This window comes from Impatiens glandulifera, chromosome 8, assembly GCF_907164915.1.
Source record: "Impatiens glandulifera chromosome 8, dImpGla2.1, whole genome shotgun sequence".
Classification (NCBI taxonomy): Eukaryota; Viridiplantae; Streptophyta; class Magnoliopsida; order Ericales; family Balsaminaceae; genus Impatiens; species Impatiens glandulifera.
Window position 1 is genome coordinate 19,241,538 of NC_061869.1, and position 140,599 is coordinate 19,382,136.

The 140,599-nt window shown below is 30.8% G+C and overlaps 8 protein-coding genes and 1 non-coding gene across 9 annotated transcripts; 6 read left to right on the forward strand and 3 right to left on the reverse strand.

Annotated features, from left to right (window-relative positions):
• Positions 1 to 9,344: 9,344 nt before the first annotated feature.
• On the reverse strand, positions 9,345 to 12,662 carry LOC124912238 (F-box protein SKIP14-like). The gene is made up of 2 exons (XM_047452805.1): positions 11,064 to 12,662; positions 9,345 to 10,281 (listed from the first exon to the last, which is right to left on the reverse strand). Exons 1-2 carry the CDS (start codon positions 11,847 to 11,849, stop codon positions 9,757 to 9,759), a joined length of 1,311 nt encoding a protein of 436 aa, XP_047308761.1. The 5' UTR covers positions 11,850 to 12,662; the 3' UTR covers positions 9,345 to 9,756.
• A 17,234-nt stretch (positions 12,663 to 29,896) lies between these two features.
• On the reverse strand, positions 29,897 to 46,186 carry LOC124911228 (separase). The gene is made up of 27 exons (XM_047451682.1): positions 45,180 to 46,186; positions 44,869 to 45,046; positions 44,673 to 44,780; positions 42,671 to 42,805; positions 42,078 to 42,577; positions 41,679 to 41,784; positions 41,449 to 41,574; positions 40,473 to 40,763; positions 40,271 to 40,372; positions 39,960 to 40,181; positions 39,721 to 39,831; positions 39,463 to 39,600; positions 39,012 to 39,380; positions 38,828 to 38,917; positions 37,866 to 38,129; positions 37,660 to 37,783; positions 36,830 to 37,576; positions 36,353 to 36,590; positions 34,698 to 34,800; positions 33,170 to 33,367; positions 32,625 to 32,680; positions 32,309 to 32,538; positions 31,774 to 32,005; positions 31,235 to 31,637; positions 30,910 to 31,146; positions 30,701 to 30,788; positions 29,897 to 30,615 (listed from the first exon to the last, which is right to left on the reverse strand). Exons 1-27 carry the CDS (start codon positions 45,860 to 45,862, stop codon positions 30,122 to 30,124), a joined length of 6,573 nt encoding a protein of 2,190 aa, XP_047307638.1. The 5' UTR covers positions 45,863 to 46,186; the 3' UTR covers positions 29,897 to 30,121.
• Positions 46,187 to 46,926: 740 nt separating this feature from the next.
• Positions 46,927 to 50,431, forward strand: LOC124913142 (repetitive organellar protein-like). Its single transcript, XM_047453754.1, has 13 exons — positions 46,927 to 46,950; positions 47,109 to 47,210; positions 47,862 to 48,326; positions 48,485 to 48,550; positions 48,606 to 48,752; positions 48,840 to 49,106; positions 49,172 to 49,414; positions 49,465 to 49,545; positions 49,628 to 49,705; positions 49,792 to 49,824; positions 49,953 to 50,027; positions 50,108 to 50,176; positions 50,222 to 50,431. The coding sequence occupies exons 1-13, from the start codon at positions 46,927 to 46,929 to the stop codon at positions 50,429 to 50,431; spliced, it is 1,860 nt and encodes a 619-aa protein (XP_047309710.1).
• Positions 50,432 to 65,725: 15,294 nt separating this feature from the next.
• Positions 65,726 to 68,173, forward strand: LOC124912140 (probable carboxylesterase 16). The gene is made up of 2 exons (XM_047452704.1): positions 65,726 to 66,632; positions 67,370 to 68,173. Exons 1-2 carry the CDS (start codon positions 65,926 to 65,928, stop codon positions 67,899 to 67,901), a joined length of 1,239 nt encoding a protein of 412 aa, XP_047308660.1. The 5' UTR covers positions 65,726 to 65,925; the 3' UTR covers positions 67,902 to 68,173.
• Positions 68,174 to 68,925: 752 nt separating this feature from the next.
• On the forward strand, positions 68,926 to 68,997 carry TRNAD-GUC. Its single transcript has one exon. It is a non-coding gene; the product is annotated as a tRNA-Asp (tRNA).
• Positions 68,998 to 79,841: 10,844 nt separating this feature from the next.
• LOC124913143 (protein WVD2-like 7) lies at positions 79,842 to 81,765 on the forward strand. Its single transcript, XM_047453755.1, has 4 exons — positions 79,842 to 79,868; positions 79,952 to 80,554; positions 81,225 to 81,628; positions 81,729 to 81,765. The coding sequence occupies exons 1-4, from the start codon at positions 79,842 to 79,844 to the stop codon at positions 81,763 to 81,765; spliced, it is 1,071 nt and encodes a 356-aa protein (XP_047309711.1).
• A 2,931-nt stretch (positions 81,766 to 84,696) lies between these two features.
• Positions 84,697 to 88,622, forward strand: LOC124911821. Its single transcript, XM_047452344.1, has 8 exons — positions 84,697 to 84,822; positions 85,016 to 85,068; positions 85,165 to 85,446; positions 86,241 to 86,301; positions 86,895 to 87,019; positions 87,179 to 87,241; positions 87,317 to 87,441; positions 88,136 to 88,622. Exons 1-8 carry the CDS (start codon positions 84,756 to 84,758, stop codon positions 88,269 to 88,271), a joined length of 912 nt encoding a protein of 303 aa, XP_047308300.1. The 5' UTR covers positions 84,697 to 84,755; the 3' UTR covers positions 88,272 to 88,622.
• A 15,508-nt stretch (positions 88,623 to 104,130) lies between these two features.
• Positions 104,131 to 108,310, forward strand: LOC124913144 (60S ribosomal protein L7-1-like). Its single transcript, XM_047453756.1, has 3 exons — positions 104,131 to 104,300; positions 107,918 to 108,020; positions 108,101 to 108,310. Exons 1-3 carry the CDS (start codon positions 104,131 to 104,133, stop codon positions 108,308 to 108,310), a joined length of 483 nt encoding a protein of 160 aa, XP_047309712.1.
• Positions 108,311 to 131,965: 23,655 nt separating this feature from the next.
• On the reverse strand, positions 131,966 to 134,705 carry LOC124913145 (pre-mRNA-splicing factor ATP-dependent RNA helicase DEAH1-like). Its single transcript, XM_047453757.1, has one exon. The coding sequence runs from the start codon at positions 134,684 to 134,686 to the stop codon at positions 131,966 to 131,968; it is 2,721 nt and encodes a 906-aa protein (XP_047309713.1). The 5' UTR covers positions 134,687 to 134,705.
• Between the last annotated feature and the right edge of the window lie 5,894 nt (positions 134,706 to 140,599).

A 140,599-nucleotide genomic window follows, 5' to 3' on the forward strand; every position in this document is an offset into this window, starting at 1 on the left:
TATATATATATATATATACACACGTATATATATACACGTATATATATATATATACGTGTATATATATATATATATATATATATATATATATATATATATATATATATATATATATATATATATATATATATATATATATATATATATATATATATATATATATATATATATATATATATATATATATATATATATATATATATATATATATATATATATATATATATATATATATATATATATATATATATATATATATATATATATATATATATATATATATATATATATATATATATATATATATATATATATATATATACGTATACGTATACGTATATACGTATATACGTATATACGTATATATACGTATATACGTATATATATACGTATATACGTATATATATACGTATATACGTATATATATACGTATGTATATATATACGTATATATATACATACGTATATATGTATATATATATATACGTATATATATATATACGTATATATATACATACGTATATATATACATACGTATATATATATATACATACGTATATATACGTATATATATATATACGTATATATACGTATATATACGTATATATATATATATACGTATGTATATATATATATACGTATATATATACGTATATATACGTATATATATACGTATATACACGTATATATATACGTGTATATATACGTATATATACGTATATATATACGTATATATACGTATATATACGTATATATATACGTATATATACACGTGTATATATACGTGTATATACACGTGTATATATACGTGTATATATACGTATATATACGTATATATACACGTATATATATATATACGTGTATATATATATACGTGTATATATATACGTATATATATACGTATATATATATACGTATATATACACGTATATATACGTATATATATACGTATATATATATACGTATATATACACGTATATATACGTATATATATACGTATATATATATACGTATATATATACGTATATATATATACGTATATATATACGTATATATACACGTATATATATATACGTATATATATACGTATATATATATATATGTATATATATACGTATATATACACGTATATATATATATACGTATATATACGTATATATATATGTATATATATACGTATATATATACGTATATATATACGTGTATATATACGTGTATATATACGTATATATATGTATATATACGTATATATATACGTATATATATATATATATATATATATATAACGAACACCATTTGGTGATCGACGGAGTTTTGCCCAGGGGCAAATTTCGAGATGTGCCTTAAGACCACCATCCGGTGATCGGCATAGCTTTGGGCCCATGGGGCAGGTTAACATATGTTCGGGCGATCGGGGATTTTCTCTGGTGAGGCTCTCTTTTGCTTCATTTCCTTTTTTAGGGTGATTTTGTTTTCATCTCTGCAGTTTTCTCCCCTTTTGGGTGACGCTTTCCATTTTTGATGTGTTTTAGTCCTTCTGATGCTTCCCCCTTTTAGGGTGTCATTGTCCTGGCTCTTTTGTCGCTTTCGACTTCTTTTATCCAGTTTTGCCGGTGGACGGAGACCTTTAGTCATCTCTTGAGGAAGGTCAAGGCGCTTCGCCCTATCTGGAAAGAATGCCGAGCATCTACTCATGACCGTTAGTTCCGAGCGGTTGACTTCAGAACAATTACGGGGAAGACTGATGGGGAGGGTGATGAGTCTTGGCAACCCATTAGAGAAAGATGTGGCTTTTCGAGAAAGGGAATTGCCTGTTCCTCCAGTATACAGTGACAACTTCCGGGCATGAGTGCCCCATCGTGAGACTGCCTGTTGAACGTCCGATGGCACCTCGTTCCGACCTGAGCTATGCAAGAACTCGATCCTCCTTTCTCCTTGCCGGATGTGCTTGAAGGTCCCCCATAATACGCTCACTTGGGGACTGATTACTCCAGCTGTTCCGAGAATCTCCGCTAGTTGAACCGCGTTCAGTAGACTCCCTGTGGAGCTCATCCCCTTCATCAGTTGTTTAATCGGAATACTATTACTTCCTAAACTTTATGGAATTAAATTGCGTCCAATAGGATTCGAACCTATACCTTCGGTTTAGAAGACTGATGACTCGTTTGTTCAGTACTGCTAACTATTATAGGAGGATGTCGTCCCCTCGGGACTACCACGGGGCTAAGTATAGTTTCATCTCTTAAAGTGGCGGTTGTGGTTGTATTAGCTTACTCACATTCTTATAGTACATTGGATGCCATGTAGCAATTAGAGAAAGCTTGAAAGTAAATTACATCGAGACGATAATTTTTTCATAAATAAGCTGGGATCATGCTTGTCTTTAATGGCCTGTTGAAGAGCTCCAGACAAGCTAACCTTTTCTTAACCAAGTTAGAAAGAATCACCCTAGCCTAGAAAGAAGACCTGACGCCGTAACCCCATCTCCTCGTTGACGCAGATCAATAAACATCAATCCATTTTCTTTGAAAATAAAAGAAAGGAAGGAAGACATTAAGGGAAATAGTTCAATATTAAATCAATAAAAAAAGTAAATATTTAAAAATTATTTTTTACTTGTTAATATTTACTATTGGAGGAAGAAAGAACGAAAGAAGACCGTTTACTACCCATTCCATTCTTGCCAGATATGGACTAATTCGCGGGGCTCTCCATTCGTAACAAGGGGAGCTTTTGAATCAACGCACCTACAACTCATACATCACTCAGATAAGGGAACAAGCTCTACTCAAAGAATTTCATAAATTCGATGTGCCGGCAAGCATCACCCCAAATCAGCTGGTGAATCTAATCGGAACATAGAGAGAGAATACCCGAATCAGCTTCAGTGACAAAGATGGAAGGCATCGCGAACTATAACAAACCTTTTTTAGGCTGGGTCGTTCCATCAAATCTTTGATCAGAGGCCAATCTCGTATTTGATGGTCGGCGTGGCGATAGGCTTCGCTTCGTAGACTGCCTTCCCAGCTGTTGCAAACACTGAGCAACGGGGCGCACAATGTCGTTGCGCGGGGATGCGATTCGCCAAGCTGGGGCAAAGAAAGCCGTCCGGCCCTACCGAACAAAGGCTTTTGAGACTTACACCTCCCTAGAGAAAGACCTAAGCAAAGGTAAATGCTCTTTGATAAGATGGATCTGTTTAATATTCATTTTTTATTTCATTAAGTAAGCGGCCCCATAATACATCATATAGTTCCTTATTCATTATTTTATTTTTCATAAATGCAAACTATAGTTATAAGGATAATTCTCCCAGGATTTCATATATTGAAGTAAATTCTTTTGGTATTCTCCGTCTTCGTATATATTAGTATAATAATATTCATAATTTTGAATTAGTTCAGCTATATTTTTTTTATAATTTGTCTTTTGCTTTTCCGAAATATTATTTGGTATTTGACCTAACAAGATCCCTGTTAGAATCTCTGATTTAATCGGACTAGTTAAGTCCATAGAAACTTTATTTTCTTTCAGCAGATTACTAGAAATAAATTGATTCATTATTAATAACCTCCCGACGAGGTTCGACGTCAAAGTTATATTATAGGAGTACTGCTCGACAAACAATCGAGATAGGTGTTCCCAAGACATGAGAGAGAAGTAAACCACCTCAAGGCGAGACCGGTGAGGCTCTTTTTTAAGAACAACACAACATGACTCAATTACATCGATCCTCTCCTTTTAGTCGAGCCAGATCACCGCAATACGCCCTAAGATGGGAAATCGGGCATCCCATTGATTTTACTTTTTAACTCAAGCAAGAGCTACGGAACTAAAGCACCAACGGCTCCTTTTCCGGCATTGGCTAATGGGTCTGAACTCCTAAATCCTTCTTTCCGTTTATTAATTGCGTTTGTATATTTTATTAGGGTAGTTATTCTCCCAGGCGTGCCTAAAGTCTTATGTTCGATGATCCCTTTCCAAGTCCTAGGTTGGGTTAAACCATCAGACTCGACTAAGAAAACCATGCATGCCAGAGACTCCTCCTAATTGGTCTACCCTATTATCTTATTGTTTAGTTAGAACCGGAATCCCTATACCTAAAGCTACTGATTCAGATTCAGTTATTCAACCTGAGCCTTCTGAAGAGTCCATGTCCCTTTAGTCGGTGGAAGAGCAAGGGGACAGTCACAGGCTAGATTAAGAATCACTAACCTCCGACTCCCTAAACTTGGTGGTGGTGGGTGTGCCTACTTCTTCCGACCTCTATCCAAACAAATCATCGAGGAAGTCAGGTAGGTTCCGGGTAGCACTTCAATGCGAAGCGCACCCTTCACCCACTGGCACGAGCCAAACTAGCTAAACGCGAGGAAAGATTCACCGCCCTCTTCCAGCTCGAGCTCACAGACCTCTCTGAGTCAATTCCAAATGTAAAATCTTTCCCCTTTCGAATGATTCAGTGCTCTCTGAAACCGGCGAGTTTAGCCTTGTCAGTGCTCTCAGAAACCAGAGAAATTAGGTCTGGATCCAAATCTAAATATAGAAACGAACGTGCAATCCCATCTCCAACTGAGACCACTCGACCGGTGGTGGGAGGGGAAGCTCTGTTCATGTGAAAGACATGGCGGCTTTAGTGCATTGCACTTTTGATTAGAGTCAAAGACTTTCTACCCAACGGGGATAGTTCAGATACTTGTGAACCCGCCAGATGACGTCAGAGTCTAGATAGACTGAACTCATTTGAAAGACGGAGCGCTGTTTTCATCCATATAGAAATATCGTATCAAAGCAACTTTTACGCCCAAAACTGAATTCCCATGTCTTTCTGGACCAAACCAACCGACGATTGGAGACAAGTCTTTCCTCCGCAGTCAAAGAATGAACCAAACCAAATGAAGGATCAACTTTTAAAAGCCATAAAAATGGATAATAGAAAAATTGAGGATATATATATATATATATATATATATATATATATATATATATATATATATATATATATACATGTATGTACATGTATGTACATGTATGTACATGTATGTACATGTATGTACATGTATGTACATGTATGTACATGTATGTACATGTATGTATATACATGTATGTACATGTATGTATATACATGTATGTACATGTATGTATATACATGTATGTACATGTATGTATATACATGTATGTACATGTATGTATATACATGTATACATGTATATATATGTATATATATATATATGATTCTTAATCGGATGATCAATGTGACGCATTTGAATATTTATGTGAGTGCAAATAGATACATGGGTCGGAAGATTATCACAATTCGCGGGTGGGTTATTAATTTTGAGAAATTCAAACATTTTAGGTATAAAATGAGAAAAAAATCAGGTTACCAATTTTCTCTCTATATCTTCTTATTCATTTTTCAATTTTATTAGGTTATTCATCTCCCTTCTATCACGATATATGATGGATCAATCAAAAACCGACCCAGTAATGAAGTTGTAGTAAAGAAGGTAATCAAACATGTCGATTATCTCAAAGTTCGCGATAAACTATTCACAACATAAATGAGATCCCATACTTGTTCTAAGAAGTTGGACGAGGAGGGTTGTTCCACTTTTTTTCACAACATATAGTGAGATTTCTTTAGTTCAATTTTTTAATAGAGAAATTGAAATATATATATATATATATATATATATATATATATATATATATATATATCTCACAATTTTGCACGAAATGGATAGATAATTACCCTGGGTGAGATCTATATTTCTGTTCATGATATTCTTAACTGTTGGTTTGTCATTTTCGTCTATGTCTAAATTGAAATTTTCGACAAAATCCTTCATTGAGGTCCGCGCTATTGTAACTAGAATGTTTGCATGGAAGATCTTAGTAATCTTCACAAATGGAAAATTTCATATTTCACGCGATTTTCATGTTGTTATGTTCAATAATGAGTTGGGTTAGATGGAAAGAGTTTTTCCCTATATCACAAGTTTTGTTTTTAGATTACTTTTAACTTCATTTTCATATTATTGGAGAGAACTTCATTTTCCCTTAATACACAAATTTCATTTTTCCATTATATTTTTGCTGCTTAATTTTTATTACTGTTCAGATTACTAACATATTTTATTACAATGACATTATTTTAATGTTCTCTAATAACTCGGTTATTATCCATCCCACTCCAATCAACTATCTAGATGGTCTAATATTAGTGTTGTTTTAAAAAATGATAAAAGGAATTAAGGTATGTATATTAAAATTTCGTCCATAACTTTTTTTTGTGCAGATTAATTGTATGAATTTTGAAAATAAAGAAAACAAAGTTAACAAAGTTAACTTACTCAGGCTGCATTAGCTTCATTTTTAAGCCTAGATATTTTAATTAATGTGCCCATTACATTAGTAAAATTGGATGTAGATAAGAAATATGCTAAGCAATCTACATTGTGAGTCTTCAAGGAAAAACATAAAGATTTAGTTCTATTATTGTATCTATGGATAGTTGAATTGTTTGAATTTATGCTTTTATTATTTTATTTTATATATTTTGAGACTGGTTGGGTATTTTTTACCTTTTTATTTCATTCTACTTCATATTATAGTTAAAGTCGGACTACGATATTGTGAGAAAGACTCTAAAGTTTTTGTTGGAGACTCTATTAAGGCTTTGTTAGAAAATACACCAAGTGTTGTACCAAAAACATTATTTAAAAACACATTAGTCTAAGTTGGGTAGGTAATATGAATAAGAGTGACAATTTTATGAAATAATCTTTATGAATCTATTTCAAGACAGTTACAAGAGTAAAAGTTTCTTTGTCTTGTTTTATAATGTCATTCAATCCCGTGATGTCCTTTATATTATTCAACTATTTGAAATAAAGAATAGAAATGTGTTATTACATGCTTTATTTCTTAAGGTGTGTATATTGAAGAAAGTTAAGTTCTTTGCACAATTTAAACATTCAACAAAATGAAAACTTATATGTCTAATGTACACAAAGACAACTTCTTTGGAATAAGATCTAACAAAAAAAAATAGAGCATTCATCTTAGAATGTAGACATAAATAATGGTATATAACTAGCATGTATCCCGTGCATTTGCACGAGTAATAATATAAAAAACTGTGAAAAAAATATTACGGTAAAAAATTTATGGGCGGGTCAACCCACAATCCGACCCAAGTATCCATTTACTCTCACATATATCCAAATTAACCACAGCTCTCGACCCGGCAATCCGGACACTTTAAAAATTAAGCATCATTATATATATATATATATATATATAGATTAGTTAGTTAAAAAGTTGAACTTATATTATTAAAATGTCACGCGTTTATCAAATTTTGGGTTGAAATTAAAATATAAAGTGTTATTAGTCTAGTTGGTCAAAAGGTTGTACTTGTTTTGTTAGGTTGCAAGTTCGAACCATACCTATAGCATTTTTAATTTTATTTTTAACCGTTTTAAGTTTATGGGCGGGTCAACCCACAATCCGACCCAAATATCCATTTACTCTCACATATATCCAAATTAACCACAGCTCTCGACCCGGCAATCCGGACACTTTAAAAATTAAACATCATTATATATATATATAGATAAGGCACGAATAACTGCGAGGTGATGCGTCAAACAAAATCTTATACACAGTAAACTTGGATTTATTTTATTTCATATTTGACAATAATATCTTTGTAATATAGAATCATGTTTATGTTTTCCTTTTGGGAAGGTTTGAGACTTTTTAAGAAATGAAAGTGACTTAAAAATCCAATGATTGTTGTTGGGATCACTATTTTGGAATGAAACTCAAGCAATTTCAGAATATGTTCTATTATATTTCCATTTTGTTAGGATATTTGTTCAAATTAATTTGATTGTTGGTTCATTTTCTTGTTTCAATAGTATGACTTATTTTTTTCAACTTAATTTTGATGTTTAAAGTTTAATGTCGAATTGAACTTTTCATATTTGATCCAAATCATTACTCGAATTAGACTGTGATTGTTGTGTTATTCAAGATATTAAAGAAATAGACCAGAGATGGTTTTTTTATATATAATGAATTATTGAGGCCTTTATTAATCATGTTTGATTTTTTCTTTAAAAAATGTACTTTTCTATTACTTTTTGTAATTAGATTGAAACATATGAGATTCATGTAGAATTTTGTATGCTCTTTATAGAGATATGTTTAGACTACAATGTTTGTTTGGTTCAACTTACAATAATAATAACATTTCATCCATCCTCTATAAAAGTTGTGATAATATCATGTTGGTTATTATATAGTTATTTCTAACAAATCATTGTTTACTTATGGATCATAGAGAAAGAGGAATAGTAGGAAAGATAGAATCCTATTATTCCATAAACTCTTTTTCTTGACTTTTGGCTTTTTATTTGTCTTTGTATTTATATCAAGTATTGAGTGGATTTTGGTGATTAGGTAATAAAAGTGGTATTGATTAAAAGATCTCCCTTGATGGTCATTGCAAGAAGTAAGTATTGTCAACAAATTTATACAAATTCCCTACAAGTACAAGTATATGCATTTTTGTGCAAATATATTAATTTGAGAAATGATTGGGAGAATGGATGATATGACGCAATTTGATTAGTCAAAAAATTAACAAAATTTTTCTCTCTTCTCTCCTTTTTCTAACCACATTATTCTCTCTACATTCCCCTCAAATTCCCTCCCCTATCACCTTTGAGGATGATAATTGTTCATTGCAATCAACAGACTTAACATAAACATGAATGAATAAGTGTATTTAAACTGGAAATCATATTATAATTTAGATATAATTTTTTCTATGGATTTTGAAATTCATCATTCTTAGCATTCCTAATTACTTCATATATCAAGTGGAGCATATAAACTCTCCATTAGTCATGATGATATTTAGAGACTTTTGGTATTCCTTAACTTGATCAAGTGAATCTTATAAACTCTCAATAAGTCATGCTGTCATTTAGAAAAAAAATGAGAACATGTAGTATGCAAACAAAACAATAATTATAAAAATTTTGTATTAATGCACATGAAAAACAGCAGATGTAATAGCTAAAATCTACACCCACCCATCAAAATCTAACATCAATTAGTAGAGATAGATAATAAATTACATCTTATCTTTGCTTGTTTTATAACTAGTTCTACATAAAAAGGAAACCCTACCTCATTAGAAGGTGAAGATTTATTTACCTGATTTAGTATGTTTCTCAAACTGTCTTTAGATATATTTGCAGGCTCATGATTTGCTAGTACAAATTGAATATGAAGAACATGGTGGGAAAAGGGAATATTTATAAAATATAGTTGAAAAGTTGGATAAATCATAAGTTTTTATTCTATAACACAACCATATGACAACAATACACAGTTTGAACATAAGTGATTATTAGTACTACTACAGTCTAACATAAGATGATCATTCTTAACAATCTAAAGTCATAAACAAGTACAACAAACTTTTATTTCATCCCAACCCATCATATATATATATATATATATATTTAGTAACACAAACTGACCTTCTTTATCATTTTTCCTTTTCACCATCATTGTTTTGTGCTTTCTTCCTCCAATTTCGGTCCATACCAACTTAAACAACACCACTTCTACAGTCAATACGAATAAGGTCCATCTAAAAGCTGTGTTTGGCCAATGCTAACTACCAACACAAACACATGTTTCTTTTTTCTCGAGAGAACAACAATTACACCAACCCTTAGCTTGATTCCTGGCTCAAAACGTTATCATCTAAGGGCAGAATGTTATCATCAAGCCTTTCTGTAGGAATGGGCAGCTGATGACTAGAACAATCTGAGCAAAGCCATTCCAGACAAAAGGTTTCCTCATACTCACTATCGTTGATACAACAACCGCATTCTACACATCGCGGAATACACAGTATACATCCTCTACAATTACCACTTTGCCCTTGGCAACCCTCAACTGGACAATCATAAACAATTCTCAATTTTTGGCACTTTGGGCATTCTTCTATATCAATTGCATAGTCATCGTCACACAGCACATAATGATGCCCCCCATCATAATATCGTGGCTCACGATCATTTTGTACTTTGTTGGTCCCTAATAAGAGCTTCAGCTCCTCAAAATGATTTTCTGTCATTCCATAAAGTCCCCCCATTCTGAGATGCTTCAAACATAAAGTACCTTCAGATTTTAGTGTCTTCAACGTACTCACAATGCCCTCTACGCTGAGTCTTGTACATCCTGGAACACTTAGCTGCAGCAACATTAAAAAAGCATTTAGTTATTACATCATATATGTTGACTATTCAAAGGAATAAGCATAACCCTTGTTTAATGAAGGGTTAATTGAATTTAATCCAAATAACTTGTTATCCCATCATCAATAGAATCATTCAAATGATTAACCAAAATACCATATTACCCTAACTTTTTATAATATTAAATTATTTGATCATTTTCACAAGTAACCTAGCTAACCCACTTTTTACATTAAATAAGGGTTTTGTTTAAAAGAAACAGGTTGATTTTTTTTTTTTTTTTTAAATCAAGGTCTTAAGTAGCCACTATGCATTCACACAAGTACCATTGACTAAAAAGGAAGTGATGAGTGGAGCTTCCAAGATCTCATTGTTCTTACCAGGACAAGAAAAAATCTTACAACATAAATCAACAATGACCACATTTTCGTGATAGAATTGGCTAAAGCATCATGCAGTATTAGTAGTCAAAAGATGGCATTATATTCTATAAACCAAAAGAACAATATGACACCATCGCATAAAAAAAGCAGGTAATCAAATAAAATAACGGCATCACTGAAAATGGACCAAAGAGAAAAGAACATAATCACTTGAGAACAGCAGACGTACAAAGCTTAAGAAAATGAACCAACAAAGATAGGAACATTACACAGTCAGAAAAGCACATGCATAGACAGACTGAAAGGATACTCAATAATTGGACAATGGTCAAAGTAATAATATATTGTATGTACCAATTCTTTCTTCAAGATTGCATATAAATAAATAAAATTACCTTTGTTAACTGGAGATTGGTCTCGAGTACCCGTTTAAGCCCATCATCAGTAATCCTAGGACACTCCACCAAGCTCAAAGAGTGGAGTGTCCCCTGGGCCCTACTTGTTAATTCAAACAGAGCATCATCAGTGATCTTCTCATTCAAAGGTTGATCAATAACGATATTCCTCCAAAGAAGTATATCAGTTTGAACAGAAGAACGCAAGGACTTGCAAACTCTTTCGACAGAAAGGAGATCTCGCACGCCCAGAGACCCAAGAGAATAAAGGAAAGCTTCATGTGCAACTCCACAACTTTCAACACTCTCTTCTTGAGTTTCTTCAACATGATTTATACTTGTACTACTACTACTACTCACAACCTCTGTCTCGTTTATCCATCCATCTGATGGAGATGCAGCAGGAACGATATGACTGAATTGTGTATTGCTGGGAAATGGTTGGAACCGCAAGACATTGGTCCAAATTAAATTTAACCCTGTGAACAAATTATACTCCTCTGCATTGTTCACCACAACATTTCGTCCAAATCCTCCATAGTCTACTTCCAAATCCTCCAACCAACCCGTAATTGCTGTAAATGTCGTAGTTATGTCCATGTCAAATGGATCCGAAGGTAATCGATCAATTACATCTTTAGATACAGATTCCGGGGAGCCACACCTGTCACTATTTTCTTGAATTCCCTCCATAAGGTAACCATTTGCCATTCTTGCTGGAGAAACATAATTGTCTTCGGACAAATGGGATGAAAAGATTGGACGGTGTGAAAAATTCAAGGCCATAGCACACAACAGTTGGTTTTTTTTTTTTTCTCTTTTGTCTTCAAAAATATATATATATACAAACAACAGAAATTAAGGATTAAGGGATTGAGAAAACGAGATAAAAGGTTGTTTATTTTTTCTGTTTTCTTCTTTTTTTTATGTCTTTTGGTAACCGAAAAGAAATGGTAAGAAAGAAAGGATTGAAGAAGATCTAATGAACGAACGAACCCCTAATTGTAATAAAGGAAGAATCGATTCTAACGAAAGAAGCCTCGATTTCAGATGCCAACTAAAAACGACGCACCGAAAATTTCACAGAGCTTCCAGTATGAAACCTAGAATCATATCCATGGAGTGAATCGATCAAGCAAAAGAAAAAACCTATGATATCATGAGATGGGTACGAACAAATCGATAAATTTGTAAGATGACCTAATAATAAAACTAGGGTTAATAAAGAATCGCTTAAGTGGATCGAGAGAAATAGGCGAAGAAAGTAATAAGAAATGTGCGGGAAAAAACCTGATTAAAGGATAAAAAAGGGAATCTAGTTGACCTGAGTGATGATCAGCAGCACGACCAACACCAACACCGCCAAAATGAAATCTGAACCCGAAAGAACGCAATCGACAGAATAATAGAAGCTAGAATGGGATCATGGATGAAATTGATGCAATTGAATCTGAAGAAATGAAGGTGGAGATGAAATTAAGAGACATTGAATCGAATTGGATGAGAGAATGGGGATAAATCTGCCGACCGTGTTCACGGGGAAGAAAGAGAGAGAGAGAGAGAGATAGGTATGGAGGAGAGAGAGAGGAGGAGGGTAAAACCAAAAGACAGCAACAAACGGAGACAAAACAGAAGTTTAGGAGAAAGAGAAAAAACAATTAAAAGGGTAAAGAGGGAGAGACAGGGCAACAGCCACGTGTCCTTGTGTTTCGCAGGATTTACCGGTTCACAACAAAGGTTGTGAGTCTCTTAAATGTTTTTATTCTTATTATTTGTAAGAGATGTTATTTGTTGGAGATTAATCATGTGAGGTAACCCAAAAAACTCAAATATAGTATTGAATCAAATTTTAAAATTCTACAAATTTCTTTCTAATTCAATGATCTCAATGATTCATCAACAACGCGTCACTTATCTAAACTATCTCAACAACTTTGAAATGTTACAACAAAACTTAGGGTGCAAAAAATGATTCAAGATTTGTCTTTGTCTATTTAAAGTACATGTTACATGAATTTGTTATCGCCAAAGTCTTCCTCGTGCATCTAGCATCATAGAGAATCTCATTATTGACGATACTCGAATGTCGATGATGGAAATCTTGGTTGGCATATTATCATCTGAAAGCTTTTCTAAGTTGGTATGAACCTCCATATTCTTATAGAGTAGATCTTAACACTAAGTTTTTTGATGTTGGAAATCAGCGTTTAAAAAAAATAGTTAGGATGATTCTTCGTGAATGTTGAGTGTTGTTAAAAATTATAATTTCTTTCTAACTTAATGATTTTCTAAAAAGATGATAAAAATTGATTTTCAATGCTTCATCAACACCACAACACCTATCTTGATATCCTAACAACTTTGAATATTTTTTTGACAAAACTTAGAGGGTAACAAAAAGGTTCAAGATACCAAAGATAGATTTACAATGACGTAGAATTTGTCTTCACCTTTCTAAAGTCATGTGACATCAACTTGATATCGCCAAAGTGTTCATCGTACATCTAACATCACACATGATCTCATCATTAACGAAAATCCATTTGAAGATGGAGAACTTGGTTGGCACATTATCATCCTATAGATTTTCCAAATTGGTATCATCCTCCATATTCTTATAGAGTAGATCTTAACACTAAGTTTTCTTAAGTTGGAACCCCGCATTCTAAAAGAAAGTAGTTATGAAAATTGTGAATGATGAGTGTTGTTAAAAAAACTACAATTTCTTTTTAAATCAATGATCCACTAAAAGATTATAAAAATTGGCTCTCAATGCTTCATCAATATCACATCACATTTTCGAACATCCCAACAATTTAAAGTGCGGCAAAAAGATTCCAAATACCAAAGATATCTTTGCAATGATGTAGAATATGGAAATTTGTCTTCACCTTTTTAAAGTACATGTGACGTCAACTTGATATCGCCAAAGCCTTCCTAGTACATCTAGCATCATAGAGGATCGTATCATTGACGACACTCCAATCGAAGATAGGTATCTTGGTTGGCACATTATCATCCCAATGCTTTTCCAAGTTGGTATCAATCTCCATATACTTAGAGTAAATTTTAACACTAAAATTATTTATATCTCTCTGTTTAATAAATCTCCCAACAAAAACGTATGGCATTTTGATACACAAGTTATATGAGCATAACATTTAACCAACTAGACTAGATCATTTTTATTAATTATAATACAAAACTATTATATTTATACAACCTAACATATCATAAAAAAACGACGTAAGAGACTCATTCTTAAGAGGATTAAGACGTTCATGATTTTTGTTCTAGTTAATAATGTTGAGTTATGAAGCCTACATTTATAATAAACTTTACAATTATTAATTAGAGTTTATTAGATTTGTATTTGGGTTTGGGTCTGAGTCTGACCATAAGTTATTTAAGTTTTATTACATGAATGTCTACCTTATAAATATGTTATTATTAAGGATTGACATAAACAAGACAAAATTCTATAGAGATAAAGTGTGAGGCAAAAATTTTGTATTTCTTCTTCTTTTTCATAGTGAAATCTGGTGGCGGCTGAAGTGAACGTAGCTCATTTGAGTGAATATAATTTGTGTCTTCTTGTGTTCCTCTTTTCTTGCGTTTTTACATATCATTTCAAGTAGGTCAAATTTTGGGGGATCTAAATCCTAACAACTGGTATTAGAGCTACTAGGCTAGATCGGTGCATTGAAAACGATGGCAAAAGAGAACAGTATAGAACACAGGATTAGAAGATTTGATGGAACATATTATTCCTTCTATAGGATGCATATTGAGAATTATCTCTATGGAAAGAAACTTCATGTTCCTTTGAGTGAGAAACTAGAGAAGATGGATGAAATTAAATGGAAACTCCTTTATTGACAAGTTTTGGAAGTTATATGATTGACGCTAGCCAAAACTGTTGCTCACAATGTAGCAAATGAGAAGACCGTTGTGGGTCTGATGAAAGCTCTTTCTGATATGTATGAGAAATCGTCTACTAATAATAAGGTACATTTAATGAAAAGCTCTTCAATTTAAGAATAATTTATGGTACTTTTGTCACTACTCATTTGAATGAATTCAATACAATTGTGAATCAACTGCTATCTATTGAGATTAAGTTTAGAGACGAAGTTAGTGTTCTAATTTTGTTAGCATCTCTACCAAATAGCTGAGAACCTATAAGAGTAACAATTAGTAATTCAGTTGGAAATGCTAAATTAAAATTTATTGAAATTAGAGATCATATTCTTGTTGAAGAAGTTCGTAAAATTGATTTTGGTGAAACCTTCAAAGATTCTGCTTTGAATGTTGAAGACAAGGGTAGGGATAATGATGGAAATTTCAATCGAGGTAAAAGTAGATATATGTTGAGGAATAGGAGGAGTCAGTCTAAGTCTGGGAGAAAATTCCATTGTTGGAGTTGTGGTAAGCAGTATCACTTGAAGAGGAACTACAAAGCACCGAAGAAAAACGGTGATGATAAAAATGATGTAGTCAACGCAGTTATAGGAATTGTCACTAATGCATTGCTTCTGTTTGTTGATGCCTAATAGATTCATGGGTCTTGGACTCGGGGGAGTCTTTCCACACCACTGCCCATAAATAATTAATTGATAATTATGTGGTTGGAAACTGTGGGAAGTTTATATCGCAGATGGTGAGCCACTAGATATTGTTGGCATGAGGAACATCAAATTGAATATGGCAAACAGTTATGTTTTTAAAGATTAATAAGGTGGAACACATTCTAAGTTTTATAGGCAATCTGATTTATGTTACACAACTTGATAAAGAAGGTCACAGTTTTAGTTGTGGAAATGATGCGTGCAAGGTGACTAAATGAGGAATAGTTGTTGCTCGAGGTCACAAAACTGGAACATTATACACGACTTTAACTTGTAGAGAAATAGTTGATGATATAGTTGATGACTCGAAAAATAGTAAAATATGGCATTGTAGGTTGGGCCATATTAGCGAAAAAATGATGAAAATTCTTTTGAAGATTTGACAGATTCCAGAACTAAAGTATGTTGAACATCGTTATGTGAAAACTACATTCTTGGAAAATAGAAACGGGTAAATTTCTTAAAAATTGGGAAGGAGCTCAAGAAAGAAATACTAGAGTTGGTACACATTGATGTGTGAGGAAATGCACATGTTTCTTCTATTGGTGGATCATGCTAATACGTGACTTTTATAGATGATTCGACAAGAAAAGTATGAGTTTACTTTATGAAGAACAAATCTGACGTATTTGTGGTTTTCAAAAAGTGAAAGGCTTTGGTTGAAAATGAAACAAATCAGAAGGTTAAATGCTTAAGATCCGATAACAGAGGCGAGTACATCAATTCAAATTTTAGAGAATGTTGTGTTGTAAATGGGATTAGTATGGTGAAGATTGTTCCCCGAATGCCTCAAGAGAATGTAATAGTTGAATGGATGAATCATATATTGAACGAGCGTGCTGGAAGCATGAGATTGAATGCAGGACTGCCTAAATCCTTTTGGGCACAAACTATCAACATTTTTGCCTATTTGATAAACATAGGACCCTATATTCCTCTTAAATTTAGAATTCTCGAAGAAGTTTGGAGCAATAAAAATGTAAACTTTTCTTATTTGAAAGTGTTTGGTTGTTTATCATATGTTCATATTAATGAATGTGATAAAAACAAGTTTGATTCAAAATCTAATAAATGTTTTTTATTTGTTATGGTGATATCGAGTTTTGTTATCGTTTTTTGGATAATTAAAATCGGAAGATTATTCGTAGAAGGAACGTTATCTTCAATGAAAAGTTCTCTACAAAGATTATGTTGAGAAGACATCAGATGGTGATTCCAAACTGAAAGAGACTGGTACACTCGATTTGAGAGATTTTTCAGTTGAGTATATACCAATTGTCGAAGAAGAAAATTTTGTTGTTGAAGATGAAATCATTGAAACATGACCCCAAAGGCAAATCAACAAACACTGGTTATATAGTTGAGAAGTTCGTTAAGAAATCGAAAATCAGTCGAGAGGTGGTCCCCATCTCTAAACTATATTTTGTTGATAGATAGAGGCAATCCTGAATGCTAGGAGGAAGCAATACAATCGACGAATCAGTTAAGTAGGAGTCTGTAATGAAAGATAATATGGATTCTTTGACATCAAAACAGACTTGGGATCTCACTAAGATACCAAAGGGAAAAAATAAATTCACAACAAATGGATCTTCAAGATTATATAATAACATGACAAAACTATGAGATACAAGGCAAGGTTGGTTGTGAAAAGATTTCAATAGAAGGAATGTATTGACTACAATGAGATCTTCTCTTTAGTGGTCAAATTGATGACAATCAGAACTATTTTGAGTTTGGTTGTGAAAAAAACCTTCATCTTCAATAAATGGATGTCAAAACTGTTTTCTTCAAGGTGATTTGGATGAAGAGATTTACATGCAACAACCACAAGGATTTGAAATCAAATGAAAAGAAGAACTTGTGTGTAAGCTTCAGAAGAGTCTGTATAGTTTGAAATAGGCTTCAAGACAATGGTAAAAGAAGTTTGACAGTTTCATGAAAAGTAACAATTTTTTGAGATGTGAAGTTGATTATTGTTGTTATATCAAGAAATTAGATAAATCGTGCATTATTCTACTCTTCTACGTTGATGACATGTTGATTGCTGGAGCAAGCTTGTATGAGATTAACAAACTAAAAATAGAGTTGTATGATAAGTTTATAATGAAGGATTTGGGTGTTGTAAAACAAAATTTTTGGATGAGAATCTTCAGTGATACATAAGTTCTCAAGCTTTCACAAGAAAAATATGTGAAGAAATTTCTTAGCATATTCAACTTGTATGATGCAACACCAGTTACTACCCCCTTAGATAGTCATTTCAAACTATCTAAAAATCAGACGCCTTCAATAGAGGAGGATAAAAATTACATGGTCATCATTCTGTATGCCTCTGCAATTGGTTGTATTATGTATGCGATGGTTTACACAAGACAAGACATAACAAATACAGTGGGAGTTGTTAGAAGATTAATGACCAACCTGGGTGAACAACATTGGAAAGCAGTAAAGTGGATACTACGATACTTAAGAAGAAGTATGGATCTCGCTTTGTGTTTTCAAAAGTCTAATATTAGTTTGGAATGATATGGTGATGCTGACAATGGTGGTGATGTTGATTGTAGAAAGAGCACAACATGGTATATTTATACTCTAGGAGGTACTGCAATTAGCTGGGTTTCAAAATTGTAGAAGATTTTTGTTCTTTCTAGTTGTGAGGCAAAGTATGTTGATGTGACAGAGGCTGCTAAGGAGATAATGTGGTTGCAACCCTTTTGCAAGAATTTGGTCAAGACTACGAAGGAAGTGTGTTTTGATGCGACAGTTAGAGTGTCATTCATTTGGAAAAGAGTCCAATTTAAAATGGTAGGACGAAGCATATACAAGTTTGTTATCATTTCATCTGATCAACTTTAAAATATTGAGTGTTAGCTCTTGAGAAGATTTATGGGAGTGAGAATCCAACTGATATGCTGACGAAAGTTGTGACAAACGAGAAACTGAAGTTGTGTGCAACTTCAGTTGGTCTTCTTCGTTAAGAGACGGGAATGAAAGTTGTTACCGATCGAGAGATGATGAAGTTAGTCTCCAAGTGGGAGATTATTGAGTTATGGAGCTTACATTTATAATAAACTTTACAATTGTTAATTAGAGTTTCTATTTGGGTTTGAGTTTTGGCCTAACCAGGAGTGTTATTAACTTAATGTTACCCTATAAATATGTTATTATTAAGAGTTTACACAAACAAGATAGAATTTTAGAAAGATAAAGTGTGAGGCAAAAACTCTGTATTTTTATTTTCTTCATAGTGAAATAGAGTGGCGATTGAAGTGGACGTAGCTCATTTGAGTGAACCACTATAATCTTTGTTTTTTTGCGTTTTTCTTTTTTTTTCGTTTGTACATATCGTTTTAGCAGGTCTAATTTGGGATCCAAATCTTAACCAATAAAACTATCATACAATTCGGGTGGTGACATCCTTCAAGATTGCTAAGGACCCAACAAAAATGGGTACTAAGCATTGTCTCTGAAACGGATAGAATCGTCCACATCCTAAGACCCACTAGATTCTAAAATCCTTACAAAGGATGGAGATGCCGCTCCACATACCACAACCATCTAGTGATTTGGGTTAACTAATACTTTTATATCTCATCATAATTGTCTGAATATTATCCAAGAAGAAGCTCAATGACAAAATAAAGGAGTCGATTACACAAATCTTCAGTCAAGAAGTAATAAAATACAATTCCAATGATTTTTTTAAAATAATTGTTACTTCCCAATTTGGAACAAAGAGAGAAGTTACTACACTAAGATATGTATGTTTTCCCAATGATCAGTTACTTCAAATATTTGTGTCATTCATTTATGTGATGATATATAGCTGTATCCTATATATTATTAGATAAATAATTTAAGATTTATGTTATAATTTAAGTTTCTTTTCAAGCCACATGTGGGATGAGCTTTTTACACACATCAATTAGTACTTAAAGGAAATTAGCACATAATTCATTGATAATTTTGTTTTGTTTTTAATTTTACTTTATTATGATGCTTTGTATAAGAAACAAATATGAGAATTTTAAAAAAAAAAAAAAATACACATCTTAGACCAAGTTACTTGTTACTTCTTAGCAATTCAGAGTCTATTTAAAACATAGTAATAATAATATCAATTTTATTTTATTAGGATGTTGTGTAGGAGAACAAAAACTAAAATTTGATTCACACTCAAAACATATTAAATTGAAGTTAAGATTTAACTTTAAAAGTCTTTAATTTTTATTTAAAATGTTTTAAATTTAAATGAAAAATTGTATTATTTCCTAAATTTAAAAAATAATAATTTTATATTTGTATAAATATAATACAAATAATTTAAACAATAATTTGAGCTTATTCGTTACATTTGTTTTTTTTAAATTAATTTTTTTTTATAGTCAAAATAATTTTATTTTTATTCACTTTTTACCTAAAAAAGGTTTATTTAATTCAACTATATATTTCCTATAAAATAAAATAATTAAAATTATTTTCACTTTCCAAATTACTTAATATTTTAAAACTTACAAATTAAATCACATTCATCCCTTCATATATATATATATATATATATATATATATATATATATATATATATATGACATATTTTCATGCATACTAATATGATATTAGATTTTTTTTATTTATTTTATTTAAATATTTGGTTGAGTCATAAACACAAAAACAATTATTGTTATGACCATTTTAAAAATAAAAAATTAAAATGATTTTGTTTATCTTTCATACTAAAGATGTGATTCAAATAAATAAATAGAAATTTGGTAAAAAAAAATAATATTGAATTGTTCTACTAAAAAGATTATCATTTTTTTGATTAAAAAAATTGTTATTTAAAATATCCTTTTTATAACAAATGTTTAAATTAACAGAGATTAAAAACAAAGTTTTTTAAACACTCATCTACATACTTTTCCAAATAATAAAAATCTCTTATTTGTGTTCTAATTCTATAATGATATTACTTTACTTGTTTCTTTTTTTTCCTATCATCATCACAAATTTTGATTTTGAATCTTTTGTTTCGATAATAATAATAAATACTTAAATATGATATTTTGAGATAACAATATGTCACAATTTATTTTATAAATCAACATAAACTATTTTCTTTGGAGATTATGACGGTAACGCTAAAAATCGACCATTCCCGAGAAGGGTTTTCGTTACTCGATAGTCGCGCCTCATAACTCACATTCTTCTCGCATCTCGAGTGCGACGAAAAATCAAAATTGTAGGCTTGACTAGAGTCTCTCTAAGGTGTAGTACGAATAACTTGTTAGGGACACGTTAAAACTATAATAGGCCTCTCATTGATGAAGTGCATCATCTCTCGATTTTTATACCAAGTTAACATTTTTTGCATTCCTTTTTATTAATAATGAATTGCTCCATTTACATGGTTGGGTTGTTCTAGTTACCCCTTTTGTTCGAATAGAATCAAAAATTCTTCAAAAGGATATAACGAGATCGTTTCAAATTTATTGAACGTACCAAACGAGAAGACATTTGAAGAGTGATGTATATTTTCGTCCTTTTGTTTGACTTCAGACAAGGTTTTTGGATTTAAAGTTGTGGGTTACGATCGAGAGATTATGTCATGAATTAAAAGTTGATGAATATGTGTGACCATTCTGAATTATGTATTCGTCCATAACATCTTCGCATACTTGAGTTGCTTCGAGATGTCATCATTTATTCATATGGTAGCTTAAAGACTCCATCAAACTATAATAGGCCTTCCATCAATGGAGTGCATCATCTCTCGATTTTTACATCGAGTTAGCATTTTTTGCATGCTTATATATCCATAATGCATTAATCCATTGTCACGTGGTTAACTTTTATAATTACTCATTTTGTTTGAATGAATTCAAAGATTCTTCAAAATGAGAAAATTGGCTTATGTCCATCATGTTGAGCATACCAATATATAAGACTTTGGGTAATTGATTTACATTCTCGTTGTAAGACCCGAAAAACCTTATCCTAGAAAAAAAAGCTCGAGGTTCGAGAAATGTCAACATCGGTTTGTGTGTTATGATTTTTTTTCAAAGAAAACATATTATTTTAAAATATTTATAAAAACGAGTCCTTACAGTTTGAAATTAATTATAATAATTAATATTTTTAACAAATTTCAAATAATCTTTCTGATTTTATATAATCAAATAGAAATTTGATTAAGATTTAAATTAATTAAAAATAATTAATTTAAAAGATTATTTATTTGATAAAGAGTCGTCAATTAATTTTTAGTTTAAAATCAATAAAATAGTATACGTATACAAACGTAGTTTTAACTAGAGTTTTGTTTTAGTTCGTAGTTTGTTGATACTCGGGAAAGGTTTTCGCACTATATCCTCTATACCGGTTAGAATACGGTCTCTACTTTATAAAATCTTGACTTTTGGAAAATTGGTTGTATAACGTTTTATTTTAACCAATTATTCTTGCAGTTCTAGACATGCACAAGTTTTCGTGTATTTAAACTTGTAACAATAATATTTAAATACGGGTACATATAGATGATGACTATGATTGAAGAGAAATGTACCCGAAGAATATCAGTTTTAAAGGCATTGGGGTTTATACATAAATATCAAACAAGCCCTTATCGAAATATTTTTTATGAAAATATTTTGAAATCATTTTTTAATTTTTTTTTCATATTTTTAGAAAATAGATCGGGTTTCCAAAATTATAAAAATAATTTTGAAAATTAAAAAGTGGAACCAGACAGACCATAGGAGCGGTGCTCTCGGTCCTAAGTGTGATTTTCATTGGTCGGGGCTAAAACCCCCAATCCTACGTCGAAACCCCCTCGGTCGAGGTTCGGGATTCTCAGTTGGGATGTTAAAGCCCCTCGATCAAGGTGCAAAAATTCTCGGTCAGATGCAGATGTCCCTCGGTCGGAGTGTTGAAGTCCTCAATCGAGTTTCAGGGATCTTTGATCGAGGTGCTAACACTCCTCGGTCGAGGTTTGGGATTTTCGGTCGGGTGCGAGAATTCTTGGTTAAGGTGTTAAATTCTTCAGTCTTAGGTTAGCCTTAGGCTAATTTTTGTCGGTCCTAAGTGCGAAGAATACTCGGTCCTTAATTAGCCTTAGGCTAAGTTTCCTCGGTCATAGGTGTTGACATCGGTGCTGGATTAGCCCTGGGCTAAGTTTCCTTAGTCTTGAGTGTTGATGTCCCTCGGTCATAGGTTAGTCTTGGGCTAATTTTTGTCGGTCTTAGCTAAACTCGGGCTAGGTTTCTCGGTCCTCAAGAATATCAAAACTACAGGTATTGAAGTTTTGTTTGAGGCACGGATCCTTTGATCCAAGGGCATGGGAAGCTTCCAATAGTTCTTGGGATCATTTTGAACATCATCATAATGTGTCATTTGATCGGGAAGAGGTTCATTTAAACTAAATAGTCGGTACAAAAAAACAGGATTTTAGTTTTTAGGCTTTGATGAAGTGTAAGGAGCTTGTCAATAGTTTCCTTATGCTTTATATGGTTGAATAGAACCAAAACATGAACACTAGTTATTCGTTTTAACAAATTCAAGAACTGAAATTTCTATATTTTTATAAAATATTTGATTTTTGCTCAAACACGATTTGGATGGATTGGAAGTGGTTCAAATAAGTTTTCAACATCATTAGAAACATGTTGGGGAGCTTTTTGGGTCGTTGTTCTTGAACAATAACTCAATAACATAAAACCCAATTTTGAAAATTTTCAAATTCAAATTTTGGAATTTTTGATTTAGGTTGATGGATTGTTTTTGCTTCAACAGAAAGCTTATAAATTATCTTAGGATTTTTTTCAATCAAGAAATCTAACAACAGGTAGTATATGAAGTTGTGAAATATAAAAATTTTAAATTCAAGCTAGTAGATTGAATCTGAGGGTGATTGGAAGCTTACATGGAGTTGGAGAACACTCCTTAACTTTTAGGGAAGCTTTCTGAATGCCTGAATCAAAGCCTTAAGGCCTTATCCAAAAATTCAAAAATTCCAAAAAGCTTGAAGCTTTAAAGATGGATTTTCTTAAGAGATTGATTGAGGGATTAAGAGTGGATCTTTTGCCTTCAGTTTGCTCAAGGGGCTATTTATAGCCTCCCAAAGTCGTTTTGTGAAGCAAATGGATCGGATTAAGTCAAAAACCATCAATCACGTTTTGTCTATTCTTCATCCTATTTGCCCGATCAAACCATGATGCGGTCTATGAGCGTAGGAGAAATAATCATTGTGGTAGGGTGATTATTTCAGCTTTCAAATCAGCCGTTTTGGTTAAGGATGAGATGTGTTCTTATCATGTTCGTCGTCGCGAGGAAGAGGACAAACCAAGCACGAAATGACGTTGTTTCGGCGCAAATTTGAATGTGGGATGCTCCGTTGGTGTTCTGTATGAGATCTATCCGCGATCGGGCGTTCTGTCGTGTTTTGGTTAACGGTGCTAAGGCGTCCGTTTGTTCATATGGTGTTGCGCGGAAGTGCTCTTCTTTCGTTGCAACGAGCTACGCGGATGAATCCTGGTAGTTGGATGATGATCCAACGCTCATCCAAAGACTATGACTTCTGCTGTAGCGATCTGTCCGAATTTCGGTCATACAGGATCATGCTTCAATTTCAGCCTAAGAGTTTGTTTGAAAATTGTTTTTTTTTTCTTTTATCCCTTTGGTTTTATTTTTTATCCATTAAATATACAAAATATTTTTAATAAATATGACATTTATTTTGCCAATTTTATTATTTTTTTGTATATTTTTTAGGTTTAATAAATAATTTATTTGGGATAAAATGGATATAACATTTATCCTAAATTATTTATTTTTAATACTTTTATTTTCTTAAAATTAATTTGAGATAAAATTAGTATAATCATTTATCCCAAATTATTTTATTTTTTTCTTTGGCCATTATTCTTAATTAATTTGGGTTTAATTGTCACAATAATTAAACCAATTAATCTTTGAATCATGTTTTGGCATTAGTTGTAATTATTTTGAATTTATTTATTCAAAAAAAACATTTTAAAATTTATAAATTGGGTATGTAAAATTTTAGTACTTACACTCGTCTTAATGTTTCTCATTATCATTGTGTAGATCGAGAAATGTCTTCATCCAGATGACATGATCGTCCTTGTCTCGAAGTAAGGGAAAGTCAAAATATCATGAACGCGTCTTATGGAGTCATGATCCTTCAATGCCTATATGCAATGCAAATATTGTGCATGTGAAACATAATCAACTATGCGACTTTGGTGATGATTTCAATCAATGAATCTCGTTTTTGGTTCTTCATGAAGAACTTGTAGATCTAGAAAGTTTGTTAAGAATAGAAGTAACATCATTCATATGACAACCCGTATCATCATTTATGCATGTACGTATCCTAAGGAGAAATAGGCGCACACTTTTTAACTCGTCATTTTCATTTAAAATGAAAGTATTTAAATGTGGGATTAGTAGTAAACAAAATAAACAATCACAAGTATTCAACCATCATCATCACCTTACAAATGCACACAATGTTTTGCAAAGTTTAATAAATAGTTTACGTTCAATGGAAAGAAACAAAAATCGAGTTTTCTTTTAGATCCTCATTTCCTCGTCATTTGGGCTTTCGTCTTTTTCGTTTACTTTGGCATGCCTCTTATAGAAACTAAACCATAAATTTCAGATCTCTCTTGTCGATCGTCACCGTCTTTATGACTAAGTCATTTTCTCAAAAGACAATATCTTGTGGTGAAGCCCATGACACTTGCGATGGGCAGTTTGAATGGCTAGCGTCGTGTCATCGATAATAGACCTACGTACAAAATAAACACCAAAGACAAGTAATATTTTTTGAAAGGCCATAATGTACTCGTGAGCGTTTATTTTAGATATAATGCATAGTATTTACATAAGTATAGTAGGCACAAAAGGATTTTGTGGCTTGACCGTTCAGGAACAACGAATGATTAGGTCTTGAGAATTGTAACCGAGATTTTGCATCTATGGAGAAATCATAAGAGAGAGTTCATTCACCCCGTTGGAGAGCATAAGAAATCGCCGATAAGAGGAAGTGTCGTCTCAATTATAAATTTCTCACCATACCCACAATGCATATCCTTCGAAAGGGACCTCGTCGTTGGGGAGAATGATCAATCTCGTGTACCTAACTTCATCATCTTGCATCATCGCTCAAATTTAGAACATATTGTCATTCTTCATTGATTAATCTTTGCATATAATATTATAGGACAGTGTTTGGTCGGTGGTACAAAGAGGTATAACACTATTGACCAATAGTATAAACTATACCAATAGTATTTTAATATGGTGTTTGTTATTTTTTTTTACTACTGGTATAAATTTATACCCTTATATAATTTATACTCATATTTAGTATAAATTAATAATTAGTCCATTTACGTACAACACTATCCTTATATCATTATTTTTAATTTCTTATACCCTTTATTAATATTATATATAACTTATTATTATATAATATATTAAATATATTTTATTTAGTTTTAATATTATTATTATTATATATAATCATTTTAAATATATTTATTTTTGTAAATAATTCAATATTTTAATTAAAAAATATTTATTTATTTTTATAACGATAATTTTATTAATAATTTTATATATTTACTTATATTATAAATAATATTTTTTATTTTATATATTATTTTTATTTTAAGTTTATTTTATTATAATTATTAATAATATTTAAATTAAATAAATATAATTTTCCGTTTATATTATAATTAATTTTTATATTTTAAATAAAAATATATTAGTTATTAAATAATAACAGTACAATAATTTATAATAATAATATTAATAAACAATATTATTTATAATATAAGTAAATATAATTAATAATAATAAACAATTTATACTATATACCAAACACAAAATTATAAACCATATACCACTTATATAATTTCTTATAATTCATACCAAAGATCATGAATAACTTATACAATTTATACTATATATATAATATACTATTTATACCTCGTTATAATTTATAGTACTCTATAAGACTTATACCCTATATAATTTGTACATGTACCAAATGCTACCTAGGTGTACAAATGACGTTACATAACGTACATCGTGTACTACCGTAAAATAATAGAGCGACGAGACCAAGAATAGAACCCATGCACGTAGAAAGAAAGGCGAAATCGGCTGATGTACTATTTTTCGTCTTTATTTATTATTTTTTGAATTTTTTATTTCTTAGATTTTTCGGTTGAATGTGTAAAACATTATTCTTAAGAATGGCCAAAAGTTTATTTCAAGTTAAGCATCCTCCAGCAGAGTCATCTATGTAACGTAAAAAATTGACCCTTCCCGAGAAGGATTTCGTTACTCAATAATCGCGCCTCATAACTCACATTTTAGAGATTTAGTGTTTGGTTACAAATGAGAAAAGACTCTCACGCTATGTCTAAATATTATTTAGAAAAAAAACATATTTTGTGTGTTCAATATATTAATTGTTGTTCTTTTGAATCTCGATAGACAAGGCTCAAAGAAAAAGAAATTTTTAGATTCTCCCTCTTCCAATCTCACAAATCTCCTTTCTTTCCGGAGACTTCTCTGTCTCTCGAGTCGAACCCCTTCTTCTCTTCGGAAAATTTGACGTAATGACCCTAATAATGACATTATTTTGGGAAATGACTCAAACCTGATAAAGTTTGCAAAAATGACCATTTCACATCTTCACGTGCCACGAATGGATATTTTTGTCTTTAAACATGCCGAAAAGTTTATTTTTATAAACTTTATCAGACATGAGTCATTTCCCAACAAAGTATAATTATTAGAGTCATTTTGTGAAATTTTCTGTCTCCTTGTCCTCCTTTTTTATTTAAAAATGTGGTCATATCCCTCCAGTATTGTGGAACAGGAGAATGGAACAGAGGAAAATGTGCCTTACACATTGCTGAAATCCTTAGTCTGTTTTGTCAAGTAAGGATCTGTTGTCTCAGAGATTAAAACGTTAAAACGATGTGATTTTGATAAATTAGACAAATAAAAAATTATATATATGATCTAAACTCTAAACTCTAAAAAAATATATATATATAACATTTTATTTTGGTATTTAATTTTTTTTCTCTCTCCATTCTCTTCCCTCTTCTTTGAGATAGCAAGTGAAATGAGACAGTCTATTAGGAACTGCATATCTTAATTCGTTTTTTACATCTGCAAAATAAAATAAAACAAAACATTAATATAATAAATAAATATAATTTTAAAATCATTTAAAAATATTTAAATTATAAATATAGTTGGTAAAATGTGTCTATTATGACACATATATTTTTAATTAAAAGAAAATTTATTTATATTATTACATTAACATTATTATTTCTTTGATAAGACACTAACACTTTATTTTATATTATATATATATATATATATATATATATATATATATATATATATATATATATATATATATAATTATATATACAAAATAAATTTATTATGTACCTATTTTAAATATCACTCTAATTATTAAAACACTTTTATGCATCATATCAAAAAAAATGAAATTAACTTTTTAATTTATTATTTTAAGAAATACGAATTTTATAATTATGACCCATACTTTAATTAATGATAATTTTACTAGGAAAGATTTTTTCTCTTGATATAACATAGTGGATTAATATGATATTTTGTGTTAATGTCATACCTTGATTTCAACCTAAACTATAAAATTTCTAAATTTTTCCCTTGGAAAATTATGTCAAAGGATTTCAATATTAAAGAAAATGTGTTTATTCTTGCTTGACGACTTTACATTAAATATTTAAAATTAGCAGAAAAAAGGTTATTTACATGTCCCTAAACATATTCATACACACCCACACAATTATTTACATACATCTAAGCATATTCTACACATCTTCCAAAACAAAATTTCTTGGATCAATGTTTACTTGCTCAATCTCTTAACTTTTGAACATCCTTCTATTTGTAATTCTCTGTATCCTTTCTGAACATCTTTCAATTTGTCTTGCAATTCTCTATTTCCTCGTTGTCTTTTCATTTCAGATATCATCTTACTCATTAAAACCCTTTTCTCCTATCATATCACAAGTTTTTAAATGACCCTTTATTTCTTGAAACAGAAATGCAATTAATTGTGAGAAAAATAGATTGTTAAGTCTTTATTATTGGGTTTTGATCATAGAAAAATGCAGTCCTTATTCTCCAACTTTTGGAATAACATGATTTGCTCAAAGGGAGAAAGCTTGATTAACCTTAATGTAGGCTTGATCCCACAAGACCAGGGGATATTATAGACTTTGTATGTCTTATGGAAAGGGAGGGGGTTATATCATGATATGTGGAGTGGGTAAGTTTAAATAAACACATTGGCTCCACTATAAAGGGAAAAAAAAGCAATAATTTAAAGAGGTGTTCTTCTTTCTTAATTAAGCATGTCCAATGTTTTTTTTAACATGGGAGGATGTCATGTTTCATTTTTCATCAATAAGAGTTAATTTTGCATTGATTTTGTATTTCGTTCGGTGCAGCGCCATATTTAGTCAAATCAAATTTGCCGATACAAATTTATTAATCTAAATAATAATACACCCTTTAGTGGGTCGTTTGTTACTCTCATAATGTAACGGTGATTCTTTCTTAAAAGATGTGTTCGTCCCTTCCTTAGTTACATAAAAAAAGACGAAGTAATCGAATCTAAATATGCTTTTCATATATTAATTTTCACTTTTGCTCATAATTTTTTAACGTTATTTGTCAACTCTTAACTAAGAACAATATTGACTTATTGTTCAAAATATTTGATAAAAAATTCTTAAAACATTATTTTATTAATTTGTTTTATTTCATCGCTCAAATGAATTCATTTTAAAGTTGCCTTCGATTTCTCTTTTGATCTTTTTTATTATATTCTAACTTCTCATTTGATGAGACAGATGGGACTTCTCATTTGTTATATACCAACTTTATAAGTTTTAATAATTCAACTTGCATTAAATTTCTAAGACTAGTCAAAACTTAACAATGGTCAAGCCAAAACAAGCAAAGATTGTGACATTATTGTTGAACAAATGTAAAACATCTTACCTACCTTCTCATATGATTATAATTTATAACAATACTATAAAAACAACCATTCCCAACTCATTTGTTTTTATTGCAAAATAACAATAATAATGAGTCAACCATGATATAGTTGCATTTGCAAACTTTTAATCATCTTCTCAACCCTAAACCTTATAGATTCGTATCTAACTCACTAGAAGTTAAAGTCTTATCAGCCATTGCAAAATAAATAGAGAAAAATATGTAACCAATAATGTATTTTATATGGTGTGTTTGGTAAAAAATTACATACAGAAAAGCCCTCAAACCCGACCAAACCCTAAAAGTATAATACTACAACAAATCTATTTTTTTCTTTACTATATGAGTAGGAACACCATAACAAACAGGTGCTGCCCCAATAAGAAAAGGAAGGGTACAAGCCTCTCTAGCCAGAGTCATAAACGAGCCTAACTTAGGTCTTTGGCAACTTAAACCAACATTAGAAGCTTCAGTCGTCTTTTTCCTTGTACTTTTTCTATTAGTACTTAATTTTGTTTCACCAATCTGCATGCCCTTAAGCTCCTCACTTAATCCATCACAATTTTCAGATCTTTCTCTCAACCAACAATCAATCATAACTTTACCAAATCGGTCAATATCCTTATCGGTTACTTCCCACAAATTAGAAACTATAACCGGAGATCCTGCTAATAGATAGGAAAGAGGGGCACCTTGAGGAGTATAGCAACCATCTAATGATAGAGATCCACTACTACAGCCCATCAAAAGTGTAGCTGCACAACTTCTGAGCTTTTGAATTTCATGACGAGAAATGTACTGTGAACCTGAAGAAAATTCAAATCAATCTAATAAGGTTAAAGAATGGAAACCTTTTACTACTTTAAAGTAAGAAAAAGTATATGGACTTACCACTTCCATGTCCAAAATATAAAAAGAGGTCACGGTCCCTTAAGGCATTAGACAACTCTTCTTCTGTAGCCCTAGTTCCCACCTTTCCCTATAGAAAAGAATATTAGTGAGACCAATTAATGCGAAAAATATTGTCAAAGGAACTTATTAGACATGTATTTTTTGTAATACTGTTTTTTCCTTACAAAAGGGAGGAAACTACAAAATACCTCAAAATTCATATCTCTGAACCACTTTTCAAACTGAAGTTGTGTGTGAGTAAGATCTCCATCAGGATTCAACAAATAAAATGCATCCATTGGATCTATTTGGGGAAAATCCACGCAAGCTGTTGACTTCTCATTACGTGTGTGACATCTTTCCAGTGTAGTATAGATGCTGCCAACTGAAGGCATGCGGTAGACTTCTTGAGTTCTCAATACTGGAAGGCTTTCCCATGGAAGCATCTAAATACAAACATTAGTAGTGGAAACGTTGAAGACTGTTTGATAAACCAATACTAAATAGACATGGTTTGAAAGCAGAGATATATACCTGAATTTCAAAATCCAGAACAAGTATCAATGGCTCTTTCGTAAGGGACTCTTGTGTTACAAGATCTTGTGAAGCTTCAAGAATTAATTTTGAAACCATGTTCGCAAGTTCTTCAGTCCCACCATATTTGTTGCATAAACTTTCGTTTTTCAGCTCATCAGGCCACAATCCACCAATGAAACAACCTTTATTCAAAATTAGCTGCAAAGTACCTTCTATTTCTCCACCATAATATTTTGTACCACTTAAGATGATTTTCAATAGACTCTCATGTACATCTAGTTTGTACTTGGTTTTCAAATCACGCATCAATTTCTTTTCTACTGGATTCAAAAGCTTGCAATTAGACCACTCACCTAAAAGCAAGCACTTCCAAGGACCCAGCCATAAATCTTCAATATCCCTGAAAAAATATGTATTATATCATATTCAACGGAAAGACTCGCAAAAGAGCACACCTTACATAATCTGATGACCTTTCATCTCTGTCAAAAGAAGATCAGCAGAAGTCAGCTGACGACAAAATTAAATAAACATACCTGAGAAGTTTACTTAGGCGCTGGTCAAGCATCTTTCTGCGATTCCACCAAAGCGATCTAGTAAATTTTGTATCTGTGGAAACATTTGAAGCTGTACAGTAATTCTCCTCCAATATTTGTCTAAAAGGTGGGGCAACATCATCAACTACAGTAGAACCCCAAGGACAATGCCATCGCTTAACAGGGCAATTGACTTCAGGAACACATTCCGCGGTAAAATTTGCATCATTATCTGAGGAGTGATCAATGAACAGTTTTAGCACTATTCCACAATATGTTTTTATCTTAGAGCTTGTTTTGATGTGGATTATTTTCAAATAATTACTATCCCATCAAACATCACTTTTTCAGTCTCACCATTCAAATCATCAACTAAAATACTAAATAAATTTATATTATTTTTTAAAATATTAAATACTGAAGATATTTTAGTGATTTTATCCCAATAATCAAAATAAATAATTTTACATAAACAAGTTTTTTTAAAAATAATCCAGAGATCAAAGTCATCAAACAAATTGTTATTGTAAGTTACCTTCCAAAATTTTGTTTGCAGGCAAAAGTAAAACCACGGGTTGACACTTGGAATTCAAGCGAGTGAGCATGGTCCAAGCAAGCACAGGTGAAGGAGAAGCCAACAATTCAGTCAATAAACTTCCATATGCATCCCCAAGCAAACTAATACATATTATTGGAGTGCAGGGAAGTCCTTGGAAAAAATTTGATACAGATCTTTCAAGATCTTGTAAGGTTTCAAGTTTATGCCTATGTGGAAAACAATCTAGTTAGAAATCTAAAAGATGAAGATTGTTAACAAAATTTGGTCCTTTCTTGGTGAATATAGACATTACCTAAGCATAGCATGCCTATCCACTTTGATGAAAGCTGAGATTTCTTGACAAGGATCCTGAGTCAGAAGATCATAACAGAAATATAACAAACATGGTGAAAGAAAAACAAACGTGTTTCAGCTGTAGCAAATAAAAAATGACCTTATCAAAATAAGATCATATTGTCCATATTGTCCCTAAGCTTGTAGTCAAGGATCATTTTACAAGAGAAAAAACCAGAATGATTAACATACAAAATATCCTGTGCAAATTCCCCTTGATGAAAATGAATGTGAGAAGGAAGAAGCATTTGATCTTCTCTTTCCCTAATAGCCTTCCCTAGAATAGTTTTTAGTCCTAATCCCCTTTCTACTTATTTCTAGACCAAGATTTGCGAGTGTATCTCAATGATATTATCTACTATGGCTAACTTTCCTCAACATATTCACACATATAGCAATTGGTATAATAGTAAAAGGGGAAGTTATAGAGCAGCAATATTATCTATTTCAGAAATAATTTTTCATCATATTAATAAAGGAACACAGATAAGTCTGAAGGAATACCTTAACATCCCAAGGGCTTTGACCTTTTTGATTCATCATACAAGAAAATTGTTGGTGGTTATGATGTGTACCAAGTGAAGCTTGATGGAAATAGGATGCCCACTGACTTACTGATAGCACCTTGCAATGAGCTAAGGGCAGAGAAAATGACTTAACTGAAGCACAAAGGACATGCATGACACAAAGCAACTGAGAGACCTGTTAATTTAGTAACAAATTGTCAAATTTTGGATTAAAAAGGGGTAATGTGTAAAAAAAGCATGGAAATTTTATGAAGATAATCATAGAGTTTTAAGAAAGTACATGATATTGAAACAGAGAAAAATAAAATACAAATTATAGGCAGATAAGGAAGCATTGCGTTATTAGAATGTTATCTTGCATCATGAACATATATACCATATATACCAACGCAAAATATAGAATCCAAAACCAGTATATCAATTCTTCTTAATACCAACAGAATCCAAAACCAGTATGTCATTTTGATATTCTTCCACTGAGATCTCACAATTGTGGTAGACATTGAAATAGAATTAGGCCTAAAAGACCTTTTAAATTAAACTACATGATTGGTAGAAGATAGAGATGAGAAGCTAAGAGCAATTGAGAATGAAGGTGAGAAGATAGAACTATATATGAGAAGAGATCATTATTCTAGTGATGAGAGACAGAATCCGGAGGAGAGAAATTATAATTCCACTAATCAATTTGCTAGCTCTCTTTGGCGCCATGGTGCCTTATCTTATTTATAGTAACAGCTTAATAACGATAACCGCTTCTCGTATCAATACTCCCTTCTTTAAATCTTCCTTGTCCTCAATGAAGGAATAATAAAGATGCACTTCTATTCCCAATTACAAGTTCCAACTAGTAATTTAACTAAATTATTTATTCCAATAGATCCCCTATGTATCCTGGTTGTAAAACATTTATTCCAATACCAGCTCCTTTTGCTTCGGGGTTTACCCACAACGAAAGAATTAAATTCCCGTCATACATCCTCCATGTTTCGATAGTCGTCGCACTACATAGCAGTTGGAGACACTTGGTTGACTTCCATTCTTGTATCACCCAATTCGATAGTCGTCGCAATACATAGCAACTGGACAGACTTTGTTGACTTCCTCCCTGCACGCCTAAACTTGCACCTGTAATGCCCCCATGATGGCAACCTCTTATTCTTTCTAGATTCATCCCAACCCCTCCTTTACTTTTTTATCTCCTTACGTAATGTCATTCCCCATAAGATTTTGACCGTCCTCCATTGAACTTCATCTATTCTTCTCGTGACTATTCAAGTGACTAGAAAATTTAAAAATTTGACTAGTTCCAGAACCCTTAAAGTCAAGAGTTATTAAAATACTATAAAATTGCATATTGACATCCATATCCTTGTATGGTACTTGTCTTTCAATTATCTAAAGGCATCTTATATATAGTGGTCAATCAAAAAGTAATAGGCCATGCAGTAAGAGTATAGTAGCAAACATAAAATAGAAAATATAATAACTGAAGTAGTGTTGACCTTGTGGAGAATTAAGGGGACCTCACAACAAAGAACAAAAGCTCGCATCAGCAAAGCCACAATTCTTGGGATTGGGATGTCTAAAAACTTGTAACGGTCGTTCCTGATACACATCATAGACAAAGGACTTGTCAAACAAAAGCACGTCATAGACAAAGGACTTGTCAAACAAAAAGCAGTTCGATACGTTTTGTTAGATAAATGATACACGAATCTAACAAGTCACAATTAGTTAACTAATGAAGAGAAACAAAAGAGGTAGAAGTATTTACTCACAGTAAATAATGCACACACTAAATTCATCAAGTATATTAAAAGGTAAGGTGACATATTACACATTAAAGAATCAAATAAAAACGAAGATGTCACAAACCCACATGGGTGAAGAGAAAAGAGAAGAAGAAAAGCAAGTACAAGAGAAAGTAAATTAATCAGAGTGGATATAATATTTATCTCAAAGAAATAACTAAAATGTTTTCAAATGACAAGATTGAACTTTAACTCAAATATCTTGTCTCCTCCGACACACACACACTCGTTTCTTTCTTCAAGAGTTGGCAAGGATATCGTGTTAGGAGAACATTTCCAAGCAAGAAGTTCAAACATATGAATACATGGCACTAATGTAGGATAAGGATGAGCAACTTAAACAAGGTCAGTGTCAAAAAGGTGAATTCAAAGTTTAGAGACAAAAACACGTCAGTGATGATAGTTCGAGGGAAAATTAGAGCTTTTATCCTGAATATTATTTTAAGTATATTAGGTCATTTTCCAAGTAAACAAAATGACTTGAAGAACATTTTCCATGTAGGGAAGTTCAAAGGTAAGAATACATGGCACATTGACGTAGGGTAAGGATGAGGAACTTAAACAAGTTCAGTGTCAAAATGGTGAATTTAGAGTTTAGAGACAAAAACACACAATGATGATAGTTCGAGGGAAATTTTGGGGGTTTATCCAAAATATTCTAAGTATATTATGTAGTTTTCCATGTAGAAGAAATTAGGTGAGACTTTGAAGAAAAAGAAGAAAAGAAAAAGAAAAAAGAAGGCTAAATGCCAATAAGATCAAAAAATTCTCAACCCGGACAAAATCCCCTTTTTCGAATAGAAGCAAACGCATGAAGCATAAAGCCTTTGATTCTTTCAATTCCAAAACTTTTATCTTGGAATGTTCTTCTATTCATTTCTTTCCAAATTGTCCACCACGTGATGAGGGGTATAGGCTTCTAATTATCAATGTTGTTATTTGCTTGCTTCCCAAATTAACATAGTTTATGTTAGGTCACCTATTTAATAAATAATTTTCAATTTACCAAACAAACCCTAAAAGAGGTTTTTTCCACTTATACTTGAAGCACAGTTCTTTTAAATGATAAACAAATCAAGATTTATGAGACAATTACGCATTTGCAAGTCAGAGTCTCAAAAGATGCTGCTGTTAGATTTCCTTGCAAACTTGTTGAGTAGCATACAAGAGAACAACATGCATAACCAAAGTGAAATAGAAGCTGACAAGTTCAAGCATGGAATAATGCAGGGGATAATGAAGCAATAATCAAGTCTACATGTAATGAAGAACACTAAAATACAGGCAACAAATAAATACATCTAGATATTATGATATCAACGTCTTGTTGTAGAATGAAAAAGTACCTGGCATGTTTCAAAGGATAATTCCTTAGGATAAACCAAGTAAGGTCATATAATATTGTTGCACGTTCAATGGCAAATGGATCTTCTGGGATATCCTTCTCAACAAGGTCCAGCAAGGTTCCAACCAAGACAACAGGAGAGTACACAGAAAAAGCATTCCTATTGACAAGGACAGATATGCTTTGCACAAGTATCTCATGAGTTTCATTAAATTCAGCACGAATTCCATAACATTTGCCTGCGCAGCATCCAGTATGAGTGTGGAATCAGGTCCAGTACATCAAATATAAGCATTTATACAAACAAATGTACACAATGTAATTATAAAGGGGAAGAAACCAGAATGTATGTTTGAACACTCCATAAACAAATATGCAGACATGCCTCTAGTTGCTAAAAAAAGCAATATTATAAAATGCTGCAAAAGATGGACCTGCTATATATAGAAAGATAAGTAGAAAGAATCTTTGAACATACCTATATTTCTTAGAATTCTAAATGAGACCTGTCTTCTGAGTAACTCCCACTTCACCCACAGTAGATTTTCCATGCAACCAGATCCAACAATGTCAACAAGGAGGCAATGCCAACAATTTTTTTTGTTGCAAATGCATATTGCTTCAGTTGCATCCTTTAAAGAAGAACTATTTTCTGATAGTTGTCCTCTTGATCCAGTAACTCTGGGCCTACCACATACTTGATCACTACAAGGACTTGTATCAGCATGTTTGTGTACATCCCTGGAAATCCTTTCACTTCTTCTAAGAGAGCTTGTGGAACGAATTACTCTTGTTTTTTTCTCTTCGATAAAGCCTTGCCTGAAATGTGAAGATGTTGATGCATTCTTTTCCTTCAAAGATTGTTTGTCAACCATTTTCGTTCTAGTAAGCAAATTGCTACTGCTATACTCAGTCTCATCAATGCTTGGAATACTTTCCTCCATATGACATTTTGAGTTTTTACAATCAAATGATTTTAATTTATCCAAAGCTAATTTGTACAAATTTTCAGCAGAAGATAAGCTCTCAGCACAAAGAGACCCTCCAATTGCATTACTGGAACGACACCTATACAGATCCGCAATATGTTGATTGACCATTACTTCCATAATTAATTTGCACTTAGGGCAAGAGACTACAAATGAACTATCTTCTAATACTTGCTTCGCACTTTCAAGTTCCTTATCTGCCATTTCCCATTGTCGTTGTTTGCCATATAATGTTCCTTAAGAAGTTAAGAAGTAAACTTAAGTCATATCAATATTATTGACTCATGAGTAAAAACAAACAAAAGCTTTAGTTTCTTACCACGAATACATGAAAATGCAACGGTAAAAAATGGCAAGCCTTGAGAACATGAGATGTCTTTCCCCAAAACTAGAAGACTTTCAGCTTCTGATCTATTGCCCATACTCTCGTGTATAACACTAACCTGTTTAAGTAAATTAGCATTTGAACTCACATCCATATCAGTTTTGCACAAGTAAAAAGTCACATCAAAATAGAAGACAGACCTGGAGAATACTTTCAAGATAACATTGAAGTACATTCCATGGTGTAAGAACAAGGCTCTCCATATTGTACGAAAGGTTGTCAGAAGACCAAATCACAGTAGGTGTTGCACTAAGAAATTGGAAATTATCAAGAACGCAACCACCCTTTTGAACAGTGTCCCCATTCTCATTGTGTATTGCAGTTTGCTGCTTTACAGAAAAAATAAATTTTTCTTGCAAAAGCTTATGACGCAAACGAAGTGCTTCCTTGGCAAATAAAAGACCCTGCTAAGATAAATAACATTTCAGAATACCCAAGTAATACCATGAAAATCAAGTATAAAGGGAAGGAGTGAGCCTCCAAGAAATTGATTTCCGTGCATTCTATAAACAGTAAAAGGTTGGAAGGTCTAACATAAATAAAGCATGTAGATGTAGGTCTAACATAAAATATACATATACTCAAACCTCTACAAAAAAAAATGCTGTAGAATACAGCACAATGCAGTACAAACTTTGCACTACAAGATAGTAATTTGCTAAAAAACAGTTAGGTTGAAAATTCAACCTTTCTTCCCTTATCGCATATACATGGGCCTTTATAGTATTTTAGCCGTGAGACTGTGAGAGTGAGAGAATAGCAGACAAAGGTCTGGATTTTCTTGTATTTCAACATATACACAAAGTGTCAATATATACAGATGCTAGTTTTACTATTGATTGTACTACTATTACACAAAGGAAAGGAAACAAATCACATCCTTAATTAATGCATAGAATCAATTAGTCATGAATACCTTCCAACATCAAGTAAATCAAGGACGATTGGAATAAAGGTTTCATTCCTTGTATATATCTTCATTTGACCTTTTCATATTTCTATAGTTTAAATTCTTCAAGGAATAAATGTAAACGGAACACCAGCAAGAGCCAATTTGCAGGGTAATTTAGAGAGATTGTTCCAGAAAAAGAAAAAATGTAACCTCACATAGTCGTCCAGTTGAAATCAGCCTTCCACTTAAGTCATGGTAAAGATGTGCAGCAAGAAATGCAGAACTGGAATAAAAAGGAACCTTGAATAAAAAATAAATCCAAAATGCATTAGCACAAGCATGAGCTCAATTTGAATAAATAAGGGCAAAGTAATGCATTTTAAAAGGAGATTACACTGGAAGCAAGCTCTAAAGCAACAGCCTTAACTTCATCGATCCCGAAGACTACCGAGGAAAGATCTTGTTCGCAAAAAGAAACTTGGGATATCTTACTAAATACAAAATAAAACATCTGTTGAAACCCCAATTCTAGTTGTCGTGATCCCTTCAAGCAATCAAGCCAAAAATGGATAGACTTAGAAAGTTCACCACAATGTTGTGACAGAACCATAATAAATGCCTCACTGATTGGTGAAGCACATGCAACATGACCCAACCTTCTAGATTCCCATAAGATGCCTAAATACTTATCGACTGATAGATTCTTCCATTTATTCAGCCTGATCAATAATTCATAGATCTCAGGATGAAGTTGAGTATAACCCTGGGGATTGGAATTAGAACAATATTTAGTTCACAAATCAGGATCTTCGGTATATTGCAACAAGAAACAAGAAAATCCTCACCTTGATTGTCAACATGTCAAGAATATGATAGCATAGAACCAACAAATTGTCTAATACGATACCACATTGCTTGTCCACATTGGTACCATCTAAGGTCAACCAGATACCAAGTGCAGCTTGAATATCTTCAAGACATGGCTGTAAAGTTAAAATATGAACATTAAGAAAAGGAGAAGCAATAGATGCAGTAATCAAAGACAATGATGCTAAAGCTCTTAGCATTCCACAATAAGACATGAAGACCATGCTCATGCTAACCTTTGAGTTTGGTTGGGCCTTCTGAATGTAGAGTGCACGTAAAGAATATGCAACTGCTATCTGTTGTTGAACGGCATGGTCTTGGAAATCTTTTTCACCATGAATATTGTTCTGCTCAACAATTAGCTTGAATCAGGGATATATCCATAAGAAAGTGTAAGAAATTTCTCATATCAATTAGTGGTGATTGTAATCAGGTGCATTTAACCAAAATATTATGTTATAACAGAAGAACACACCAAAAGATATAATGCGTCAGACAAGCATTTAATACTATCATTCAGGTCATCAGTCCCATGGGCACTTAATTCCTGTCCTTTTGCAATAAGAATCTTCGTCTTCTTTAAGCAAGTGTCATGTGTAACATACACCTTTTGTAAAAGGAGATCCATTATATCTATCCGCATTTTCTTGCATAATTTTGGATTCAGATTATTCATCTCTCTGTATGCTATAAGCTCCTGAGGAAAGTGAGAGTTAAGAGAAAACACATTCAAAACACAATATGGAAAATGATAAATTGGATAAGATTACAAAAACAGTGTTCTACCTGCTCCTGTATAATTCCAAGAGTCCTTATAGATACTGTGGCAGAAGGTGATACTAAAGAATATAATGACCTAGCACCATCAGCACTATGCCTACATTCTATCTGAAAACAGCATAAGATAAAATAAAATAATTATAAGTATACTTTTTTCCGAGAAAAAGAGTATAAATATATACATAGGTGACTAGGTTTCAAATAATACCTTAACCCACTTCTTTATCAAAGCTACAAGACTTGGTAATTCGTCTTTTATGTCTAGCACAGTAGACCAATTCTCCAGACTACATCTAATTACTTTAGCACTCTTAAGGTCGTCAGAATGATGAATTTGCAAAAGAAATGCACTTTCATCAGAGGCTTCAGCAACAAAATCTGAAATTGTGTCAGTTGACATATCACCATTGTGCTGATTTGATATGTCCATGCAACTCTTGCAGAGCTGTAAAGCACGAGCCCATAATGCTCTGCAGCATAACTTAATTGCTACTGAAGCCTGCAAGAAAACTTAGCCAACTCAAAAACAATAAAAGATCCTGAAGTCAAAGAACTACGAATATGACAATTTGGGATCTATGTTTGATAGCTTGACTTGTTATCAAGCCAGCTAATTGGAAAAGTACTAGTTATAAAAGCAGTCCGTTACATATCTTGCATCAAACAAATAACTCACTAATCCTGGTTACAAAGGTGATAGAGCAACATATACGAATTGGTCATTAAGATAAAATGTTGTGGACAGTCTTAACATGGAGTTAGGGACCAATGAGAATCAGGCATCATTGGCCATATATATGTAATTCTGAGATTCATTGTTTGCAATTTTCTTATCAACACTTTGACTAGATGCCATATCAGAAGCTGCAGAAACTAACAACAACAAAGCCTCTTTTTTAGCAAATTGGTTCAGCTAAATTCAATAACATCTTAGAGCTAATTAGTGTGAACAGACTAAGTGATAGGAGATGCAAGAGAACTCACATCTCCTACATGATGAACCAACACAGTAATTTCACTACAAGAAATCATTATCACAAAGCGGAAAACATAAGCCACCTAAAATGATCTTAAACATATAGTCATAGGTATTCTCCTCTATAGGAATGGCCAGGGTTTAACCCTTGGCCAAACAAACTACTAATAAGGAACAGGTAAAGATAATATAATCATTTGTATCATACTTCTTCAAGTTGTTTGTCCCTGTACAGGGTAACACCTATATTGTGGAGATACACAGAGAGATATTTCAGTCTAGTGGGTTGTATCCAGTCCGCTGAAGTAATAAGTTTGACAAAGCTCCGAATTTCCTGAAAAACAAATGAAGAATAGCATAGTATTCCAGCAAAAAAAAAGGTCTATATATTTTAAAATATGATTGTGACATGTACAATGACACAGATGAACATTTTACCTTTGTGTAAAGCTTAGTTTTGTATGACAGTGTAAGTGAAGCTACTATCACATTAAGGACAATTTTGCTGGTATCATCAAATGAGTTGCTCTCAAACTCAAGTTCACTGCAAAAAGTAAATGATTTCAATTGGCCAACATAAATCAGCTCATTATCTCAAGAATAATGCACTAGTAAAGAAAAATAATTCCCAAAAATCTATACTTTTTTACAGTTCTCTTCTTTATTGTGGTATAAAAGTTTTAAATGATTCATTCATTATCCAGCAATAGTTATTCATTCATTGTGAGTTCCACCTGAATGAATAGGCATGTTCTGTGCATATATTGGATTTCTGCAACTGTACCACTATAGTATAAAGCTGATGATGAAAACAGTGAAGCAATAATGAAGACTCACCTTAGAGTGGAATGGAAAACGTCACAGAAGTGACACAATATAGCTTGGATATCTCTTAGCTTGATCACAGAATTAGCTTCAATTTCTCCAACTAACTCTTTCCTTTCTGAATGTACACGCTCAGCAAGTGGCTGACACAAGAATCTGAGTGCATTACAGTAGGATTTCACATATAAATTCCTGTTTTCCAGCTCACAAAAAGAGGAATTGTAACAAGACTCCTTTTTCAAACGAAATGAGCTTGTTGAGCAACGGTGCTCACAGTTGATTGACAAAAAATGGTTGCCACTAATGCCAAAACAAAAGCAAGCTTTCAATTTATTAAGCACAGTAGTTAAATTTTGAATAGCGTTAACATCATCAAACAAGACTCCAAGCATAGATATGTCTTTCAAGGTGTTTTTTGTAGTGGCATCAACTTGTCTTGATTGTTCAAAGCAAGCATAAACCAACAGTCCAGTGGCATAAACGTTCATAATCAGTTCAACAACTGGCAACCTCTGCGACAAAAATATATAGGTCATATAATACAAAAGCCTCTACAAAAAAAGCTGAGTTTGTTGTTTTGCATCCATAGCCTGCATACAAGATACCTGAGAAAAGTCACCTGCTAAGTTGTTTAGATATTCTCCAAGAGCTCTGCACAAACTTACAGAAGCAGTCCGGCATTCATTCGCACAATAAGAAGCGAATTCGATAAATTCAAATGAATTGCATTCCATATCAACCTGCCAAATAAAGAACCATTGAAGAAAACATGATATTGCAAACCAGTTCAACATAAAGTAAACCAGATGTTCCAGAAACTTGAACTTCCAATTGCACAACCGACAAATGAAAAATGTGGAAGGTCACAAATGATTAAAAAGACTGAATTTTAATTCAGATGCTTCAGTGAATAGAGATTAAATAACTGCAATTTGGAAGGTTTACTTCCAACCTGGAAGAAGAAAAAACTTAGAAGGGAAAAAGTATCTAGAAAGACTGAAAAACCAACATAACTAGATATTGATCTCCTCAAGAATCGGGTATTCTAGTAACTAGTGCGCACAGAAAAACCTAGTAAATATCAATTATTTGTTTTAAGTTCAACAATGGAACCCCAGATCACTTTAATAGAATAACTATATTTTTCTTGGTCCCATACAAAAAGTTGCCGTGTCCGGTTCATTTAGGAGATGGATTAATAAGCATTCACCTTCTCGATGACAAAAACCTGACTTGAATGATTTTGTATTAAGCACAACTCCAAAGCTACATTGAAAATGTCCAAGAATGAAATTTTTTGTCATGCACATCAATGGGAGGAAATGATTGATTTCAGATCTATAAATAGAAAAATCCTGGGGTATCCTCGCCAACAGCTCTTGGGACAGCAGTAACCCCTTGCCTCCCATCCGCAACTTCAGCCTCTACAGCTGCAGTATGCACATCCATTGGAGATTGGAGTAGTACCCTTCTCTTTTTGCCATCACTGTAGGAGGTAGACCAAACAGGTGAGCGGGCAGATGATGAGCCTTTTTGGTGTTCGAAATATCAAATCTTTTTCCATACGCACATTTGAAGTGACAAGGGAAAAAACTGCTTTCTCTCTATTTAATTTAGTTGTTAATTTGATGTAAATAGAATAATACGACTTGATTGTATTCTAATACCGTAAATTTATAAGAAAGCCGTGTATATATAGGATCTCCTGTGTACAGAATATTCAATTCAATAAAATAGAATTTATCTCACACAGCTCCTGGCAGAATTACATCAGGACATAACAATTCAAAATAAAGTACATGAAATATATTGATTCTCATTTGAGATTATTGTCACATTTGAAACGCAGTCCTTAAATACTTAACCATTTGTAAACTTAATTGTTCATAGCACAATCGAGTTTGACCAAGATTTATGAAAGAGCTGCTATGATTTTCATAGCTTCAGCGCAAAATAACTTGAAAACCGCAAAATTTGAATAAGCTACTGATTATCTAGGCTGACTTTGGCATGTAAGACAAAAAAAAATACACAAATTATACAAATAAAAATGTTACAAGATTAAAAGTAACCTAAATATTTTGAAGTAACAAAATTATGCCACAAATATATATAAGGTAATGATGACACATTGACACGTTATTGTTTGAGCAATAGTCAAACAAGATAGTCCTTCTAGGATGCAGGTATACAGATTCCGTGTCTGGATTGGATACTAAACTAATAGAATTGTTATTTTCTTTCTAGCAGAGATTTTCAAAAGAGTAATCCACCAACTTAAAATTTTGGATATGACAGTTAATCATGAATACCATTACCATGCTCTGATGAAGAAAAACCATGATAGCTAGGTGAAATTTTTTAATTGTTCGCATAATGCGGTTATTGGACATATGAACCCAGCATTCTCCAGACCCTTGATTGAAATAGAAATTAGCTCTTTGGTGGTTGAGATTACCACCAAAATACCCACACCAAACAAATTAAACATACTGATGACTACACTAAATTGGGTGTCCTCTGAACGTTTGTCATAACTAACATCACTGAACCCTTCTAAGCAAGAAGGTATACCTACTGTATTAAATAGAAAAAACAAGAGATTACCTTATAAGCATGGAATATGGAGTCCATTATAGCCTGTAGAATGCTATATAGTTGTGAGGAGTTGATGACTCGTTGAGCAAACAAAGAGGAGCATATCTCACGAGCAATCTGTGGACAAAAGAACATTAAATAAGAAAGAGAGAAAATATAAAGAAAATAACAGAAACCTCAGGCAACTAAAGTCCAAATAATTCACCTTCGGCAACAGGAGTTTCGTGTGTGATGTTGAGCATACAGTAAATGTTGCTAACCACATGTCAATGACCAATTTCGTGTCAAAGCTGTGATAATTTTCTATCAAAAACAATGTGCACTGTTTCAGATCTTTTGCGATCAACCTTTGAAACTTGTCACAAGATTTTGCTTCCAAAGCCCTGGAAATATGAATACAAAGTAACCCACTAACATCAATGCGTTTTCACAACAAAAACAAAACCCAGATAAACTTACTAAACAAAACCCAGAACGGGCTCTCAATTTTAAGCATTTCTATGGTGAAGAACACACCTAAACCATGGTGTACACTCATCCACCAGTGCAATGACTCTTCTGTAGTCTTCTGTCTCTCTACTGTTTCTGGAAGAAACACACGTTATCAGCGTCTCAACTATCTGTACCACCGTGAAAGCAAAATGGCTATCCACATCTTCCTTCAACTCGGGCAGAAATCTTCCCTTCTTCTTAACTACTTTTACTTCCGAACCATTGACAATTCCTTGCAAACCCTCCAAAATAGAAAACCCCTCCTCTTCAGCATTTACATATCGCTCCCAATTCACTAAACAAAGCATCAAACGAACCCTCTGCAAGTGAACCGAGTAGGGTTTGGACGATAACTGGGAAGAAACGCATCCCAAGCAACTCAAGCACAACTCGTATGTTTTAAACAGTTCATTACTTGAATGATCATCTACAACCCTTGGCTTCTCTAATAGACGCTTAGGGATAATCGAAAGAGCAGTATTAAGAAAGGGGATAAATCTCTGTGCAAGGGAACGAAGATTTGATCGATTGGTCTCTTCAGCCGCCTTTGATGTCTTCTTCGGTTTGACAGGCGGCTTCGTTACTGCGGCGGAAGAGATGAAATCTGTAAACGGGTTCAAGTAACTTAAGGATAGCTTGTAGATGTCTTGGAGATTAGACGACTGGAGTTTGGTTACTAGGTAGGATGATTCAACATGGGCGTCCATTAATGTAGCTAATCTGATGCTTTCAATGTAGAGAAAAAACAGGAAGAAGAATGTTGCGGGCAGCTCAAAAGAAAGTTTTTGAATGATGGTTTCCAGGCGTAATATCAAATAGCGAGAGCTTATATCATAGTGTCAAAACACAGCAATACTGATAACCTAAAGTGAGACCTAAGTTTTGAAAATCGGTCGCGCCTTGGTCGCTAATCGCCACGTCTGGAAAATGAAATCCCCCAAATCCAGAGCCTCTCTGTTAGCTTTTTCTCCTCGATCCCTCTTTTCTTCTTCTTCTTCGCCAGTGGCCACCGACCTCTCTCCAAAAAAATGAAATCCCGCTCAAATGGCCCGTTTACAGCTGTTTGATTTCATCCATCTAAACAAGGCCTTGTTTGAAAGGGAAATTTGAAGAAATGACCCTCATAATGGGTCAAATTCGAAAAATGACTTACGCTTCATAAACCTTACAAAAATGACACTTTTACCCTGCGAAATGTCCGTCTTGCCCCCGAGGCGCCCATTTATCGCTCATTAACGCATTTTACAATATCCGCGTTTTATGTAATCTGCATGAGTTGATTATATGCGTATTACATAAAACGTGGATATTGGAAAATGCGTATATTTTTTTACGCGTTTTATAATATCTGAGTTTTATGTAATATGCGTATAATCAACTCACGCATATTACATGAAATGCGCATATTGTAAAACGTGTATTTCGTAGTATATAGAGCTTAATTTGCCCTCATTTTAAAATTAGTATTTTCATTCTCGACTCTCCAACTTCGTTCAACATCAGTTCAACATCATCATTGATCAACTCTCATTTTCGTTCCTATTTTCAGGTGAGTTTAAGGTTTAGGCTTTATGTGTAATGTTCTTATTATTCTGGCGTTTATGTGTATGATGGATAATCCTTAGCTTTTAGGTTTATATAACTTTTAGGGTTTATGTGTGTATATGATGTTGCTTATCTGATGTTCCATCAATATCCGCGTATTACATCAGCGTATTGTAATGTTCTTATTCTGCATTCATGTATAGTTTAGGATTTATAATATCCATGTATGGCTACTTCACGAGCATTGTACGTATGTGTATATTGAAATGTTCGCGTATTGCAACTTAATTTGAATTGTTTGTTATGTTTTATCCATTTCCCGCGTATTGTCTAATGTTACTCACTTAAGTTGTTATGCTTACTCAAATGTTGTTTGTTTTTTACTTACTTGTTGTTCCTTTTTTGTAGATGGAGTCAACCATAATTCCTGAATTTGTTGCTAGGGTCTCATGGAGAGTCAATTTGTCAAACGTTGCCACCAAGTTTGCTGCAATGAATCTAATGGAAATGGTAGAGCAAACCCAATTCCGAATTTTATTCAAATGAGCCACGTCACTACGGTTCTCAAGAATGATAATCCATTAAATGCTCTTCAGGAATAGCAGCTCAAATTCTAAGCATATAAAGTTCCTCGTGAATGGAGAGGAGTTGTGCTTCGGGATGAAAGAGTATGTCTTGGTCATAGGCCTCAAATTTGGGAGATTCCCTACGGTCCATTTTCAATCAAGTTGAAGAATGTCCCCCTTTGGTGGTAAAATATTTTTAAAATAATATGATTGTTAGAACATGAGACCTTCACTCAAGATTTGTTTCCTATTATGATAAGGAAGATGCATGGAAATTGGGGTTGGTATTCCTGGTTTGACATTATCTCTTCTCCTTTGACCCAATAAGGATAACAAATATCAAACTCATCCGCATGGTCGAGGACATCGACACTTTCCTCCAATTTCCATGGGAAAGTTGTCCTTCAGAGCAACCCTAAAGGGTTTGAACAGGGACCTGGAACACTTCTGGTCGATATATTTGGACAAGAAGAAAGCCATGGGGAAGAAGAAAGACAAGAAGGTCGATGTTTCTTATACCGTATTTGGGTTCGCACTAGCCTTCCAAGTGTGGACCTATGAGGTTATCAAAACGTTTGTTCCCAAACTTGCCCAGAGGATGTTGCAAGCGCATGAGCCTGTCTTCTCAAGGATCACTCTATACAAATTCAGTAGGAAGAGAACCGCCTCTAATCTTCACACTACCTTACAAGGCAAGATTGTCAGAAAGATGGAAGTGTCTGAAGAGGAGAAGATCTTATATGGTGGGGAGGAGTTTGAAGATATGAGATGTAATTTGTATGATTCATTATTTGAATTTGATTCCAGAAGGAGGAAACATGAAGAAATTGAAGATGTAGTTCCTCCCAAACCCGACATGAGGAAGAGAAGACAAATTACTCACCTCGGCACCTCTCATTATGTTCCTACCAAACCTTTCACGAGGAGAAGAACCTGCATCCCTACTCCCAGCCCTAGCAGCTCTTATTCTATCGAGAGCACCATCAGGACTCAAGAAGATGATGATGGTTCTCAAATGACTCCAACATCAACAAATCCTCAGGATGATGATGGCCCTCAAGTGACTCTAACATCAACAACTCTCATGATGGATGTAGATTTGATCAACTAACGAATGAGGTAAATGAACTAAAAACTGAAATAAATCTCATAAAATAGATGTTGAATCAACTACAAGAACAATTTGGCATATTATCAGGCACACTAGAGGACGAATAGAGCAGGAGGAGATTGAAGGAGAAGAAGGAGGAGAATGTTGAGGTGAAGGAGGAAGACAAGGATGAGGTATGTACAATTCACGTTCATGTTTTTTGTCTAATTTTTTTACAATTCAAATAAGATTGAGGATAAAGATGTAGATGTGTTTGTGGATAAGAAGAAAAAGAAGAAGAATAATGAAGGTGGAGGAGAAAAAGAAGAACGACAAGAAGAGGTGGTGGAGATCTTGGATGTGGTGGTGGAGAAGAAGAAGAACGACAAGAAGAAGGTGGTGGAGATCTTAGATGTGGTGGTGGAGAAGGATGAGGAAGACAAAGAGAATATCGAGGAAGACAAAGATGAGTATGTGGAGTAGGTGAATGAGGAAGACAAGGATGGGGATCTATTGGAAGACAAGGATGAGGATGTGGAGAGGGTGAATGAGGAAGACAAGAATGATGATCTGTTGGAAGACAATGATGAGGATGTGGAGAAGATGAATGAGGAAGAAAAGGATGAGGATTTGTTGGAGGATAAGGATGAGGATCTGATGAATGAGGAAAATTTGGAAAAAGTGAATGTATTGATTGAGGATCTAGTGAATGAGATGGTGGAGGAAGATGTGATGAATGAGAAGATTGAGGTATGTACAATTCACGCATTTTGACGAATTTTTTGTACAGTTCACATAAGATTGATGATGTGAAGAAATTGAATGAGAAGATTAAGGATGTGGTGAATGAGATGTTGGAGGAAGATGTGATGAATGGTGAGAAGATTGAGATATGTACAATTCACGCATTTTGTCTAATTTGCGCATTTTGTCTAGTTTTTTTGTACAATTCACATAAGATTGATGATGTGCAGAAGTTGAATGATGTGGTGGATAAGGTGAATGAGAAGGTAGAGGAAGATATGATGAATGAGAAAGATGTTGTGCGGAAGGATGAAGTATGTACAATTCACGCATTTTGTATAACTTTTTTTACAATTCACATAAGATTGATGATGTGCAAAAGTTTAATGAGAAGATTGAGGATGTGGTGGATAAGGTGGAGGAGGATATTGTGTTGAAGGATGAGGTATGTACAATTCACGCATTTTGTCTAATTCACGCATTTTATCTAACTTTTGTACAATTCACATAAGATTGATGATGTTCAGAAGTTTAATGAGAATATTGAGGATGAGATGGATAAGGTGAATGATAAGGTGGAGGAGGATGTTGTGTTGAAAGATGAGGTATGTACAATTCTTGCATTTTGTCTAATTCACACATTTTGTCTAATTTTTTGTATAATTCACATAAAATTGATGATGTGCAAAAGTTTAATGAGAAAAATGAGGATGTGGTGGATAAGGTGAATGATTAGGTGGAGGAGGATGTTATGTTGAAGAATGATGTAGGTACAATTCACGCATTTTGTCTAATTCACGCATTTTGTCTAATTTTTTTGTACAATTCACATAAGATTGGGATGATGTGCAGAAGTTTAATGAGAAGATTGAGGATGTGGTGAATGAGATGGTGGAAGAAGATGTGATGAATGGTGAGAAGATTGAGGTATGTACAATTCACGCATTTTTTCTAATTTTTTGTACAATTCACATAATATTGTTGATGTGCAAAATTTTAATGAGAAGATTGAGGATGTGGAGAAGGTGAATGAGAAGGATGCGGTCCTCAAGGATGAGGATCTAGAGAAGGATGTGGTACTGAAGAATGATGATGTGTTTGTGGACAAGAAAAAGGTGTAGAAGAAAAAGGTGGACAAGAAAAAGGTGCAGAAAAAGAATGTGCAGAAGAAGAAGGTGGAGAAGAAGGAAGACAAGGAGGAGAAGGATGTATTTGTGGAGAATGTGGAGAAGAAGGTAGACAAGGAGGAGGAGGATATATTTATGGAGAAGGTGGACAAGAAGAATGAATACAAGGTAGAGGAGAAGGAGGACAATAAGAAGGACAAGTAGAGGGTGGAGGAGGATGTGGTGAAAGTCAAGGATACTGCAGTCCAATATAAGAGAAAGAGGTTGAGTTCGAGACTACTTACTCCCTACACCGACCCTTCTGGAAAAAAAATGAGGGTCAAAGATCCAATCAAGGTCGATCATTTAGTGAAATTTGATCCAAAATTGCTAAAAGAGTTGATGAGTTTTTGAGGAAAAAAATGAATTTAAAGGGGTGGATGTCAATATTGGCTTTACAGGCTATAGATTCTTCAATACAATGTTGAGGACAACTAAGTGGCTCACTAATGAGGTATTCTTCATTATAAAGTATGATTCATGCATTTTGTATAATTCACATGTATTATGGCATCATGTTTATTGTATAATTCATGTGTATTGTGCAGGAGATCAATGTCACATGTTTTCTGCTAAGAAAAAGAGAAACCACTTACCCTAAGACTTACATTAAGGATTTCACAATCGTGGATGTGCATCTAACTACTATATTTTCAGTAAACTATTTAACGTTTGTTGATGATCCAAAAGTCTTTTCTTTTGATGTAAACTTTTATGAGTACTACTGGGGTTCGGTGGAATGATATATGCTGATGTGGAGCACGATTGATGACATTTACGTGCCACTCAACCTCGAATTTCTACACTAGGTACTGTGTGTGGTGCGACTTAGAGAATGGAGAATTGGCGTGTATGATTGTGATCATTCAATTTTCAAGGAAGAAAAATTTGCACAATTCATGAAACTCATATGTGAAATGCTTATGTACTTTCTTAAACAAGTAATGTCTGACATGGAAATTGCCAAATATCCTAAGATGACCACGGACAGTTTGAGCATGGAGGTTCACAATGAAATCTCTATAATACTTTCTACACATCTGGACCATCTCTCAACAAACCATTCGAGACGAGATCTTGATATCAAGGTTTGTTGGAGCTGGTTCAAATGTGTCAAAGTCTTATAGTGAGGCAAAGTTTATGATCTATAAGACTTTTACACATTTGGATCAGCTCTTAACGAACCATCCGATACGAAATTAAGGTTTGATATCATGGTTTGTTGGAGCTAGTTCAAATGTGTGAAAATATTATAGAGAGGCAATACGCATGAGTTATTGCAATACGCGTGAGTTACAGAGGGTTATTGTAATATGCGTGAGTTGATGTAACGGAGGGTTAGTATAGAATATAGGGTTATTGTAATATGTGTGAGTTGATGATACACATATTACAACAATAACTCACGCATATGACAATACGCGTGAGTAATTTTTTTTAACTTGGATTCTTTGATACAAGAGTTTTGGTAACTTCACAAAGCTCCCAGAAACATGTTGATCGTCATCTCAAGGTATCAATCAACCTGAATGATAATCAAATCATTTAAAAACAATTTGTGAACAAAAATTGAATTTTTTATTTTAAAACTATTTTGAGGAGAAATGAACTACCCAATAGCTTTCTTATATCTCATATACTTGATTGGTACTAAAACGAGAACGCTAACGGTTCGTTTTGACCAAATCAAGAACTCAAAATTTTTAATTATTTTACAAATTTTGATTTTGATCAAACATAATCGGGATGGATCAAACATGATCCAAATAATTATCCAACATGAATACAATAATAATGAGAAGCTTTTTAGGCTGTGATTCAAGAGAATTAGCCCAAAACAGCAAACCCGATTATTTTAATTTATTAAATTCAAATTTGAGTTTTTCTTTTTAAGACTGATTGATCAGTTTTGTCTTTCAAAGAAAGCTCACAAATGATCATAAGATCAATTTCCAACCATAAAATTCAAGAACCAAACAACATAAAAACTTATGAAAACAAAAATATAAATATTGCAATTTCAAACTAGAATGAATTAAAGGATGATTGGAAACTTATCAAAGATTGGAGAACACTTCTTATACCTTAGGGAAGCTTTTGGAATGCCCGGGTCCGAGCTTTAGAGCCTTATACAAAATTTTCGAAAAATCAAAAGCTTTGAGTTTCAATGGCGGATTTTCGAAAAATTTTGATTCAGGACTTGAGATGTTATCTCTTGCCTTCGAAATGATTTAGGGGGCTATTTATAACATCCCTAAGTCGGTGGAGGCTTCAAGTGTTTTGAATCAGCCAAAAGTCATTAATGGAATTTTGGTTGTTCTTCCGACCACTTGATGAAATATGGATGAATCATCCTTATTGATGTAGGAGAAATGATCACCGTGGTAGGGTGATCATTTCAGCCTTTGAATCAGCTGAAATGGTTGACTATAGTCTATATTCCATATTTGAGAAATTAAAGACGGGACTGCATCCTTATCCCTCTGGTGATCGTGACGAAGAAGACGGTGACGATCAAAACAACGTATTTTTATGCGTTTTAACGCGTTCTGTCAATGGTCCGTCTAACGTCGTTGGAGTTTGGGCGTTCCGTTAGTGATTCGTCTAACAAATGTTAACTGGTCTGGTGCTTCTCAAGCGTGCGCATCTTCAGGCTACACGGGCGTGTTTGGAGTGTTGGATGAAAATCTAGCGCTCATCCGATGAATGTGGTTTCAGTTGTAGCCTTCCTCTAGGATTTTGGCTACAACCGATTATGATTTTATTATTATTTTAAAAACCTTACGGGTTTGTTTGAAATTGATTTTTCCTTCACCCTTTGGCTTTAATTTTGATGATTTTAAATATCTAAAATATTAAAATAAATATGACAAATATTTTACCAATTTTTTTTATATTCTAGGGTTAAATAAATATTTTAGGCGATTAAATGGGTATATCCTAAATTATTTATTTTAATTCCTTGATTTTTTTAAAATTATTTTAAGATAAAATAAGTACGAGATTTATTCCAAATAATTTTATTTTTTATTTTGACCATTTTCCTTAATTAATTATAATTTCATTATCACAATAATTAGTCTAATTAATTGTTTTATTTGGGTTTGGCCATGGGGTTAGTTACTTTGATTTTATTTATTAAAAAATAAATCAAAATAATTATTTTAATTTTATGAATTGGTATATAGATTTTTAGTGTTTACAAACATGTCCGAAACCTCGAGAAATCTCTACAACGAATCAGGAAGTACTAGTTAAGACTAGATCCGATCCACTTCTTGTTTCAACGAACTCTTCTGTCACAAATGCTAGCCAAATGGATGATGATATTATCTGAATATAACATAGTCTATACAGTACAAAATTCTATTAAGGGAATCGTTATTGTTGACTTCTTTGCTGACCAACCCATCATTGTTGAGTCAAAAGACCAACTCGAATTATCTGACGAATGAATTATGAGTATAACATCAGACACATGGAAACTGATGTTTGACAGAGCTTTTGGGAAGTAGGTTACGAAATTGGGATCATGTTAGTTAACCCAAAAGGGACGTACAACCTAATATCCATAAAACTCGAATATCCCATCACCAATAATGAGGCTGAATATGAGGCATGTCTCTTAGGTCTCAAATTGGCATATGAAAAATGGGCAACCAAACTAAAAGTCATTGGTGACTCTAACTTGGTTATATCTTAAACTAATGGCACATGACAAGTAAAAGGGAAACACTTGAAACTCTACCACGCCCACCTGACCAAACTCATGAACAAATTCGATCAAGTGTCGTTTGTTCACGCTCCAAAAAGCCAAAACTGCTTCGTAGACACCTTGGCTACTTTGGTAGCCATTACTCAAATTCCCGATGGAATCAAAGTCAAACCATTAAAAATCCAACAAAAGCAATGATCTGCTTTTGAAGTAGGAGCAGTATCTTCTTATGAGAATGCTACTAAACCCTAGTACAATACTCTCTAAAAGTATATCGAGTATAGAGAATATCCTTCTTACTTCTGAGCTAAGGAACAACGGACATTGCGCTAGTATTCTACCAACTACGCTTGGATCACCAACAGGCTTTATCATAAAAATCTTTTGACAGTCAAAACATACTCTGCATAAATAATCCTGAATCTAGAGGATCATGGAAGAATTACATGTAGGTACATGTGGTCTACACATGAATATAATGACTTTAGCCAAGAAAATACTTCATTTATGATATTATTGCTAAAACCTCGAACAAGAATGTGTGAGCTATGTAAGGATCTATCATCAGTGCTAAATCTATGCTGACATAAAGCATACACCAGCCTCGCTCCTTTATAATATGACATCCCCTTGGCCCTTTTCTATATGGGGTATCAACGTCATCAGGAAAATCTATCCCCACGCATCAAATGGACATGATTTCATACTCGTCGTTGTAGCCTCTTACAAGGTCTTGAAATTATCTCAAGTGGAAAAGTTCATCCGAACTAGCATCATCGCTAGATATGGAGTTCTTCACGCCCTAATTTTAGACCACGGTCGACACTTCCAAGGAAAAGTGTTGTAATTGCTCGACGAGTTCAAGATTGAACATCACAAATCATCGCCCTATAGACCCCTACTTCAGTGATCATTTCCCCTACACAATTAGGCACAATCACTATCTATTCTAGCAAGTAGATCCAAGAACAGCCAAAACATAATTAATGTCTTGTGACTGATTCAATCCACTTGAAGCTCTCCCGACTTAGGAAGGCTATAAATAGTCTTTCTCAACACTTCCGAAGGCAAGAGATAACATCTCAAGCCTCAAATCAAAGAAATTCAAAAATCTGCCATTGAAGCTCAAAGCTTCTAATTTTTTGAAAATTATGTATAAGGCTTTAAAACATGGATCTATGCATATCAAAAGCTTCCCTAAAGTCTAAGAAGTGTTCTTCAATCCTTGGTATACTTCCAATCATCCTTTAATTCTTACTTTAAGTTCGAATTTGAAGTTTTATATTTCAGTTTTCATAAGCTTGTATGTTGTCTGGTTGTGAATTTTAGGATTGGAAATCAATCCTATGACCATTTTTAAGCTTTTTATTTAGGTTAGAATCAATCAATCAAACATAAATAGAAAAACCCAAATTTGAATTTTGAAAATTCAAAAATCGGGTTTGATGTTCTTGGGCTAATCCTCAAGAACAACTACTCAGAAAGCATCCCAACATTATTCTAATGATATTGGACAACTATTTGGATCGTGTTTGATCCATCCAGATTATGTTTGATCAAAATCAAAAAATTCAAAATAATTGAGAATTTTGAGTTCTTGAATTATTTTAAATGAACAGGTAGTGTTCTTATTTTGGTGTCAATCAAGTATATGGAGTATAAGGAAGTTATTGTCTAGCTCCTTACACTTCAAAATATCTTTAAAACCAAAAACTCAATTTTTAGCTATAAATTGTTTTGAATAAATTGATCATCACTCATGTCGATTGATACCTTGGGGTGACATTTTAAATGTTCTTGGGAGCTATGTGAAGCTACCCAGACCTTTAGATCAAAGAATCAAAGCCTCCATCAAAATTATAAAACCTACAATTTTGATTTTCTGAGGACTAACAGGTCCGACCAATAACCGATAGGTCCCACCGAGAAATCTAACATATGACCGACAGGTTCGACCGAGGATTTTCAACTAGGACCAATATGCTCGACCGATGTTCTTCAATTAGGATCGAGATGTCTGACCGATAATTTTTACATCCGACCGAGAAGTCATACCTAAGACCGAGGAGTCTCAAACCCGATTGAGAACTCTTAAATCTAGGATAGATAACTTCCACCCAAGACTGAGAATTCTAGCACCCGACCAAGAATTCTAACCCAAGACCGAGAGTCCTTAAAACCCAAACCAAGGCTTTTCAACTAGAACCGATAGGTCCGACCAAGAATCTAAGCCCCGACCGAGTGGCTCTTGACCAAGGACTGAGGGCCCTTAGCCCTACACCGATAAAATAAACCCATGACCTAGGTCACCGGTCCTAAAGCCTATTTGGTTCCCATTTTCAAACTCCAAAATTATTTTTGTAATTTTGGAACCTTAAACCATTTTCTAAAAAATCCCGAAAAATTAGAAAATGATTTCAAAATATTGTTGGGATATTTCCAAAAAAAAAATATTTTGACGAAGGCTCATTTAAGATTTATTTTTAAATTCTAATGCCTTTTAAACTGATGTTCTTTTAAGTATTTTCCTCCTTTGTCATCATTAGCAACATGTACCAGTATTTAAATAAATGTTGTTACAATTCTTTAAATAACACATAAATTTATGCATGTCTAGGATTGGAAGAATAATCGGTAAAAATAAAGTGTTATACAATTGATTTTCAAAAGTCAAATTCATAAGTAGATACCGTTTTTAAAACGGGTACGATTGATTAAGCGCGAAAGCCCTTTTCCGAGTATCACTAAACTACGAACTAAAAAAACTATACCTAATACATTTGTACACATATGTCATTTTTATTTATTTTAGAAATTAATTGGCGACTCTATTTTAAAGAAATAATCTTTTAAATTAATTATTTTTAATTAATTTAAAAACGGATTTCTAAAAAGAATTTGATTATCGCAAATTCTCGAATTATTCAAAATTGAATCCAAATTAATTATTTTTAATTAATTTTAAAAATTGTCAGGGATCATTTAATTTTTTTTAAATAATATTTTATTTTGAGAAAAGAATTCTGACACACAAATCGATGTTAAAATTCTCGAACCTCGAGTTTTTTTTATAGAAACTAAATAGGGGTTTTTTCGGGGGTAACAACCTCTAATTTTTTGACCTTACATTTTCACTTTGGTCAAATCAACAAACTCCAAACCATCTCATTTTATATCGTGAATGTCATTTACCCACAAATTTCATAGTATATTTTAATTATCAATATCATTTCTCATACAACCATCTCAACCATCAATATTTTGAGATTTGAACCATAGTCTTTATTATGTAGGATGAACATTTCAACCATTACATCAATTAAGATTGTTGATTTATATTTATAATTTTGTATATTCATATATAATTTATATGACTAATATTATATATAATATAATATTTGTACTTTTAAAATATTTATTATATTAATATATTTAAATTAAAATTTTATTTTTAAATTTATTAATTTTTTACTAAGATTTATTATTATTATTATATATATATGAATGAATTATTATTATACTAAAGTTTATTTTTTAATATTAATTTAAATAAATTTTGAATTATTAATTTTATTTATTATGTATATTATAAATAAAAAGATGATAACTAATAATATTTTTATTTAAATAGGTTGAATTATATATATATATATATATATTTATATATATATATATATATATATATATATAATTCTATTTGTATTAAAATATTTTATTATATATATATATAGTTATATATATAACAACCTATTTAAACAAACAAAATTTATTATTGATCATTTTTACATATAATAAAATAGAGTTAAAAAGATAAATGACTAATATTTTTTAAATTTAATAATTAATTATGCATTCATTAATCTTTTTTATTAAATAAAAATTAATAATTAAATAAAAGCCTTTGATATAATTTATACTCATACCATTCACTTACGGTCGAGTTTATAATAAAAATTTGACCCAAGTATTCATTTTGTCTCACATAAGGATCCAAATTAATCATGTGTCTGGACTCGACAATTCGATCACTTTAAACTTTAAACATTTTATATACATAGATACTTATTGGTGAATTGTCAAATTATGGCCCCTTATTGAATCAATATTTTGGATATTTTCTTTCAAACATCATGATTTGAGGCTCTTTATCGTTAAAATTATACAACATGTTGTCTGAATGATTTCAAACATCGTTAACTTATTATTTACGTGATATTTATAAATAAATAAATAAAATATTCATATCACTAATTTAACTACCGAATTTCAGTGAATCTATGGTTTTGACTATCAAATTTTAGAGAATCGATTATTAAATCACTTAATTCGCTAAAATTTGATAATTAAATTAATGACATTAATATTTTATTTTTTATTATTTATAAATATCACGTATATAATAAGTTAACCACGTTTCAAACTTTTATTACAAAATTCATTTAGTATAAATTTAACATTAAGGATCACCAAATTATAATATTTGAAATAAGAGATATGAAATCTCAATTAACCCAATAAAGAGATCTAATTTAATAATTCAAGAGATATTTTTTTAATATTTTTTTATTAAAAATTATAAATTGAAAGATTAAAATAAATGTTTACTATTATTATTTATCTAAATTAAAAAATCATTGAACTTTAATCTCTTGATGATGGAGTTTTTTTTTAATAACTCTTTATTTAATCATATTTATCTATCAACTAAAAATCTGATTTGAAACTTTAATTATTCACTTTTTCTTTTAAATAGCTCAAAATCATTATTTTAAGAATAAGAGTTTGGTATTCCATCACTAAATTATTTAAGTCTACATATAATTATTTAGTATTTAAATAATTAATTAATTTTTTTCATATTCATAATTCACATGATATTAAAATTGGATAACATATTCAGGCGGATAATTTATTTACCATCACCTTCCCATTCTAATTCTATTTTTATTTCAAAAAATTTTGTCGTTCGATTCTAGAGAATCTTCGCGATACTCAAAAAAAAATTTTTTTTTATAAAATTATATAAAAGAATTTTTTAATATTATATATATGGTAAGAGAAATGATTGGGAGAAGGAATTGAGGGAATGATGTGGTGATTAGCCAAAAAAATAACAAAATTTCTCTCTCTTTTCTCTCTCTTCACCTTTTATCCTTTTTCCAACCAGTAGTGACACATCATTCCCTCTCACATTCTCTCCCTCAAATTCCCTCCCTCTATCACTCCTCATATGGTAATATATTTTAAAAATTATATTATTGTAAAGAAATAAACTTAAATTCTTATAAAATATAAAAAATAAATCAATATATTTGTGATATTAAATATTAATGTTAAAAGTAGAATCGGTGAGACATTAAGTAGGGGACACAAATATCATCGTCCCATCCCCAATTATTACCGACCAAATCGGGAAAAAATGCCCATAACAAGGCAATTTAGTTCAAAAATCGCGAGACAGATTATAAATGTCATCATAAATATATATTTAAAAAAAACTCCTATAACAAATTTACTTAAATCTTTTGATATGATTAAAAACTCTTTGTTTGTCTTCCATATCTGTATATATATATATAATAATACTTAATTTTCAAAGTGTCTGAATTACTGAGTCGAGAGCGGTGGTTAATTTGGATATATATGTTAAATGAATATTTGGGTTCGATTATGGGTTGACCCGCCCATAAACTTCAAACGGTTAAAAATAAAATTAAAATTGCTATATGTATGTTTTGAAGTTGCAACCTAACAAAAACAAGTACAACCTTTTAACTAACTATGCTAATAAGACTTTATATTTTAAATTCAAGTTTCAAACTTGCAACCTAACAAAGACAAGTACAACCCTTTAACCAATTAGGCTAATAAAACTTTATATTTTAACTTCAATATCAAATTTGATGAACGTGGGACATTTTAATAATATAAGTTCAACTTTTTAACTAACTAACATATATATAATGATACTTAATTTTCAAAGTGTCTGGATTGCCGGGTCGAGAGTTGTAGTTAATTTGGATATATACGTGAGAGTAAATGGATACTTGGGTCGGATTATGGGTTGACCCGTCCATAAACTGCAAACGGTTAAAAATAAAATTAAAAATGTTATATATATGTTTCGAATTTGCAACCTAACAAAACAAGTACAACAATTTAACCAAGTGTGATTGACATGTGGTTTTCCAAGAGATAATAGGCCGATATCAATTGAAAGTGGTTAAAAAATATAAATCAAATATTTGATCGATCAAAGTGTGAGGTCACGATACTAAATGTTAAAAAATATAAATCAATTATTTGATTGACCAAAGTAAAAGTGTAAGGTCACGAGATGATAGATTCATTCGAAAAAATATGTGATGAGATGAGAAGATAAATTATTTTACCGAAGTGAATAAAATATGGAATGAGAGTGTTCTATTTTTTATTTTAATATATTATTCGTGATTTATTAAAAAAAATTAAACATCTGAGTACATATTTTTTTTTATTAAATTTATTTTATTTATATTTTATGCCCCAGAAAAGATATTAAAGTAGCCATTATATTAAATGTATATAATGCAATTATGCAAGTTGAAGTTTATTTTGATAGCAGAAAGAAGTTGAATAGACTCTTAAACGATTGAGGTTGTTGAAGTACTTTTCCAAGTGAAACTTAATACTTAGGGTTGATACGCAGATTCAAGACTCATTTCATAAATGGATCAATTTTTTCATTTCTTAATTGTGGGTTAGACAAAAAATAATAATAATAATAATAAATAAATAAATAAATTTGAAGGGTAATAGGTATAATGTATTTATATATTTAATTATTTAATTAAGTTGAAATATTTTCTTATACACTTGATTTTGTTTTAAATTCCTCATTATATATTTATTTTTGTTTAAAACTGTTTCTCATACATTTTTTTTAAAATTATTCTTTATATATTTATTTTTGTTTGAATTATACCTTAAGGTAGCGTTTGATACATGGTACTAGTTATATAGGTATAAATTATAGAGTGGTATAAATTATAGGATATATTAAGAAGTGTAAATTATATGAGTTATAGACTTATAGTTTAGTTGAGAATATAAAAGATGTATAAATTATATAGATTTTATTATATTGTGTTTGGTCAGTAGTATAAGAAATGAGTAACACGTGTAAAAGACTATTTTACTCTTATATAAATTATTTTTAATTATTATTTTAATATTTAATTTATATGTAATTTGTATTATTAATTATATTAAAATTAATAAAAAAATAATATTTAATCACCATATAAATATATTTTTAAAATAAATAATTATCTGATTTACATTATTTTATATATAATTTAACTTATATAAATATATAAATAAAACATATTTATATATTAATTAATATTTAATAATTAATTTTAAAATTTATGTATTATTATAAATATTTGTATATTTAAAAAAATTTATTAATTGTTTTTATAAAATAATAATAATAATAATTTTATAAAATAATATTTGAAATTAGAATGTATAATTATATATTTAGTTTCAAAAATAAATTATATTAATTAATAATAATAATATTTAGTTATACTTTATTATTATTATATTTTAAAATATAATAAAGAAATTAAAATTTTAAAATATAATAAAGAAATTAAAATTTTAATAAATTTATATTTTTGATTCACATTATTTGTTAATTATATTTCAAATAATATATTTTTTTCTAAGGAGATAAAAAATTATTTAATTGCACATTTATTATTATTATTATTTAAATTAGAAAATTAAACACATTTAAATATAAATAAATATTAGTTATAGTTTATTATTATTATTATATTTTAAAATATAATAAAAAATATTAAAATTTTAATATTTTTATAAAATTAAAAGGTAAAAGATAATTATAAAAATTTATAAATTTTGTAATAGGTATAGGTAGGTATTATGTTATACCATATTAAGGTATAAATAATACTTGAAATAATATTGTATACATATTATTTAATAAATCAAACAGTTATTGTAATTTACTGTAAATAAGTTATACTTCATCCCATACCAAACATAGCCTAAATATTTAAAAGCATTTAAAATGTTATAAACTGTTAATTTATATTAAAAATATATACAAATACCTCTTACGTGTATATCCATTTTTTTTATAAGTCTTACGGTGGACAAAACTTTAACATTCATCTTAAGATGGTTTTTTCAACTTCGTTTTCAAACTACGACGCATTTTCTATGTTCTATTTCCAGACAAAGACGTTGCAAACTAAAGTTGCGACGAAGTTGTTACTCATTTGTCTAATAAATATTTAGATATCGTGTGTTTGAGTTGTGTCCTTAAAATCATCTCTAAGAAATAAAAATATTGATATTAAAGGAGAGTAAAATGTCCAATAGTTATAGAGTTAAAATATAAATAATATGATTGAAATTACGAAATATAAAATATGATATCGTAATATAAAAATTTTAATATGTTTGAATCGGTTGGCTAAACCAGGCATACACTAAAATGACGGATATCTTTTTAGTGAGAATAAGTTGAGAGTGAAAATGAATGTAATTTGATTTTAAAATGAAATAAGTTTATTAGTCAAAATAAGTTATAATTCAAATATTAAAAACACAATCCGATTGAAATCTTTATACCTGATCTATTGATATTGATGATTTTAAATTAGTTATCAAGATTATTCAAATTCAAATTTGGAGTTAATTATTTATTTTTGTATTATTTGAAAAAAATTAATTATTTTAAACAAAAATAAATATATAATAAACCATTTAAAGCATAATTATATTTACCTAGAATATTATACATATTACTCTATCTTTAAAATATTATATAAAAATAATATATTGTTGCAACTCTTAAAATTGATAGTTCAAACTTACCTGGACTAACAAGATCTTAGATCATCTCCAACTCACCTACAAACTCATCTCTATAATAGGTTTTAATCCTCCAACCCACCTGTAAACTCAACTGCATTTTAAGTTTTTCTGTAAATTTTCTCTCCTCCAAACTCAAATTTGCTGGGACACTGTTCACATACTCAAAAGTTTTTAAAACTTTCATTTCAGTCCTTTTATTTTGTTTTTAATTAATTTACATAACTTATTTATATTTTAATTTGTTTACATATTTTATTTATTTATATTTTAATTTATTTATATAATTTATTTATATTTTAATTTATTTATATGTTTAATTCATGATAATTTTAATTTGTTTATATGATTAACTTATATTTAAATTTGTTTATATTTACATTATATATTTTTTAAGTATTATAAATTCATAATAATAAACAATATTGATAAAAAAAAAATAATAAATAATAAAAACAATTTTAATAAAATTAAACACGTAGAAAAACCGAAAAAATACAATAATCCATTACATAACTAAGAAATTGAAAAAGACATCCCGATTATATAACTAAGAAATTGTAAAAGACATTCCGATTACATTAATAAGTTGTTGTAAAGTTATGGGTTCAATTTGTAAATTTAGATAAATATATAAATAATATTGAAAAAATTAAAAATTATTATAAAAAGAAATATTCTGAGAATATTCTTTTGACTTTAAGTTTGGGTTTGGGATGAATTTGATGGAATGTTTAATGGATTTTGGGTTTGAGAATAGATATTTTTATCTGTCTTTATTTCTCTTATTCCTCAAATTCTATTTTTTTAAGAGATTTTAGTAATTTATTTATGAATTTTGTTCTACTGTAATATTTTTGTGAATGACTTCTTTCTTATTTAATTTAATTTAATATAAATAAAATAAAATTAATAATTTTTTATTTAATTTTTGATTCATGACTTATAGTAATAAAAAATATTGTTTTGTCTAATATTTGATTACTCTTTTATTGTTTGATGAATGAGTTGATATTATTATCATATTATTATTATTAATTTATTTATTTTTGTATTGAAGAATTTTTATTATTAAAAGGATAAGACATTGTTATATTTAAACATTGACTAAACAATTTTAAAATAATTAATAATGAATGTTAATATAATAAAAAAGATATATATATATATATAATTAAAATAATTAATAATAAATTCTTTTATATATATATATATATAAAAAAAAAATAAAATTAAAATAATAAATACTTAATAAACTTATTAAAAAAAGATAAAAGTAGATTGTTAATTAAATGAAAAAGTTGGAGAAAGAAAATATATTAATATTTAATTAATAAATATATAAATTAAAAAATTAAACTAACTATGTTTATTAACATAGGTTAGATGAGCCTATTTTCTTTTATAGTATTTATGTTTAAATGATCTTTTATTAATATGTCTAAATGATCTAATTGTATAAGTATATGCATTTATGTGAGTTTTTTTCCTTGTTAAAATTATACAAAATAAGATTTTGTATTAATGATTTTAAACGCGATTAACTTATTATTTATGTATCATTTATAAATAAATAAATAAAAGATCCATGTCACTAATTTAACTACCGAATTTCAACGAATTGAGGGTTTTGACTACTAATCATCTGAAATTCGGTAGTCAAAACCCCTAATTCTCTGAAATTCGGTAGCTAAATTTAGGAGTGTTTATCGGTTCAGTTTTCGGGTTATTCGAGATTTTAGTTCGGGTTCTTCGAGATTTTAGTTCGGGTTCTTTGAATTTTTATTTTTTTTAAACAAATTCGAAAAACGTACTGATTTGAATAAATTAAAATTCGATTTATTTGAATTTGGTGAATTCAAATTCGATCGGATATTCGGTTCAGACCAAATATTGAACATCACTTACCCATAAGATGAATGCAATTTTTTTAAAAGAGTTAACAAAATAAATAAGTTGTTAGAGAGATCTTATCTACTTGAATTATAAAAAAATTATAAATCACACAAACTAAGCTTAGTGACTCACCGCCAATATTCGGCGATTGAACGACGAAAGTAAAACAATGTTGACGACGATAATATATGACAGTGGAGATGTGTTGATGACTGTGGTGATACTACTAGTGAAATAGTTAGATATGTGAAAAATTTAAATATTTTTAAAGTTAGAGATGATGTGGACAACTAAAAGGACCACAAATGCTAGGAAAATGAGTGACTAGAGAAAGGGGAAAATGAACAAGTGATTATAGATTTACTAAATTATTGAGCTGGATATTAGGGATCTAATAGGAGATTCATGATAATTTAATATATAACATGTAATAAATTATATAATATATAATAAAAATAAATAATAAAAATTGAATTCGATTTGATTTTTGAGTTGAAACATAAATTTGAAAATCAAACCGAAAACCGAATTTGAATTCGAATCAATTTAGAATTTAATTCGAAAACCGAAAATATAATTCGAATTCGGTACTGAAGACCAAATATTGAACACCACTAATTAAATTAGTGACACAAATATTTTATTTATTTATAATATCACGTAAATAATAAGTTAACCACGTTTTAAACATTTTAAATAGTATAATAATATAATAATAATAATAATAATTATTATTATTATAAAATTTTTTAAAAAAATTGTCAAAAATCCCAATTTACCCGAACCCAATTTCAAAAGTTGATTTTTTTTTTTTTTTTTATAATTATCTTAAAAATATGATTCCTAAAATACTTATCATTTATGTTGCAATGACCTGCTCAAAGGCTGGACTTTTATTACTCCATGAATGTGGAGACCATTCAAAAATTCAAACCACTAGAAGCTTCTTCTTTGTCTCCTCTCTGAAATTACCGCGCTTTCCACCCATTTACATACAGATGGCGACAACTGTAGATAACTCTCGTTTGAATTATTCTCCTTTCTCTACCTTACCTACCATTTACGTTCTTCATTTCTCAATCCTCTTCCCTTACCAAAAAGGAGAAGACTTTCGCTTCAGATCTCTTCTTCCTTTCTCTTCCCCTTCAGGCTTTCAATGCCAGGGGTCACTGTCAAGCTCTACAGCGTTCTCTTCAAGTTTCTTCTCAAACGTCGATTGGAAACCCTAGCCGATTCTTCTCTCAAATTTGACTCTTTCGGCGTCACATCGCGCCCAGACGAACCCGCCGCCGCCGCAAAACCATTCTTTGGTGAAGATGGTGTCGCCACCAAGGACATTCATATTGACCCTTTAACTTCTCTCTCTCTACGAATATTTCTTCCCGAATCCGCCATTTCTAGAACATACCCAGTTTCTACTTTTAAAATTGGATCTCCCCGATATCAAGCAAAAGTCTCTCCCGAAGTAGACGCAGCAGACGGTGGATCATACGGGGGTTATTCCCCAGCTGTGGATAAGAGTTGTCGGAACTTGCGGAAGCTTCCTGTGATTTTGCAATTTCATGGAGGAGGATTTGTAAGTGGGTGTAATGATGGTTTGGCAAATGATTTGTTCTGTAGACGAATAGCGAAGCTGCTTGATTCGATTGTGATATCTGTTGGGTATAGACTTGCTCCTGAGAGTCGGTATCCAGCTGCTTTTGAGGATGGGATGAATGTGTTACGTTGGTTGGGAAAACAAGCGAATTTAGTAGATTGCATTGTTGGTGGTGGTTCTAGGAGGTTAAATCGGCAGCAAATTGTTGATGGTTTTGGAGTTTCCATGGTTGAACCCTGGTTAGCTGCCCATGGAGATCCATCGAGGTAAAGAACTGTGTTTCCTTCTCCTCTCTGACTATATTGCCATTTATTGTATCAGAGAAGTTTAACTGTCATCTTATTGATTATAAGCACTTCCATGGATGAAGTTTACTAGTAGGAGCTAGGAGCTAGGAAGTTGTTGTTCCATCAAAATTAAGGTTGAAACTAGACCTGAAGCTTTCAGCATTTGATCTTGATTATCCCAATCCCATCCCAAATGACAAGGAAATCCAAAATCTCAATTCAATCTAAGAATCATCATCCTTAACCAAAATGTCACAACAAAGCAAACCACAACCCCTATCCAAATGATCTTGATGACTGTGAGATGATGTGTTAGCCTTCCCCAAGGAAATGTTTCTGGTCTAAATAAAAAAGACCCAAATTATGTTTACTCATTTAAATTTGTGTTTCGTTTTCCCTCCCTTTCTTGCTAGGATTGAAAATCCTTTTGCTTACATACCCATTAGATTAAGTACTTAAGTTTCCAAAATAGTGTAAAAGGAAGTGCTTCTAAGAATCATTGGTATTTGACATAAATGGTTTCATTATTTTATCTAGACATGTATATAAAAGTTTTGAATCTCTTTAGATAAAAGATCTTTCATCGTTACAAAATTTTTGTTAATGGATTGGCCCACGCGTTCATTATAATGGAAAAATGGTAGTTTAAGTGAAAAAGAGATAGGTCTTAAAAGTTCATTTCTCACTAAGAACACTCTGATTTGATCATTGAACAGATGTTTGCTACTTGGAGTGAGCTGCGGTTCAAACATAGCCAATTACATTGCTTGCAAAGCCAGGGAAGCTGGCAAACTTCTAGACCCTGTAAAAATAGTTGGTCAAGTTTTAATGTATCCCTTCTTCATTGGTACAATTCCAACACCTTCCGAAATCAAGTTGGCAAATTCCTACTTCTACGACAAAGCTAACTGCATTCTTGCATGGAAACTGTTCCTCCCCAATGAAGAATTCAGTTTAGACCATCCAGCAGCGAATCCTCTTAAAACCACGAGAAATCTGAGACAAATGCCTCCTACACTAACAGTTGTGGCTGAACATGACTGGATGCGTGATCGAGCCATTGCTTATTCTGAAGAGCTAAGGAAGGCTAATGTGGACGCTCCTCTTCTTGATTATAAAGATGCTGTCCATGAATTTGCGACCCTCGACGTTCTTCTTAAGACTCCTCAAGCATTGGCTTGTGCTGATGATATTGCTATATGGGCTAAGAAGTATATATCTCCTAGAGGCCATGAGTTTTCCTATTGACTATTTGTTGCAGATGGGGGAAAAATAACAAGGAAAGAAGCATCATTGATTCTTTGTTTATTTTTGTAAAGAGTTTTCTCTTTTCTTTGTATAGTTTTTCCTAGCGATTCTTTCGTTCTTGACTCGGTTTGCACATTTAGTTTATTTTGATAAACAAATATCCATTATGTAATGAGGTGTGATGGAAAGATAAATTTATTTTGTATAAATGTGTGGTTGGTTAGTTGATTATGAGATTGAAATCATTATGTTAAATAGGTTTTGGAAAACTATCAACGTTTTAAGATGATGACTATATATATATTAAGTCTGAGTTAATTATCATTAAAAATACTATATTAAACAAGTCAATTATCATTAGAAATATCATATTAAAATAAGAAACTATGATGGTAGATTACATTGATTATTTTATATGCACAAACACTAGGCAAATAAAAATGTAACTATTTTTAACCAAATATTTATTATATATATATATATATTATATTTTATTTTGATTAGTTTGATCATATGATATATAAGACTTTCATATATACAGTGAATTAATGAAGTAAAAAGTTCTCTTAAACAAAAAGTATTTGAATTAGAAAATGTTTTGGAACTAAAAACTTATTATCTTAAGTTGCAGATTAATTCAAACTCAAACTACTATATTAAAATTATATTAAAATGAAAGGTTAAAATAATGAGTTGTTGTCTTCGTGGCGGAACCAAACCAAAGCCAGCATAGACCTGTGCATTCGGGCATTAATGCACAGGCATTAATTAATGAGTAATGATATATATACAACACTCTTATACATCACCTTTATACAGCACGTACCTCATTTGAAAAGAAAGATAAAATATATCTTAAAAAAATACAAGAAAGAAAAATATTTTATCTTTCTTTCCAAATGAGGTAGGTGCTGTATATATCATTACTCTTGATTAATATAGTAAGATAGAAAGAATATGATAGGTTTTAAATAGATACACGTAAGATTGAAAGAATATAATAGATTGAATTATGTATCAACAAGTCGTTGTAGTATAGTGGTAAGTATTCCCGCCTGTCACGCGGGTGACCCGGGTTCGATCCCCGGCAACGGCGTAATTTTTTGTCAACCATTTGGTCATAACTATCCTTGAAAACAATTTCGTAAAGTGTGTAGAAGTTTTCAAGATGTTTGCTTTAAAAAGTTTTCATGGTTAGAGTATTACATATCAAATAACGACGTTTATTTTTTTCATACAGCAGTTCTAACTACGATTTTCTTCAGAAAACTTAGTTGGTATAACTTTCATATAAACAAAAAATGTAAGGCTCTCACAAATTGTGTTAGAGATACCAAATCATTAGCTAGGCTAGAAACTGCATAATATAATAAACACATAAACTGTAACCTAGTTGATTCATTATTAATTGTCAACCATTTGGTCATAGCTATCTTCGAAAACAATTTGGTAAAGTGTGTAGGAGTTTTCAAGATGTTTGGTTTAAAAAGTTTTCATAGTTAGAGTATAACATATCAAAAGATGATGTTTTTTTTTTTTTGTTTTTGGTGCTATCTCTTTACAAACTCTTATAGAGGATGTCGAGTTAGAGATGAGGCATTTACTAATGCAGTAATAAAAATTGGAGAAAACCGATTGAAATATTTAATACACATGTTGGTGGTGTAGCTAGTGTTCACAATGACGCAAGAACACAACTTGAGGCTTTTCAAAATCAACGACAAAGTGTTTCACATTTGCTACAAGCACAAGAGCACGTAATGAATGTTGCGTATCGTACGGCAACGGCGTAATTTTTTTCATACAGCAGTTTTGACTACGATTTTCTTCATGAACCTTTGTTGGTATGACTTACATATAAACAAAAAGTCTCTCACAAATTGTGTTAAGGATACCAAATCATTAGCTAGTTGATTCATTATCAGTTGTCAACCATTTGGTCATAACTATCCTTGAAAACAATTTGGTAAAGTGTGTAGGAGTTTTCAAGATGTTTTCTTTAAAAAGTTTTCATGGTTAGAGTATTACATATCAAATAACGACGTTTATTTTTTCATACAGCAGTTCTAACTACGATTTTCTTCAGAAAACTTAGTTGGTATGACTTTCATATAAACAAAAAATGTAAGGCTCTCACGAATTGTGTTAGAGATACCAAATCATTAGCTAGGCTAGAAACTGCATGATATAATAAACACATAAACTGCAACCTAGTTGATTCATTATTAATTGTCAACCAATTGGTCATAGCTATCCTCGAAAACAATTTGGTAAAGTGTGTAGGAGGTTTCAAGATGTTTGGTTTAAAAAGTTTTCATGGTTAGAGTATAACATATCAAAAGATGATGTTTTTTGTTTTTGGTGCTATCTCTTTACAAACTCTTATAGAGGATGTCGAGTTAGAGATGAGGCATTTACTAATGCAGGAATAAAAATTGGAGAAAACTGATTGAAATATTTAATACACATGTTGGTGGTGTAGTTAGTGTTCACAATGACGCAAGAACACAACTTGAGGCTTTTCAAAATCAACGACAAAGTGTTTCACATTTGCTACAAGCATAGGAGCACGTAATGAAGGTTGCGTATCGTACTCGATTAACGACAACTTTAAATGTTACATGTTTTCTTTTGATGGAAGGTTTGACTTTTCGTGGACATGACGAGTAAATGAAGACTTGTAGGACACAATTGTCTCATCTTGTTTGTACATCCCCAATTTAGTATTGGTGATAGTAGTTTAAGTGTAAGAAAATAATTATTCTATTAGTATGTACCTAATTTTTTATTTTTGTTATCGTTACTTCTTGTATTATTTTTGATATAATTGTTATATAACTAAAAAAAATGATATATTATAAGATTTAAGTATTTTTGAGCCCATGTTAAAATTTGATTATGGTTCTGTCACGGGTTGTGTTAGTTTTTTTCAGAAATTTAATTGAATTGCTAGAAAACATTCTTTGTCACAAAAAATATAATATATTTAAAAAATTGAAGACTTTGGTCATATTAATTGGTCATATTAATTAGAGCAATAATTATTCTTTAACTATTATCAATTTAAAGAGAATTATGTCATAAAATACAATGAAACTTCACCAACAATAGAAAGTATCAAGTAAACTACCTCAAGGGTAGGGTAGGTATATGCATGAAAAATTAGAATAAGAAAGATTTGTTTATGCACATAATATATGTGTTTGACTACATTCCAAGACATGCAATATATCAAGAATAATGACAAAAATACATAAATGATAGTTATTATGAAATTTAGGAATATAACATTAAGACTTAATCATGTGCATGAATACCAAGTTAAAAGGATCTAATATAACAATTTTAAGAACTATATTATGTTGTACTTGACACAACTTTTTTTTATTATATTGGATCATCTTTTGCATTGGATCACAAAAGTGATGCCCAAGCTAAACTCTAAGTTAAACTTTTCATATTATAAATTTGGTTGACTATTTGATTCATATTATAATAAGTATTTAAACACTAACTATTTGGAAAACTTGTAGTATTCATTCATGTGCAGCATTGAACTTTTCATATTATAAATTTGGTTTGACTATTTGATTCATATTATAATAAGTATTTAAACACTTTAACTATTTTGAAAAGATATAGTATTGATTTATGTGCAACGTTCATATTAGGATTTGTATCTCCCAAATCCGACCAGCTTGAAACAATCTGTAAAAATACAAGAAAGAAGAACATAAGAAAACACAGATTTATAGTGGTTCACTCAAATTACTCAAATTGAGCTACATCAACTTCAGCCACCACCAGATTTCACTATGAAGAAGAATAAAGAATACAAAGTTTTTGCCTCACACTTTATCTCTTTAGAATTCAGTCTCTTCAATGTAAACCCTTAATAATCACATATTTATAAGGTAAACATTCAGGTAATAAACTTAAATAACTTTGGTCAGGCCCAAGCCCAAAACCAAAAAAAGAAAATCCAATAAACTCTAATTAACAATGTAGAGTTTATTATAAGTGTAAGTTTCATAACTCAACAATCTCCCACTTGGAGACTAACTTCATCATCTCTCGATCGGTAGTGGCTTTCCATTCGGTGTCTTAACATAGAAGACCAACTGAAATTGCACACAACTTCAGTTTCTCATTTGTCACAGCTTTCGTCAACATATCAGCTGAATTCTCACTCCCGGGAATCTTCTCAAGAGCTAATACTCCATCTTCTAAAGTTGACCGGATAAAATGATAACGAACCTGCATATGCTTCGTCCTGCCATAATAAACATGATTCTTTGCCAAATGAATGACACTATGACTGTCGCATCGCAACACACTTCCCTCGTAGTATTGACCCAATTCTAGCAAAAATGGTTGTAACCACATCATCTCCTTAGCAGCCTCTGTCACAGCAACATACTTTGCCTCACAACTAGAAAGAGCAACAATCTTCTACAATTTTGAAACCCAACTGATTGCAGTACCTCCCAAAATATAAATGTACCATGTTGTGCTCTTCCTACTATCAACATCACCATCATTGTCAGCATCAACATATCCTTCTAAACCCATATTAGACTTTCGAAAACACAAAGCGAGACCCGTACTTCCTCTTAAGTATCGTAGTATCCACTTTACTGCTTCCCAATGTTGTCTACCCGGGTTGCTCATGAATCTGCTAACAACTCCCACTGCATGTTCTATGTCTGGTCTTGTGCAAACCATCGCATACATAATACAACCAATGGCAAAGGCATACAGAACAGTGGCCATGTAATTTTTCTCCTCCTCTGTTAAAGGCGACTGATCTTTAGATAGTCTGAAGTGACTAGGTAAGGGGGTAGTAACTGGTTTTGCATCATACAAGTTAAACCTGCTAAGAACTTTCTTCACATAATCTTCTTGTGAAAGCTTGAGAACCTTTTCATCCCTGAAAATTTTCATCCCAATGATTTGTTTAGCAGCACCCAAATCCTTTATTGCAAACTTTTCAGACAACTCTTTCTTGAGCTTGTTAATTTCATACAAGCTTGCTCCAACAATCAACATGTCATCAACGTAGAGGAGCAGAATAATGTACGATTTATCAAATCTCTTGATATAACAACAATGATCAGCTTCACACCTTAGAAAGTTGTTACTTTTCATGAAGCTATCGAACTTTTTGTACCATTGCCTTGGAGCCTGTTTCAAACCATACAGACTCTTCTGAAGCTTACACACAAGCTCATCTTTTCCTTTGATTTCAAATCCTTCTGGTTGTCGCATATAAATCTCTTCATCTAAATCACCATGAAGAAAAACAGTTTTGACATCCATTTGTTGAAGATGAAGGTCTTCTTTCACAACCAAACTCAAAATAGTTCTGATTGTCATCAATTTAACTACTGGAGAGAAGATCTCATTGTAGTCAATACTTTATTTTTGTTGAAATCCTTTCACAACCAACCTTGCCTTGTACATCATGGTTTTATCATGTTCTTCTTTAATCCTGAAGATTCATTTGTTGTGAAGTGCTTTCTTTCCCTTTGGTAGCTCAGTGAGCTCCCAAGTCTGATTCAACGTCAAAGAGTCCATCTCATCTTTCATCGCAGACTCCCACTTAACCGATTCATCAGATTGTATTGCTTCCTCATAGCATTCAGGTTCACCTCTATCTGTCAACAATATATAGTTTAGAGATGGAGACCACCTCTTGATTGGTTTTCGATTCCTTGACGATCTTTTCAACTGTATAACCGATATTTGCTGATTTACCTCCAGGGCCACGTTCTCAACAGTTTCATCTTTAACAACACATTATTCTTCTTCGACAGTCGGTATATATTTAGTTGAAAATTCTCTCAAATCGACAGTACCAGTCTCTTCCAACTTGGATTCACCATCTGATGTCTTCCCAACACAATCTTTGTAGAGAACCTGTTAATTGAAGATAATATTTCTGCTACGAATGATCTTCCGATTTTGATTATCCCAGAAATGATAACCAAACTCGATATCACCATAACCAATAAAAAAACATTTATTAGACTTTGGATCAAGCTTGCTCCTATAACATTCATTAATATGAACATATGATAAACAACCAAACACTTTCAAATAAGAAAGGTTTACCTTTTTATTGTTCTAGGCTTCTTCAGGAATTCTGAATTCAAGAGGAACAGAGGGTCCCCTGTTTATCAAGTAGGCAACAGTATTTATAGCTTCTGCCCAGAAGGTTTTTGGCAGCCCTGCATGCAATCTCATTCTTCTAGCACGCTCGTTCAATGTTCGATTCATTCGTTCAGCTACTCCATTCTCTTGACGTGTTCGGGGAACAATCTTCATCATACTGATCCCATTTACAACACAATACTCTTTGAAATCTGAATTGATATATTCACCTCCGTTGTCGGATCTCAAGCACTTAACTTTCTGATTTGTTTCATTTTCAACTAAAGCCTTCTATTTCTTGAAAATAACAAATACTTCAAACTTGTGCTTCATAAAATATACTCATACCTTTCTTGTTGAATCATCTATAAACGTCACGTAGTATTATGATCCGCCAATAGAAGAAACATGTGCAAGTCCCCACACATCAGTGTGTACCAACTCTAGACTTTCTTTCTTGAACTCCTTCCCAATCTTTAAGAAACTCACCCGTTTCTATTTTCCAAGAATGCAATTTTCACATAACTGATGTTCAACAGACTTCAGTTCTGGAATCTGTCCATTCTTCAAAAGAATTTTCATCCCTTTTTCGCTCATATGGCCCAACCTGCAATGCCACAGCTCACTGTTCTTCGAGTCATCAACTACAACAACTGTTTCTCTGCAAGTTGAAGTAACGTTCCAGTTTTGTGACCTCGAGCAACAATTATTGCTCCTTTAGTCACCTTCCATGCACCATTTCCACAACTGAAATTGTGACCTTCTTCATCAAGTTGTGTAACAGAAATCAGATTGCGCATTAAACCTGGAATGTGTCTCACCTTATTAATCTTCCAAACAGAACCATTTTCCATCTTCAATTTGATGTCCCCCATGCCAACAATATCTAGTGGCTCACCATCTGCAAGATAAACTTTCCCACAGTTTTCAGCCACATAATTCTCCATTAATTCTTTGTGGACAGTGGTGTGGAAAGACGCTCCCGAGTCTAAAACGCATGAATCTATCGGGCTATCAACATAAAGAAGTAACGCATTAGTGACAGTTTCTGTAACAACGTTGGCTGCATCATTTTTATCATCATTGTTTCTCTTTGGTGCTTTGCAGTTCCTCTTCAAATGACTCTGTTTACCACAATTTTAACACTCAAATGTCCACCCAGACTTGGACTGGCTCCTCTTACTCCTCGACATAGATTTGCTCTTACCTTGGTTGAAATTTCTATCATTACCTCTGCCCCTATTTTCCACATTCATAGCAGAACCTTTGAACGTTTCACCAGAATCAATTTTACAAACCTCTTCAGAAAGAATACGATATATAACTTCAACAAATTTCAGTTTAGCATTTCCAACTGAATTACTAATTGCTGCCTTCATAGGTTCCCAGCTATTTGATAGAAATGATAACAAAATCAGGGCACTAACTTAATCCCCAAAATCAATCTCAACAGATAACAATTGATTCACAATTGTATTGAATTCATTCGAATGAGTAGCGACAGAAGTACCATCAACCATTCTTAAGTAAAAGAGTCTTTTTATTAAGTGTACCTTGTTGTTAGCAGATGATTTCTCATACATATTAGAAAGAGCTTTCATTAGACCCATGGTGGTCTTCTCTTTTGCTACATTGTGAGCAATTATCTTGGCTAGAGTCAATCGGACAACTCCCAAAACCTGTCTATCAAGGAGTTTCCATTCAGTTTCATTCATCTTCTTTAGTTTCTCACTCAAAGAAACATGAAGCTTCTTTCTATAGAGATAATCTTCAATCTGCATTCTCCAGAAGACATAATTTGTCCCATCAAATCTTCCAATCCCATGTCCTATACTGTTCTCACTTGTCATTGTTTCCAATGCTCAAATCTAACCTATCTGCTCTGATACCAGTTGTTAGGATTTGTATCTCCCAAATCCGACCAGCTTGAAATAATCAGTAAAAATACAAGAAAGAAGAACACAAGAAGACACAGATTTATAGTGGTTCACTCAAATTGAGCTACATCCACTTTAGCCACCACCAGATTTCACTATGAAGAATAAGAAGGAATACAAAGTTTTTGCCTCACACTTTATCTCTCTAGAATTCAGTCTCTTCAATGTAAACCCTTAATAATCACATATTTATAGGGTTAACATTCAGGTAATAAACCTAAATAACTTTGGTCAGGCCCAAGTCCAAAACCAAAAAAAGAAAACCCAATAAACTCTAATTAACAATGTATGGTGATATCATTTTAGAATGTATCTTAATGAAAATAGATGGCATGCGAAAATCCCAGACTGGGATGGTTAGGTTTGAATGTAGTCTTTTCTGTTTGTAATCTCTGTTTTTTAGAATGTATGAATGCTACTAATCAGTTTTTTTAGGGTCTTTTGATTGTCATCCTTAATCATAGCTAAGATTTGTCTAGCTTTGATTTCCGACCCTCCCACTTTTGGGATTTTAATGAAATCGTTTTCCCAAAAACAATGTAGAGTTTATTATAAGTGTAGGCTCCATAACTCAACAGTTTATAGAATTTTCAATTCAATAAGAACGACTTCCCCTCCATGCGCTAAGTTGGACAAAGCAGTTTCACAATGAGGACTTTTCCGATTAGAAAATTACTTTTTTATCCTTAACATCATTAGTCAATTCTCGAGACAGTGAAAAGAGATGGTCCCTATTTGACTAACGATGGTAGAGTTAGACCATCTGCAACCCACAAACTCATTCTCAAACCCAAAATGTAGTAAACGTCACATCAAATAGTAATTTGTTTTCAACCCAAAAACTCATTTTCAAACTCAAAAGAATATTCTTAAAATATTTTTTTCTTACACTAACTTTTTAACCTTATTAATATTATTTATATATTTATCAACTTTACATATTTAATCTCAATCTTTTCTCATTCATTTAATAAAATTAAAATAAAATTAATTATATATCAATAATTCATAAATAACAAAATAATTTAATAATACATTTAAATAAACAAAAATATTATATTAAAACAAACATTATTAATAAAAACACTTGGTACACGTACAAAATAATTTATAAAATTTAAGTTATCAAAAATAACGTAAAAATATAAAATAAATTAGAAAAAATTTAAGTATAATAATTTTAATGATTTAATTATACATTTAAAAATATTATAATTTTTTTTCTTAAAAGTAAAAAAATATAAATTAAAGAATTAGTTTAACTGTAAAGAAATTAAAAATTTTAAATAAAAAAAAAGTCTAAAGGCCATTTTTCAAAAATGGCCAAAATAAAAAATGGTAACGGTGATAATATACAGTCCATATGCATATTTGCGTTTGGGCTGACGAGGGAGGCATGAGAAAAAGACACGCATAATGAGTTTTACATGTGGACGCTCTTAGCTCTTAATTAACAAATTGACTTGTTTCCTCAGGCGATTCAATTGAGTTAGTGAATATATAATAATGACAACAACAACAAAAAATTATAAATGCAAAAGTTAAAAGGACATTACATTAAAAAATTAAATGATGTTTACAAGTATCCAAGACCAAAAGTTGAACCTTTGTGTTTTTAGGCCGCGCTTCCATTCGGTAATGTTTAACTAAGATAGTTTCATATAACTAATCAGATTTGTTATTTTCAATTTCTCAAGAAAAAATAACATCGATTACATACCTAAAGCTTAGTTGAGACATTTTTGGATTTACTAAATCTACAACTTCTTTCGACATAACCTCTAAAATCTCATGCTTCTCTTCTACACCGGAAGGAAGAAAATGCATTCTACTAACAAATAACCAACCAATTTAAAACAAAATAAAAGTATCATTAATTATAAATGGAAGATGATTTTGATCCAATGACTACATTTTTCTCTCAATCTGATCACTAAAAATATTCAAAAATGTGTCTAGGGCTCAATAATTTGACAGCAAAACATAAAAAAGAAATTAAAGATATGAAACCACAATGGTTCAATTATGATCAACAATATTTTCAATATATTCAAAATAGAGAAATCAGCCACTATAGCAAATTAACCTCCTAAGCTTGTTTTCCTAATTTTTGAAACAAATACACATATTTTAACTTAGTGTAAGGACTTATGAAAACTATATGGTATAAGAAACTTGACATTAACTTTCTTCTAAGCAATAATTTGTGTATAATTGTTCAATATTCTATTTAGTTGACAAATAGAAAGTTGAATATCAAAGAAAATATATTTATGAAAAAAAATAAATCTAACTAAATAAGTTCTCATATCCTTAATTCCATTTTTCATCAAGACTTGTCATTAGTAGTTTCACTCTTTGTTGAAAAAGATTTAAGAGTTTGGTTAAGTACATACTCATTTGCTTATACTGAATCATTACATCTAGAAAATTTCAAGTATCAAATGAAATATATTTACTAAAAGAAAATCAATGAAATAAATTCTCATTTCCTTCCATAATTGCATTTATTACTTTACATATTTTTATCGAGTACGTACAACATATAATTTTCATGATAATTTGTTTTTAAGAAATGATGTGCTTGGCTCTAAGTAGTTTTTTTCATTTTCCAAATGAATAAACTCATCTAAATACATGAATTCATGTTTTATCGTTGAAAGTTACTATCAAAAGTTATGAACAATAGGAAGAGATTTTATTAGTATGTCTCTTGTTCTATACGAGAAGAAGGATTTCAGAAGAGTATGACATGATGGATAGGGATAAAAAAATTAATACATTTAAATCAACCACGCAACAATCTAGATCAAAAAAGGGAAAGACCATTTGACCACTTTTGCGCGTGCATGAAGTAGAGGAGGTCTCTTATCGACTTCTTTGGTTTTGGTAGGAGGACTTGTTTTTGTTGAGATTACGTCGTGAAAAGCAAATAAGTCATTTTTTAGTTACCAACGGATGTGAAAGAGGAGGCCAGCTTGATCGGATGCATCAAATAGGGAGGTTTAAGGATTGTTGATTGTTCATGTCGCGAGCGAGTGAAAGAAAGAAGAATAAATCATTTAGCCTTTGTGAATCGCGGAATGTAGATAATGAAGAAGAAAATGACACAATTAATTTTTTTTTTACAAAATCGATTTTAGTTTTAAGAAAAAATGATATTATGCCACGCCGTGGTTTGTTATAACTCGAAAAAGTCATCCACTAATCATTTTCATTCCTGAAGTTGGAAATTCAGGAATTGGAAGAACGATAAAGAGATCGAAATAGAAGAAGAAAAATGAATAAATAGGTCAAACTAAGCAATAGGGAGAATGAACATTAATTAATGTTTTCTTTATATTGTATTATTTGAAAAAGTCCTGAAGAACGTTAATATATTATTGTAATAAATTATCTATCATCATTTACCGTTATATTTTTAATTGAAATCATAACAATTTTTTAATTTAAATAAAAATGAGAGTAAATAATAAAAATAATGTTAATTAATTTCCATTAATTAATTAATTAATATAGATCTGCTGCTTAATTAGCAATTGAGAATTATATATATATATAATAATAAAATAAATATTAAAGAATAGATAAAATTACAATAAATAATAGATAAATTTAGAATAATATATATAGAAATCATCCAAATTAAAGAAACATATATTCTAATTATAGGAGAACAAAATATCACAGCACATACCTTTAATTAATTAATTAATACAGCATAATCTAATCACCAGCTGGAGGCATAATAATAGCCGTTGTAAAATTTCTCGCCCCCTTTAACACCTGATCTTCATTTTCAAATTAATTCTGCATGTCAAAATTTGAAAATACAAAATTAAATATCGAAATGACAAGTGATTTCTTTCATCTTGAGGTATTAATTCAAACCCTAATTTCTTTTTCTTGATATTGTTATTTGTAATTGTTCTTATTTTGGTTCTTGATTTTTGGGTGCAGAGTGAATTGATTAGTGCATTAACATCATCGGTTTCATTTGGAAGATATGTAGTTTCAGAAGAATCATTGGAATGTAACAAATGTTCTTCGTCGTTGTCGGGGAATAAATACTTGGAAGAAGCTAAGAAAATATCAAAACCGGGGTCGGTGAAAGAGTTGAAAGATTATTTTGAATCATATTACAACAAAGTAGAACCGAAGAAAATTGTTGCTGTTGCTGCACCATTGCCGGTTCAATCAAGCCCCGAAGATAATAATAAAATTGTTGTTGTTGATGCACCATTGCCCGTTCAATCAAGCCCCGAAGATAATAATAAAATTGTTGTTGTTGCTGCACCATTGTCGGTTCAACCAAGTCCGGAAGATAATAATAATAATGACGATGAAGATGATGATGATAGTCGCATTTATATTAATCAAGACTTGGTCTTAGAAGGAACAAGAAGAAAGGTTACCCATGATCTTAATAGTAATGGAGAAGGAAGTAATGGATTGGTAAAAACAGAGCCAATAATTGACAAGGCTTGTTCAATTCCATTTAAGAAATTCAAGGATGTTACACTAGTCATACAACAACAACAACAAAAAACCTCAACAATCAAGGTACTAAATTATGCTTCTTTTCTTGTGTGTTCAATTGAGATTTTTCAAATAATCTTTGCAAAAATCAAGAACTTAACCTAACATGTTGGATTTTACTAAAGAAACAAGAACTTAGAGCTTATTAGGTAGTTTTTTCTTAAATAAACCTGAGTTTATTTAAAAAATATTGATAGACGATGATTTTGAGAAAATAATATGTATTTTTGATAAAAATAGATTTTTTTTTCTAAATATAAAAGTATTTTAATATTTTGAATGAATTGAGTTATGTGATTAATGAAAAGTGAGGTGAAATAATGTTTGATTTTGATTAATTCTTTTTTTAAATAAACCCATTTCAAACCTATTCTACAAAGCCAAACATGCCAATCTAATCAAGGAAAGTAAAAAAAGATAAATAAAGAAATAAATAAACCCTTTCCAAAAGAAATAAATAAAATTTTCAAAATTTGCTACTATTTTTGTTGTTAAAAAATGGGGTTAATTTTGGGTTTCTTTATATGGGTTATTTTCAAAATAATAAAATTTGTCATGAATAATCTTTTTAGTATTTACATTTAAATTAGTATAAATAATATAGTAAGTTTCTTTTGATATCTTTTTTATTGATTCAATTAAAATAATTCACATTAAACAAGATGTTCATTTTTACAACTTTTGTTTTGTTTAGGATGATGTTGTTGAACATAAATCATCATCTTCAAGAGAAAAGAAGAAAGAAAACATAAGTTCCTCCAAGCTTAATTCTTTCATTCATGGAAGATCATTCAATCCTAAACCAAGGCAGCCAACAATCAGTTCAACACCAATTGCTGCTAAACCTAAACCAAAACCAAGGCAGCCTACAACTAATTCAACACCAATTGCTGCTAAACGAGACATTCCTCCTCCTCCTCCTTCAAGACAATTCAAGAAAGACAACTTCATTTCTACTACACATTCCATCAAGAATTCTAGGACTACGAGTAACTTTGCGAGAAGTAAAAAAACAACTTCTTCCTTTTCACTTGAAGAAGTTGTCGGGTCTTGTAATAAGTCACGATCATCGCAACAAGGAAGCAAACAAAAACCAAGGTCGTCGGTAAATGTAGTTAGTCATCGACCGCCTTGGAGATAACGAAGTTAGTGTAGGCGGGAAATTATAAGTCATGATATACTTGATTTTTTATTGCAGTGTTAGCCATCTTCAAGAATTAGTTGAAGTGGACTAAAGTTGGTACAAATACTTTTGTAATCTACACAAGATGGATATGCCCATCTATACAAACAATACACATTTGTTATATGCACTAATAATATATAATGTATTACATGAAGGGCTATTAGTCCATTTATATGATACATGTAGTTTTTTTTAGTTAATAGTTTTTTTTCTTTTTATACCATAAAATTATTTTGAAATTTCTCCTTGTGTATTAGTTTGTTTAAAAGTTCTACTTATGCCCATAATCAATTTAATGAAAAGTAAAAAAAAATCTAACAAACCAATTTAAGGGCATGTTTGATTGAATAAGTAAGTTGAGAGAGGAGTAAAAATATGAAATGTTTTTTTTTTCCTTTTTCTTAACTTGGAGGTTTGAATAGAGTGATCACATTTCAAACTATTTTAAAACGATAAATCAAACATAGATATATTTTTAAATTTAGTTCATTAAGCAGTTTAAGTAACAAAAATCTTACCTAAGAGAACAATGATAACGGGCTGATTTCTATTCAGAAATCGTTAAGTTAAATTGAGATTCATAACTATGAAGCCGTGTTAGTTTCTAAAATTAAAAAAATAATAATATAAGTTTAAACAAACTAATCTGTAAAGAGATATTTTAAAATAGTTTCAAAAGATAGAGGATTGTATATATAACACTAACATATTATGAATGCATATAGTGATAAACATGGTCTAATAATCTCTATTATTAATGGCTTTTTCATTTCATAGATCTTTCTGTTTTTCTTTTTCTCTTAACAAGACAACAAGAACCATCATTCTTTCATCATCAGCCTAATCCATGGTTCAATGCTACATTTTCTCCAAGAAGAATACAAAGTAAATCTACCAATATATAACATGGTCTAATAATCTCTATTATTAATGGCTTTTTCATTTTTTTTTTCATTTCATAGATCTTTCTATTTTTTTTCTTTTTCTCTTAACTAGACAACAAGAACCATCATTCTCTCATCAGCCTAATCCATGGTTCAATGCTACATTTTCTCCAAGAAGAATACAAAGTAAATCTACCAATATATAACATGGTCTAATAATCTCTATTATTAATGGCTTTTTCAATTTTTTTTTCATTTCATAGATCTTTCTATTTTTTTTCTTTTTCTCTTAACAAGACAACAAGAACCATCATTCTCTCATCAGCCTAATCCATGGTTCAATGCTATATTTTCTCCAAGAAGAATACAAAGTAAATCTACCAATAAAAGCGATGAGGTTGACAATATTATACTTGATTGGTACGATCACATTACAAGAAAAATGACTTTTTATCATAAAATAAGGTTTTTTTGGCGCATATATGAGGACTAAGAGTGTCGATTGGAGTGAGACCATCTTATGTGTTTCACAATGTTTATTGTACACATTGTTTTTTTTTAAATGTTTTAAATTTGGTAACTTGTTAATAAGTATGATTTCTGATTGAACTCAACTACTCAAGAGACCTCGATGTAATGTGACAAATGAAAACTCATATAGAGCTAACAAAGAAGTCTTAATGAAACTCGATCGTGACAAAAAGTTTGAGATGTTTATAGTAAGTGAAGACGTCACAAGACTAAGTTGGTAGTTGTAATGGGTGGTTTGATTATTAGACTTTATACTTTTTAAAAAATATCCTTATTCTTAGATTTTGATAAAATAATTTTTTTTTTTTAAATATGTTCATATAAGAGTATATCTATATAGTTTAAGGATTTTCTCAACAAAAAAATAATTCTATACTTCAAATTAACCTATGATACACATAATTTCTAATGAATAAGTTTGATAAAATTATGTGTATTATAATATTGATTAAAATGATTTGAGAGTATAATTAAATTGTGTTTGTGAATAAAATTAAGTCATAGTATTATTTATTCTAAAACTACTATAATTTTTTTAATTTATTTTAAAACTTTTATTCTTTTTTAGAAAATTCACATTATTTTATTTTTATCTATCACAACTATTTTTTAAATTATTAAATTATATACAAAAGTGCTATTGAATTAGTATAAAATAGTTTTAGGTAAATTATATATTTTTTTTAAATATATTTTTTTAATTTTTAACCAGATTTTATTAAAAAAAATATATAGAAATGATTAAGATATGAAATTTGGGTGAGAGAATTTGATACAGAAGACTATTCTTGCTGAAAAATTAATAAATTTTTTATTTTTTTTTTCTTACTCTTTATTATTTTTTAATCAAGTCAGTGACATGTCATTTTTTTTTTTATTTTTTCTCACAAATTCCTTTTATTATCACTAATATTTAATAGAAAAATTATAAATTCAAAAAAAAAAATCAGCTAAAGTAAATCCACAAATCTACGTGTGACGTGACGTGACATGTGGGTAAGAGAGAAAATTATTTCAGGACATTAAATTATTTTTTCCCTGAAATAACCCGAAATAAATGTTTTCGGAAAATGGGTACAACATGACAAGCCACGTCTAATTAGTGGACTTATTTGAGTTGATTTTTTCGTTGTTGAGTTTATAGTTCCTTTAGGGCATTTGTATCGGCTTCCCTATTTTGTATCCCTGAAAATAATATAAAATAATAATATCTCTATTTTAGAGAATCAAAATATAAATTATTCTTCCTTATCCTTATCCTTATCCTTATCCTTATCCTTATCCATATATCATTTAAATATTTATTAAAACAACCAACTTTTCAACCACCACTTAATTATTTACTCATATATATTTAAATATTAATGAAAAAGAAAATATATTATTTTATTATTTAGGATTCTACAGTAATCCGAATTTGATAAAACATTTTTTTTATAACTTTTATATTATTTATCTTCATAATAGAGATAAACACATTTTAAAAATTCTGCTACGAATGCCCTTATTTTATAATATACTATTTTTTTTTTTAAATTGTACTTTTCTTTTTCTCAAACTTTTTTTTTTTCTAATTATCTTCTTCGATGATGCTACTCTGAAAGGCGTCCAAGGTTCCTCGCCGATGGACTTTCTCTCACTGAGTTTCCCGTCGACGGCTGAGTTTAAAATTCCATCTCATACTTTTCAAGGTTACTTCTCTCTCTTTTCCAAATCATTAATTTTCATATCAATTATCAGCTTCTAGATCAACATATGCTGATATCATTGAAACGATTACCTGCGTTAGGTTATTTTCTTTGAATTTTTTAGTTAATCCTATCAAACGATATTGCTAGTTTCTTCAATTGGTTTATGTTCATCACGTTATGAACTTATGATTAGGATGGAAATCTGTCAGTGGTTATTCAGGAAAGAGATCCGCTAAATCAAACTATGTGAGTTATTTGAACTAAATATTATCATTTGTTTCTTCATTGAATGCGTAGTACACCTTAAGCTAATTCATGGTTATGTTTATCAATTATCATCAGCCATGTGTTTTTGCATATAAGAAATCAGTTAAGAAGTTCAGAATGAAAAAGCAAACGCCAACTAGTGACGAGAATGCTTCATCTGCCCTTAATACTACAGGTTCTGTAAATGAATATAGTGATGGACAAGAGGATAAACCACGACTCGTATTAGAGGATGAGGAGATTATGAACAAAGATTCAATTCCAATTCAAATTCCAATTCCATCCAGGAATGTTGTGCTGAAAGCTTGCATAACTACTTCTGGTGCTATTGCTACTTTGGGTTTTATATTTAGACAGGTTTTTGTCTTATTAATTATCTTTTATAAGTTGTATTTCACATTGTTCTAGGATATATGTGTAACTTGTTTAGAAACATTGTTTTCCAAATCAGCCTAGGAACTTTTGTTTCTAAGGAGATAACCGATTGAAAACGTTGAAAATTTTGTAATCTAGAGCTCTGATACCATGTAGAATTTTGTAGTGTGGATGATTTTCTTGATACATTTGGATTATTAGGATAGTACAATGACACTACGGTATATTAACAAAAAATAAGCTAATTAAATGATAGAGAAGCTTCCTCATAAGCATAAATAAATTAACCTGTCTTGCGAAGATAAACAATCTCAACCACTTAGAGTAAATGTCTATTGGAAAGGTAAATGGGCCAATTTGGAAAAACTTTTTGTTGTGTCTAAGTATCTAATCTGAATGTTGATCCAGATCACGTTTGAAAATAGAACTTAGTAACACAAAGTCAGAAATTCATTGACATCTAGATTTGGATTCAGAGTTTCAGATAGACCCATATCGATAAAGGGTTTCCAGATGGGGCCATTATGTTTGTTTTGGAAAGGCCTATCAATAATATGCCTATGTTCTATATGTGAGGACTGAGGAGATAGTGATAGATTGAAGGACATTTGTACTTGCTTTCACAGTTGTCTTTCTGCAGTGAACCTTGTGGCACCTGAATGAGTAATTAATATATGGTTTCAAACAGTTATGAAATCAGACTGGATTCATTTTCACTAAATGGTCTTCTCATGCTTCATTTCTAACCTTTTATTTTGTTTTTCCTGTTCTTGCAGATTTCTCATGTCGCATCAGTGGAAGGATGGCCAGTATTTGATTCCTCTACTGAAGTATCATGTACTTATACAATTTTACTATTTGGTTTAACATATTCCAACATAGTAGTTGATCTAGATTTGTTCAAGTAGACAACAAACTGACTATCAAGATCATCAGATAATTTTAAGAAGGAAAAGGGGAGAAGAAGCCTTTTATTCCTGTTTCCTCACAAGAACTTAATAGATTGAATTGCTTGAATGAATTTCTATGAAAAAAGAGACATTTCTAATAGATCCTTTGGCTGTTCAACTTGTTGTTTGTTTGATTGCTCTAAATTTTCTGGACAGAAACATTTAATTTTTGGGAGAGTTCATTTATTTCTGAATACTGTTTTGATGTGTGTTTATTTGAAAATAATCTTGTTTGATAAAAAGTGGGATCCAAATGACTAAAATACATTGGTATTTGATATTTTAAAAATGTTATAAAGAATAAAAATAAGGGTATTTTTATATTTTGATTGATGATTCAAATAATTTGATGAAAAAATGATGGATTAATGGTATGTAAGTAATCCACATCAAACAAGCCCCAAAACTTTATAGTATGCTGAATTTTATTTTTGTTCTAGTGCAATGTGAATGCTGATGTTTGTGCATATGAATATGCAGTTAACTTTGAGATGTGGCATCTTGAGCTGATAACCGGGCTAGTCATCCTTGTATCGTCTTGTAGATACATACTGCTTAAAACATGGCCAGACTTTGCCGAATCTAGTGAAGCAGCAAACCGGCAGGTAAACTTACTGCTAGCACATTCCAGCATGTTTAAGGTTCAAAAATGTTAAAGGTTCTTTGTTATACAGTATATATGAAGTGCCATAATTTTCTTCATACCTTTTTTTTCCTTTGTTTTGTTTATTTTTATTAGTAACACACATTTTGATGTATGTTAGATCCTCACCTCTCTAGACCCATTAGATTACGCAGTTGTTGCATTTCTTCCTGGATTAAGTGAGGTGAGCAAACAGGCTTTTCCCCAATTACAAAATTACAGTTTTTTTCTTCCCAAATGATATGGTTGTTTGGATTAGGAACTCTTGTTTCGAGGTGCACTCTTACCACTCTTTGGAACCAGCTTGGGGAGTGTTTCAGCAGTGGCCCTGCTTTTTGGTGTGTTGCACTTGGGCAGCGGACGAAAATATTCTTTCGCACTATGGTATTCACTTTTTCTTGTCAAATGAAGGAATCTGTTATGAATTAGTAGGTTACGTGGTTAGGCCATTAAAGTTATTATATTAGTAATTATTACCCCAAAGTTGTTAAGAAGGTTATGATGGCTATAGTTTGTTAGAGTACCCACCCTAGGTAGATCAGATCGCAAGAGACTTGGATTAAGAGGCTTACTATCATCAAGTGTCATGTTCTTTGATTAAAGTTTGAGTAACAACGGTGGATTGTTGTGCTGGCTTCCCAAGGGATTAGTAGAGGTGACATCATAGAAGAGTATAAATTGAATCGAGTAGCCATGACTTCTCATCTCATAGTGTCTTCACATATTTATGAGTAAGTTAATTACCCACATCGGGTAGTTTAGTGGCAATAGTCTTGGACAAAAAGGCTAACCATCCAATGTTTTAGATTCGATACTCATTCATTGAAAGCACTAAATATTGGTGACGTTCAAAAAAAAAAAGCTTATGTGTAAGTTGATTAGAAGTTTCTATATATTTTTAAAACCAATATTTATTCCCTTGGAGGAGGTTAACAGATCATCCCATTTTCAGTGAGAATTGAATTGATATCAATATCTTAGTTTAAAACTTTTATCACTTGAATTACCTTAGGTAGAAAAGTACGAAGCTAGTTCCATCTATTTTATGTAGATAACTGAACTAGTAAATTTACTGCAGGGCAACATTTGTGGGGTTGGCTTATGGTTATGCGACAATCATTTCATCTAGTGTTATCGTGCCAATGGCTTCTCATGCAATTAACAATATGATTGGAGCCCTAATGTGGAGATACACATCAGCCACATCAAAGTAAAAGTATATGCTTGGACCTCGACACAAATTGGTTTGTTAAACAAACTCATGACCATGAAGACGTGAGTTGCGCATTCTACCACTGACCTATGTATGTCCACATTGGTTTATTTATATACACAAGTTTCCTCAAAATTATAAAAACTTTCAAATTTATCAATAAAAAAGGATTTCTATAGATTAATGTCCATTATCTTATAGTAAAACATAATTATACGTACTCACCCTCAAAATTATGGATTAAATACTATATTTTCAAATTACCTAGATTAAACTTGTCAAATTTACAAATCACTTAAAAACCTACCTTATAAAAAATACTTATATTGAACAATCTATATTAATTCAAGTATTGTGTTTCCTTTTTTTTTTTTGAAAGATTGCACTAATCCCAGCAGTATTATGTTTATCTTTTTTTTTAGATTGAATTTTATTGAAATGTTTTGCATTCTTCAGCCTATAAATTTGATCAAAAGGTTGAAAAAAATATCAACATGTCATAAATGTGAAATATAGTCTTCATTAGTGTTATTTTTGTTCTAGTTTTGCTAGCTTAATAATAGATTGAATTATATTATGGTTAAAATAGTAGTGAGCTGTTTTATTCTATAAATTAACATCTTAAATATGACAGTGAATTGAGAGACTTTTTTTTTTTTTTTTTAGATATTCAGCTCATATATTTATTTAATAATTTACCTTCAATATTTTTATTAATTAATTTTAAAATAATTAATCAAATAAAATTAAATACAAAACTAACAGATCAATTTTAAACAAATATTGTATTAAATAAATACATAAAGAGAAATAATAATTAAATATAATTGTGAAAATTAAAATTTTAACTATATAAATGTGATAATAAATGATAACTAAGATATAAAAAAGGTCATTTAGACTGTATAATTAAGCCTCTAACTTATTTACTTTATTTTATTACCTTATTACCGTTGTTAATATATATATATATATTTTAAATATATATTTTTTCACTTCTTTCAAGTTTGATCATATGTTTATTCAATTATTTATTTATTTACTTGGATCAAAATGAGTTTATAATATTTTTCAAATTTTTAATATAAACAAGAGAAATGATTGTGGAAGAAATTGGGGAGGGAATGATGTGTCGCAATTTGATTAACCATAAAATTTTTCTCTCTTCTCTCTACTCACCTTTTATCATTTTTTCCAATCAGTGATGTAGTGACACATCATTCCCTCTATGACTTCTCTATAAACAAAGTCTTATTTACTCAAATTATTTAAATTTAAATACATATAATTTTAATTATTCTTTTATTCAATATTATAATTTCACATATTAATATAACTTTTTTTATTAATTATTAAATTTTATACATTATAAATTAATAAATATATTTTAAAATTATATAACTTATGTGTTTATATATATATAATTTTAATTTTTTATATAATTGAAAAACTTAGTAATAAAAAATAGCTGAAAAGTTAATAATAATAAAATAATTACAAAAATTAACTAATAAGAGAAAATAATAAAATATATTTAAATTTAATAATTAATTATTATTTTTTATTTGAATGGTCATAAACTGTATTTTGAATAAAAAATTAGTTATTAATAATTTACTAAAATATTAAATAAAATAATATTTAAAAGTTAAATTATATATATATATATATATATATATATATATATGATTTAATATTTTTTTAATGAAAATATATAATTTTGTTTATATTATAAAAAAATCTAAATATATTATAAATTTATTTTAATAAAAATATAAAAGAAAGGAGAGGAGATGTGAAATTAAAACATTTAATAATAAGTATATGTACATAAATATTTAATAGTTAATACATGTAAATGAATTAGTTAAATAAATATTTATGTCTAAATAAACTTTTTTTATAATTAAAAGATAAAAAAAATGTTTAATAAATATAATAATCAATAACAATAAAATAATAATAATAATAATAATAATAATATCTGATTTTTATTCATATATACTCTTTTCAAAATTAAAACTAAAAAAAATAAAATAAAAAATAATCAACCAATTAAATATGATGAATATTAAAAAAAAACTTAAACATTTCAATATTTCAAGTTGGTTTATCTTTGAAATATTTTTCTCCTTGTTTTAGTTTTGAGAGGTGCAGTAAAGGAAGTTGCCCCACGTCACTTAATCACTAATTATTTGTAACGCTGTAAAGCTTAATAATGGAGTTTTTTATAATTTAAATTACTTTAAATTATTACTTTTTAAATGTTCTTTCGATAAAATAAATTAAACTTACAAACGTAAATTAATTATTTGTTTTATGAAAGATGAATAGTATTGAGGTGTGACTGAATGGGACGATTGTGGTGAGTTATAATAAGGTAGTGTTTGGTATGCGGTACTAGTTATGTAGATATAAGTTGTAAGGGGTATAAATTATAAAGCGGTATTAAAAGGTATAAATAGGTTGAAAAAAATTACCGATACTAAAAGTATATCGAAAATACCGTACCGCAATATATTGAAAATATCGATTTTTAAGGTAGACTGAATAAATGTAAGGTATGATACCGATATCGAAATTATTGGTACGGTAAAGATATGAGATTTTTAAAATTTTGGTATATAGAGATATATCGAAATATCGAATTTATTTATAAATTAATATATATATATATATTATATATATAATATTATATATATATATTATATATATATAATCCTTGAAAATAATTAAATATATTTGATATTAACTTAATTATATAAATATAATTTATTATAATTTATTATTATTTTTTTTAATTTTTTTAATTTTTTTTTTTTTTATAATATCAATTATAAGTATACTGAATTATTATTCCATATATGCAATCTCTACCTTATCGATGATATTAATTTTTTTAAGTTAATATGTTTTTTAGATATCAAAAGTATAATATCAATATCGTATCGAAATTAAGGTATATTGAAATCAAAGTAAGATAAATGTATAAATAAAAATTAATTTTGTATAAATTTTGTGTTTGATATATATAATATAAAAATGTAGTATAAGTTGTATAAATATTAATTTAAAATTTTAATAATTATTATTATTATTTTATATTTATTTATATTATAAATAATATTATTTATTATAATAAATTATTGTACTATTATTTAATAATTAGTGTAAATTTAATTAACATATAAAAAATTAATTATAATATAAACGATAAATTATGTTTATTTAATTTAAATATTATTATTAATTGTAATAAAATAAAATTAGTATTTAGAATTTAAGTAAATATATAAATTAATAAAATTATTATTATAAAAATAAATAAATATGTTTTAATTAAAATATTGAACTATTTAAAAATATATATTAAAAATAATTAAATTTAATAATAATAATATTAAAACTAAATAAAATATATTTAATATATTATATAATAATAAGTTATATATAATATTAATAAAGATTATAACGAGAAATTAAAAATTAAGTGATATAAGAAAAATATTGTACCTAAAATAACTAGTTACAATTTTATACCAAATATAAGGTATAAATTATATAAAACTAATAAAATTTTAACAAAACACTCTATTAAAACACTATTGACATAATTTATACTATACTTGTTATACCTTCTTGTACGCATACTAAACTACATTGTTATACTGCTCGTCCCAAACAGAGGTTTATAATAATAATTATTATTAGATGTGTTGTCTTATTTGAGACCATTTTTGTTTGATTTAACATGTAATAGAAGGAAGAGAGGGTATTTATGTCTTTAGTTACTTTTAAATTAAATAAAATATAATATTATAAATATATTTTTTTTATATTTGATAAGAGTTTTAAATTTATTCTTTTATAATAATATAAATTTTTAATATATTATATTATATTATATATACTATACAAAAATATAACTATATTAATTTAGTTTTAAAATTTTTGATAGTTAGTGTTATAAAATTGTCATGAAATCACGTAAAAAAAAAAAGATGAAATCAAAAAAATTTAAATAATGGGCGGAGGTACAATTTTCATCCTTAATTTATATTTGGAGACTACGATTAAATGAATAAATTTGAAACTTTTCAAAATAATTAAAAATACTTATTAATAAACAATAATATAGATTTAATTGTCTTTAGGTTCAATTTTTTTTAATTATTAAAACATTATAATATTTTCAAATCTCTCTCCAAGATATAAACAAAATTTAATTTACATAATCTAAATAATTATGAACAATTCCTATGTACCCCTTAAAATAATAAATGTTCATGATCTGCATTTTTTTTATAGCAAAAGTTACAGTTAGAATAACATACAAAATTATTGATAATTATCTCATAATATATTAATTAAATTTTATGAAAGATTACATTAATCCCAATATTACTTTTATCCCCTTTTTGACTAATTATTTTATTATAATTCCATAACATATTATTTTTACCCTTATCTTACAGATTACAGTAAGATTTCAATCTTAATTAATAATTATAGATAATGATTCTTCATCCTATAAATTTGATGACAAGTATGAAATAATCAACATACAACAAATATGAAAATATCATCTTCTTGGGTGTTTTTTGTCTTAGTTATACTAGCTTATACATCATCAGATTTCATTGTAGATGCGACGCCAAATCGTGTACCTTTGATGGTTGATACTCGACAGAATCTCAATCATAGACTCGATACTGTGGTGCATCGTACTGTATCGTCCAATATCGAATTAATTTTTTTATATAATTATTTTGTTTATACTACAATACAATTATATATTTGTCTAGTTTATGAAAATAAAGTATACTAATTATTAATGTGTTAATTTGAATAAACAGCATGCACGGGAGAACGATGCTTTAGGTTTTGTTGTTACTGCGATATAACGGTCATTCCGCCTGTATGTAAGAAGTGTTGTTGAAAAGAATGAACAAAGGAAAGGATAGACAAATGGTTCAAGTTCAAACATGAATGGAGAAGAAGTATAAGTTTATTTTGTTTTCAGCTTAACCTGTTAATGAAAATCATCAATAATTAATAATAATTATTTCAGCTCTTTTGCTCCATATAATTTAACTTTGTTTCTTTTCAATTATATTGTCAAGTTAGATTATCTATTATGAGAAGCTACAATATTTTAAAATTGAGAATTTGCTTAATTTGGTGTATTTATGTAAAATTTGGAGGAGTTATGCCTCTTAAAAACTCAAAGATTTTGAATTTTTTTGGAAGACTCAGAAAACATTAAGATAAACAAGTTATTTCAATCGGAAGAAATACCACCTTAATTATAAAGAGTTTGAAATTGAATCTCTAAAATAATGAATCAAAATGAAAACAATATTAAGATTAGAGGTAGTCAATGTTTTTTTTCTGAAATATTCAATAATTTTATTTTATTATTTCTTTTTAAAAATCATGATTTAAAAGGATTTCAAGAGTTATTTTTTTTTAAATTAAAAGAGAGCTAACATGACACCACAAATCAATGACTCACCGTTTAAATTCAAAGCACTTATAAATGAAATCGAACATGTGATATTTTGGTCTCTTAAGCCGACTCTTACCACTGTACAATCTTGGTGGAGTAAAAATATTGCCAAGGGGTTAAGCACATAATCCACAAATCATAATTTATTAGTATTTCAAGAGTTAATGATAACTAGCAAAATTATGTACCTTTGCACTTTGCACGGGTAAGAATATAAATAAAATATTATTTATTTATAAATATTTTATATTAAATTAATATTATTCAAATTTAATTAATTTAAAATTAATTTTAGTTTTTAAAAATTAAGTTTAATCTAAAATTTAAATATTAACATATATTTTAAAATTCATTAAATATCTAAAATTTTAAAAAAAATTATGAGTTTAGAAAACACTTAAAAGAAATGTAAATTTATTTTTAGTAAGAATCAAGTCAATTACACCATTTATCTTGTTAGTTACTACAGATCGATCTAGAAATTTTACTTAAAGTTTTATCATACACGTTTTACTCTTATCTAAAGTAATGTTGGATGTGCTTTACACTATAAACCGACCTCTTATCCATTACCACGACCTTTTTACCACCACTTCGACAAATTAACCACCAATCACAAAATTCACATGTCATATCATGACCTTACACACTTTCACACACCTATTATCTTTTGTCAAATCAACCACCAATCTCAATTGACCTCTCATATCATGACCTCACATTTTTCACATATCTCTTATCACACTCGACAAACCAACCTCCAATCTTAATCGACCTCTAGTATCGTGAGCTCACATATTTTTATATTTCGGTCAATTAAAATTTCATTCATATTATTTGTAACCACTGATATCTCATTTTATTATCAGTCTCTTATCCCCATAAATCCCACCTCTCATCTCATAATTTTTACCCTTACCGTGACCTTTTTTACCACTAATCGACCTCTTATCTTGTGACTCACACTTTTTTCATATTCCTCTTTATCTACTTGGAAAATTACCCACAAATCTCAATCAATCTTTAATCTCATAACCTCATACACTTTTACAATTCGATTAATCAACATCTCATTCATATATTTTACCCACTAATATCTCATTTATTTCCATCCTCTTTTATATTTACCACGACCTATTTTTTTACCCCAACTTCGTTAAACAAACCACCAAATCTCAATCGACATCTCATCTTGTGACCTCACACACTTTTACACACCTCTTATCCTCGTTAAACCAACATCAATCCCTCAATCGACCTCTCATTTTGTGGCTCACATTTTTTCATATGTCTCTTTGTCCCCTTGACAAATAACTCATCAATCACAATCGACCTCTAATCTCGTGACCTCACACATTTTTATATTTCGGTTAATCAACATCTCATTCATATATTTTTAACCAATAATATCTCATTTGTTACCAACATCTTAAATTATTCTCCATTTCCGACAAACCAACTACCAAATCTCAATCGATATCTCATCTCACTAATGGACCTTACACATACTTTCACACACCTCTTATAACTCGTCAAACCAAACATCAATCGACCTCTCACCTTGTGACTCAAACTTTTTCATATGCCTCTTTATCTCATTAGAAAACCACTCACTAATCCTAATTTCGACCTCTAATCTCATGACCACACACACGTTTATACTTCGGTCAATCAACATCTTATTTATATATTTTTAACCATCTATATCTCCTTTTATTATCGACTTCTTATCTCGATAAATCAACCATAAATTCCAATCGATCACACACCTCTTTTCCATCGCCAAACCAACCACTAATCCCTCAATTGACCATCATCTTGTGACTCACATTTTTTCACATTCCTCTGTATTCCCTCATATGCCTATTTACTCCCTTAGAAAATAACCCACCAATCTTAGACGACCTCTTTTACCCCCACTTCACAAAATCAAAAACCAATACCAATTGATCACACACTTCTTATACCTCGTTAAACCAACCACTAACCCTCAATTGATCATTATATTGTGACTCAACCAATACCAATTGATCACACACCTCTTATACCTCGTCAAACTAACCACTAACCCCAATTGATCATTATATTGCGACTCACACTTTTTTTATATGCCTCTTTATCCCCTCGATTGACAAATTACCCACCACCCGACCTCCATCTCGTGACCTCACAATTTCAAATGCTCGTAAAATCAACCAATAACTCTGACTTCTCACTTTCACATACCTCTTATCCCTTGTTTTAAAGTTGTGCCACCATATATTATACGCAAGAATGCATTCTTTAACATCGATCTCTCAAATATTTATAATACTCACTTTTAAATTTATAGTTTTTAGGATCCGAACACTGATCATAAACATGAAATGTGAACACCTTAACCACTAGACCACTTGAGATTATTGAAATAATTTTATAATTTTGTGTATGTATATATATTTTGTATTTAATATTTATTACCAATTAGTTAATTATTAAACATCTTGTGACTCACACTTTTCATACGTCTCTTTATCAAATTTTCACACGTCTCTTATCCCTCGGTAAACCAACCACCAATCTCAATCACATTTTCAAACACCTTTTATTCCTTAGAAAACTAACCACCAATCTCAATTATAGTTTCACAAGCCTCTTATTCTTCAGTAAACCAACCACCAGTCTTAATCGACCTCTAATCTTGTGACTTCAGGATCCTCTACTACCTACCTCTTATACTTTGGAAAACCACATCCCAATCACACTTTCAAACATCTCTTATTCATAGAAAAAATAAGCCACCAATCTCAATCAATATTTAACCTCGTGACCTCACACTTTGGTCAATCAAATATTTGATTCATATTTTTAACCACTATCATTTGTTACCGACTTATTATCCCTTGGAAAACTATACCCCAATCACACTTAGTTAAATGATTATACTTGTTTTGTTAGTTTGCAAGTTTGAAACAAACATAGAACATTTTTAATTTTTTAACCGTTTCAAGTTTATGGGCGGATCAACCCATGATCCGACCCAAGTATCGATTTACTCTTAAAAAACCAAGCAAACTCAAATTAAACATTATTATATATATATATATATTAGTTAGTTAAAATGTTGAACTTATATTGCTAAGAATGTCACATGTTCATAAAATTTGATGTTGAATTTAAAATATAAAGTCTTATTAGCTTAGTTAGTTAAAGAGTTTTACTTGTTTTGTTAGGTTGTAAGTTTGAACATACATATATTATTTCTAATTTTATTTTTAACCGTTTTAAGTTTATGGATAGGTGAACCAAATATCGGACTGAATGCTCAATTTATTCTCACATATATATCTAAATCAACCACAAATTTGGACCCGGAAAACCAAAAAAAATCAAATTAGCATTATTATAATATATATATATATATATATTACTAAGTTAAAAAGTTTAACTTATATTGTTAGGAATGTCGCACGTTCATAAAATTTGGTGTTAAATTTAAATTATATAGTCTTATTAGCTTAGTTGGTTAAAGAGTTATACTTGTTTTGTTAGGTTGTAAATTCGAAACATACATAAATCATTTTTATTGTTTTTAATTGTTTCAAATTTATGGGCGGGTCAATCCATGATCAGACCCAAATATTCATTTATTCTCACATATATATTCAAATTAACCACAACTCTCGACCCGACAAATCAAGAAAATTCAAATTAAGCATTATTATATATATATAAAATGGGACAAAAAATAGGGAAAAAATGGGACAACTGATTAAGCATATAGCCCACAAACACACTTAACTATTTAACCAGGCGTAGACCTTACCGCCTAATGGGCTCGAACCTAGGATCTTAGAGTGATAATATCCACCTCTTGTTGCCGTTAGGATAGAAGATGGGATAATTATTATATATATAGATTAGTTGGTTAAAATGTTGTAGTTGTTTTGTTAGGTTGTAAGTTCGAAATATACATAGAGTATTTTAATTTTTTTTAACCGTTTTAAATTTTTGGACGGGCAAACCCACAATTTGACCCAAGTATCCATTTACTCTCACATATATATCAAAATTAACCACAACTCTCGACCCGACAAAACCAAGCAAATTCAAATTAAGCATTATTATATATAGTTTAGTTAGTTAAAGTGTTGAACTTATATTGTTAGAAATGTGGTAAGTTAATCAAATTTGATGTTGAATTTAAAATATAAAGTCTTATAATCTTTGTTGGTTAAAGGGTTGTACTTGTTTTGTTAGGTTGCAAGTTAAAAACATACATATATCATTTTTAATTTTATTTTTAACCGTTTCAAGTTTATGGGTAGATCAACCCACGATCCAATTGAAGTATTCGTTTACTCTTATATATATATATATATATATATATATATATATATATATATATATATATATATATATATATATGCAACTTAACCACAACTCTGGACCCGGAAAACCAAACAAATTCAAATTAAGATTATAATATATATAGATTAGTTAATTAAAAAGTTAAACTTATATTGTTAGGAATGTCGTACGTACATCAAATTTGATTTTGAATTTCAAATATAATAAAGTCTTAATAGCTTAGTTGGTTAAAAGGATATACTAGTTTTGTTAGGTTGCAAGTTCTAAACATACATAGCGTATTTTTTAATTTTTTTAACCATTTCAAATTTATGTGCGGGTCAACCCACGATTCGACCAAAATATCCATTACTCACACACACACATACACACACACACACACACACACATATATATATATATATATATATATATATATATATATATATATATATATATATATATATATATATATATATATATATATATATATATATATATATATATATATATATATATATATATATATATATATATATATATCCAAATTAACCACAACTCTTAATCCAACAACCATGCAAATTCAAATTAAGCATTATTATATATATATATATATATATTTTAGTTAGTTAAAATATTAAACTTATATTGTTAGAAATGTTGCACGTTCATGAAATTTGGTGTTTAATTTAAAATATAGTCTTATTAGCTTAGTTTTATTTTGTTAGGTTGCAAGTTCAAAACAACATATATCATTTTTAATTTTATTTTTAACCGTTTCAAGTTTATGGGCGGGTCAACCCACGATCCGACCAAAGTATCCATTTATTCTCACATATTCAAATTAACCACAGCTCTGGACCTAGAAAACTAAACAAATTCAAATTAACATTATAATATTTATATATATATATATTTATATATTAGTTAGTTAAAAAGTTGAATTTATATTGTTAGGAATGTTGTAAGTTTATATATTTTGGTGTTGAATTTAAAATATATAATCTTATTAGATTAGTTGGTTAATGGGTTGTATTTCTTTTGTTAGGTTACAAGTTCGAAACATACCTATAACATTTTTAATTTTATTTTTATTCGTTTTAAATTTATGGGTATGTCAACCCACGATCCGATCGAAGTATCAATTTACTATCACATATATTTTCAAATTAACCACAACTCTAAATCTGGAAAACCAAACAAATTCTAAATAATATTATTATATATATAAATATATAGATTAGTTAGTTAAAAAATTGAACTGATATTGTTAGAAATGTTGCACGTTCATTAAATTTGGTGTTGAATTTAAAATATAAAGTCTTATTAGTTTAGTTGGTTAAAGAGTTGTACTTATTTTGTTATTTTTCAAGTTCGAAACATACATAAAACATTTTTAATTTTTTTAACCGTTTCAAGTTTATGGGTGGGTCAACCCACGATCCGACCCAAGTATCTATTTACTATCATATATATATATTCAAATTAACCACATTTCTCGATCCGCAAACCAAACAAATTCAAATGAAACTTTATTATATATATATAAATATATAGATTATTTAGTTAAAAAACTGAGTTTATATTGTTTGGAATGTCGCACGTCAATCAAATTTGGTGTTGAATTTAAAATATGTCTTATTAGCTTTGTTGGTTAAAGGGTTGTATTTGTTTTATTAGGTTTCAAATTCGAAACAAACATATAATAGTTTTATTTTTTTTAATAGTTTCAAGTTTATGGGCGGGTTAACCCACAATCCGACCCAAGTATCCATTTATTCTCACATATAAATTCAAATTAACCATAGCTCTCGATATGACAAACCAATCAAATTCAAATTAAGCATTATTATATATATATATATATTAGTTAGATAAAATGTTGAACTTATATTGTTAGGAATGTCACACGTTCATCAAATTTTGTGTTGAATTTAAAATATAAAGTCTTATTAACTTAGTTGGTTAAAGAGTTGTACTTGTTTTGTTAGGTTGCAAGTTCAAAACATACATATATCATTTTAATTTTATTTTTAACCGTTTCAAGTTTATGGGCAGGTCAACCCATGATCCGACCGAAGTATCCATTACTCTCACATATATATCCAAATTAATCACACCTCAAAACCCGGAAAACCAAACAAATTCAAATTAGCATTATATATATATATTAGTTAGTTAAAAATTTGAACTTATATTGTTAAAAATGTCGTACATTAATTATTTTGTTAGGTAGCAAGATCGAAACATATATATATAATATTTTTATTTTTATTTTTAACCGTTTCAAGTTTATGGGCGGTTTTACCCACGATCCGACCCAAGTATCAATCTACTCTCACATATATATCCAAATTAATCACAACTCTTGACTCGACAAATCAAACAATTAGACAATGTGTAAGCACATAACCCACAAACACACTTAACCATTTAAGTAGGCACAGAACTTGCCGTCTAACGAGCTCGAACCCATGATTTCAAGAGTCTGAGAATATCCACATCTTGTTGCCGCTAGGCTAGAATAGGGATGCATTATTATATATATATATATATATATTAGTTACTTAAAAAGTCGAACTTATATTATTAGGAATGTCGCACATTCATAAAATTTGGTGTTAAATTTAAAATATAAAGTTTTATTAGTTTAGTTGGTTAAAGATTTGTACTTTTTTTGTTTGGTTGCAAGTTTGAAACATGCATATAGGATTCTTAATTTCATTTTAATCTCTTACAAGTTTATGGACGGGTCAACCCACGATCCGACCCAAATATGCTTTTACTCTCACATATATATCCAAATTAATCACAACTCTCGACTCGACAAATCAAACAAATTCAAATTAAGCATTATATATATATATACATGTCAACACAAAAGACTCGTGATTATGGTCTACACAAAAGACTCGTGATTATGGTCTGCATAAAAGACTCGTGATTATGGTCTACCCAAAGGACTCGTGATTCGGGTAATAAACATTGGAAAGACATTGTATGATTACTTAGGCATTTAAGAAATACTCGTGATTATGATCTGCACTACACGAGACATCCTACTATTATCAAAGTGTACACTAATGCTAATTGGATTTCAGATATGAAAAACTCTTAGTCAACAAGATTATATGTATTTACACTTGGAGGTGCGACTAAATCTTAGAAATATTTAAACAAACTGTTATTTCTAGATCCACGATGAAATCTAAATTTATAGCTCTTGACAAGTGTGGTGAATAAGCTGAATGGCGACGTCTATTCTTAGAAGATATTCCAATATGGTCTAAGACCGTACTAGTATTTTCTATTCATTGTGATAATCAATCTACGATCGGTCGAGCTAAGAGTCATATGTATAATGTTGATATAATACCATTAAACAATTACTCTCTACTGGAATTATCTCAATTGATTACAAAAAATCAAAAGATAATATTGTGGATCCGCTATTCAAATGGTTAAATTTAGAGTGGGTGCTAAAGTCCTCACATGGAATGAAACTTAATCCTATAATAAGTTAGTATGAAGGGAAATCCAACTTATGATGACTAGAGATCCCAAGAACTAAGTTCAACAGGACAACCTAATTGTACTAAACTTGGTAGATTATTATGTGTAAAAAAATCCTACAATAAAATAGTATTTCAAGAAAGGATAAGCATACATGCTTTTAATGATTCTTTGTGAACAAATATATCACCTATGTGACAGAGAAGTGGGGTCGCTTCGAAAAATTGCACAACTCAATTCTAGACCCTCTCACTAAACCAAACGAGTGTTCATGGCCAAAACGAACACAATCATGAGAACTGACATGTATCAAGAAGAATTATATGTGAAATTGTGTAATAAACTACACAAAAGACAAAATAGTTTAAGGACATCGAGTCTACTAATCGACTAGTAAAGTTATATACTTTTATAAGGGAATGTTCAAAGGGTTACACCTACTTATCCTATGTATGATTCAACTGTTGAACATTTCACCTAGTTAATTTTTCAATTTCCATTAATGTGAGGGATTATTGGAATTAAACTATTACATTAATTAAATGAAAATTATATTGGGGCAAATGAAATTCACACCAAATTCAAATGTGAATTAATGGTGAAATTTAATCCAAATATAATTCACACTAAATTCGAATATGAATTAATGGTGAAATTTAATTTAAATGAAATTCTCACCCAATTTAAATATGAATTAATGGTGAAATTTAATCCAAATGAATTTCATACCAAATTCTAATGTGAATTAATGGTAAAAATTAATTCAAATGAAATTCACACCATATTTATGTGAATTAATGTAAAATTAATCCAAATGAAATTCACACCAATTCAATGTGAATTAAAGTAAAATTTATTACAAATGAAAATGAATTTGTTAATTGTTATAATTAACATTAATGCCTTGAATGATACAATTAACAAATGTTGTTAATTGCTATTGTAACTATAAAATACTTATTGATGGATGTAACTTTCAAGGATAATGAAAATGCAAGCAAGGATAACCATTTGATGGATGGATGATGAATTAGTGGTCATTGGATTAAAGAATTGATTAATGATTTTAGGGTTTAATTTCCAACTATATATATTCCTTAACCTTGTATTCTTTTCCACACATCATCTTATTATTTCTCACTTTAAAATTCCAAAAGTCTTTCTATATCTTTGTGAGTGCTTCTTCGAGTTCTTGACTCGACTAATTTTCTTGAAACCCGGTGATTGCAAATTATGTATTTTTGTCTAGTTCGTTGTTGTAGTGGTTTTTCTATGCTAAACCATTGCAAATTCTGTTGTACCATAGGAAGCAACCACCGACGAATCTCTCAACCACAAACGGGAGACGGTGAAACTGATTTAAGGGAATTATGATTTTCATAGGCCTCAGAGCAAACAAGAAGATTCTTCTTGGTTTAATTTAATAATCTATTGTATTTATTCTATTAAGATTTTGATGTATTAATATAATATTGAAGTGTAATTGTTACGAGAAAAGATAACCAACCATCTTAAAATAGTTAAAATATTACTTATCTTGGATTTTTACACGTCTCTGGTTTTGTTTCAGAAATAACAACAGAAACACCTACTTCCCACATGAGGATGCCGGTTCCCGCTAACCATCTGGATAAGTCATAAAAGTTTGATGGCTCAAACTTTAAGAGATGTCAACATAAAATATTTGTCCACCTCACGACCTTGAGTCTCGCACGATTCCTCATGGAGGATCCTCTTACTCCTAAGAGTGATGAGTCATATGTGGCTTCATCATCGTATGCAAACATGCATCCGAAAGTTGATGTGCAAGTGGCTTCGACCATTGATGCTTGACACCATTCATATTTCTTGTGTAGAAATTACGCATTGAATGGGTTGTTAGATTCATTGTACAATGTGTAAAGTAAAAATAATACGGCCAAAGAACTATGGAAATCTTTTGGACATAAATACAAAACTGAATATGCGAGTGCAAAATTTTTTTATGGTCGGTCATTTTTTGGACTACAAAATGTAAGATTCAAAACCGGCCATTAAACAAGTTCTAGATATCCAAGTTACTTTGCATGAAATTCATGCTGAGGGAATGAATTTGGGAGAAACTTTCAAAGTGGCAGCTATTATTAAGAAACTTCCACCATCTTAGAACGATTTCAAAACTACATTAAGTACAAACGAAAGGAGATGAACATAGAAAAATTGTTGATTCGTCTACACATTAGATGAAAATAAAAGTGCCTAAATGAAATACTTTAATCACCATGTGGCTACAGCAAATATGGTGGAACATGTTAAAGACAAGAAGAAACATAATTATATTATCAAAAATTAAAACCTTAATCCTAAAGGTGGAAGGAATTTCTAAGGAGTTCATAGGAAAGTGTTTAAATTGCAATGGCATGTCCATAGATTTTCCGATTTCAAGAAGTAGAGAAGAGTTCGAGAGACTAACTTAACTCAAGAATTATCGGAAATAGATCTATGCGCGGTGATATCCGAGGTTAACTTGATGGGGGGGTCTAATCCACGAGAATGGTGGATTGACATAGGAGCTACAAGACATGTTTGCTCCAATAAAGAATTATTTTCAACCTTCGAAGAAGTGAGAAATGGTGAAAAGTTGTTCATGGGGAATTCTGCCACCTCCGACATACCAGGTGAAGGAAAAGTGGTGTTAAGGTTGTCTTCAGAGAAAGACTAACTTTGACTAATATGTTTTATGTTTTAAAGATCCGAAAAATTTTGATATACTCTCTTAAGTAAGCATGGTTTTAGAATTATGATTGAGTCGGATAAAATTATTTTATCCAAATGTGGAATGTTTGTAGGTAGAGGTTACGTTACTAATGAGCTTTTTAATCTTAATGTAATGGTATTTAAGCCAAATATGAGTAATAAGAATAACTCTTTTATTTATTTGTTAGAGTCTTTCATTTTATAGCATGGTAGGCTATGTCATATTAATTATGATTCGATACATCAATTAATAAAATTGAAAGTATACCTACATTCGAAATAAATAAGAAACACAAGTGTGAAATTTGTGGTGAAGCGAAATTGATGAGATCATCATTTTGAAATGTTGAAAGAAATAATAGACCACTTGATTTAATTCATACAAACATGTGTGATTTAAAAGGAACACCAACATGTGGTGGAGGAAAATACTTAATTATTTTTATTGATGATAACACAAAATATTGTTATGTGTATATTCTTAAAAATAAGATGAAGCCATAGATAAATTCATTTTTTATAAAAATATGGTTGAAAACCAACTTGGTAAAAAGATTAATGTGTTAAGAAGTGATAGAGAAGGTGAATATGAATCACATTTTATCGAGCTATGTGATCAACATGGTATAATCCATGAGACGAAAAAACCATATTCATCTCAACAAAATGATACGATTGAGAGCAAAAATAGAACATTAAAAGAAATGATGAACTCACTTCTATTAAGTTCTAGTCTAACACAAAACACGTGAGAGAAACTATTTTGATGGCTAATTACGTTTTAAATAAGGTTCCACGAAAGAAGCTTGATAAAAGTCCATATGAGTTACGGCATGAAATAAAACCATCATATGAATATTTACAAATGTGGGGGTAGATAAGGTAACCGTACAATTACCTAAAAATGTAAAAGTTGGACCGAAAACTACATGCACATAACAATAGTGCTTATCATTTTCTTGTGTTAAAATTGGACATTTCGGATATTCATAAGAATACGATAATAGAATTGAGAAATGTATCGTTATTTGAACATGTAATTCCATATAAGTCTAATGAAGAAAAACGTTCTCCAAAAAGATTTCTTGAACTAGATAAACAAGAAAAATATAATGAAGTTGAGGTTGAGGTTGAACTTAGACAAAGTAAACGGGCTATAACAGAAATATCATTTGGTCCAAATTTTATTACTTTCTTGATGGAAAGTGAACCTCAAACTTATAATGAGTCAATTACCTCATCTAAAGGGCCTCAATGGAAAGAGACAATTAATAGTGAGATAGAATCTATCTTGTAAAACCATACATGGGAACTAGTGGATCTGCCTCCGGGAAATAAACCACTAGGTTGTCGATGGATTTTCAAAAGGAAAATGAAAGTTGATGGATCAATTGATAAATATAAGGCAAGACTGATGGTAAAGGATATCGTCAACGAAAAAGTCTTGATTATTTTGATACATATTCTCTGGTTACAAGAATAACTTATAGTCAATTAATTCTTACAACTGCTTCTTTGCGCAATCTAGAAGTTCATTAAATGGAAACAACTTTATTAAAAGGAGACTTGGAAGAAGAAATTTATATAGATCAACCACAAGGGTTTCTACTCAAGGGCAAGCAAATAAAGTTTGTAAATTGGTTAAGTCTTTGTATGGATTAAAACAAGCTACAAAATAATGGCATGATAAATTTGATCATGCTACGATCTCAAGTGGATTCAATATCAATGAATGTGACAAATGTATTTATATTAAAGACACAAAAAATGGTTACGTCATTTTATGTCTTTATGTATATGACATACTTATCATTGGAAGTAATGATAAAATGGTTACATCCACTAAAGATATGTTAAATTCAAAATTTGACATGAAAGATTTGGGATTGGATGATGTGATTCTTAGAATTAAAGTGATTAGAACATCGGAAGGGATAGTTCTAAGTCAATCATATTATGTGGATAAGATCCTTAAAAAATTTAACAAGGATGATTATGCATTGGCTAAGACTCCGTTAGATACGAGTCAACATCTATATAAAAATTGTGGAGAGAGTGTTTCTTAATTAGAATATTCTCGAATAATTGGGAGTCAAATGTATTTAATGAGTTTTACAAGACCAGACATAGCCTATGCAGTTAGCAAACTAAGTAGACACGAGTAATTTACTTAGTTAGGGTTGTACTTTTTTGTTAGGTTGCAAGTTTGAAACATAAATATAAATTTCTTAATTTTATTTCTAACCATTTCAAATTTATGAGCGGGTCAACCAACGATTCGACTCAAGTATCAATTTACACTAGTAAAAAAGGGCAAATGACGACAAACTCCACTAACTGGTTTTAATAGCAATTCGATATTAAAAGAATAATACCGATTGGTAAAAAAATCAATTGGTATTATTCGGTTAATACCAATTGGTGTTACAACCAATTGGTAAAGTCCCATTAATACTACTGATTGGTAGAAAAATCAATCAATATAGCCCTAAACAAAGGCCAAGAAAAAGGGCAGCAATTTTGCCACATTTTTAGTCATATTACCGATTGGTTTTTCCACCAATCGGTATTTATTAAGTCATATTACCGATTGATTTTCTTACCAATCGGTATTTCCCTTTTAATTAGCAAATAAACTATTCTTTCTTTTCTCTTTCCCTAACCACAACCCATTATTTCACTAGTCTGTACCTTGCCACGCCCCCGCTTATCCCCTCTCTATCCCCAATTATCTTTATTCTATACACCACTAGGTAACTAGATTATGCTCCTGAAATGATATTGAAGAAAAGAAGAAATAATGAAGAGTGGGCAATCAAGAGAAAGTTTCAATTGCAGTAAAGAGTTAAGAAATCATAAGGAGATCGTTCGAACAGTTCATTTGGTTACATTCTTTCTGTTGTTTCTCAAAGTTAAACAGATTCACGATTAACTAACCCTATGTTCATTTTGATTTTAGGAATTGTATTTTATTCAGATGAAGATTATGTCTAAGCGTTAGAGACAAGCTCCTATTATGGATGAATCAAAGTTGATTTTCGTTACTCGTATTAAGGGGTAATCTAGATCTTAGTTGTTTTCTTTGTTTTTGATATTCCGATAACTATTACTCTATTAAGATGACTGATATGTATCCAATAACAAGGAAGATTCCGTACACACTTGGATTGAGGAAAATCTCTATTGGGGTATTTTTGAAGGCAAATGATAGGACTATGAATCTTTTGCTAAAGGTCCAACTTTTTATCACATTTGTATGACATACTTGTTATTTGATTACTTTCATTCTTCTTTTCTTTTAATGGCTTTGAAGATGAAGGTTTTATGGAAAATGTTTTCTGTTAGATTTTTCATTTAGAAACTGAATTTAGTCTACAATTTATTGGTGATATCTCATCCCTATCTCGATCTAGAAACAGATAAATGTAATCAACATGAATTCAATTTGCTTGTTAAATTATTTTTGAATTGTCACACTTTGGGCTCTCTTTTTTTGCCCTATTTTTATTACATTTCTTCAATACTTTTGAGCTTATATATTTTCTTTTCTTTTTGTGAAGTTATCCTAACCTGAGGAGAGTGAGATATTTAATCTTTAAGAAAGGTGAGGGGATATTTGAAAAGCCAAAGGTTCCTCTAATTGACAATAACATAATCGAACAGGTAGAGAAAATTCTTTCATCATCAACACTTGTTATTTACACATCTCCTTGTTGTTCTTATTCTCGATTTTTACTTGACAGACACTTGGGCAATACAACATGTTATCCATTAAGGATCTTGTACATGAAATTTCCTATGTTGGTAAACATTTCAAGATAAACGATTTTCTCTGTCCATTTGTGCTCAATAAGCCGAAAAAGACACTTACTGGAAAGAATCTATACAAAGATGGAGGAGACACTGGAAACCACGAGATTAAAAACAATGATCTAATTAGAAAAATGAATTAGTGTTTGTTAAATGCAGGTGAAAATGAACCTTAAGCTTGTGCTATTGTAAGTTTTGGGGTGGAGTTTATTTAGAACTCTTTATTATTGTTGGGGCTAAGAATTTTAAGATATTGAAAGTATGTGTTAATGAATTGTGTATATGAAAATGGAATTTTGATCCTTCCTAACTTGGTTCATTGTGTTTGAAATTTCATTATGACTAACTTTTGAAATGTTTAATACTTCCCTCTGATATGCTTGATGCAATGGTAATTAATAGTAATATTAAACACAACTAGACACCACTAGGCAATTAGATAAGACGATTCATCGTTTTTTATCTTTTTCTTTGAAAAAAGGTTTATACTGATTGGTTAAAATATCGATCGGTGTTACCCTGTACCAACTGGTTAAAATATCAATCGGTATTATCCTATACCGATTGGTTAGAGTTCTAATCAACATGCCTTGAATTTGTAACACCGAGAGAGCTTCTACCGATTGGTGATGATCAAATTACATCCAATCGGTATTACCCTTTCAATTGGTAATAAAGGTATTACCGATAGGTATAGATCTTTTTTTACTAGTGTTACTCTCCACATATATATCTAAATTAACCAGAGTTCTCAACCTGACAACCAAACATATTCAAATTAAGCATTATATATATATATATAGATATGTCAACACAAAAGACTCGTGATCCAGGTAATAAACATTGGAAAGCCATTGTATGATTACTTAGGTTTTTGAGAAACACTCGTGATTATGGTCTACTACACGAGACATCTTTTTGTTATCGAAGGGTACACTAATGCTAATTGGATTTCAGATATGAAAGACTCTAAGTCAATAAGTGGATATGTATTTACACTTGGAGGTGCGGTTGTATCTTAGAAATATTCAAATAAACTTTTATTGCTAGATTCATGATGGAATATGAATTTATAGCTCTTGACAAGTGTAGTGAAGAAGCTGAATGGCTACGTCTATTCTAAGAAGATATTTCAATGTGGTCTAAGACCGCACTAGTAATTTTTATTAATTGTGATAGTCAATCTGCGATCGGACGAGCTAATAGTCATATGTAAAATGGTAAGTCTAGACATATACGTCGTAGACATAATACCATTAAACAATGACTCTCTACTGGAATTATCTCAATTGATTACGTAAAATCAAAAGATAAGATTGTGGATCTGCTAACCAAATAGTTAAAGAGAGTTGGTGTTAAAGTCCTCACAAGGAATGAGACTTAAGCCTACAATAAATTATTATGAAAGGAACCCAACATATGATGATTGGAGATCCCAAAACTAGGTTCAATGAGACAACCTAATTGTACTAAACCTGGTAGATTGTTATGGGGAAAATTTCTACGATAAAAAGTATTTCGGAAAAGGATAAACATACATGCTTTTAATTATTCTTTGTGAACAAAGATATAACCTATGTGAGAGAGAAGTGGGGTCGCTTCGAAAGAATTAAATGGCTCAATTCTTGACTCTCTTACTGAACTAGACAAGTGTTCATGGGTAAAACGAACACAATAATGAGATCAGACATGAATCAAGAAGAATTTTATTTTTAAGTGTGTAATCGTTTACACAAAAGACAGAATAGTTCAATGACAGCAGTCTACTAATCGGCTAATAAAGTTATATACTTTCATAAGAGAAAGTTCAAAGGGTTACACATAACTATCCTATGTAGGATTCAACTATTGAACCTTTCACCGGGTTAATCTTTCAATTTTCATTAATACGCGGAATTTTTGGAATTAAACTAATTTCAATAATTAAATAGAAATTATATTTTGGCGAATAAAATCCACACCAAATTCAAATGTGAATTAATGGTGAAATTTAATCCAAATTAAATTCACACCAAATTCAAATTTGAATTAATGGTGAATTTAATTCAAATAAAATTCATACCAAATTAAAATTAAAATTTATGGTAAAATTTAATCCAAATGAAATTTACTCCAAATTTAAATGTGAATTAATGTTAAAATTTAATCCAAATGAAATTCACACCAAATTCAAATTTGAATTAATGTGAAATTAATCCAATTAAATTCACACCAAATTAATGTGAATTAAGGTAAAATTTAATTCAAATGAAAATGAATTTGTTAATTGTTATAAATAACAATAATGTCTTGAATGAGGCAATGAACAAATGTTGTTAATTACTATTGTAACTTCAAAATACTTATTGATGGATGTAATTTGTAAGGATAATGAAAAGGCAAATAAGGATAACCATTGGATGGAGGGATGGATTAGTGACCGTTGGATTAAAGAATTGGTTAATAGTTTTAAGGTTTAATTTTCAACTATATATATCCCTTCACCTTGTATTTATTTCCACACATCATCTTATCATTTCTCACTCTAGAATTCCAAAAGTATTTCTTTATCTTTGTGTGTGTGCTTTGTGAGCGTTCTTCGAGGTCTTGACTTGACTAGTTCTCTTTAAACCTAGTGATTGTGATTCATGTATTTTGGTCTAATTCTTTATTGTAGTGGTTTTTATATGCTAAACCATTAGAGGTTATATTTTATCTTGGGAAGCAGTCATCGGCAAAACTCTCCAACACAAATGAGAGAAGGTAAAAATATTCTGTGATTTTCACAAGTGTAAGCACTAAAAATATACATCCCAATTTATAATATTAAAATAGTTATTTTGAATTAGTTTTAAATAAATAAAGTCCAAATAATTAACCACATGGCCAAAAACCAATTAAAATAATTAATTTGGCTAATTATTGTGATAATTAAGACCTAATTAATTAAGAAAAATGGTCAAAATAATAAAACTAAAATTATTTGAGATAAATGTTGTATTCATTTATTTTAAAATAATTTTAGAAAAATTAAAGGACAAAAAATAATAATTTAGAATGAATTTTGTATCCAATTCACCTAAAAGAATTATTTATTTAAATCCTAAAAAATATACTAAAAAAATAAAATAAATTGGTAAAATAATTGCTATATTTATTTTAATATTTTGTGTATTTAAAAAGATCAAAATTAAAGAATCAATTTCAAACAAACTCTTAAGATTTTAAAATAAAAATAAATTCTTAATCGGTTATAGTCGAAACTGGGAGAAGAAGTTACAGCTGCAACTCTAAATTCGAAATACTTATTTGTATTGGATTGAGATCGATCGTCCAATCGGATTGAGTCCGGATTGGATTAAATTCAGATTGAATTAGTATTATCCATATTATCACAACCTTCTAAACAAAAAAAATATTTTTTTAGTTGTTTTTTAAATTACATTTAACCTTAATATAACATATTTTTATTTATTTATTTCTGAATCATTTAGTAAACAATTTTTTTTTAAATTTTCTTTTCAGATTTAAATTATAACTAAATAATTAGATTTTTTAATATAAGATGTGAGTATTTGACGTACTAATTTGAACCGAATCTGAATTACAAAATTAGATTAATTATTTTAGTTGGTAATAAAAGTTGAGCTTATTTCGGATTTGAATTTAATAATCCATTAATTTAAATTTTTTGAATAATTTTAAGTTGATATTTAAAAATATATACTATTTTTTGGTTTGAATTGTCCAAACCATTTCAATTTAATCCATATCCATATTTACGTATCGAACAAAACAGATTGATTTTATCCGTTTACTCACACCTAACCTTAATTGACAGTATTCAATTTTACTGCCAATAAAATATACGGAGAGACAGTATCAAAATAAGCCCCAAATTCAACCATGGCCTGCCTTATCACATTTAATAATTAAACTTATAGAAGATATTGTTACTATTTTTGTTTTGTTTTTCTAGGGTAAGGAATGTGATAGGAATCCCCAACCATAGGTTATAGAACAGGGATAACTATAAATATCTGAGTTTTTTTAAAGAATAAACTGAAGTTTTAGCTAAAAATGTGTTGAGTGACGTAATCTGATTGGCTGAAAAAATAAAATAATTTTTTTCTATTCTCTTTTTTCTCATATTTTTTTTCGATTTTTCTCGTCAATAAAATTCGATTGCATTGCCATTCTTCTCAACTAACTCCATAACTTTATTTTTTTATTTTGTAATTGATAGATAAGTTATCGAGATTATGGTCGGTCTATATACGTAAACCGCAATTTTTATTCATATGGTATATTTATCCAAAAGTTTCGATATAAGAAAAACCATATTTTTATAGTACTAATATTTCGGTAGGATACAAGTAACATAACAATCATACTAAATATTGACGATATACCGCAATTTATGTAAAATATCGGTATTATATCATTTATATTTAATAATGCTAGTTTTATTATGTTTTAATTTAATTTAAAAATATTAAGTCTTTGTAGTTAAATTAATTTAAATCGGTTTAGAGAAGTAATAAATATATTAAGATCAGAGAAAAAAATACTTTTAGAGTTGAGCTCAAATCTAATTTTTAAAAAATATTAAAATTGATTGATTCTTTGATTTTGCTAAAAAGTTTATAATAACTTATAAGCTGGATATAATTCTGAAAATAAAATTAAAATTTAATTAAAATTTCGGTATTATTATTTATATGTTTTTTTGGTTTATAAATATTATTTTGGTATATATTGATATACCGAAATTTAAAAATCTCATACATTAATTTCATTATTGGTATCATACCTTACCATTTACATACTTTACAATTTTTTTATACCAAAAATATCGATAATTTTCTCGATCCGACGAAACGATGACTATTTTCTCAATTAGGTATATCTACGAATAATCGTCCTTTTATGTCATTCTTTCCTTCATTTTTTTTGTCACTCAAAATTTTGTTTACAAATACTGCAATTCATAATTATTCATTAATGATTACTTAAAATTCATAATTATATTAATTGTTTGAAGAAAAAAAACAGTATATGAGAATAATGAACTTTCATTAGGATCATGTCATAAAATTGTCTTAATGTAATAATATGTGACGTATATGTGAAATGCATTAACAAGTAAGGAAAAGAAATTATCCTTAGTAAAAGAACACTTTTAATGTTGATATTAATATGGTAAATACAATGGAATCAAATAAAACTCAATCTAAAACCGCAGTAGCTCATTTTAAATATTATAGTTATTTATTGCTAAATAAGATTTCAAATTCGTTACATTTGATTGTTGGAAGAATCCATCACAAATTCACACTTTAACTTTTGAGAAAAATAAATAAATATAATTGAAAACTCAATTCATTCTAAACATCTTAATGTTTATAAGCTTGTTTAAAAGATTACAATTATTTGTTTCTATAAAAAATTATGTTTCAAAACGAGAATCAATAGTGCACCGACAAAGATCATGAAATAAGGTCTGAAGTCCAAAAATGTTGAAAAGAATTTTAATTGATGAGTGAAGTCATGATAAATTCACATTAATTAAGATGCTTTCAATATAAATCAAATCAAACTTCAAACCTTAAGTGGTTTAACACTTAATTCAAACATCTTCCCATTGAACTACCAAAGCTGGTTGTTTAAGTATTCGATTATTATAGGCAACATTCGTTTTGAATATTATTAATTTATTACAAATAAGAATAGCAATAATTTTGACCATCTTCTCATTTAGGAATATCCACAAAGTGGATAATTATCTTTCCTTTTCTTTTATGTCATTCTTTCTTTCATTCTTTCAAAAAAAAATTATTTACAAACTGTAGTTGCTCATATAAACCAACAAGATTATTGAAATAAGATCTCAAATTTGTTACATGTTGATTGTAGTGGGAATTCATCACACATTAACTATTGAGAAGGATAAATAAATATAATTAAAAAACTAATTCATTCTAAACATTTTAATGTTTATAAGCTCATTTTAAAAATCATAGTTATTTATTTTTATAAAAAAAATATGTTTAAAAACGAGAATCAATAGTACACAGACAAGAGACTTGAAATAAGATCTAAAGTTCGAGACATATTGAAAGCGTTTTGATTAAAGTGGGAATTCATTACAAATTCACAAATTAATTAAATGCTTTCAATATGAATCGAACCTCAAACCTTAAGTGGTTTAACTACCACTTAATTCAAGCCTCTTGCCACTGAACTATTAAGTCCGGTTGTTTAAATTTTAATTATTAGACGTGCTATCGCTTTGAATATTAATACAAATACAAATAAATTGGATTTGATGGAGGTGAATAATAAAATCTTTTTCACAATAAAAATAAATAAATTTTAAGTTTTTAAGTGAGAATAAAAAATATATTCTAATTAAATGGTAACAAATTATATAAGTTAATATATAATTAAGTTTTTATTTAGCATATATTCTGATAATTAATTAAGCCTTCTGAATATCCCCATGAATTGAATCCTTTATTAAAATGGAGATTGATACACAATTTTCTTTTTAAATTATATAATTTAAAAACATAATTAATACAAAACTATATTTCTAAAAAATAAAAATCATCCCAAATTTCCAAACAAACCAGAGGATAAAGAGCATAAATGAAGAGTAATTGGAGGTAATATCAGTTCGAGTATTATTTATTTTATTTAATTTAAATTTAAAATTGTTAGGCGGAAGTGGTCTAATCATTAATTTTCAACAGTCCGGCTCGGCTTTTCTTTAACTCTCTCCGACCCGGTCTAGTCTACAAAACCACCAGCCAGTCAACGTTTCAACACAGCTCGGCTTTCACAGCTTCTGTTGGTCAATAAATAATCTATTTTATTGTTTTCCAAATTTATTACTTTTCATTTAATTTGTTTGTTTATGTAAATATATAATAAAAAATGTAAGAATTTTAAAAATAACAAATCAAAAACCTTATATCCACTCACCTAAAAAATAGTTCTTAAGAAACTAAAAATTACCACAAAATTATATTGTTTAAGATCTTTCAGAATTTTGATTTATTTACAATATTAATGGGTGAAAAATAGATCTTTTAATAAAAGATTTAAAATATTATTATATAATGATAATTTATATTTTATAAAAATAAAGGACATTTAAGTCATTAAAAATACTAAGAAGATTCTCAGTGCGATGCATACAGAAAAGTATAAACAAAATAAATTGAATAAAAACAAATTATAATAATATGTATTCAATGTTAAATTATTTAATAAATCACGAATAATATATTTGTAACTCCGGATTGGTCCCTCCGTAGCTTAGCACGTTTCGGGCAACACGTGGCAATATGGAGAATCTTGGTGTTGGTCGAGGTTCGATGCGTTTCAATCTTCGTTTGCGTGTTATACATTTTTTAAAATAAAACATTTATTTTAATAGATTTTGATAGTACATAGCTAGCTGCTTTTAAAATTAATTAATTTTATTCAAATTTTAATACTCTACGGATAAAGATGAATCACATCAATGATTCATAAGTTAGATCGCCACACGATCATTTGTTGGTTGAATCTTATATGGGGATAGACTATCACAATAGTCTCAAGTATGTTGGTGAGTAAATAGTACTCTAGTATGAGATGTATTATTGCGATAATCCTATCAAAATAATGATTGATAATGTCTATCAACATATAGGGCTTGACTGGGGAATATACTTATGCGAGTAAGACTTCTTTTGGATATCTACCAACAAATAGGACTCTCTAAGGGAATATTCTCCCGGGGAATAATGATAATAATCAGCTATGTCCATCACGTGATGAAATTTTCCGTTGGAGAGTGGTCATAATAATGACTTTCATGGATGTGTATCATGAGATAAGGCTATTCTTTAGGAACTATGATAACAATCACTCTTTAAGGGGATAAGTCATGACAATGACCTTTATAGGCTCTTATTTAAAATAGGACTTTATGAATCATAACAATGACCTATTGTACCTATTAATAGATAGGCTTTGGAGAGATCATAACAATGATCGTGGGTGCCTATTACAAGATAGGACTTTGGAGAGGTCTCGTACAAAATGACCTTCACAACTGGTTGAAAAATCATAATTTAGCTGGGGATTGGTTATGAGAGGAGTTGTTCTGATCAACAACTTATCTTTTTTTGGTCCGAAAAATGTCATTCGCAATTGGGTGAAATATAAATCAGTCGTGTTGAAGGGAGCTTTGGTTTTAACGTGACAAAATGTCCTTTGCAACTAGATTAAAACCTTCGACTTTCAAGGGACTCTTATCGTTTAAGGAATATTTCAACATAATATTTTTCCCTTTTTCTTTACAAAGTGAGCTTCACAGTTGGGTAAACATCGACCAAGCACTTTGTTGTCATAAGGGGGATGAATGTTACTTTTTCCATGCTTTATGGTGCCTTTATTTGTTTGTGACATGGGGAGCTTTAATAAAAGCTATTTGGAGACAGGCTAATCCCAATTATGTTTTAAATAAGGTTTAAAAATAGAAGAAACCTTGATCCTATCCACGAATTATGGTAACTTAGATTCGAAATGTGTCCGGGGTTTAAGTTTTGAGCATTCTACAATTGGTAGAGATTATCTCACTTAAAGAGCCCCGGGTTCCTTTTTCTTCTATGTTAAAATATATATTATAAATTCAATCTTGTGTAGATGATTATCCAAACTCTTAACTCGCAAGGAAGGTGACCGAGATATAAGGTCTCGTTGAACTATATTTTTCGTTGCTTTTGCCATGGACCGTAATCCTTCAAAAGTTTAATTATTCTTGGTATAGTTATAAAGAGAGTTTCAACTTTTTGACTTCGAAAAATTTCCATTTATTTTTTGCTTTCGGGGGGTGTATATGAGGGAATCAATATATATTTCTCTTGTGATAGTCATCGGGGCAGCCGCCCGACTGAGCATAAATGGTGATTTCAACGCGTTAACATGCACGAGAGCGTATTGATTTTTGGGTTCTCGGGGTATATATGGGGAATCAATACATTTTACTCTCGTGATAGTCATCAGGACAACTGCTTTAGTGAGCATAAACGGTGATTTCAACACCTCAACCTGCACAGGAGCATATTAATTTTTGGGTTCCTAAGGTATATTTGGGGGAATCGATATGTTTTTCTCTTATGATGGTCATCGGTATAGCCGCCCAAGTGAGTGTAAACGATAATTTCTCCTCAACCTACGGGAGCATATATAATTATACATATATGTTAGATTAAGTTAACGAAAGAAAAATGGGGAAATCATTAAATTAAGATTAAAAGGGAAATCATTAATTAAGATGAATTATGAAAAACGCCTCAATTGATTAAAATGAACTTAGAATAATTAAAATCAATACGATATAGTTTTGATGATGCGTTGATAAATGAATAAAACTAAGTTCTACAAATGTTTTAATGCGCATGTAAATCTGAAGAAGCGCTGGTAGCATTGTTGACGTCAGAAGAGCTGAAGAAGCATTGGCAGCAGGGATGCCAACAACAGAGTTGACTTCAGCACGCTGGCAGCATGCTTGCTTCAACAACAGAGTTGAAGAGGTGCTGGCAGTAGCCTTGCTCCAACAGAAGGGTTGAATAAGAGTTGGCAACAGACTTTCCTTAACAGCAGAGTTGAAGAGTCATTGGAAGCAGCCTTGCTCCAACAACAGAGTTGAAGAAGCGCTGATAGCAGCCTTACTTCAACAACAGTCTGAAGAAGCGCTAACAGCCGAGTAACGAACAGCAGTTTTGCACCAACAGTTGTGTTGCGCTAAGAGTAGAGTAACGAACAACAGTGTTACACCAATAGTTGTGTTGCGCAAACATTGTTGCTCCAACAACTATGTTGCGCTAACAACATAGTAGCCAATAGCAGTGTTGCGCCAACAGTTGTGTTGCGCTAACAGCAGAGTAACGAACAATAGTGTTGCACCAACAATAGCGTTCTCTATCAGGAGTCTTCCATAACCAGCTTAATACGCCAAAATGTACAACTACATCGTACACGATTATTCTACTAGCCCGCATAGTACTATCTAGTACACCACGTTCTACCGAATATTCTGTGCACTACAATCCCGTACGCCACACACCAACAAATATTATTCTTATGCGCACTACCCCATACGCCAAGTGTACAACAAACGGAAAGTTGCCATGTATCTATGAGATAGATTCGACCGTTGTCGTGCATCAAATATAAAGGAATCATAGTACAACGACAAATCTTTTTGCTTGCCCTCAATCTCACTATTCTTTAGCTTTTCTCTGGTTCTCCCTAACTCATTCAAGTCATTCTATAAATCATTAAGTTAAGATGAGCGATAATTTCCTATATTACTTGATAGTAATTTTAGTGTTGTAAGTGGAATAGAACGTTGTCTGTTCATCAGAGAGTGTGATAGCTAGGAGTTTAGAACAGGCAGTTGTTAAGACTTGTGATCTGAGTGGGTTTGTGTAGAATTTATACAAATCAAAGTATTCTAGTGGAATCTTTCTGGAAATAGAAGAAGGGGTGACGTAGGAGTTTTATCTCCAAACATCCATAAAATCTTGTGTTATTTCCTTACTACTTCTTTCGGTCTTATATTTTCCGCTTCAAATCTCGCAAGCATTTTCTGCACTTGAAACTGTTTAAGAGCATGCTACGATTTGTCGAAGAATAGAAATAGATTTTCAATCTCTAACATGATTAAAATCGCATAAAAGTGAAAAATACAACAATAATATTCAACTCTTCTTCTATTGTTGTAACTGATCCTAACAATATATGTATAGATTTGTTTTGTTTTTGAAGTCTTGAGTCAGGCTCTCTTTGTTTTCTTGTACAAAGGGGAATGAACCGTTCTTTCTCAAATTACGGCTTTGACATGGCTTTTGGGGTTTATTCCAATTCTTTTTTCAAAAGCCTTTCATGGAGGGTTAATTTTCTAAATAATCACAGAGCACGAAAACGATCTTATTAAGGATATCTATTAATTATAGTTTTTTGGAAAACTCAGGGTCATATTCGGGAGATTAATCACTATTTGATTAACAAATCTGCTCTTAGATTTTGTCTCTACTTCTTTCTTAAAATTCTTGTCACCGGTTGGTGGAAAGAACCAAGGTTTCTAATATCTTTAGACTTTATTTGAAACAAAGCTAGGAATTATCGATAAATTTTATTTTATTTATTTATTATTGAGACCGGACCTATATATAGGCTTCCTACGTATCTTTCTTTTTTCCTTAATATATATTTTTTTATTCCTTTAGAAGAATTAGGTCTCACGTAGTTCTCCCTTATGATGATGTAGTTATACAAAGCTAAAGGTTAATTAGTCCATTCGAGGTTGGAGACTAAATCCATTTTAATCCTGGTAACGCTGGATTGTGAGTTGTTTTAATCTTGGGAAGGCTGGATTGGGAGTCGTTATAGTTCTGGTAAAGATGGATTGTGAGCCACCATAGTCCTAGTAAAACTAGATTGTGAGCCGTCATAGTCCTAGTAAGGCTGAGTTGTGAGTCGTCATAGTCCTAGTAAGGCTAGATTGTGAGTCATTATTTGCACGGGTTGATATTACACATAATATCGTTTTAGTGCGTCTAGATTGCTTGGAGCAATAAACTCTTCACCTTCAAATATAGATAGACGAAGTATACCTCTAGAGAGGAGTTTCTTAATTAGAAAGGGTCCTTCCTATCGTGGTCGGAACTTTCCCCTAGGGTCTAATAGTTCTTAGGTTCGTTTGATCACAAAGTCACATTCTTTTAGGTTCTTGGCCTAACCTTTCTATTAAAGGTATCGACCATTCGTTTATGGTAAACCTGGATTTTACATAATGCATCTGTATTGAAGGTATCTTCCATTAACGTCAACTAGTCATATCGAGATTTTACCCAATCTTCTTCAATGACTTAGGATCCAAAAAGACTCTCAATGTATGGGTTTCAATTTCAATAGGTTGTACGACATCAATACCGTATACTAGAGAATAGGGAGTTTCGTTTGTCAATGTCTGAGAAGTCATACGATATCCCCATAAGGTAAATGACAACTTTTCATGTCAATCCATGTATGTGATGGTCATCTTCTTGATGATTCTATTCATATTTTTGTTAGCCGCTTCGACCACACCGTTAGTTTGGGTCGATAGGGTGATGATTTTTGGTGTTCAATTTTGAACTCCTTGACTAAGGATAAAAAATTTCCCTGGAAATGTCTTCCATAATCTAAAATAATGGAATGAAGTACCCCGTATTTAGAGATGACATTGATGCAAATGAACTTTGCCAAGTAGATTTTAGAACTTTGAAAGACGCTGCTCCAACCCATTTAGAGAAATAGTCAATAGCTACGAGTATGAACTCATGTCCATTTGACGCATGTGGATAAATTTTCCCAATGACATCAATGCTCCATGTAGAAAAGGGCCATGGTGATGTCATACTATACAACAAAGATGATGGGGTATGTTTTAAATTAGCATAGATCTGACACTAGTGACAACTTTTTACATAGTTAAAACATTTTTGTTCCATATTTTTCCAATAATATCTGAGATAGAGTATTTTCTTGGCAAAAGCTAGTCCATTCATATGTGGACCACATACTCCCATGCGTACTTCCTCTATGATACGTTGTGCTCCAGGACCATCGACGCATAGCATGTTTTGACCATCAAAAGATCGGTTGTATAACTTGTTAACTATCCAAGAATAATTAGTGAAATAATAGCACAGGGATGTTCGTTCTTTAGCTCGAAAATGCGACGGATATTCTCCATACTCAATGTATTTTTAGAGAATGTCGAACCATGTTTTGGTGGGCGGATTTTCAGAGGTTTAACCTTAGTTCCAACAGAGATTTAGTTCATGGCTGCTAGCGTAGCCAAAGCATCAACAAAAAGATTTTGGTTTCTTGGCGCGTGAACAAAACACACGTGATCGAACTTGTCGATAAAATTGGAGTAGGCATGTATGATAGGGTTTAAGATTTTCTCCTCGTACTTGCCATGTTCCATTAACCTAGGATATAACCAAGTTAGAGTCGCCAACTACATCTAGTTTAGATGCTCCTCGTTCATATGCGATTTTGAGACCTGAGAGGCATTCCACATACTCGACCTCATTGTTGGTTACATAATATTATACTTTAATAGATGTGATTATATGTTCCCTTGGGATCTATCAAGAGAATTCCAATTACATAGTCATGCTTATATGAAGCTCCGTCAAACATTAACTTCGATGTGTCTAAAGTGACAATCATGATGTTGTCATCCGGAAAGTTGAGTTCATAGGAAGGCTCAATCGTGATGGGTTGATTGGCCAGGAAGTCTGCAACAACGCTTCCTTTAAAAGATTTCTGAACCGTATATGTGATATCCTATTTAGAAATTATCATCATCCATTTAACGATTATGGGCGACAATATTGTTTTCAGCACTGAAATAAATAATGGATTGGATCCAACGTGGATACCAGCTTGATTGAGTGGGCTTGCATATAATGTCTCAATATTTTGGTGACCCATGCATGTGCCCAACACACTTTTTTAGGGTTTCAAATAGTTTAATTTGTATCTAGTCATTCTCTTGCTTAGATAGTAAACAACGATCTCGAGTTTATTCTTGTTTTTTTGAGCCAACATGCTGCCCATAGCCAAATCTATTACTTGAGGTAGAGAACTAAGGGAACATCGGGCTTTGGTGGTAAAACAATTGGTGGTGACTTTATATAGTATTTTATTTTTTCAAATGCTTGTTGACAAGTTTCGTCCCACTAAAACTTTTGATCCATTTTTGACAACTTAAAGAGGGGATCACAAGTAAGAGTCAGATTGTTAATGAACCAACTAATGAACTGGATTTTGTCAAGGAAGCCTACAGGCATAGTCGTAATTGCCTTGATTTTGGATTGATCGATTTCTATTCCTCGTTGGGTAATAAGAAAGCCTAGTGTATTACTATCGGTGACTCTGAATGCACACTTCTCCAGGTTTAACCGAAGTCGGTATTTTCTAATTCTTTGCAAGAATTTTCCAAGTTGGGAATATGTCCCTGGTGATTTTTAGATTTCACGATCATATCATCAATGTAGACTTCTACTTCCTTGTTGATCATGTCGTGCAAGATCATACTGACTGCTCTTTGGTAAGTAGCCCCGATATTTTTGAGACCGAAGGGCATGACCCTAAAATGGAACGTGGCTACCTCTATGATAAATGTAGTCTTCTCTCTGTCTTCTTCGGGGATTAATACAATCTGAGGATCATCTGCCGTGTTGAGGTTTATTTCTATTGTTGTTTCAGTTGCGGAAACGATTTCGTCCTCATGTTTCAAATAGTTTTTCATCTCAAAATTAATATTGGACTGAAAGGAAACATCATCATCTGAAATGCATTCGAAATTATCTGGTATTTTATTGGATACTTTATTACAAAAAGCAGAGGACATCCCATCAGGATTGTCATTACATACTTCATTATTTATTACATAATTAGACACTTTTTCACAATGAGAAAAGGGGGTGTTGTTGTCATCAACTCTCAAGTTAATCACATGAGCTTTATCAGCTGCTGGTAGGTTTACATAGTATATCTTACAAGAGCTTCCATCATCTTGGCCTTCTTCGATCACAGAGGGATCATCTCAGACCAACTTCTCCAGAGTTTCGTGCAAATAAGCAGTCATTTTCCTAATTATTTTAACTGATGAATTAGGATTCTAAGAACAATCTATAAAGATTTTGTAATCTGGAGAGCGGGTTTGCAAAACTTGATTGAAGAATGGCTTAGGGAAATCAAAACACAATGTGGTTTCCCCTTCTCGCACAAACTGTCCATTTTGGGTTGGAGGAATATATATATATATATATATATATATATATATTACTTAGATATTTTACCATTTCTAGATCCTTCATATCCTGTCGGAGTATATCTGATACCAAAATTATTCGAGTCATAATAAGACCAAGGAAAAGAAGGCATGCTAGTAGCATTTGGTCCTATGCCCATTCCTGAGAAATATCTCATTTTCTGTGTGAGACGCATTGACATGATACTGTATGGTGTAAAGTTAAGAACGTGAGATAAATTTTGGCATTGCCTAACTATAGGACATATATCAAATCCACTTAACTCAACCTCTGGGTTACCGGAATGTATTGAAATAATGATGGTCGTGACGTACTTCTCGCCTTCTATGGTGAGGAGTTTACCGTTAGCCATGAACCGTATTTTCTGATATAAGGTAGAGGCCATAGCCTTAGCCTGATGCAACCACCACGACCTTCCCAAGATTATTTTGTATGACAGTCGCATATTTATTACACAAGATTCTACCTCAAAAGGTATATCGACTACTTAAATCTTTGTTTAAAAGCTACCCATAATTTCTTGACGAGGATTATAAAAGCCTCGGACACACAAGTCTGATAGAATGATTTTATCAGCAAAGATTTTGATTTCTTGGAGGGTCTTCCATGGACATATGTTCACTGCTGAACCATTATCGATTAGAGTCATGGAGATGACTTTATCAGTCATCTTTACAAAAATGTAAAGTGACTTAACATGGGTTTCGTCATGAGTAGGTAGATCTTTGTCCTTGAATCTTATCATGTTGATTTGCAAAGTTACTAAAATGATTCTAACTAACTCTTGAGGGGTTGTGTTGGCTAGTATACTAGTCTTGCTTAGCTCATTTAACACAGCCTGTCTGTGTTCTATAGAATACATCAGAATTTCCTAGATGAAAATATTAGCCTTCGTCTTTTTTAATTGAGTAAGAAGACTATCGCATGGGTTTTGAGCTCTGGCTCGTCTTCCTTCTTTAGGTCATCAAATGGTCCAGGAAGATTAGTTGTATTGATGGGGGTTGTTTTCATGAAATTGGGATAGAAGTAAGATCCACTTTGGGTTGCAAAGACTTCATGTTGCACATTTCTTCTTGAAGAATTTGTGCTAGGATTATTAGGGATCCACCAATTTCGAGACACTATCGGCGGATGTGGAATTCTTTGATCCTCCTTTTTAGGCTATGGATTGACCATATTGACTTCAAGATTTTCAATAGGTTCATCCACGAAGATCATATTTACCTGATGATCGGGTAAAGGATTTTTCACGATGTTGGGTTTAGGGATGATCTTCTAATAAATCAGGTCTTGACATTGATGCTTAAGGCCATTATAGTTATCAGTAGAGTAACCTTTCATTTGATGGTATACACACTATGTACTTTCGAATTTTCCGAGGAACTCTTTACCCTCTCTTGGAGTTAAGGGTTTGATTAAATTCCTTTGTTGGAGGAGAGTAAGAGCTTAACTTAGGTCATACTCAAATCATCAAAAGTTCTAGGAGGCCTTGGGGACTTTGGTATTGGCAGTTTATATATTGCCAGGACATTTGTTTTAACCAACACATGTTTGGTTGGACTCGGCTTAGGATAGGCCGAAGCTTGCTTGGTAGTTTTGACCTGATGAACCTCGGTTTTATCCTTCCTCTAAGATCATGCAAGAGCAATGTATATCTTTATGGCTTTACCCTCCTTTATTTCCCTTTCAAAGGCTTCGTCGAGGTTATTACCAGTCTTGAGGAGTTTCTTCATGTTTTGGAAGGTTTTAACGACAAATCCAACATAATATTGGTCGTTATATTATCCAAAATCATATCGATTTGTCTTTGTTCGATGGGTAACGAATTAATTTAGTCAACAACAACATTCCACCTTTCAATAACTACCTATATATTTATTAATTTTACAAATTAAACCCAATATTTTTTTAAAGCCACAAATTAAAAATATTTATGATAAAATTAATTATATAAAAATTAATTGTTTTTTCATTTTTGTAGATTGTAATCAATTATTATTTTTTTTATTTGAACAAAATTGTTTTAGTTAATTTTTAGATTTTTATCAATTATTTTTATTATTAAAAATTTTTGATAGGTAAAAACATATTATGAAATATATATATATATATATATATAAATTATATAAAAAACTAAATTTATAAATATATAAATCATATTAAATCATAAAAAAATTAACTAAATATATAAATCATATAAAAGGTTAAATAAAAAATTAACTAAATATATAAATTATATGAAATATTAAACATAAAAAGTTGAAGGATCAAATTATAATTTAAGAAAAATAGAGTTTTGTGAATAGTAAAATCGCAAGTATGTGTTTTTATAAGAGAGAAATTGGTGAAATGCTCAAAATAAGTTTGCGAATCAGGAGGGTTGAAGTCCCAGGGGCGGAGCCACCTAGGGGCGAAGCCACCCATGTGCTAGGGTGGGCTCCAGCCCCACCTAAATTAAATTCCTAAAAGAAATATTTTTTATATATGTGTTTCACATGTTGGTCATAGCCAACTTGGCTATGTTATTGAAATGTGAATATTAGGTCAGGTGATCAAATCCTGGCCTCACCTTTAATATATAAATAAGATTATTAAAATAATTAATATTTTATATTAATATATAAATAAGATTTATTTATATATAAAATTTTGTAAATCATATAATAATATTATTTATTTTAAAATTATATTTATATAATAATTATACAAATTATTTATAAGGGTAAAATATAAAAATAATAATAATAGTGTTTTATATTTCTTAATTTTAAACTATTTCAAAATTTTATAAGAAAATATAAATTAATATTAATAAACAAGTTAAAATAAAGAATTTGATATCCCTACTCAAGAACTTAACAAATCTCCTAAAATTGATGTTGATGTAAGTTCTCTTAAACTTGATCCAATATTACGTATTCCGATATGGAAATATCCTTTTAATTAAAGGGATGAAATTAGACGAGCTTATATCAAGATGGGGTCATATCAACCTATTAAGGATGAGTACCCGCCGACCAAATTTGGAAATCAAAATCGACGGTTCCAAAGTCATTGGTTTAAGGAATTTACTTGGTTAGAATACTCTCATTTGAAAGATGCTGCTTTTTGTTTCCCATGTTTCTTGTTTTAACATAAACAACCCAAAAACCTACATTTACAATAGATGGATTCAAATATTGAAAGCGAGTTAATGATGAGGATAGATGCTCTTTTGTTATGCATATAGAATATAATATTTCACCACATAATAGGGCAGTTGAATATCTTGATAATCTAATAAATATCATTGTCATATTGACAAAGTATTAAATGCACAGTCTTCAGATGAAAAACAAAATAACAGATTACGGTTTACAGCAACTATTGAAAGCACTCGGTGGCTCACTTTTCAAGCGTGTGCATTGAGAGGGCATGACGAGTTTCCATCTTCTAATAATCGTGGAAATTTTATTGAAAAAAAAGCGGAACATAGAAAGTTAAATCTGATATGCAAGTTGGAGTCAGCCCCAGGTAATTTTTCATCCTGGCTCCGCCCCTGCCTACACCTATTTTGAATTTTAATTTGCGTTTGCAGTTCTATTGGAAATGGTATAGTTCTATTGGAAATGGTATAAGAACTTACTAACACACAAGTCTTTCAAACAATAATTATTTATACACTTTATTTACTTTACAGTGAGAGTTTATTCAATCACATGAGCATTGTCATACACAATTTATTTTACGATAATACTACAATATTATTTAGTTAGTGAGTACCTTAAGATAAAATATAATAGAAATGATTGGAGAGAGAATTTGAGAAAAATGACGTGGGCATAATCTGATTCGTTGAAAAAATAATAAATTTTATTTTTCTTCTTTCTCTCTTCACTTCTTTTCTTTTTTCCGGTTAGTAATATTGTGACACATCAATCCCTTTCCATTCTCATTCCTTCTCCCAAATTCTCTCCCAAATCGCTTCTCAAAATATAATTATAAATAATATAGAGAAAGAAAAAGTTAAAAATTGATGTTTGAATGCACAAAGAGTAAGCAACCAAATTAGATTTTAAGCAATTTAGTTATTTGGACAGAGAAAATATATATCATGTGAGAAAATGTTTGTTCGTTTGATCCATTGAATTTGCCTATACAATTTTGAATTTTCTTTTAGCAATAATAATAATAATAAATATAAATATAGTTATAATTTTGTAATTATAGAAATATTTTCACTTATTCGTCAATGTAATTATTATAATGAAAATACTTGAAAAAGATGTTTTTCAATTTGTTTTCTATCTACATCACATATTGCACATTTCAATAGTTTGTCAAACACTTCAATCGTTTGTCAATATGTCATGGAAACATTTTTTTAAGTCTTAATCTTAAATGCATTTAAATATGACCATTCATCTTCTTTGTTTAGATTGGACACAAAAAAATTTAAAAAGAAAACCATACAAAATATAAACAAATAAAATTGAAATATAATTTAGCTTCTATTTTTAGTTACCAATTAAATGGAATGAAACAAAAATAGAGGTTAAATTTTATAATTTGTTGTTTCATAGATTGAATGCAACTTGGAGATGTAGGTGTCTATTCATGGATATTGTTTATATATTGAAAAAAACTAGATTGGTCTTTAATTAGTATGAAGGAATAAAATAAATGTTTTTATGTGTGAAACTAGCCTGAATCCGTGCAAATAAGAATATATATAAAATATTATTTATTTATAAATATTTTAGATAACATTATGTTTAATCTTAAACTTAATTAATATTAATATATATATATATATATATATTATTTCTTTGGGCATCCACTTAATCCATCAATTGACCTTCATCTTTTGACTCACACTTTTTCATATGTATTTTTTATCCCTTCAGCAAACTAACATCAATCTTAGTCAACCTCAATTGATGACATACCTCAAACTCAACAACTAACTCTTCAATTGACTATCATCTTGTGACTCGAACTTTTTCATATGCTTCTTTATCCCCTCGACAAACCACTCACTGACCATAATCTTGTGACTCATACTTTTTCATATGTCTCTATCGCTCGACAATCCACTCACCAATCTTAGTCAACATCTCTTTTACTCCCACTTCAACAAATTAACAACCAATCCCTCAATTGATCACAGACCTCTTATCCAACATCAAACCAAACACTAACCACCACCCAACATTCATCTCGTGACCTCACACTTTCAAATGCTCGACAAACCAACCATTAATTCCAACTTCACACTCGACAAACCACACACCATTCGACAAACCACCCACCACTCGACCTCCATCTCGTGACCTCACACTTTCAAATGATCACCAAACCAACCACTAATTCCGACCTCTCACTTGACAAACCAACCACTACTCGACCTCCATCTCGTGACCTCACATTTTCAAATGCTCGTCATACCAACCACTAATTCTGACCTCACACTCGACAAACCACCCACCACCCGACATCCATCTCGTGACCTCACACTTTTAAATGCTCGTCAAACCAACCATTAATTTTAACCTCACACTCGACAAACCACCCACCACCCGACCTCCATCTCGTGGCCACACTTTTAAATGCTCGTTAAACCAACCAATAATTTTAACCTCACACTCGACAAACCACCCACCACCCGAATTTCATCTCGTGACCTCATACTTTCAAATGATCGTCAAACCAACCACTAACTCCGTCCTCACACTCGACAAACCATCCACCACCCGACCTCCATCTCATGATCTCACATTTTCAAATACTTGTCATACCAACCACTAATTCCGACTTCACACTCAACAAGCCACCCACCACTCGACCTCCATCTCGAGACCTCAGACTTTCAAATGTTCGTCAAACCAACCATTAATTCCGAATTCACAATCGACAAATCACCCATCACCCGAACTCCATCTCGTGACCTCGCATTTTCAAATGCTCTCCAAACCAACCACTAATTATGATCTCACACTCGACAAACCAACCACCACCCCTCCATCTCGTGACATCACATTTTCAAATACTCGTCATACCAATCACTAATTTTGACTTCACACTCAACAAACCACCCACCACTCGACCTCAATCTCGAGACCTCATACTTTCAAATGTTCACCAAACCAACCACTAATTCCGACCTCACATTTGACAAATTACCCATCACCCGACATCCATCTCGTGACCTCACATTTTCAAATGTTTGCCAAACCAACCACTAATTACGACCTCACACTCGACAAATCGCCCACCACCCGACCTCTCTATCTCGTGACCTCACACTTTTAAATGCCCGTCAAACCAACCATTGCAACAAGAGGTGGATATCCCCCAGGCCTCCATGAGGTCCTGGGTTCGAGCCCGTCAGGCGGCAAGTTCTGTGCCTGGTTAATTGGTTAAGTATGTTTGCGGGTTATGTACTTAACCCGCGGGGATTAGTCGCACTCCATAGGAGTAGCGGAACCCAGCGTTCTAAAAAAAAAATCTAACCTCACACACGACAAACCACCCACCACCCGATCTCACATTTTCAAATGCTTGCCAAACTAACCATTAATTCCGACCTTACACTCGACAAACCACCCACCACCCAACCTCCATCTCGTGACCTCACATTTTCAAATGCTCGTCATATCAACCACTAATTCCGACCTCACACTCGACAAACCAACCATTACCCGACCTCCATCTCGTGACCTCACATTTTCAAATGCTCGTCATACCAACCACTAATTTTGACCTCACACTCGACAAACTACCCACCACCCGACCTCTCTATTTCGTGACCTCACAATTTTAAATGTGCTTGTCAAACCAACCATTAAATCTACCTCACACTCGACAAACCACCCACCATCGACCTTCATCTCGTGACCTCGCATTTTCAAATGTTCGCTAAACTAAACACTAATTCCGACCACACTGACAAACCACCCACCACCCAACCTTAATCTCGTGACCTCACATTTTCAAATGCTCGTCATACCAACCACTAATTTCGACCTCACACTCGACAAACTACCCACCACCCGACCTCCATCTCGAGACCACAGACTTTTAAATGCTCGCCAAACCAACCACTAATTCCGACCTCCATTCCCTGACCTCACATTTTCAAATGCTCGTTAAACGAACCACTAATTTCGACCTCAATATATAAAAATTAATATGTTATGTAATATTATATATTTTAATTTAAAAGTTATTGTTAAAAAAATATTTTATATTATTAGTGTGAAAAATATATAAATATCTATATATGGTAAGGGAAAGAGAAAATAATAATTAAGATAATTCAATTAGGAGAGAGAAAATAATTAAGATAATTAAATTAGGAAAGAGAAATTATATTTATTTGTGGATAATTGTGGAGGAATGGTTTCTCAAAGTAACCTTGTTCTTGTTTGATGTTCATTTTCTCAAACTAACATAATTTACTATTTAAACTCAATTTTTTTTTATTTCTTTTTTTATATTTAAAATTCATTATATATAAACTAAATTATTTATATTTTGATATATATTTTAAATTATTATTTATATAAACTAAATTATTTATATTTTGATATATATTTTAAATTATTATTTTTTATAAATTTGATTATTTATATTTTGATATATAATTTAAATTTAATTATTTTTTATAAATTTGATTAGTTATATTTTAATATATATATATATATATATATTTATATATTTACATTTCAATTATTATTTATATAGTGTAATAAATATTAAATCATTTTAATAAATAATTGATAAATACTAATAAATTTAAAATATATTAATTATAACAATATAATAATTAAATATTTATAAAAACTTTTTTTAATTTATCAATTATTTATTAAATATAATAATAAGATTACCATATATTTCTGATTAAAATATGATAATCTTATTATATTTAATTAAAAATGTTATTATATTTAATAAATAATTGATAATTAAAAACGTTTTTATAAATATTTAATTATTATATTGTTATGATTAAAATATTTTAATTTTATTAGTATTTATCAATTATTTATTAGAATGCTAATGAAAATATTTATTACACTATATAAATAATAATTGAAATATAAATATATATATAAATATATATATATATATATTAAAATATAAATAATCAAATTTATAAAAAATAATTAAATTTAAATTATATATCAAAATATAAATAATCAAATTTATAAAAATAATAATTTAAAATATGTACCAAAATATAATTAATCAAATTTATTAAAATACTAATTTAAAATATATATCAAAATATAAATAATTTAATTTATATAAATAATAATTTAAAATATATATCAAAATATAAATAATTTAGTTTATATACAATGAATTTTATATGTAAAAATAAAAATAAACTAAGTTTGAATAGTAAATTATGTTAGTTTGGGAAAGTGAATGTCAAACAAGGTTACTTTGGAAAACCATCCGATTGTGGAGAGAGTTGTACACCTCCAACATTTTAAATTAAGCGTTATTATATATATATATATTATTTAACAAAAAAAAATTTATTTGTATTTTTTCTACTAAATTTCAATTAGTTTTTTTTATTTATGGAAGACATATATATAAATTAATTAGTTTTTTTAATAATGCTTAATATAAAATTATTTTATCAAGATTTATGTTATTAAGATAATTCAACCTCGTAGTAATGGAAATTTGTAAATTAACCTATTTTATTATCTCTAACAAATATATATATATATATATATATATATATATTTTTTTTTTTTTTTTTTGAATATTCTATTAAAATCGTGCAACACACTGACTAAAATAAAAGTTAAGATATATATATATATTTTTTTTATATTTGGAAGGAATCAATGTAAAATTATTGTAAAATTAGGATATATATATATATTTGGAGCCACTGATGTTCAACCTTCTTCCGGTAGTTCTCTAACTAGTTCTAGTTCCATTTGCGATTGATCTGTGCCCTTGACTTGACGAGGACACCTTGTTATGATAATAGTGAGGCGCTATTTCAAGGAGACATTCAGGTTTAAGCTCTGTAACCTGTCGCATATACTCTTTAGTTGTCAGTACTAACTCATGGTAGATCACCCATCTCGGAAGAAACTGTGTTATACCAGAGCTGCTAGGATGGATATAAACTGTTTGGGGATGTTTAAGGGTCTTAAAAGTTCCATTCTTTTGCAGTTTTGCAGAATTAGGGAAGAAACCCGCGGTTATACTTTTGTTTATTGCTTCAAAATCATCATTGTTGTTGGATGTAAGTTCAATTTCAACCCGCTCTAGTAGTCTCTCTAACTGGTCTCTTATATCTCTTGCACGCCTCATGCTTCTGACCTGGATGTAGTTTTCATAGCACCATTGAGTTGAATAATTGTTTTCTTTCCATGAACTATAAACCTTAAGCAATGCTATATGATCTCCAACATTTCCATTGTAGAAGTTCATCCGTGCATTGTCAGCATGAATCTGCTTGTCCTTGGGTCGATAAAAGATGTTGGAATTCCCAACAGAAAGCATAGCACCGATTGAAATAATCTCATCTGAGCATTTATGTTTTTCTGATGCTACAATCATCTTAGATAGCATTGGATCAAGTGGAAATTCCGCCATTCTTCTACCCACTTTAGTTAACTCACCCAACTTATTTAGTGCGCCCAAGGCAAATAGCAGCTCCAAGGCTTTCAGTAATGCTTCAGATGGTGGTGGATCCATGAAATCAAAATTCAAAAGATCATGGATGCCTAAACTTTTAAGAGTAAGCACAACATTTGCAAGATTTGTGCGTTGTATTTCTGGAACTGTATTATCTTCCAATTCGTGATTATAGTTGTAAGCTGTATACAATCGAAAACATTTTCCAGGACCAGTTCTTCCAGATCGACCAGCCCGTTGATTTGCTGATGCTTTTGAAATGGGTGTCACTAGCAATGACTCCATACCAGTTCCTCTCGGGTTGTAAGACTTCATCTTCACAAATCCTGGGTCAATAACATACTTGATTCCATCAATAGTTAGAGATGTTTCAGCTATGTTTGTGGCTAAAACAACCTTACGTGCACCTTCTGGAGTCGGTTCAAATATTTTTGCCTGCAACTCTGTCGGAAGATTTGCATATATGGGACATATGATAAGTTCAGGTATCTTACTTCCCAACCCCTTTGTTCGAAACTTAAGTATCTCCTCAGCTGTTTCAATTTCCTCTTGACCAGTGAGAAAGACCAATATATCATGATCAACCCAAGCTGGCTGAGTAACATGTATCTGAAGAACTGTGACAATTGCTGCATCTAAGTAGTCAACTTGAGGCGCTTTCGTATAGTGTATCTCAACAGGATACCTTCTCCCGGGAATTATAAAAATTGGGGCTGAATCAAAGTATTTACTGAACTTCTCAGCATCAAGAGTTGCACTTGATATAAGCAGCTTCAGATCAGGACGAAATCGAGTAACATCCTTTAATAAACCAAACAAAATGTCAGTTGTGAGTGTCCTCTCATGAGCCTCATCCACCATTACTACACTATAACTTGCAAGATCAGGTTCACCCAGAAATTCTCGAAGAAGCATCCCATCAGTCATATATTTCAGCATTGTTTTTTCAGATGTACAATCTTCGAATCGAATAGAATATCCAACCTCATGCCCGAGTTTAGCACCCATTTCTTGAGAAACTCTGGCAGCAACACTCATTGCAGCAACACGACGTGGCTGAGTACAACCAATCTTTCCACGCTTTGTGTATCCAGCTTCGTGAAGGTATTGAGGTATTTGTGTTGTTTTTCCTGACCCTGTTTCTCCTACAATAATAAGTACCTGATAGTCATTAACAGCTTTAAGTAATTTTTCCTTGTATAGGTAAATAGGCAAGGTTTTTCTATCTGCCTGAAACTGCTGCCTCTCTATGGCTGACTTTGTCATTGATGATGATTCCTTCTCTAGTTGTTCATATTCCACATTTGTAAAATCAATCTGGTCCTCAAAAACTAACTGAAAGCTTTCAGATAATGTTTGCTTTCTTTCTTTTGAGCAGCCAAACTTAGGAGTTGCTTTTCTGATTTGATTCTCCTCCCATGCTTCCTGTTCTGTAAAATGATTTATCTTCTTTCCAGCACTTGAAGAATCTCTGTAACGCTTCATGGCAACATCGAATCTCTTTTTTTGATCTACTTGTCCTTCTTCATCATATGCATCAGGCATCCTATATTCATTTCCTAATTCATCAGCTTCCTGAACAGTCTTATTTTTAACAAGATCGTATATCTCTTTTTTGTATCTCATATCTCGATAATTTTCTTCCTCGTATAAATATTGCTCGTCCTCTATCTCATCTCGAAGCTCTTCCAGTTTCTTCTGCTCCCTTTTTTTCAGGTATGCTTGCCTTGAAACTTTTCTCAAAATTTCAATCCCATCTTCTTCATTCCTCTTTGATAGCCTTAGCTTTTTCGATGATGCAGCATCTCGCATTCTAAGGTGGCACTCTAACTCCTCTCTTTCTCTTTGGTCCTTTTTCCTTTCCTGCTGCTCTGCCTCAGAATCATCACTTCCTTCTTTAGAAGTTTGTATTTTGACTTGTTTATCATGTTCTTCAACTTTTGCATCATCATCATCAGTTTTTTCCCTTAACCTTTTAAGACTGTGAAGCATGTCCTCCTTTTGTCTACTGACTTGCAGACTTGGGTTCATCTTGCTTCTGGTAAGAACTTAAACCAGACGCCTTGCTGGGAATATTTGGGCAAATGATTGGGTTTTACTGACAAAATGGGATGGAGATAAAATAATGGTGTAAGTTGATGGTATATGTCCTATCTTAACTTGTTCTTAAAAAGAGGGGATGTAGAACACATAATTGACATACTTGGACTAAACAAATTTATTAAAATTAAATGATTTAAACATGATTATTATATTAATTCATAATATTTACTTTAAGATTAGATGGAAAAACAAGGGAGAATACTTGGGTGTCAAGAAATTATAGTATAAACAAATTTATTAAAATAAATGACTTAAACGTGATCATTATATTATTAATTTATGATACAATACTTGGGTGTAAAGAAACTCTAGTCTTTGAAAATTCAACAAATTATCTTCAAAACATTATAAAATAATGTAGTCCGGCGGCCCTAAGTTAATATATAAAAAATAACCTTAATTTTCTTTGAGGAACAATAACTAAATAGCTGCTGACATGTAATTTTGATTATTTCGTTTATAGATCCTTAAATATGTTTAAAATAATTTTTACAGTAGAGAAGAAAAACGAATAAATATTAGTAAATATATATATATATATATATATATATATATATATATATATATATATATAATTAAAGTATAATTGAAAATATTATTAAATTAACACTTTAATAAAATATTAAAATTTTAAATTTTTTTAAAAAAAATCAGCAAACCCAACTCCAGTTTCATTGTTAGGACCAATGGCACAACTGGTAATTTGAATTATATTAGATTGAGCGAAAATTTTGATCAAATGACCTTAAAAAGGACATTTTCAAAAATAAACTCCAAAATTCAATTTTTATTTTTAACATTTTTTATATAATTTTGGACAACTTTACCTTTACTAACATTTTTTTTCTTCTTTTTCTTTTTCCCCCATTTTTGCCCGTTTTCTTTCCCCCTCTCTTCCCTCGCGACGGTTGCTCTCCCCCTCCCTACGATCTCATGCCCAATGCCGACTCCCCCACGACGGTTCCAGCCCCAACCGACTCCCCCACGATCACTAGACGCCTACCCCTCGAGCCCGACTACCCGTTGATCGCCAAACGCTTCCATGCTGACTCCCGACGATCGCCAAGCCCCGGAGACGTTGAGCCCGACGTTCGCCCAGCATTACTAAGGTTAGTTCGACTACTCCCCGATGATTTTACTGTTTTTACATGTTGAGTATGAATGTTTTATGATTTTAGGGTTTTAGTTTAGGGTTTAGGCTTTAGTTAGTTATATTGTTTTGGTTTGAAATACTTTGATCCGAGAAATGTATAGTCTTTCCTTATACTGAATGGTTTGTGAATATTTTCACGTGGGTAATTGAAATGCGTGGTATTGAAGAATACATTAGTTATCTCTCGGATCATCAAATTTGGTGTTGAATTTAAAATATAAAGTGTTATTAGCATAGTTGGTTAAAATGTTGTACTTGTTTTGTTATGTTGTAAGTTTGAATCATACCTATAGTATTTTTAATTTTATAAACTAATTAATAAGCTTATTAAATTAGTTTTACATATTGCGTGGTACGCAATTTAATTGCAATTGAATCCATGCAGCACCCACGCCCCACCCACGTCCAATCCCAAGCCCCACACACCACTCCCACGCCCCACGCCTCACGCCCCACGCACCACTCCCACGCCCCACCCATTTCAATTACCCACGTGAAAATGTTCACAAACCATTCAATATAAGGAAAAACTATACATTTCTCGGATTAAAGTATTTCAAACCAAAACAATAGAACTAACTAAAGCCTAAACCCTAAACTAAAACCCTAAAATCATAAAACCTTTCATACTCAACATGCAAAAACAGTAAAATCATCGGGGAGTAGTCGAACTAACCTTAGTAATGCTGGGCGAACGTCGGGCTCAGCGTCTCCGGGGCTTGGCGATCGTCGGGAGTCAGCCTGGAAGCGTTTGGCGATCAACGGGTAGTCGGGTTCGAGGGGTAGGTGTCCGACGATCGTGGGAGAGTCGGCTGGGGCTGGAACCGTCGTGGGAAAGTCGACTTGGGGCGTGGGATCGTAGGGAAGGGGGAGAGTAACCGTCGCGTGGGAAGAGAGGGAGAAAGAAAACGGGCAGAAATGAGGGGAAAAGGAAAAGGAAGAAGAAGAATAATAAAATGTTAGTAAGGGTAAAGTCGTCCGAAATTATAAAAAAATGTCAAAAATAAAAATTGAAATTTTGGAGGTTATTTTTGAGGATGAAACTCTTTTGAGGGTCATTTGATCAAATTTCTCGATTGAGCTCCTCAAAATTTTAATTATTTGAGATTTTATTTTTTAATTTTTATGTAATACTTCTTTATCATTAATTTATCATATCGATGAAAAATAAATTTTTTCATGACTTATTTTCAATTTTCTTTCAATATTACTTTAAGTTCTAGTAGTCTTATTGTTTTGATGATCGCCGGAGTTTGTAAATATTATTAGGGCACTGTTTAGTCCATTTGTTAAAAAAAATTATTTGACTTTTAGAATCACAATAAAAAGATAAAAAAATATAATATCAGATGAAAAATAAAAGAAAAAAATATATCAAAATAGTTTCACAACAAAACATAACAAATACCATCAGCTAACAAATTCTAATTTTTAAGTAGATACAAAGATTTTTCCATCACAAAAACATTTGGATCCCTCTTATCATAGACCAATATCATCGTCGGGAAAGAATTTTCAATCAACTAAAAATGACATAATTGTTGGGTTTTTTGTTTTCCTTAGTCCATGAGGAAAAACCTAGTAAATATGCCCATTTTAGGACCTACTTAATTCACTTATTTAGGAGAAAGATAAAAATGGGAGAAAGCTTCTTTTGCAAGAAATAAGAGCAAGAGAAAGAGAGAAAACTCAAGAAAGAAAAGAGGGAAAAACTTTAAGTTCCAGTAGTCTTATTGTTTTGATGATCGCCGGAGTTTGCACCGTTGGATCGTCCTAATTTTTGGACAGCAGCTTCACAACTTCTGGGCCAACATTCTGGATGGTGGAATTTGGATTCTGAGTTCTGCATGTCGAGGTTTCGTTGCCAGAACAGTAACAGTTATTTCTGTGATATTCTTCATTTCTTGTTCTTTGATTGTTTCCATATCCTTGATGTGCATGTTTCCAAGGGTATTATGAATTTGTATGCCTCTAGTATTGTCTAGAGAAGACTTTTTTGTATTACTCTCTTGCTGGTGATAGTGGATTTTAAGAGGCACTAGGTGTCCCGTGGTTTTTACCCATTAAGGGGTTTTCCACGCTAAAATTTTGTGTTGTTTGTGTGTGTGCTTGCTTGGTGTGTTAATCACTGTTTTAGGGGTTGTGTTGATTGCATTTTTCATACCTATTTGTTAGCTTACTCACAGGTTTAAACGGTTTGGAAAAGTGTTGTCAAACGAAGAATAAATTCCGCATTTTGTTGTTACCATTGTGATGCATTATTCCTCTTATATGAAGTCTTTCATCATTTGTATAAGTTTTTCATTTTTTGCTATATATTTAGATTGTCAATTAATATTGTTGAACATTGTTCAAGTTAAAGACAATTTATATAATCGATCAGAATATTGTAAAAATTATTAGGACACTGTTTAGTCCATTTGTTAAAAAAAATTATTTTGACTTTTAGAATCACACTAAAAAGATAAAAAAAAATATAATATCAGATGAAAAATAAAAGAAAAATACATCAAAATAGTTTCACAACAAAACATAATAAAATACATCAAAATAGTTTCACAACAAAACATAATAAATACCATCAGTTAACAAGTTCTAAATTTTAAGTAGATACATAGATTTTTCCATCACAAAAACATTTGGATCCCTCTTATCATAGACCAAGATCATCGTCGGGAAAGAATTTTCAATCAACTAAAAATGATATAATTGTTGGGTTTTTTGCTTTCCTTAGTCCATGAGGAAAAGCCCAGTAAATATGTCCATCTTAGGACCTACTTAATTCACTTATTTAGGAGAAAGATAAAAATGGGAGAAAGCTTCTTTTGCAAGAAATAAGAGCAAGAGAAAGAGAGAAAACTCAAGAAAGAAAAGAGGGAAAAACTTTAAGTTCCAGTAGTCTTATTGTTTTGATGATCGCCGGAGTTTGCACCGTTGGATCGTCCTAATTTTTGGACAGCAGCTTCACAACTTCTGGGCCAACATTCTGGATGGTGGAATTTGGATTCCGGGGTCTGCATATTGGGGTTTCGTTGCCAGAACAGTAACAGTTATTTCTGTGATATTCTTCATTTCTTGTTCTTTGATTGTTTCCATATCCTTGATGTGCATGTTTCCAAGGGTATTATGAATTTGTATGCCTCTAGTATTGTCTAGAGAAGACTTTTTTGTATTACTCTCTTGCTGGTGATAGTGGATTTTAAGAGGCACTAGGTGTCCCGTGGTTTTTACCCATTAAGGGGTTTTCCACGCTAAAATTTTGTGTTGTTTGTGTGTGTGCTTGCTTGGTGTGTTAATCACTGTTTTAGGGGCTGTGTTGATTGCATTTTTCATACCTATTTGTTAGCTTACTCACAGGTTTAAACGGTTTGGAAAAGTGTTGCCAAACGAAGGATAAATTCCGCATTTTGTTGTTACCATTGTGATGCATTATTCCTCTTATATGAAGTCTTTCATCATTTGTATAAGTTTTTCATTTTTTGCTATATATTTAGATTGTCAATTAATATTGTTGAACATTGTTTAAGTTATAGACAATTTATATAATCGATCAAAATATTGTAAAAAATATTAGGGCACTTTTTAGTCCATTTGTTAAAAAAAAATTATTTGACTTTTAGAATCACAATAAAACGATAAAAAATATAATATCAGATTAAAAATAAAAGAAAAATACATTAAAATAGTTTCACAACGAAACATAACAAATACCATCCCTAACAAGTTCTAATTTTTAAGTAGATCCATAGATTTTTCCATCCGAAAAACATTTGGATCCCTCCTATCATAGATGAAGATCATCGTCAGTTAAAAACAGTAAGATTGTTGGATCATAGTTTTAATTTATTTTAGATTTAATGTCTAGATTATCATTTAACTAGTTAATTTCTTAAACATTATATTGTATTATTTACATATTATTTTTACACATGCAACTCTTCTTTTAATTAATGAGAATTCACTCTTTATCAAACAAATAAAAATAATATAATAATAATAATTAAAAATAAATCTTATTAATTTAATTTTTATTTTCTCAATTATCATATATATATATATATATATATATATATATATATATATATATATATATATATATATATATATATATATATATATATATATATATATATATATATATATATATATATATATATATATATCATTAATTTTATATAAATATTTTTTTCTGCTAAAAGTATAAAATAAACATGTTTCATCATTCATTTATATATAATATTACATATTTATTTATTTTAATATAAATATAATATATATATATATAAATAAACTTTTATAAATCTTTATATCCCACCTAACTTATTTAACCACTAAATATAACTATATATATATATATATATATATATATATATATATATATATATATATATATATATATATATATATATATATATATATATATATATATATATATATTAGTATTTGGTAGTGATATTAAGAGTATAACATAGTAGGAATTATACAAATAATATTTTAACATGGTGTTGGTTAGGTTTTTCTATTAATATGAATTTATACTCATAATCCTTGTATCTATATTTATATAAATATATATATAATAAACACTTATTATTTTAATATAAATAAATTTACTTTTTATTTTTAAAATTTATTAATTCTTTATCTTG

Bases quoted from the DNA above. Each gene is read 5' to 3' on its own strand.
- LOC124912238 (XM_047452805.1), bottom strand. From the start codon at position 11,849: ATGGCCTTGAATTTTTCACACCGTCCAATCTTTTCATCCCATTTGTCC. The intron at 10,282-11,063 runs GTAATTTTATTT...ATGTTGCTGCAG, and splicing joins CCAATCTCCAGTTAACAAAG to CTAAGTGTTCCAGGATGTAC.
- LOC124911228 (XM_047451682.1), bottom strand. From the start codon at position 45,862: ATGGACGCCCATGTTGAATCATCCTACCTAGTAACCAAACTCCAGTCG. The intron at 42,806-44,672 runs GTAATCTCTTGT...TTTATTTGGCAG, and splicing joins CCATATTCCATGCTTATAAG to GTTGATATGGAATGCAATTC. The intron at 38,918-39,011 runs GTAATCTCCTTT...TTTTTATTCAAG, and splicing joins CTTTAGAGCTTGCTTCCAGT to GTTCCTTTTTATTCCAGTTC.
- LOC124913142 (XM_047453754.1), top strand. From the start codon at position 46,927: ATGGCTACTTCACGAGCATTGTAC. The intron at 47,211-47,861 runs GTAGAGCAAACC...AAACTTGCCCAG, and splicing joins CAATGAATCTAATGGAAATG to AGGATGTTGCAAGCGCATGA. The intron at 50,028-50,107 runs GTATGTACAATT...TTTAATGAGAAG, and splicing joins TGAATGGTGAGAAGATTGAG to ATTGAGGATGTGGAGAAGGT.
- LOC124912140 (XM_047452704.1), top strand. From the start codon at position 65,926: ATGCCAGGGGTCACTGTCAAGCTCTACAGCGTTCTCTTCAAGTTTCTT. The intron at 66,633-67,369 runs GTAAAGAACTGT...ATCATTGAACAG, and splicing joins GCCCATGGAGATCCATCGAG to ATGTTTGCTACTTGGAGTGA.
- LOC124913143 (XM_047453755.1), top strand. From the start codon at position 79,842: ATGACAAGTGATTTCTTTCATCTTGAG. The intron at 79,869-79,951 runs GTATTAATTCAA...TTTTGGGTGCAG, and splicing joins GTGATTTCTTTCATCTTGAG to AGTGAATTGATTAGTGCATT. The intron at 80,555-81,224 runs GTACTAAATTAT...TGTTTTGTTTAG, and splicing joins AAAAAACCTCAACAATCAAG to GATGATGTTGTTGAACATAA.
- LOC124911821 (XM_047452344.1), top strand. From the start codon at position 84,756: ATGGACTTTCTCTCACTGAGTTTCCCGTCGACGGCTGAGTTTAAAATT. The intron at 86,302-86,894 runs GTACTTATACAA...ATGAATATGCAG, and splicing joins TTCCTCTACTGAAGTATCAT to TTAACTTTGAGATGTGGCAT. The intron at 87,442-88,135 runs GTATTCACTTTT...AATTTACTGCAG, and splicing joins AAATATTCTTTCGCACTATG to GGCAACATTTGTGGGGTTGG.
- LOC124913144 (XM_047453756.1), top strand. From the start codon at position 104,131: ATGGGGGGGTCTAATCCACGAGAATGGTGGATTGACATAGGAGCTACA. The intron at 104,301-107,917 runs GTTGTCTTCAGA...CTTTTTGTGAAG, and splicing joins GAAGGAAAAGTGGTGTTAAG to TTATCCTAACCTGAGGAGAG. The intron at 108,021-108,100 runs GTAGAGAAAATT...TTTACTTGACAG, and splicing joins ACAATAACATAATCGAACAG to ACACTTGGGCAATACAACAT.
- LOC124913145 (XM_047453757.1), bottom strand. From the start codon at position 134,686: ATGCTTCACAGTCTTAAAAGGTTAAGGGAAAAAACTGATGATGATGAT.